The sequence below is a fragment of the Nyctereutes procyonoides genome, unplaced genomic scaffold, assembly GCF_905146905.1.
Source record: "Nyctereutes procyonoides isolate TBG_1078 unplaced genomic scaffold, NYPRO_anot_genome, whole genome shotgun sequence".
NCBI lineage: Eukaryota > Metazoa > Chordata > Mammalia > Carnivora > Canidae > Nyctereutes > Nyctereutes procyonoides.
Genome location: NW_026575122.1, coordinates 23,567,297 through 23,711,475, shown reverse-complemented (window position 1 = coordinate 23,711,475; position 144,179 = coordinate 23,567,297). Strand labels below are relative to the sequence as shown.

General features: G+C 39.8%; 1 protein-coding gene across 12 annotated transcripts; it reads left to right on the top strand.

The window, feature by feature from the left end:
- The first annotated feature begins 49,627 nt into the window (after window positions 1-49,627).
- MYBPC1 (myosin binding protein C1) lies at window positions 49,628-133,874 on the top strand. 12 transcript variants are annotated; one of them, XM_055336542.1, is made up of 33 exons: window positions 49,628-49,765; window positions 66,949-66,999; window positions 69,140-69,181; window positions 76,716-76,754; window positions 77,268-77,303; window positions 79,126-79,236; window positions 80,747-80,895; window positions 81,212-81,329; window positions 82,810-82,861; window positions 84,923-84,979; window positions 91,322-91,488; window positions 93,983-94,115; window positions 95,621-95,745; window positions 96,620-96,725; window positions 97,875-98,041; window positions 99,477-99,639; window positions 100,607-100,713; window positions 101,024-101,157; window positions 107,550-107,709; window positions 108,802-108,906; window positions 109,691-109,879; window positions 110,766-110,900; window positions 114,095-114,148; window positions 115,105-115,272; window positions 118,801-118,889; window positions 120,496-120,691; window positions 122,748-122,887; window positions 125,611-125,770; window positions 126,936-127,072; window positions 128,799-128,985; window positions 130,692-130,750; window positions 132,186-132,228; window positions 133,599-133,690. In XM_055336542.1, the coding sequence occupies exons 1-32, from the start codon at window positions 49,741-49,743 to the stop codon at window positions 132,189-132,191; spliced, it is 3,567 nt and encodes a 1,188-aa protein (XP_055192517.1). In that variant the 5' UTR covers window positions 49,628-49,740; the 3' UTR covers window positions 132,192-132,228; window positions 133,599-133,690. The 12 variants fall into 12 exon arrangements, with proteins under 12 accessions (XP_055192517.1, XP_055192522.1, XP_055192516.1 ...); XM_055336547.1 differs by lacking the exon at window positions 130,692-130,750 and having other exon boundaries at window positions 133,599-133,874; XM_055336541.1 differs by lacking the exon at window positions 133,599-133,690 and having other exon boundaries at window positions 130,692-130,759.
- The last annotated feature ends 10,305 nt before the right edge of the window (window positions 133,875-144,179 follow it).

Genomic DNA, 144,179 nt, shown 5'->3' with positions numbered 1-144,179 from the left:
TGTTTCCCACAATATATTTATGGAGTTCATCAATATTGCTGGATATAGGAGGAATTTATTCTTTTTCATTGCTATTCAGCTCCTGATTTTTAAAGGAAAGTGCCTAAAATTTCTTTAATCTCCAGACTTTATAAATATAAAACGGACCCTGAATATTCTTATACTCACATGGATAGTGTCGCTTTATTTTTTAAAAATATTTTATTTATTCATGAGAGACACAGAGAGAGAGAGAAAGAGAGAGAGAGAGAGAGAGAGAGAGGCAGAGGGAAAAGCAGACTCCCCATGAGTAGCCCGATGTGGGACTGGATCCCAGGACCCTGGGATCATGCCCTGAGTCAAGGACAGATACTCAACCACTGAGCCACCTGGGCATTCCAATAGTGTCCCTTTATTATCAAGCATCATTGATGCCTGTCCTCCACAGAGTTGGAATGATATACACATTCATATAACTACAACTTAAATTTATAGTTAGAGGGCAGCCCGGGTGGCTCAGTGGTTTAGCACCGCCTGCAGCCCAGGGCGTGATCCTGAAGACCCAGGATCGAGTCCCACATCGGGCTCTCCGCATGGTCCCTGCTTCTCCCTCCGCCTGTGTCTTTGCCTCTCTCTCTCTCTCTGAATAAATAAAAAAAAATTTTTTTTAATTTATATTTAGATATTTTGGTTCATACATTTTTACCCAACTCATAATAATCTGGATGGAATTTGAATTTGTATTTTGATAGGTGAAGATATTAATACAAAATAGGCTTAAAGTAATTTACTCCTTTTTTCATAGATGGGTAAAAGTTAATGAAAATATTTTTAAAAACCATATTTCTTCAACTTTCTTGTCCCCCATTTCAAAGCTGAGGATACTGAGGATACTATGTTTGCCTTGGCAATATGGTGAAGAATTAGTTTGAGTTTGATGGATGGCTGCCTCTTTAATTTAACCCTGGATGAATCTTAAAAGCAGTGGGTAGTTACTAGAAAGAAAAGGGGCTGCAGGTAGGGCTTGTATGAGCTTTTCAGGCAAGCACAGTGAAGCATATATAAATGTGTGAAATAGACTGCCTCAAGGATTATCTGAGGAGCAGTCCTGACTTAGCTTGGCCACGACCTAGTTAAATAAAGGACTAAATGTGGAAGAAGAATCCTAGAGCATCTAGGGTTTTTTTTTTTTTTCAGTAGTGGGCCCCAGAATCAGAGATCCAAATATAGAGAGCACATAATGATCTGATGAGTCAACAATCGGTGTCAAAGAAGTAGATGTGATTCAAATATGAGGAATTTGCAAATTGTGCAAGGACAAAGCTTTGTACAATGTTTGTATCTGCTATCAGAGACAGCTTTATTCCCGACAACTGTGGGAGCTAGTGAAGATTCTCTTTGATAAGCACATTCATCCAGGATTTGTAGTGAGGGATTAATCAACAAAAGGCCAATGAGTTCACTTGCGGCTTAAGTGAACAAGCAGAATTTCCTATAATCAACATTGTATGATATAAGTGGACAAATAAAATTTTATTTAACAATCATGCTTTACATAAGTAATTAAAATGTAGCAAGTCATGTGATGAAAGATCACATATATAAGTTTTAGAGTCAGGCTTCAAGTAACAAAAGACCCTGACTCAAACTGGTTTAGATGATAAGAAAATGTACTAACTCAAGTTCAAGAAATCCAAAGGAAGATTGGGCCACAACCATGATACATTATCATTCTGGCTTCATTTTCTGGTGAGTTTTTTGTTATAATTTCTTGCCATTGTCCTTATCCTCGGGTTTTCTAGGAGTAAAATGACTACTGCAGTTGTATCCCTATCAGCCCAGTAATGTCCAGCAACAGAAAGAACCACATCTTCCAGTGTCCTCTTTGCAATCAGGGGAACATTTTTCCTCCAGAACGTCTTTCCTCATGTCCTATTGTCCATACCTGGGATCCCTGCTCAAGCCTAAATCATTCACTGGCAAGGGGAAAGGGACCACTGTGACTAGCTCAGTCCAAATGGAATTTAGTGCTGAAAGAGGAAAAGGGTCATGATCCCTTGAGTCAGTAGAGAAGGATGACTACCTGAATAAAACTAGTGGTTTGCCTGAAGAGAGATAGTAAAGGATGTTGAATGGAAAACCAACAATGTTTGCTATAGTCCACCACTTTGATTGCCCAACATCTCTACATACACTTAAAAGGTGCTCATGCCTTTATTGAAATTATAAATTTCAATACTCCCTGAGGGGAAGTGACATCAAGTTTCATCAGGTTACTATATCCAACTCCAGGATTGTTGGATAATGTAGCTTTAATATGTCTTATTATTATTTAGACTTGGTAAGAGTGCCTTCAAAGAGATCATTTATTTCACTCATAGTTCCAAAGACTATACATCATGCCAAGGGGGCTACATGGAGAAACACTTGGGTCAGTCATGAGGCAGAGGGAGGGGAGAACTGTGGACAAGAGGCTGTATTGTGGTTTCTGTAAGTAAAAATGGGTGAGGTGAGTTAACAGGCTTAGGATTGGCTATTTTGAATAATTTAGTGGGCAAAGAGGCTTCCCCTCATTGCCTGGTATCTGGCCCTGGAGTATGTAGGATGGGTATATAGTACCTGGCCCAGAGCATGAGAGCCCTATAAGAGAAGTGGTTGGGGTATAGACTCTGGCTTGATAAGTTTGCATTTAAAAATCACACCCCAAGGAGAAGGATTTCTTCTGGAAGGGGATGGAGAAGGTGACACAGGAAGCCGTTGGATAAGGCAAGGTAAGGCAAGATAACTAAGGCATATTACCGAGTTGTCCAGAACCAGGTGTGTCTGGCGTATGCATGCAGGGCAGACGTTGAAGCATCAAGTTTACAGAAGCTAGAAACATGATTCATACAAATGCTCATTTGTGTCTTCTGATCCATGACTGTGTTTGCTCTTCATGGTTCAGCAATGGACTACAATATAAAGTCTGACTGGGAAAGGGCAAGAGCAGAAAACCACTCCCAATAACTTCCCCATAACACGTATCTCATCCACACTACACTGGGATGGTGTGATTCCTGCCTGGGAGATTAGTAAGCAAGTGCCTGTCAGTTAATGAGATGGATCCTATTTCCACTCCCTTCAGGGAATTCCCTTCACCATGTCTTTCATGATCCCTAGTTCTGCCTCTTGGAATAATCTTCCAGTTTATTTTTGCTATGGTCATATATGAAATAGGTGTTCAAAAGATTTATTTTCTTAGGACTGAGCAACAGTATATTAATACAAGTTCAGAAGTCTGAGATTGCCAATTCCACATTTTTTAGCGTCTGCTACTGACAACACCCTACTTCCTGGTACTGAATTTTGAATTCTTTTCATTTTAGCTAACTGAAATCAGCTTTGAAGATTTACTTCACTGAAGTGTTCACTGGGATGTATAGTAACACTGCTTACAGAATTTCAGAGGAAGCAGAACAAGCAGCTAGACATAAAGCCCTAAACCACATCAAAGATCTGGCCAAGTGTTACCAATTACTAGATGGCTCAATTTCTGTCATCTTGTGTGTCACCAAAAAGATCTACTGTAGCACCACCACTACTGCCCCCAGAAACGATCTTGCTGCAACTGACATTGCATTCATAGGTGGTTATCTACCATCCTTGCTTCTATAAATCACCAGATCTCCCTTCAAATTCTGGGAAGGGCACTTCTAATTGGCTCATGCTTGGTCATGTGCCCATAACTTACTGCAAAGAAGACTAGGAAAGTGATTATCTGGAATTTTCAATTCTTATACTGGGAGACTGTTTCTGTATCCTATCGAGACTTATAAGCCTAAAAATTCCCCAAACATAGAATGGGGTTCAGATGCTGGGCAGCCAAAAGAAGGACAAAAGTTCATTAGAATTTTTAACTTCAGTAACAAGGATCAGAGCATGTATAGTTTAATTTTTAAAGACCTTTGCCCTACCTGGCTAATCTCCAAAAATGCTCTTTGTTCTCAGTACTTCTATGCTCATAGGAATTTAAATAGTCTCTGAACAACTTTTCCTTATCTTTCTGAGAAGGCAATTTCAGCACAGTATTTAAATTATCCAAACATTAGATAAAATTTTAACTTATATTTCCATAAGTGACGCTAATCTAAGAAATTGAAGTCTATAATTTCTAACTTTCATGCCTTGGAGGCTTTGTTCATGTCTGTTTTCCTTTGTTCAAAGAGCTCTTATAATGTTACCTTTTCATCTAATTTCATTAGGATTAAGTTTGAAGAACTCAAAATGATTATATTATTATAATAAACCAGTTACAATTATATAAGATAATCAATACTGATTTTTCCCCAAGAGTGTTTTCTGGTTGCCAGAGCTTGCTTTGAGAATGTGAGGGATACATTAGAAGTGCTCAAGGCTTAAAGGCCCCTCAGGAGCAGTTCTCAATCAATGACAGATGAGAGTTGGTAGATACTTCCCTCTGCTTCTTCATCCCATGGTTGGAATAACGCTGAGAAATGTTCTTGCACTTCCCCATTCCCCTAAACCTGGATCCTGGAACTACCTCTCAGACTATTAACGTTCACATTCTTATCTCAGTGTCAGCTTCTGGAGGAGAGGAAGACCCAATATGAGCCATTGACTGAATCAAGTTATTTATGACCCTCAGTTGTATCAATTCTGGATGACAGCAGTAGACCAGAAGATAGGCTTTACTAAAACACTGGTATGTTTACTCTCTCCTCTCTCCCTCTTTCCCTTTCTCTTTCAGGCAGACCATACCATGAGTCAAGGTGGGTGTTAGTGGTCCCTTTTTATAGAAATTGATACCAGAAGAACTTAAGTATCTTTTCTAAAGTCATCCTGCCTAGCGAGTGTCTCATTGTCAATTTGAACGCAGGTCCATTTAAGAGGCAACCACTTCTAATTTTTTTAGCTATTTCTTCTATATTTATGATACATGTCTCAATAAATGCTAATGCTACTATGTCTTGGTTTCCCAACTTTAGACATTATCAATTAACTTTACCAGCCTGCACCTTCCTATTCTGGGGTCCCACTTATAGGAATTCAGGCTTCCTCTCATTTTACTAAGTAACATCTTCAAATAACCTTTTATCTATCTATCTATCTATCTATCTATCTATCTATCATCTATCTATCTATCTATCTATCTATCTATCATCTATCTATCTAAAAGAGCAATTCAAGACCGAGTTTCAGTCTTCATGAGTTACAAACTATTTCTTTTTAATATTATTTATTAGGATATAACCCTGCATATACATTATATTTAAATTTATTTTTTTTTACTTTATTTATTTTTTTAAAGATTTTATTTATTTATTCATGAAAGAGAGGCAAAGACATGGACAGAGGGAGAAGCAGGCTCCTTACAAGGAGCCTGATATGGGACTCGATTCTAGGATCCCAGGATCACGACCTGAGCCAAAGGCAGATACTCAACCACTGGGCCACACAGGCAGCCCTAAATTTTTTTTTACTTAAAACGACGGTTGAGTAATTTTAACAAATAAATCAGATAGTGAGAGTTTTGTAAACATATGTTTTTCAAACTACATATTAACTTCCTAGGAGTAAGAGAAAATGTATGATGTTGTGAGAATATGGTATTTAGCTAAGATCAACAGGCTACTTCATTTTGAAGAACAAATTCTATGCAGATAGGGACAAGAAAAATTATTTTTTTATTAAAACAAATTTCAATGCATTAATGATACAACACAATATTTCCATTAATTCTTATACTAAATCTACAATGGAATATTACTCAGCCATTAGAAATGACAAATACCCACCATTTGCTTCAACGTGGATGGAACTGGAGGGTATTATGCTGAGTGAAGTAAGTCAATCGGAGAAGGACAGTGTATGTTCTCATTCATTTGGGGAATATGAATAATAGTGAAAGAGAATATAAGGGAAGGGAGAGGAAATGTGTGGGAAATATCAGAAAGGGAGACAGAACATAAAGACTTCTAACTCTGGGAAATGAACTAGGGGTGGTGGAGGGGGAGGAGGGCGGGGGGTGAGGGTGAATGGGTGACGGGCACTGAGGGGGACACTTGTCGGGATGAGCACTGGGTGTTATTCTGTATGTTGGTAAATTGAACACCAATAAAAATTAATTTATTTAAAAAATTCTTATACTAAATCATAAAGCAATTTTTTTCACTTCTGGTGAATTATTTCAGTCTATGTACCCCAGGAATCGTCCTCTTTGAACTTAAATGGGGAAGTTTGAGAAGCAGTGATTGCATCTAATTTGCTTCTTCTTCCTTCCTTATTGCTACAATGGCCAGGAAATTCAGAACATAACATCATAGACATTCAATAAAACTCAGTCCCTTTCATTTATTCATTTAAACACTCCTTATTCAAAATAAAATAAAATAAAATAAACACTCCTTATTCATGATTTCTGATATAGTTATCCCTCTTTTGTATGTTTATTTTGTTTTTTCTTATCTTCATTTATCAAACACACTTTTTTTTTTTTTGAGAGAGAGAGAGAGCACCCAAGCAGGGTGGGGAGGGGTCGAGGGAGAGGGAGAGAGAATTTTAACCAGGCTCCAAGCCCAGTGCAGAGCCTCAGGCAGGGCTCTATCTCACAACCCTGAGATCGTGACCCGAGCTGAAACCAAGAGTCTGATGTTTAACCTACCTACCCATCCAGGCACCCCTATCAAACACACTTTTATGTGTATTTATTACTTCTTTATAGCTTTTTGGGGTAGATTGGGGCATAAACTATATCTATCTATCTACTTATTACATTATTTTATTCATTCTACTTTTTTTGTAAACTAACTTTGAATTTTTCTTAAAAGACAATGACATGTTTCTCAATTTTGTGTGGCATTTTTATTAAAATCACTGGGAAGTCATAAGAGACATTAGTGTTTTGCAGGCTATTCAAATGAAATTATTATATTGCTGTACTTTAAAATATGTAAGATAACTTCAAATACAAGGAAAACCATTAATTGTATACATTTGGTCACAAGGAATTAGTATTTCTTTTAGGTTTCCTTATGTAAATTACTTCAAAGTCAAAAACAACCCAGTGTTTATTATGGATATTTTTAGAAGCATTTATATGTAGGGACTACATGATATCAGGGTGATGTAAAAACATTTTTGTAAAGCAAGAATATCCTATCATGTCCCCTGAGTGACAGAAGGAATATGTCATTCAAACTCATAAAAATATTTTTGCTATCTTATTACCTCCATACCGAATAACTTATTTAGGTCATTTGACTTTGGGTCCATGGTCACACAGTTAAGAAGGGGCAGAGATGGAATTTAAGTCTAGACTGTCTGACTATTGAGACTCTGATATTACCTATCATGCTGGTACTGAGAAGATCTAATAAGTCATTAGGCCTAGGAATAAACTTGGAAATTTAATTTGCTAGACTTATGTAGAAACATTTCTTTTCTCTTGACTGTGGCATATTTCCAAGCCCAAACTGCATCATCATAGTAGATTCTTCTACTTTTACATAGAGCATTCATTCAATTATATGCTTCCATATAGGGTGAAGGAAGAAACCACTCAGCCTCTCATAGAGTATGTGGTGTGCTTGACTTTGTTAAAAATCTTCCTACCCCTACACTAGCATTAACAATTAGTATCAACAGAATTGCCTGCAAAGTCCTATAAAACTGCCCAACTTATTTATTAATTTGCATTGAAAAGATCGATTTGTTTATTCAGCAAACATTTATTGAAGCCTGCTATGCTCTAGGCACCATTGAGGATACAGTGGGGTACAGGATACACAAGGTCTCAGCTCTCATAGAGCTCACTTTCTAGAAGGGAGAGATAGATCATAAATAAACAAACAAAAATGTTCTAAGTGTCTCGAAGAGAACCAAAACTTGGGACATAAAAGCAAGATGCTTGAGAGGGGCTCCATCACTGCTAATAAGTCCTTAAGATCTTTCATTTTAGATAATGGTTTTATTTCCTTGGAGAAAACTCAGCAAGCACAAAGTCTTCCTTAAACTTATCATGGTAACTTAATAATTGATCCATCACTCTTTCTGATATTAATGGGTAGAAGTCTGCATCTCTTCAGCAGATTGGTTGGCCTGGGATAAATGGCTTTACCATTTGTGATGTCCTTCTAAGGACTGGATTGAGAATAGTTTCTGGAGGAACCTAGATATAGAAAGAACATGAAGATGACTTCCAACTTTGACTGACCTTGGGCATGTTCTTCACTTTGAGCTTTGGTGACATCCCTCATAAAGGAGGAAAATATGATGACCCAACTCAAATGCCTATTAGTAGAATTTAACACACACATATCCTTAGGATAATTGCTTCTTGCATTCATTTGTTAAGGTTTCTGTAACAAAGTACACCAAACTGGGTGGCTAAAACAACAGAAATTTATTGTCTTAATGTTCTTAAACAGTAAGACCTCATCTTAACTAAGTATATATCAACTCTATTTCCAAATAAGGTCACATTCTGAGATATTGGGGGACTTCAACATATGAATTTTGACACAATTCAACCCATAACCCAGGCATAGAGAATTTTGTACTACAAATGATACTTGCATAATATTTAATATATGTTCCATAGATTATTAATGAAAAAGATCCTCTCTCTAATGAAATATTTACTCAAAATGTAATGTGGTTTAAATGCATCAACATTTAGGCAGAACATCCAGTCAAGGGGGGCTTGAGAGGAGAAAACCCTCCTGCTAAGTTGAAGAGCTAAGAAAATAACCTGGCAGATGAATGTGACACTGGCACATGGTGAGATAAGTTTTCTTTCCTCTCTGCAATGTGTACGTTATATTAACTCTCATGGTCAAGATGCCTAAAGCTCTTGCAGCATTTAGTTTCTTCTCCCACAGGGCTTCCTGTCTTTGGAAGACTTCTCTTACCCCGATGTAAATAGTGGTCCTGGTTCCAGCCAAATCTTTCCATGTTAATTAGTTCCCATGAACTGGCTATAAATTTGTGGATATGATGGCTGATTAATTTTTATTTCTTCTTTTTTCCTTCACTGACTTTTTATATATTCTTTGAACTCAAAACTACACATCTAATCTTGATTTCATATGTAATCATCACAGTAATTTTGGCATAATTTTGGGAATAGAGCACTTTCTTCGTAATATTAGAAACAAAGCATGAACTAAGGACTTTGGCCCTTTCTTACCTAATTTTGACCCCACAGGATTACCCTTAATCACTTGGGCAGGGACTCCTTTGATCACCATCTTTTTCCTTCAAAATGATATGCTTCATTGTTTTTCTGGTTGCACACATATACTCCATAATTCCTTGTGAAAAGTTCATAAAATGTAGATATAAAGGCCCAAGAATTACTTTTTAAAAATATCTCCTTCTAAACCTTTTTTATACATATATACATATGCATATAGGTATTTTACAAAATGATGCCATAGTGTACACTCTGTAATCATCTCTTTATACAGAAAAATGTAGTATGAACATATTTCTTTGTGAGTAAATAGAGCTTCATGTTATCGTTTTAATAGCTTCATGGTATTCCTCATGTAGATGGCATGATGCATGTAATAGACAAACCCTCCAATCTTGATATATGACATTTTCAGAAATTTTTCCAGATTTCATACCAATCTTGACTTATTTCTTAGGGGCCAGCCTTATCAGGTTCAAATTGCAAGTTTTAGCAATGAAAATAGAAACCCAGGGCACTGACGCCTGAGACCTAACTCCTGTCGGGTCACATCCTGTGCAGAGTGCCACCATTTTTCCACTGTGAAACGTTACTTGAACAGATTCTCAAAATAGAACTCCCTCTTTTTAGCATGCCAGCGTCTTACTTGTGTTAGCTGGCCCTCACAAGCGGCCAGCAAGAATTCTCAACTCCTCGGCCTCCGAGTCCCACTGTCCCTGTGCCAGACCAGACTTAGCAATCAGGGCATAATGCAGGGGAGCTGCAGGCAGTTGGGCCTTTGGGACGGCAAGTGGGAATGTAGACACACGGAGCCGGCCAGCTCCCTGTCTCCACCCATGACAAGAGATCCTGGTGTCACGCATAGGAGTGTTCCGAGTTAAGGATAAAAGGTCAGGAGTACAGCCTTATGGTGTGCTCTAAACCCAATCTAGCCAGCTCTCATTTTGTATTTGCTGTTACCTACAAATTACAGGCAAATCTAGGGAGATTATAGACTTTTCAATTCTTCAACTTTCACTAGACAGGGTAGAATGTAATAAAAGAGCATGGACTTCAGAATCAGACAATCTGAAGTTCAAGACTAGATCTGCCACTTATTATCCATGAGACCTGACACATAAGGCATTCAATAAACCCTTGAGTAAATGTGTTAAAGTTGTGTCTGTGAATTGCAGTTTCCCCAGATGTAAAAAGGGGATAATAATAGTACCACTTCACCAGGTTATTGTGAGGGCCATTTGATGAATGCACAATTAGCATATAAAAGGTGTTTCATAAATTAGAGCTGTCACTTTATTATTCTCAGAAGAAAAAATAGAGCTTTTCCTACTAGAATCTGTTTTACAATGCCTTTGCCCTATTTATTTGTTCAGCAAATAGTTATTAAATAGGTACTATGATCATGCAGTTCCTTTGTTAACGCATAAAATCTCATTTAGAATAAAATGCAAATCTCTTCCCTTGGCCTACATGGCCCTGCATGACCTGGCTCCTTTTTGCATCTCCAATCTCAGTTTAGCTCTCCCTGGACCCCCTGATGCCCCGTAAATTGTCAGTTCTTAAAACCAGCTAAGCTCTTTTCTGCCTCAGGCCTTTGCATGTTCTGTTCTCTCCATCTGGAATGCCATCTCCTAGGCTCTTTGGATGACAGGCTTCTCCTCATCCTTCATGTATCAGCCTGAAGATCACCTTCTCAGAGAAGTCATCCCTATGCCTAATAACCAGCGCTTATTCCCTAGCACAGCACCTTGTTCATTTCCTTCCTTCTACTTTTTACAATCTGTGTTTATTGTGTCTATTGATTTGCTTGCCTGTTTATTCTCTGTCTCTCCCACTAGGACACAAACTCCATTAAGACAGGAAGCTCCTCTCTTATCCACTGTTTGATCTTCATTGTCTAGGACTGTACCTGTCAAATAGAAAGTGCTTCATAATTTGTTATACAGAAGAATGAATGAATGAGTGTTTATTGTTTCAAAACCTTTAGGAGTAGAAAAATTCTGAACCCCAGGTTGGCATAGTCTAGAACAGACATATTTCAATGTGAAAATTATCTTTATGTTGGGATACACTTTGTAAAAAAAAAATTCCAGTATCATTAACATACAATGTCATATTAGGTTCAGGTGTACAATATAGTAATCCCACAACTCTGTCGGTTATCTGGTGTTTATCAAGATAAAGATACTGTTAATCTCCTTCACTTGTTTCACCCATTCCCCCACCTGCCTCCCCTTGGGATACACTTTAAAAAATGGATAGAACAAAAATAAAAAATGGATAGAACGTGACTTGGGTAGGAGAAGGGAGAGTTGGTGTCTTTTAGGAGACAAGCAATGAGGAGGACATTCCAGCAGCAGAGAATTTGAAAACACATTTGCATTTAGGGACATGAGGAGTTGCATCTCCATCCTCTGAGTAAGGGTGTGAAGGGGATGGGCTTTGGGGCTGGGAACCTGGATTCACATCCCTGCCCCACTATTCATTAACTGTGTTACTGTAGACAAGTCAGAGGATGGCTCCAAGTCTGTTTGAGTGAGAATGGCCTCCTGAGTCTACCACAGAGTAAGTGCTCAGTACCTGTTAATTAATTATCCTTTTTAATCTGCTAAAGATTCTTTTACAATGGCAAGTTTAAGATACACCAGTAATGGGGCACGTGGGTGGTTCAGTTGGTTAAGTGTCTGACTCTCCTGATTTTGGCTCAGATCATGATCTCATGGGTCATGGGGTCATGCTCCGTGTTGGGCTCCACACTCTGCAGGGAGCCTGCTTGATGATTCTCTCCCTCTGCCCCTCCCCCAACTTTCACGTGCACATGCTCTCAAACAAATCTTAAAAAATAAAATAAAATAAGACACACCAGTAGCCAACACTCAGCAGAGGGCTGGGTAGGCCAGAGGTTCTTAAAAATGAGGGTGTAGCACAGCAGAATGCAGTAATTTTCAGACTCAAGTATGCACTCAAATTGACTAGGGGACTGGTGAAGATGAAGAGGGCTGTGCGCCCCCATCAGTTGCTGATTCAGGAGGTCTGGTGGAGCCCGGTGATGCTGAGGCTGCTGGTCCAGGGACCACACTTTGAGAATGACTGACAGAAGTTAAATACACCAGTTCCGGTGCCAGATGGGCTACATTCAAGTCCCAACTACTTCTTTTCACTAGATATATGCTCTTGACTGAGCTGTTTCATGCCTCAGTTTCCTTATATCCAAGTGGAGATAATAAGAGAGCCTTCCTATAGAACTTACTATGAGGTCTAAATGAGGCTTTATATATCACAGTTATTTAACTGTGGAATACAGTTATTTAACTATGGAATACATAATATTATATGTTATACACACATAACCCATACTCATATGGATTGTTTGATTATTATTTGATTGCTATTTGTTATTTGTTACCCAAAACCAATTAGAATGAATTTATAACAGTGCTATCCAATAAAGATTTCTGAGATTATGGAAATGTCCTATTGTGTGTGCTGTCCCATTCAGTAGCTACTGCATATGGCTATTGAGCATTTGAAATGTAGCTAATAGAGCTGAAGCACTGAATGTTTAATGTTTAATTAATTTTGATTAATTTAAATTTAAATAACACATCTAGTTAGAAAAGCACAAATTTCTAGTTAGAGTTCCTCCTCCCTGATCTGGGCAGAGCCTCCTTGTGACAGCTCTTTGGAAAGCTGACAAAAGCAGGGCAATGTAAAGATCCGGGTGTGTGTGGATCTACTACTTCCTAACTGCCTTAAGCAAGTAATCAATTTCTCAGCAACACAACCTTCTCTGTAATATGGGAATAATACTCACCCTGATTCCTCAGAAATCCTCCATGTGTTCTATTGTGATAGTGTAAAATCATAAATGTAATATAATTGCCAGGATTTTTTTAAAGCTTTATACCACTCCTTTAGCTTTTCTTCCCTATGACCTGATTTAAGGGCAATGGCTTTATCATCTTCAGCCTTTTGTGTCCACAGTGCCCAATACATCATAGGTCTTCAGTTAAAATGCCACCCGCATGCTGCATGTCTTCTAGTTTGGCCTGCATGTATTGTGCCCCAGGACATATAGTAAAAAGGAAGAAATATCTATATTACTTTATTTATTTATTTATTTATTTATTTATTTATTTATTTATTATTTATTTATTTATTTATTTAGTAGACTCCATGCCCAATATGGGGCTCAAACACATGACCTTGAGCTCGAGTCACATGCACTATTGACTTAGACTGCCAAGTGCGCCCTCCTGTTTTAAAAAATATCTATATTATTTTAAACACACTAATATGCATTTAAAAGTTTTTTTAAAAACTTTATTTATTCATGAGAGACACACAGAGAGAGGCAGAGACACAGGCAGAGGGAGAAGCAGGCTCCCTCCGGGGAGCCTAATATGGGACTCGATCCCAGGACCCCGGGATCATGCCCTGAGCCAGAGGCAGATACTCAACCACCCAGTCCCCCAGGAGGCCCTGCCTTTAAAAGTTATGTCCAGAAGTCTTTTAATCTTTAGTTTGTTCCAATTCTAATTCATAGTTGCTTTAAAATAGGAAAATGCAAAATATTATGTGGAAAAAATACAGTTGGTCTACAATCTCTCCACCTCATTATCATTCTGAAGCATTTTTTCCAATTATATATTAATTTATTCATTTATTTGACAAATATCTCCAGTATTTGCTATGGGCCAAGCATCTTCTAGGTGATGATAATACAACTGAACAAACTAGCAGAAATCTCTGCCTTCATGGAGTCACATTCTAGTGGATGAAGACTCAGTAAAATGTATATACAAATCAAAAAACTTAATCAGGCTAATGTTGTTTATACTATGTATATGTTGTTTGTTATTTATTTCACTTTCCATTATGTTGGGAGCAGTTTCTAATTTTTGTTTTTTTAAGTAGGTCTGTCCTTAGCATCCATTGCCTGCTGAGCCAACACATGGGGCTTGCTGGGGAAAAAGAAAAATACTTAAGTTATGTCTTAAGGACCTTTAGCCTGGGCATAGTGTTCTTAGAAGATTAATAATTGTCCAGTGCAGGCCCCATACTGTGTATCTTGGAGTATCCTATTCAGAGAACTAGAAAATCCCAAGTCTGGAACTCAATGTTCACATCTCAGATTCTTCTGAGCACTTCAGGCATCACCGTTTCATCTTGTGACGCTGAAACATTTCTTTAAGTCTTACAAAGAAATTTTTCTGAAGTTATCAGGACTCATGTTGTTTGTTGTTCACCCTCTTCTATTCCTGCATGACTAACCTGGCTGATTGCTCTGCCCCTTTGTAGACTCCAATGAAAACAACTTAAAACTTAAAGAGGCTTGCAAGTCAAAGTACTGAGGAGCATGGTGAATAGGGAAGAGAGAGCAAAGCTCATACTATGATGAGGGGTTGTGACCACTGGAAAGAGACACAAGGAAAGTTTGATCTTTTTGTGCCCTGGGTTGTGACCACCATGGTTCTTCCCTCTTCATCTGGAGTCCCTCTCTTCTTGTTTCTTTCTTCCTCTCTCCATGTCTCCACATCCTTTGACCCTTAGGGTCTGAAAAAGAGGAGAGAAGGAGGCTGTATTTCCTCAAAATATCAAGGGCAAGGATTTCATCTGACCTGGGAGTATAAGAACAAATCCATGAATGAATGCCATTTCTAGGTAGAGGGAAATGTTATGTTGATGGGCCCCAAGGTAAATCATCAAGAGGGATGTTTTGTTTTGTTGTGTTGTGTGGGGTTATTTTTGTTTGTCTTATTTTGGTTTGCTTTGTTGTTTGTTTTTTTTTTTTGTCAACAAAGGATCAAATAATATGTTAATTGGTTGCCCTGGTGTCTGCCCATTAAAGGCTTTAACCAGAGCAGAGTCTAGAAATGAGTAGGCATTCTAAACAACACATAGTGCTACAGAGCTATATGTCCTGAAGACAACAGCCAACATGTCTCACTGCTTCAAGAATTTACCGCTTGTAATTTCAGGTGACATCTCTGCTTCTCTTCTTTGTTTCTTTCCACAATCTTCACCATATTACTCATGCTGAAAGTTCATTTGCATTACTAATAGGCCTATACAAAATACAACCATTAACAATGTAATGCTTTGCTACTGGATAAAAAGACAATATAACGCAGTGTAAGAGTGTGGATCAATGCTGTCCAATAGAAATAGAATACAAGCCATGGGGATCCCTGGGTGGCGCAGCGGTTTGGTGCCTGCCTTTGGCCCAGGGCGCGATCCTGGAGACCCGGGATCGAATCCCACGTCAGGCTCCTGGTGCATGGAGCCTGCTTCTCCCTCTGCCTGTGTCTCTGCCTCTCTCTCTCTCTCTCTCTCTCTGTATGACTATCGTAAATAAATAAAAAAAAAAAAAATTAAAAAAAAAAAAAAAAAAAAAAAAAAAAAAAAAAAAAAGAATACAAGCCATGAATATGATTGAAAATTTTCCCATAGCTACGTGAGAAAAAAAATAAATGAAACTAATTTTAATTATGTCTCATTGAACCCTATCTAAAATATCATTTCAATATGTAATCAATAGAAAAAAACTAATGAGATATATGTGTTTCATACTAAGTCTTCAAAATCTAGCATATCACACATCTCAATTCTGACTGGCCACATTTCGTGTGCTCAACAGCCACATGGATCAGTGAGTGCCATATTGGGCAGTGTGGGTACTTCGCAGTCAGAGTACCTATGGGTGTAATCTTGGGAAAGTTACATAACTTCTGTGCTTCAAGCTGAAAGAAGTGATAGTCCCTACTTAATTTAGAATTTATACATGGGTTAAATGAGCACTTAGTACATTGCCTGACACATAGCTGGCACTCAGTAAATGCCATTTTACCACACCCTTATAATGATCAAAGCAATCTTTCAACAAGATCTGGCTCTGAGCTTTCCAAATAATGACTCTTTGTCTGACATTTTTCGAAGATAAAAATCATATGCCACTCCAGAATTCCTACCGCACTTCAAAGGTTATCAGGGAAGAGTTTGATCTTGAGCTGTGCTTTCACAAAGATGGGTAGCCTGTAACTTGACAAAGTTCCTTATATTATTATTTTTAAATTCCTTATACTATTAAGTCTGCAAATAGATTTTTTTTAAGTAGGCTGTATGCCCAATATGGGGCTTGAACTCATGACACCAAAATCAAGAGTCGCATGCTCTAGCAACTGAGCCAGCCAGGTGCCCCTGCAAATAGATTCTTACTGAATTTTCCAAATAAGCAATACCATATTATTATTGGAATATAAAATTAGGTGCACAGCTATAAAATTATCCCAGTTTGCTTTCTGATGATTTCTTAAGAGACCGAAATCATGCTTCACTATAGTAAGAACATAGCACTTGCCTTCTTGAAACTACGACTTACAGGTACAAAGCCATACTAATATTACAGGATTATATTTGAAGTCCTAAGTACCACAATATATTAATTGTTATCTGGGTAACTTTTATGGCAGGCTTTGAACAAGCAATGAAGTATTTCTACAACAGTTGTTTTGGGCCACTTAAAAATATTTTTTAGATATCTCTAAATCTTAATTTTTTCATTCATTGACAGATGCAGTCATTGGACTATCCATTTATTCAACAAATACATATTGAGGACTTACTAGGGGCCAGAAATTATGCTAGGTCCTGAGGAGTCAACAGTAAACAGAATATACAGGTTTTATCCCCGTGAGCTCATCATCCAGTGGGGGAGAAAAATGTTAACCAAATAGTCACAGAAATAAAATTGCCAGCTGACATAATTGCTATTGAGAAGAGAAAGGATTGCTTTGAGAGCCTATGAGGAAGGCATTTGACTTGGTCAGGGAAATTTTCCCCAGGGAAGTGCTGATGGGGCTGAGAGCTGGACAAGCAGAAGTTAACCAGGTAGAGAGAGAGCAAGGAACTGCGTTCCAGACAGAGGGAATAGCATGAATAGAAGTCCTGGAGTAGCAGAGGCATGGTAAGGGACAGACACTGAAACAGTGAGGGCAGACTGGCTGAGCTTTAGCTAGAAGTAGGTCAGGCCAGACATCTTTATAGTTACATAAAGATCATTGGGGGGAATCCCTGGGTGACTCAGCAGTTTAGCGCCTGCCTTTGGCCCAGAGTGTGATCCTGGAGTCCCCAGATCGAGTCCCACATCAGGCTTTCTCCATGGAGCCTGCTTCTCCCTCTGCCTGTGTCTCTGCCTCTCTCTGTGTGTGTGTCTTTCATGAAAAAATAAGTAAAATCTTAAAAAAAAAAAAAAATCATTGGGAAGTTGTCACTGGGTCTCCAAAACCTGGGGATGTTTTTCCTTGCTGGGTCAAACCTCACTTTGATTCTTTCTAATTATGATTAAATAGAATGTCAGGACACTAAGATATAGAGACCAGGCAAAGGGCTACACATGGTTTTTATTTCTTATCAAGTTCAACCCAAAACAACAGCCGCACTAACTCTTGCCTCTGGTCCTCCCTTTAGCTGCTTTTCTTCAGTTATCCAAACAATTATGAGCCTTGGTCTCATGTTTCTCTTGGTGTTTAGCAGAGCAAATGATAGAGGAATTTTGATCACAGCTTATACATGAAGCCCTGAAGAAACTGACTGTTCCAGAAAACAAAGTGAAGTTCTTACATTTTTTAAGTCTGACCAATATATCTCCATTCTGGTTAAGAGCAGAGGAAAGACACAATCAGATTTGCCTTTTGAAAAAGAATATAGCTAGAGAGGTGTCTGGCTGGGTTAGTTGGAAGAGTATGTGACTCTTGATCAAGGGGTTGTGAGTTCGAGTCCCACATTGGGTGTAGAGATTACTTAAATAAAAAAAGAAAAGAAAAGAAAATTAGATATAAGGTGGGGAAAGGGTGGGGGAAGTTTAGAGAAAGTTAAGAGAAGATGTAGGGAGACAAGTACACTATTGCTATTACCCAGGCAAGAGATGATGTGAAATGTGAAGACAAGTAGGTGGATCTTAAAGAGAGAAGGTAAAACCAACTGGGCTTATAGATGCAATGGATATAGGAAGTAGGAGAGAGGGAGATGTCATAACTCTTAGAATTTTAAGCAGTGTAACTGGATTGATGGTCAGACTCCTCCTCAAACTATGGAGCACAGAGAGAACAAGATTTGAGGGAGAAACAACCTGAGTGCAATTTTTGACTTGTGAAGTTGGTGATGCCTTGACGAGACCTGAGAGAAGATGTAGTGTAAGCAGTGGGTGTTAAGGTCTGGGACTAGAGATACACCTTTCCCAAGTTCCCTGATAGATGTTTTCAGTCTGGAAGCTCAAGTGCTTCAGTCTGTGAAATGTTCCTGAATTATTTCTTTGAACCTTTCCTTGCCTTCATTTTCTCTGTTCTTTCTTACTGTAACTCTGACTATTAACATGTTACATGTACTCTCCTATTTTTCATCTCTTTTTCTTTTTGACATATTGTCTGGAAGATTTCTTCAAGTCTTTCATCTAACATTTCTATTGAGTGTCAGAGAAAAAGAAGTAAATGTAGGCCTGGCTTCACAGGGGAGTATCTAAAAATTACCACACAACCCTGCCTGGCAATTAACACTGCGGTCGACTGAATGTTTGCATCCCTGTCAAATGTCTTATGTTGAAACCTATTTTTCAAGTCACCTTTGCAAACTCTTACAACAGAGTCCTGAAAATGTGGTGAGGAAAACCACTGTAGTCCCTTCCCTAGGCAGAGATCCTACATAACTCTCTGTGCCTCAGTTTCCTCGTCTGTCAAAGAAGAGAAACAATAGTACCTCAGACAGCTGTTGCATAAAGTAAATCAATCAATACATGTAAAATGTCTACACATGTAGAATATTTTCTGTATATTGTAATCACTGAAAAAGTGCTAGTGATTTCTTTGCTTTTATTATCAAAACTATTATACAAGAGCTGAGTGGCTAGTAGGAGACATTTCTGGTCTAGAGTTCTTTTGGGATGATTCAGAAAGGGAGAGTGCATTGGTCTTTGAGAGTTCCTGATCTGTATGGGATGGACCAATGTGCTACAGTGCTTCTGTGCTTCTGTCCCCATTGGAGATTCATGTGGACCTTGAACACAGCTCTGGAGACTTTTCCTAGGGTATGCAGGGTTACCAAGAAGACTTAAGATCCCTTGAGATTCTAACTTCCAGCCCTTTAAACCTATCAATGCCAAAGGTAATAGCCTCCACCCTTCAAAGGAGCCCAGAGTAGATGGGATTTGTTATTCATCCCCACGTTTTAATTCTAAGGGGACAAACTGAAGAAAAGGTGGCATGACTGTGATAGGGTAAGTGACATTGTTGATGCAGCAAAGCACAATCTCACATAAAAAAGCACTGGTCAGATTTTTATTTAAAGAATGCGAGGCCTCGGGGGATCCCTGGGTGGCTCAGCAGTTTGGCGCCTGCTTTCTGCCCAGGGCACAATCCTGGAGTCCTGGGATCGAGTCCCAGGTCGGGCTCCCAGCATGGAGCCTGCTTCTCCCTCTCCCTCTGCCTATGTCTCTCTCTTTCTGTGTCTCTCATAGATTAAAAAAAAAAAAAAATGCGAGGCCTTGCTATTCCTAGGGCTGATTCATTTGCACAGCCACCCTTGCCCCTTGCCCCTCACCCAGGGTGTGATTTATGCATGACTGAAAGCACACCAGCTAATTCTCTGAGCCTGAACCTCTCCCCAGCTTGCCATTTGAGGATGGTTTATGGGCATAGAGTTCATCTCTGGAATGCTGAAAGAGCTAAATATTTGCCCCATGGGCACTGCACCAAAGGCGGCCCCAGCTTTTTAGCTTTGATGGTTGCTTTGAGGTAGGATTTTGCAAATCTATCTTGCTGTGCACTTAACCATAGAGGCAGACCTCTTGGCTTTGGGAAGGCAAGCCAACTCACAAATTCCCTTACTTAAACTGAATCAATTCTCCCAGACTACCCCAGCTTCCCGATCCCAAGTGTAATTCTTTCACGTTACTCCTATTAATTAACTATGACTAGAGACATACCAAAGAGCTTCAGATAAACTCTGAATCAGTTTTGAAATGAGGGGGTCTCTTCACTGAATTGAGAAGATCCATTCCCTTCAGCAGCAGATGGTCTATTTTCGTATGTATATCAAAGTATTCTCTGGAAATGTCAATCCTACAGATTTGGGGGCAGGACATAAGGTAGATTTAACCAATCAGGAGATATTTTTCATGCCATCAAAGTAACTCACAGATGCCTGACAGCTGCAGCTGTCCCGGCCCCTAGCGATGGCATTGCTCTATGACTCAGAGGGATGTTTATGCCAGAGAATGCTGCCACTGCAACACTACCCCAGAGATGCCCCAGGAGAAAATAATTTGGAAAATAAATGAGAGAGGAAGGTCTTTGGGAAGATTTAGTCAAACCCAGCCCCACATGTAAGTGCACATAGTGGTATATGGAGAGGCAGAAAATGCATAGGCCTTGGCATGAGACAGACCTGGCTGTAATTCTTAGTTCTGGGATTTTATAGTCAACCAGTTGGTTATTTATGCATTCACTCACTCATTCAACTAATGTTTACTGAGGCTCTACTCTGTGCCAGACACTGTGCTCAGTGCTGAGATAAAATGATAAGCAGGACTAGCTACATAATTTGTGAGGCCAGTGAAAAAAGAAAACACGGGTCCCCTTGTTCAAAAGGCATTAAGAGTTTCAAGATGGTGGCAGCAGAGTATTAAACCAAGCATGGGGCCCTCCTGAGCATGGGGGATATACGGCTACACTACGTGAAGCCAGTTATTATGATAAGCTTTAGGAAATAAGCATTTGTATTCATTGAGAAAATTCTGCAAAGAAATTCATTAATCACACCAATTAACTGAAAAATGTGACTCTGTAAGGACATCTGAAGGACAGGAGCATGGTGGCATGCCTGGAAGAGGGGGTATCTCAGTCAGCTCAGTCTGCCACCACAAAATGCCACAGACTAGGCAGCTTTAACAACAGATATCTATTATAGTTCTGGAGGCTGGAAGTTCACGATCAGAGTGCCAGCATGGTTGGGTTCTGGTGAAAACCTTCTTCCTGGCTTGCACATGGCCACCTTCTCTGTGTCCTCACATGGCAGCGAGAGAGAAAGGGCTCTGGTCTCTTCCTCTTCTTAAAAATGACACTAAATCCTATCAAGGGGTCCGAGCCCACATGACCTCACTCAAAACTAATTATGTTCCCAAACCCCTCCAAATACCATCACATTGGAGGTTAAGGCTTCAAATATCAATTTTGTAGGGACACAAACATTCAGTCCACAAGGGGGTTTGATTAGTCAAGGAGAGCAGGAAAGCCCTTTTACCAAAGAACTGATTGTTAGAATGATATTTGTGTGATAAACAGGTGCCAACCAGCAAAAATGAGAGCTGACCTGTGAGGGGCTCCCATCATTCCAGAGCCAGTAATGAGCTTGCAAAGGAGAAAAAGGAGCAAATGTCAACACAGGAGGAAGGCAGAAGAGGCACGGGTCATGGGAGCCAAGGGACAGAAGTGTTTCAAGAAGCACAGAAAGCCTATGTGGGTGACTCTGGCAAGTGATCTTAAATACCAACACGGGGATACACTCCCAAAGCTTTAGTGGGATTGTTGGCACACACCATTTTTTATTCCTTCCTGGTATAATCATCTCTCCCCAAAAGCAGGTTCATCTTTTCCCAAGAAGGTGTTCCAGTTCTCAATCTCGGTGCATATTTCAGAGAGGGAATTGAGGCACAGAGAATCCAAGTTTAAGAGACTTCTAGGAGTGAGACAATGATCTTCTAGGGACAGACATGTGAATACACATGGTATGAAGCCACCAGGAGCCACCTCCCACTTCAACCCTATGTCCCCACTCTTCATCCCATCACTAAAGTCTACCTTCTGTTCACCATGGTAGATTGATTACCTACCATGTGAAGTTATCAAATGAATGAACATAAAAATGTGTTCATTACAAGCCAAGGGATCCAAGGGAGCTGTGATGCTCTTGCTTAAGCCTGACTCAGAGAGGAAAATGTTCTTGAAAATTACTTAAGCTTCATTTATAGTCACTTCCACAAGCCCCTCTCCAATTGTGCTACCCTCCCATTGCCATAGCAACCCACAGGTTAAAAGAGAAATTTTCTGGAGTTTGTACTCTGACTCTTCATTTAGATAATGTGTGTGCGTGCGCGCGCGCGCGCGTGTGTGTGTGTGTGTGTGTAGAGGGGAATCCTTACAATCCATTGAACAGGACATGAAGTCAAGATCAACACTGCTCTGAGATCTCCTGTGACTGAGAACCTACATATCAGTCAGCTTGGGTTCCTAACTGGCAGATGGGCCCGGGGTAGGTCTGGGGTAAGGAATGTAAACTTGGGACTAATTATGGAAACATCTCAAGATAGACATGTTCCTGCCAAATTCCTAGCAAAGAATGGGAAAAGGAGCAAATTCTGAGTTTTCTGCCTCTTAGAGTTCACTCCAACACCATCTGAATATTATACCTCCTTATAAATGACGTTGGGCCCTGTAGCATCTGTTTTGTGCAGCTAGCACTTGCTGATGCTATTCAACAATTTCAGAAATAAAGAATTTTTTAAAATAGGACTACATTCATATGGAGAAGAACCTTAGGCAATGTGGTCAGCATTTCACGAAGTGGCTGGCTTGAAGTAGATACTCCTGGAGGAAGCAATAATAAAGAAGTAGAGAAGAGAGACAGGGGAGAGGAGGCCAATAATGGTGTGTCATTGAGCACTGGAGACAATCACACTGGAGAACTCTGGGAGACCATCTCAGAGGCAGCTCAGAATTATTTGCCTTCCCCAGAGGGGAGGAAGAAGCTAAGGTATTTATCTTCCAGTTCCCCACCACTTGGCCTGCTTCCAGGGGACAAAGTACAGGCCCTTAAGTGGAGATGGCTCCTACAGGCATGCACTGGGATGGCTAGTGCCCAGGGGTTATGGGGAGGGCACGAACTGGGTCTGTGACAGAAGAAAGAGAAAAGCAGAGTGAAGAGCAAAATGAAGAGGAGAACACAGAAACAACTCCATGTGTGCACACAGAGTAATATCTATTAAAATTTTTATTTCTTCTAGATCTTTTTCTAAATATTTTATTTATTTATCTGAGAGAGAAAGAGAGTGAGCATGAGTGGAGGAGGGGCAGCAAGCGAGGGAGAACCAGGCTTCCTGCTGAGTGGGGACCCCGACTCAGGGGTCAATCCCAGGACCCCAGGATCATGACCTGAACGACAGGCAGACATCTAACTGACTGAGCCACCCAGGTGCCCCTAATAAAAATTTTTAAATGGTAAATAGAAACACCTCACAATCAATTCATCTTCATAACTCTTCTTCCACCTGAAACAAGCACTTTTGCATTTATCAATTTATAAAGATTTCTAAAGACTATGGTTTCTCCTGCATGAATTCTTAAATAGAGCAACGCATTATAAAGTGTTTATAAATGACAATGGATTCATAGAAGAGAAACTTCCCTCAAGGGCTAATAAACACGATAAATACCTAAAAAGATGCTCTGCCTCACTGGTAATCATGGAAATGTGTATTAGAACAATGTATTAGAATTTTGGGGGGAAATATTTAGGGAAATATTAAAAATATTAGTAATATCCAGTGTTGACAAGGATATGGGGGGATAGATGTTGCCATGTATTGCTATTCAAAATTTGAGTTACCAAACAAAAATTTTGAGTTATTACAACTTTCAGAGAAAGAAATGTAGCAGAGCAGTGCACACTAAAATCAAAAACACTCATACCCTTTTATTCTTTCTGGGGTCTCTCCTGAATAAATAAAGGCACCAGAACATAAGGATATTTATACAAGAATGTTTAATGTGGCATTATTTGAGCAAAAATATTCCATTAATATAAAAAAGAAAATGTTTGGTATATTCATACTAGTTAAGATAATGCTGTATGTATTTATTTTAAATAATGTTCACAATACAGTGCGAATAGCTCAATCCACTCAAGTTAGAAAAGGTAAGAGGAAAGACCTTCCGCATGTATAAATACATTTGTATGTGACAGAGAAAGGTATGGCAGGCTGTGTTTCAACAGTTACTATTAGTCACTTGAGAATGGAGGGAGGATGATGAGACTTGCCAAAGAGGAAACCCTGCAGAGAGGAACGTTCACTTTTTCATTGTATGGTTGGCTTGTGGTAAAAAAGCAGGTATCTCTTCTGAGATTTGAAAAGAAAATCAAATGAAGTGTGAGGGGAAAATCCATCATTGTTGGCAGGACTGGTGAGCAGAAGATATGTTGAGAGGTAACTGGGGGCAGCAAGAATCAGTGGACTCATTGCTGAAAGGAGCTGAGCCTCATAAACAAATTTCCTAGAATAAATGATACTCACTTTGGGAATAGATCCTGAAGAAATAGCTCTGTCTCCCCTCTTTCTGGCCCCTTTTATTTTAAAAGAATTTGTATTGGGGCATCTGGGTAGCTCAGTGGTCGAGTGTCTACCTTTGGCTCAGATCGCGATCCCGGGGTCCTTGGATCAAGTCCCACATGGGGCTCCCCGCAGGGAGCCTGCTTCTCCCTCTGCCAGTGTTGCTGCCTCTCTTTCTGTGTCTCTCATAAATATAAATAAAATCTTTTAAAAAATCAAAAAAATTAAAAATTTGTATAAATTTTTTTCCAACAATGCAATCGAAAACCCACACAGCTAAACACTAGGGAGGATGAAGCAAACCATAATGTACTGAGAACATTGCAGTAGAATTGCAAAGGCCAGAACTAGGTATACATGTGCCTGTGTGTGACTACTGGGTCTATTGCTCGCTGGCCGTGTGACTGTAAGCTTGTCAGTTAACATCTTCCGGCTTTTGTTTCTTCATCTTGAAATGGGGTTAACAATAGTATCTAACCAATAGAGTTGCTTTGAGGATTAGATAAGTAAGACGTGCATATCCTCCTTGTAGTAGTAACTACTCGATGATTTATAATATAAACAAGCAAATGAACCGACAAATGGAGAACTCTGTATGAGATTCTGCCAAGTGAAAAAGAACAGGACATGTGTGCTTTATATTAGTTGTATAAAAAATGATTAACGTCAAAAAGTCAAAAAAATTGTAAATACTAGTAGTTGGTATTTTAACATGAAATTATATGTCTCGGGATGCCTGGGGGGCTTACTGGTTGAGTGATTGCCTTTGGCTCAGGATATGATCCTGGAGTCCCAGATGAGTCCCCATCGAGCTCCCTGCAGGGAGCCTGCTTCTCCCTCTGCCTGTCTCTGCCTCTCTCTCTGTGTGTCTGTCATGAATAAAGAAATAAAATCCTTTAAAAAAGAGAATTGTTTGCCTCTTCAGTTTTATTGAATTTTTACAGTTATCACATGATTTCACTCATATGTGGAATTTAAGAAACAGGATCATAGGGGAAGGGAGGGAAAAAGAAAACAAAATGAAATCAGAGATGGAGACAAACCATAAGAGACTTTTTTTTTAAGAGTTTATTTATTTATTCATGAGAGACACAGAGAGAGGCAGAGACACAGGCAGAGGGAGAAGCAGGCTCCCTGCGGGGGGCCCAACGTGGGACTCCATCCCAGGACCCCAGGATTCCACCCTGAGCCAAAGGCAGATGCTCAACTGCTGAGCCACCCAGGTACCCCACCAAAAGAGACTCTTAATCCTAGGAAACAAACTGAGGGCCGCTGGAGGGGAGCGGGGGTGACGCGATGGGGTAATTGGGTGACAGACATTAAGGAGGACACGTGATATAATGAGCACTGGGTATCATATAAGCCTGAGAATCACTGACCTCTACCTCTGAAACTAATAATATACTATATGCTAATTAATTGAATTTAAATTTTAAGATATATTAAAAATAAGTTAAAATTTAAAAAAATTGGGATCCCTCGGTGTCTTGGCGGTTTGGCGCCTGCCTTCGGCCCGGGGCATGATCCTGGAGTCTCGGGATGGAGTCTCAGGATCGAGTCCCACATCGGGCTCCCTGCATGGCGCCTGCTTCTCCCTCTGCCTGTGTCTCCGCCTCTCTCTGTGTGTCTCTCATGAGTAAATTCTTAAAAAATTAAAAAAATTTTTATTGACCTTTTACTTTAACATTAATTAATTACATAATAGTATAAATACATGTGTAGCATTGAAAGCCAATATAAGATATGAAATTTCTTAGGGGTTTATCCTCTGACAACAGAACTTATGCTTTGTGGTGACTTGGGACAAACATTCACCACGTCTCTCCCCACATCCCTTCACACACGCGCATCTCTGGAACATCCCAGCTGTTCAGGGCTCTCATCAAGCTGCGGTTGCTGTCTTATCAAAACAGAGTCTCCTTAGGATGTGTTGCCAGGGGGCTGATCACAGGCTGGTGGAGACACTTGAAGCAGGTGCTCTCGGAAGGAGACTGGAGAACAAGGAGCACATGGACACCTATGCCAGAAGACTGTGTAAGTCTGGTTATTAAAACAAAACAAAGAAAAATAGAGGAAGCCTGAGTTCCTTGGCAGCGAGGGAAGGCCCCTCAGAATGTGGCTCAGCCTGCTGTCGGTCTCTCCTCTGGCAGCCTGCAGGTGCCACCACGTGTGTTGCACCAGCCCAGTCAGCTGGCCTGACGCATCTGCCTCAGTGTCCTTGTCCTGGCTGCTTTCTCCGTCAGGAATGTCCTTCATACCCTCCAAGGGTTCCCCTGAAATTTTTTCCCTGAGTATTTCTTTCTTTCCATAGAAGATGGAACGACTGTCCACTGTGCCCGGCAGCGGGTACATTTCTCTACCAGACTACCTGCCAACCTGCACTGCGACTGATCGCTTCTATATTGTCATGCCCCCAAAGACATTATCATCCCTATGCATTTTTTGTTCCTCTTTCGCCCTGCACAGTCACTAGTAAATAACAAGCTTCCAAATCTGTTGGTTGGCAAAAATCTGTGGGGAATGAAAACCCAGAAAGAAAGTTGGGTATTCAGTGACACCCAGGGACATCTTAATTCAATACCTCACTATTACTCAACTAACTCTAGCACAGAATTAGGCACAAGCTGAGGTCATGGCCAGGTGTCCCCCAAGGGATTCTAGTTCGAAGAAGCATAGAAACAACCATAATAACAATTCCACCTAATTGTATCTCTACCTTCCAGAAGTCCAAGCCACTTGCTGGCAATATACTTGCTAATAGCTAGTAATATACTGCTAATGCTAATTATTATTATTATTGCTAATAATATACTATACTAATATTATACTATACTGATATTAACAGTATAGCAATATACTGCATTATTGCTAATGCTAGCAATATACTTGCTTTCTTTTCTTCTCTCTTTCTTTTTTAGAGATTTCTTTATTTATTTTAGAGAGAGCACACACATGCATGTGGGAGGGGAAGAGTGGAGGGAGAGTCCTGAGCAGACTCTCTGCTGAGCGTGGAGCCCGATGTGGGGCTCAGTTCCACGACCCTGAAATCATGACTGGAGCTGAAGCTAAGAGTCAGACGCTTAACCAACTGTTCCCCTCCAAATGCCCCCACTTTTCTTCTCTCTTTCCTGTTTTTCCTTTCTACCCATTTCGTTTACACACTTTTTGACCAAGCACCATGCTACCATGTTTAGCACCCTGCTATGGGAATACAAGCATCGTGAGATGTAATTCTTGCGGCATTTAGACTTAGCATCTTGATGTTATCATTTAACCGAAGAAGGAACAAGAAGGAACTTTAGGGAAAGCAAACCCTCTGACTCAGTTTCCTCAACCTTGAATTGACCCATATTTTCTCCCATCAAGCCAAAATCCTTCTTTCTTTAGGGCTTTGGGAAGAAGAAAAATTCTCTTTGGCAAGGCAGGGAGGAAAGGAAAGTTGTGGATACTATTACATGACTTTTTTTTTTTTTTTTTTGTCCCATCACCAGGATGTTTGGCAACCTGCAGGAAGGAATGTGTCCGAGTCAAATGGAAGAGGAGAACCAAGTTAGGAGTGGAAAGGCATGTGAATGAGTAACAGCAGCAGGTGGGTTGCCAGGATGGAAAGGAAAAAGGGGTGACCCAGCCACCTGATGTAACTTAAAATATTTTTTTTGCTTTGTCGATCGGGCTGTTGGATGTTACTCTACTGTAGAATCTGCACAGCTAATGAATGAATTCTATCCATACGTGTAGGATGATCTGATATCTTTGGAGAAGGTGTTATTGTTTACATCTCTAAGTGTTATGTGTGGACGTGAATCATTGAACAATTGTATCAGCAACACACACATCACTGAGCTGTGCTCAATATATATGAACAAACGGATGTGGAGTGGGGAAGATAAAAGGAAAGACTTGAGGGTGTTAGCTAGCTTATATTTTCCTGACAACCCAGAGTCAGAGCTCATCTCCCACCTCTTACTAGTCATGTAACTTGGGCGAAAGGGTCCCTTCCTCTGAGGAATGAGAATGACAATACTACCTTCCACGTGGGATGATTGTGCACATGCATGATGCACAGTCGTATGACGTTAGGCCTCTTGAAGTGGAGAGTTGGGAATGGTTTTCTTATAGGAAATGTTCTGATGAAATAGAACTTGAGCATTGTAGTTAAATCTGAGTGGGAGGAGGATAGAAAGCAAAGGGGCTAGGAGGAAATTCCACCAGAATGAGTTGTAATTAGCGTGGATAACAGAATCACAATATAGTACAAGGAGAGGGAGAGCACAGCAGAGACTTTGCCAGGTCCTCACTGAGACTAGCAGCACTTCGTGTCTCAGAAGTAAAAACTAACCCCACGAAGAGGGCAGTTTGAGCCCTTATTTATAACTGCCCTGGAAGTCTGTTGCTGAGGTGAAAGGTCCTTGTTCATTTGGGATCTTAGTCAAGTTCAGGCCAATGAAGGAAGGGGGAAAAGATTCCATGTCACTGGCACTAATCTAGAGGGCTTGGGATCAATTTTTTAACTTGTTTCAGCGATATTTTCCAGAGCAGATATTGTGTAAGGCTGAGCTTTGAAGGGAAGTTAATATCATCCAACTAACCACAGTACGGCCTGTTTTTTATCTTTTTATTGCATTTTATTGTATTTTATTGTAATATTCATGAGAGACACAGAGGGAGGCAGAAACATAGGCAGAGGGAGAAGCAGGCTCCCTTTAGGGAACCTGATGTGGGACTTGATCCCAAGACCCGGGGATTACAAACTGAGCCAAAGCAGACCTCAATCACTGAGCCACCCAGGCGTCCCACTTGTTTTTTATCTTAAAGTGTTTTTCTCATTCCAGGATTGCACTGTATGTTAACTAACTAAAAAGGTTTTTTTATTAAAAGTGTTTTTTCTCTGTATTATTATTTAAAACTTACTCTTCTGTAGGAAAGTCTTGAAGGCTTGAGTATTCCTGAATTGCTTACCAGAAAGGGAAAATGACTCTGGGTGTGTGTTCTTGGTATTGCTATTTTTCATTTTCCAAATTCAACTCCCACTCGTACCCAAAGCAGTGCTCTAAGGACAAAGTTGGCTAAAAGCAAGTGTAACCAGAGTTAGTGACATTTCCCTACTGTACCTGTCACCAGCCGTATCAGATGCCCTCACTTTCATCAGACCTATCAAATGCCCCCTTAAGCAGACAATTATAAAATGCCATGAGAAAATGGGGCTCAATGGGTTTGGAAATGTTGTAGCTTTGGGGGACAAAGGCAGGCCACAAGAATGGGGAAGACCCCCCAACCCCTAGCCTTTTGGTTGGAGTTTCACAGTCGCTTCAGATTTGGGCACTTGAAGCACTTCACTCCCATCTGCAACAGGATAAGGCAAGGAGAGGTTCTTTGTTCAGGGTTCAAGTACTCTTGTGACCATCCCAAAATAACTCAGAGTGTAATACAGTGGGGCCTCATGGAGCAAAACCCTCAAGCCTCCAGCTCACTGTCATTGTCACCCCAATTGTTCTCTTCTCCTTTCTCGGGTGAGCCAGGCACTTGAATAGAATTTTCCGTCAACACTCAGGGTTGCATAAACCCCTGCATTTTGCTTTCCCAAGTCCACGAGGAGCCTCCCTGTCGGTTCAAGAGAAAGTACATAAGCCAGACTTAGTACTTCTCTAAATAAGTTTTCCTAGCGGCTTACATGGGTTCTTCACTCAGATTCAAACCAGATTAAGTCAATCTTCCCGGTTGGTCTCATCTCACCAAAGGATCTTATTTTCTTAATTGGTCAGAGTTTGCAAGAATCCTGTTATTTGCAAGCAGCCCTTTATTTACGAGGCTCTGTGTGCTATTCTTCAGCATGTATTTATTCCATCAGCCAAGTTATTATGCTGAGTTGAGCATTAAAGAAATCTGATCGTTTCCTTGGTCTCTATTTTGGAAGATGCTAGAGTTTTATCCTTAGTGACACCATGAAAACAATATTTAAAGGAGGTTAACAAAGAGAAGGAGCTGAGCTGGGAGGGTTAAGCTGTGACTGCTGTGTTTGAAATCACCTCAAGATGTGGCAGAGGAAATGAAAAGGAGGGTCTTTAAAACCAGGGAGTCTCGAGAGTCACTGTGATGTGGTGCAGAGAGGCAGCATGTACAACCTGTGTGCAAGGAATAGTGTGAAACCCATCTTGAAAGGAAAGAAATACACCAACCACAATGAGTACTTGGGTGGTGGGATTTCAGGTGGTTTAGATTTCTCTTTTCTATATCACGTCAGATTTTTTTCCCCCTCTGTATGTCTATAGTTCTATAGCTCCACGAGTTTGCATAGTCTTTGCTATTTCATGCGAGTGTTTTTTGTACAATAAATTCCTAGAAAAGGAAGTGTATATGTAAATTAAACATTTTTAAAAAGGGCATAAACCACGTTTACTTTAGAAATGTGTAAAATTTAAACAAGAAAATATTCCATAGCTAACCCTTGCAAATTTATTATTTTCCTTTAAAAATCATTTGTGTTGTTTTTTTTTTTAAATCCTGGTTCCAAATGGTGCATGATATAAAAAGTCACTACTTTATTGAATAATCCTCCATATTATTATTATTATTATTTACAAAACAGGATCACACTATAAACATATTGTGCAACTTTCTTATTCCCCCCTGACATATCTCAGACATGGTGCTCCATGACAAGCTGTGTGACTCTACTTCTTTCTTCTTGATGGCCACACGTCCCTTCACAGGCACCTCCTCATCAGGCAGCAGACACATATAATATATTCAGTCAGACTTGTGTTATGGACCCTCGGCTCATCTTCTTCGTCATTGCAAATGGTGCCACAGTAAATATCCTCTTATGTAGTCTTCACCAGCTCATGCACAGTTTTGTAGAGTGAATTTATAGAAATGGAAATGTTACGCTTCCAGCGCAGACTGAGTAATGACTGCCTTTCCAGCTTATCATGACCACATTTCTGTATCATATGACCAGCTTCCATGCACAGCATTGTATGAAAAGAGAGTTTTATTAGAAAAATGGAAAGTGCTGGGCTTCTTCACCGGTAGAGGGCACCTGGTCTTCCTTTATGTGGCCCGCGAGCTCCCCAGCCTCAAGTGTGCGTCACTGGGCCTATGCACTAACAAAGCGATGATCACATCACGTACAAATGCTCCTGGCTCATTCCACTTAGCCCATGTTTGTATTGTTCTGGTTCCAGGACGCTGAGACTTTAAGCCCGAGGCTCTAACTTGAGCAGGAAGAGTTTATTTTGGGATGAAGAATCTTCCCCCATAGAAGGGCCTCTAAACCAGTGTCTCTAGTTCTCTGTCTTTAGAAACTGGGAAATTCTGAAGGGGAGAATCTTTTTTTTTTTTTTTAAATCTGCAGAACTGTCCCTTTCTCTCAGAAAATTTCAGGCTCATGTGTTGGTTGCTCAGCTAAGAGAGGGTAATACAGAGCTGCAGGGACATCGAGAGGTCACGAAGAGCAGTTTCAGTTCACTGTGCTTTGAGAAAGGACTCTCCATAAGTCTCCTCAAGTATGTAGGGTTGATGGGATAAATATATACCAAGTATGCATTTCATTAAACCTATAAATACACATGTTTAAAATGCTCAAGGAGGAAGGAAGGAACAGCAAACTCTGATTTTTTTAAAAAAAAATGTGATGACACATCAGTTTGTTTTGCATAAGAATCAGTTTCTTTCAAAATAAAGATATAGGAAAAGCTCAGCATAAGAGTTTAATACTTTACTTTCTTTTAAAAAAAAAAAGCCATTTTGATCAAAGTGAATGTAAAGTTTTTCTTACAAAAAAAAAAAAAAACCATTAATATGACCTTGAATAAACCTTGAAGAGAAACATAAGAGAGAACCGGAAATGTATGATTTCCCTTTTCTGTAAATATGGAAATGTCCCGACAGAGTTCTTGTCTCTCTTAAAGAACGATTCAAGCATGTGGGATTTTCTCAGAATAGATAAGATGGGCTTTTGGGTTTGGCAGGAAAAGGAAAATATCAATTTATGACACATTTGGCCAATTGCACTATGTAGCACTGCGATAATTCCACTTTGGTCCCTCTGGGGATGATTTTATACTTTGACCCACAGAGTTTGCTTATCATCAGCATAACCTGCAAAGTATAGTCCTTAAAAAATATTTAAATCTTCTGTCTCTCCTTCTCCTCTTTCCCTTTCAAATCAACTTGAAAACATAAAGTTAGGATCTTAACTTTAACAGAGTATTTCATAAACAATTGGGTGATATGGGTTAGTAAAATACAAAAATATCTTTGCTTTGTTCTAAGTTAGCTGAACATAATGTTGGCCTCCTCACCTGGAATATCACGATATTGATATTGGAGGGGAAGGATGTGGTGAATTTTTGCACATTTAAAAAAGTTACAAAATACAGAATGTTTTGCTACCGTATTTTCTTCCTTTTTAGCTACAACATTATGGTTTTAAGTCTTCTTGTCCATAGTAAGTCAGAGACAGCACCCAAATTCCATTTTTATCTAACTTGCGATTTTAAAGGAAAGATACATGATAACTTTTACAGGAAATGGAGGACAAAATTGGTCTTTTGTATGACTTATAAAAGAATATGACTTTTTATTCACAGCTCAGTATTAGGCTTTAAAAAATAACCACAAAACTGTTCGCTACAGATTTCTTTTTATATGAGCTTTATTGGTGAATTTTAGTGATGGTTGTTAATTAGATCATTGCTCCTTGACAAAGAAGCTGGAGTGTCTGTGAGCAGCCACAAAAGAAAAAAAAAATCGGCCTTTTGAAATCATAAACTTAGTGAGCTAGGAGGTGTTTATAGTTCCAGTGGCCTTTCAGGAACACTCCCATGGTAAAAGTGAGCCACACCTGTAGGACTCCGTCCTTTGGTCCAATCAACTACCCCACTCGATCCTCAAAAGTCTGACTGTTGAGACCTGTGGCTGTAAACTTGGCTGTGCATTTTAATCACCCAGGAAAATGTGAATTAAAAAAAATCCTGATGCTGGAGCTCTGACTCACCCACCCCTCTTAAATCTGAATGTGGATCTGAGCAAAGCCATGAAAACCCTGGTACAGGTTTTTTTGTTTTGTTTTTGTTTTTGTTTTTGTTTTTTGTTTTGTTTTGTTTTATTTTGTTTTCAAAGTTCTCCAGGAGATTCTGATGGGGATAACAGGGTTGCAAACCACCTAAATCTGAAAGAAAAATTTTCTATCTCAAATTCCCTGAGCAACCTGCAAGCATCTGCTTAGAACTTGAAGTTTTTTTTTCCTCCCTTCCTTAGAAGGGGGCAACTGGATGATATAACCAAGACAGTTGGGGAGAGAAGAGAATCTGACTCATGTAAAGATACCCACAGAAATTATTTAAAGAAAGTGAACTTCTCTTATGGAGGGTGCCTCATGGCTACTATTTATGATGTTGTACCTCCCAAGGTCTTTTTCTTCCTTCAGGACCAGTTTCCTAAGAAAGGATGAAGCCAGACAGTTGGCTTCCTCTGATGTCTTGCCCTGTCCCCTATTTAGTAAGCACAATGTGAGCCTGTGCCCTCTCAAGTGGAGGACCTTTCTGGTCAAATGGGGTTCTCCTCCCTTAGGTAATGGGGACATGTCTTGCCATTTCTTCCAGGCTCTTCCTGGCTGACTGAACACAGGAAGCACTGACCACAGCAGTTAAGGGGGGCGGGGGTGTTGGCAACAGAATCACACAAGTTGAAATTCTGACTCTTCTACGTCCTAAAAATTTATATATTTGGATGATTGCTCGATTTCTCTGAAGCTCGTTTTCTTCATCTGTGAAATGGCGATGACGATTTCAGGGATATCGGAAGAATTAAATGAAATAATGAATGCAGAATCTTTAATAAAGGATTAAACGGAATAATGTATGCAAAATGCTCAGCATAGCTCTTGAGTCAGATACCATATCTAAATAGTCAAGAAATGATAGATATTGCTATCTTTTTAAAAAAGATTTTTATTTATTTATCTATCTATCTACTTAGATTTGATTTATTTATTTCAGAGAGCTCACACAAACATGAGCAGAGGGAGGTGCAGGGGGAGAAGCAGACTTCCCACTGAGCAGGGAGCCCAATGTGGGGCTCAATCCCAAGACCCTGAAATCATGACCTAAGCCAAAGACAGATGATTGAGCCACCCAGGCGCCACTGGATATTACTATCTTAACTATCTTTATCCAACTCCACTTAATTGACTGACAAAATTAATCTCTTCTCTTTATTTTCTCTAGAACCACATGCTGACTGATGCCCCTAGTACCCTGGAACACTCTTAAACCACACAAGCTTACCTCTCCTACCAGTGGAGTGATAACCTTATCAAGGATATTGTTTGTTCTCAAACTTGTTTATGCCAGTTATAATTGGAATTTAAGTGTTAAGTGAATAGATGAAATATGAAAGTGGAGGGTTGTTTCTGTAATACCTAGGCGGAACCCATAAGTTAATACAAATTGTAAAAACCAATATCAAAGTAAGTGGTGAAATCATAAACTGCAAAACTTAGGAACTGGTAATAATCTAGAAGAAACTTAGGACTAAGTTTTGGCTCTGTTTTTGAGAAACAAATGTTGGATATCCCGTGAATGTCATTTATGTGATAAATATAACAAAAGTCTCTAGTCACCATATCTAAAAAAGAAAAAGTCTTACACAAAAAGATTGATGACTGAATGTCCCCTTGTAAAGTTTACATAAAAACATTGGTACATTTCATTAAAAATTATCAGATATTTTTGATTAACCCACTATCTCATCCTGTTGAATACAGAAATTTTACTTATCATTTTCCAAAGATTTCATACTAGGAGAAAGTGGGGAAAGGTGATTTCCTTTCCTCCAGGAGGCCTCTTTCCAGTTATAATTAGCCTGAGATAGGTAGTCAGCTTTTTTCTCTGACTTTTTGTATTTTTATCAAAAACTTCACACACAAGAATCTGATAATGAACCTTCTTCATTCTATAGGTATAACAATCCATCACCCAGTTTCAATAATTATCTACTCATAGCCAATCTTTTTTGATTTATATGCTATACACCCCTTGCTTCCTATATTATTTTGAAGCAAATTCTATATTCTCAAAGGTGATTTCTTTCATAGCTAAGATACTGTATTCTATTGTTTTCATTTAGAAAATGTTATTGAAGTATTTGCATATCGAAAAGAGCATTTATTATAAATATCTAGTTCAGTTATTTTCACAAACACAGTGCATTGGTGTAACCAGCATCTATATGAGAAACAACATTATGACTTCTCACAGCATAGGTTAGCTTTGCCTGTTTTGTTCTTCACAGATAGAAGAGTGTAGTATGTTCTCTCTGTGTCTTTTGCTTCTCTCAGCTTTTGTTTAGCATTAGGTTTGTAATATTCACCCAGATCATTTATTCTCATTGCTCAATAGTGTGTCATGGCTTATCCATTACAGTGGTGGTGAACAATTGGATTATTTCCAGTTTTCTTTATGACAAATGCTGTTATTTATCTTATTGTGTGCATAAAAATGCATTTCTGTTGGATATGTAACTAGGAGTGAGATCGCAGGGTCACACTCAGCTTTTGTAAATATTGCCAAGCATTTTTCCAAGTTGGTTGTTCTAATTTCAGCTTTTAAATATTTGTATTGTGGTATTAGCCTGAGAGGTTCAGAACTCATCCATACAGTACTCAGGAGCAAAAGGGTCTGTGTAGGAAAGTTCTGAATCCCTACAAGGGAAGGTCTAAGAGGCTCTTAGATACCATATCTGAACCTCCTCTCTCTTTATAACTTTCTTTGGAGAAAATGTTCAATTCCCTAATTGGGATTATAGAATATACCAAACTTCATGAGAGATTGCTAACCCAGGTCCTGTGTGGAGAACCCAGGATCACATACATGCAAACTGTTAAGATTTTAAAAATGTTATTCGAGGTTTTGGTAATTTATGTAATATAACTTTGGGATATGACTTTGTAGATCTTCTACTTGGGAATATGTTCCAGGAGGCAAACCGTACACAAAGAGAGAAAGATGGATGTAACAGCAGACTTGATCTATATGTGCAATGTTGTGATCTCCCTTTGTATACAGGAGGGCAAATGACCTGTGTTATGGTGGAAATAGACTTAGTAGAACTTGGTGGAATAGTGGGGACAATGTGAAATCAAATTTTCTGGCTTGGATGGCTGGGTTGATGGCAAAGCTACTAAGCCTGGTAAGGAATATGGGAGAAGCAACAGCCATGCTGTGTGGCTAATGCAAATTTGACTGTAAAAAGGCCTTCATGCAGGTGGGGACAGAGTCTTCTTCAGTCAATGAAAGAAATCATATCTGGCTTCTTAAATAGTTTCATGGTGTCACCAACAATCATACTAAACCAACAGTGGCATCAGCAACGGGAGCTCTAGTCCACTAGGTGATATTGAAGAGGTGTCAATTCACCCTGCACCATGCATGTGGTAACATGGTGAACTGCCATGAGGTAAATTGTTACTGTCCATTTTCCCATCAAACTGTAGGCTCTTTGAGGGCAGGCACTGGGTCTTTTCATTATTGAGTATCCATTACTGAATACCTCACTGTGATAGGCCCAAAGGAGAAGCTCAATAAATAGACTTGAGCTGAATAGGATTGAGTTCCCTTAAGAGGATTAATAATAGGAGTCTTATATATCTCGAGAGCCTGTAATGAATCAAATGACAGGTAAGAGGTGCTTCTCACACGTGGAATGTCTAGGGAGTGCTGGAGGCTTTTATATGCAGAAAAGATTATTCAGAAATTTAGTTTGGAATAAATAATTTATTGTAATTGCACATTATAAATCTAGGGGTTTTTTAAAATTTATTTATTTATTCATGAGAGACACAGGAGAGAGGCAGAGACATAGGCAGAGGGAGAAGCAGGCTTTGAGCAGGGAGCTGGATGTGGGACTCGATTCTTCTAGGACCCAGGGACTAACTCTGAACCAGGCTGATCAGATGCTTGCATTTTGTTTCTTCGGCTCTTAAGATATGCCCATAGGTTTCTCATTTATATCTAAAGACTTTTGGACTTGATATAATTTGAAGATACATTTTTTTCTTAAAAGACATAGAGCTTGGGGCATCTGGGTGGCTCTGTTGGTTAAGCATGTAACGCTTGATTTCTGCTCAGGTCAGGATCTCAGGATTGTGAGATGAGCTCCGTGCCCGACTCTGCTCTGGACGTGGAGCCTGCTTGATATTCTCTCTCTCCCTCTCCTTCTGTCCTTCCTTCCTTCTCCCCCATCCCAGGCTCATGCAAGCACTCTCTCTCACTAGAGAGAAAGAAAGAAAGAAAAAGTAAGAAAGAAAAAGAAGAAAGAAAGAAAGAAAGAAGAAGAAAGAAAGAAAGAAAGAAAGAAAGAAAGAAAGAAAGAAAGAAAATAGGCTTAGAACTTGACAAAGTCCTAAGATATGAAAATGTTTCCCTCTTTTGCTTGATGGAAACTAAGGACAATATACCCTTCAGGAATATTCAGATGATGCTATGACTTTGTCTGACATGTGGTCCTAACTTATGAAATCATTCTCCTGATACATTCCCTCAAAACTAAGATACAAAGACTCTTACTTGAAGATCTTTCCACTTCATAGTCAATAGACACACATTTGGAAAGTCCATTGCAGACCTTGCTAATCCATCACTCCTTTTTCCTCACTTAATCCAAATGCTATTCAGAGTTCTTAAAGAACTGTTGCAGGTGATGCTTGGGAGATCTATGAAGAGAACCTACAGAGGGAACCTCTTTGTCACCCCCTTTGTCATGATAAGGTAACATCAAACAACTGAGGTTCAGAAGAAATGTGTTTTCAAAGGAAAGATGTTCACCAAAATTTATTTAAGGAGGTAGTGTTTAATGATTAAGACCATAGATTCTGAGGGCGCCTGGGTTAGCTCAGTCAGCTAAGTGACCGACTCTTGATTTTGACTCAGGTCGTGATCTCAGAATCAGCCTCAGATAGATCTCGGAGGGGTCTGCTTGCCCCCCCACTGCGTGCACTTAAGAGCTCCCCCCCCCAAATAAATAAATAACTTAAAAAAAAAAAGATCATGGATCCTGGGAAACATACCTGCTTTCAAATATTTGTTCCACTTGTTACTGGGAGCTTTGGAACATTTTTAATTTCTTGTACCTCAGTTTCCTCATCTTAAAATGAAGATAACAATGTTACCTATCTCATAGAGTTTTATGAGAATTAAATGAGAAAAATATATGCAAAATACTTAGCAAGATGCCCAGGATACTATAAATGTTTACTAACAAATAATGACAATGATTTTCCTGAATTTTCTGGGAGACAGCTGAGGGAGGAAGCACACCTTCACTCAGGGAGGCAAACTAGGGCACTGCGGGACAGCAGCAACAGTCAGGGCAGCTGAGCGGGACCAGAGCCTTTTCAAACAAAGGCATGGGGCAGAAAATAAATCTGAGCCCCAGAATCCCATCTCAGAGGCCCCGGGGCTGCAAATAGCAGCTGCAGCTGCAGCCTCAGGGCTGGCCGTTACATGTCCGCAGTGTGAAGGGATTCGCAAGGACAAACTCATCCTTTCCATCATGCCCCCACACAGCGTCAGCACTCCTTTGACTGTAGGAGTCAAATCTGAATATTAAGCAGCCACATATTTTTAGTAGAATCTAGCAGCCTGACTGATAATACAGAGGGGATGGGAAAGAGGGGTTGGCCAATTTTGTGAAGGGATGAAATGTTCTTGTATCTACTACCATCGGTGATTCTGAATCATTTCACTGCCAGTGATAACCCCTCCACCTGTAGAACACCCAGCAGGTCCAGACACGGTGCCTTGGACTTCACATGTGTTCACTCGTCTAATCCTCTTGCATCTCTACAGGCAGATGTTCCTATTATCCCAGCCTAGCTCTCGAAAGGCAGCCAGCAGAAGATGAGGAAACTAAGGCCCAGATGGTAAATACTTTGCTCAATATTAGAAGAGCCTAAGTACAGGGCCAAGATCTAGACCCAATTCTGTCTAGCTCCAGCCTCTCATCCATTTAACGCTTGGCTGTGTGGCCTTGAAATTGCAATGATCTCTTGCTCACAAGTTATTCCATGTGTATATTGCTTGTTACCTCAAACAGTCCCCTCTGTGATGAGGCGGGGTGCTGCTTGTTTATTTTGTATCTCCAAGTTTTCAACACATAGTAGAAGGTGAGTAGATACTTACTGATGGAGTTCCAACAACATTATGATGGGAAGAATTGGTCGGATCCCAATGGCATACCTCAAAGTCACTTAAAAAAAAAAAAAGACTTGCTTCTCAGACCAGATACATTTAGTTTTTTCAGCTGCAAATTACTAAGTGTCTGCTGTAAGCTGAAAATATGATTAAAACAAGATCCTGCCTCAGGAATACTATAGTCTAGACAAAGTATTGCAAGTTCAAATGCCCATCTGGACGAGGCATGTAACACAAATGACTGAAAAGTCCCAAGAAATAAATGGGGCTGGCCCCCATAGGCTCCACCATAGTGTTTCTAACTGGACCAGATATTTCCAAGGGAAACTATAAATTCATATATTTTCTAATATCTTAATTTTTTTATTATTTATGATAGTCACACAGAGAGAGAGAGAGGCAGAGACATAGGCAGAGGGAGAAGCGGGCTCCATGTACCGGGAGCCCGATGTGGGATTCGATCCCGGGTCTCCAGGATCACACCCTGAGCCAAAGGCAGGCGCCAAACCACTGCACCACCCAGGGATCCCTATAAATTCAAATTTTACATGATGTGTGTGTGTGTGTGTGTGTGTGTGTGTATTTGTATGAAACAAGTATGTGGGCCAAGTAAAATTTATCTGCAAACTGGATTTAGCTCATAGGCTACCAGTTGCAATCTCTGGCTTAAGCATAAGACATATAAATATGGACAGTATGAGGTAAACAAAACTGTCGTTACCATGCAAGGATTGTATATAAAGCATTCAGAGAAGTCAGAGGTAATTTCCAGTTGGAGTATTAGAGAAGATTCTGTGGAGGAAGTCTTTGAGTTTAGCCTTCCAAAATGGGTCAGCCTTGGAGCCACTGTGAAGGGTAGGAATTCTGCTTCAGGTGCCAGAAATAGTTAGAAGGAGGATCTGCTCATAGGAAGCGATGATGGGTCAAGGTCAGGGACCTCTGAATTACATTTGTTTTTTGTTTTGCTTTGTTTTTACTTTCTTACTAACAATAAATGTATTGCACACACACATAATCTAGAGTCATCAAACATAGGAAGGATTTTTTGTGTTTTCAACAAGCACCGTAAGCACAGAGTAGGAGATAGGAGATATGGAGGCTGGAAATTGTTAGGGTTCATAAATTAAAGGAGATTTTGAGGCAATGGAACCCTCACTGCTTATAGTCTACTGCATGGTGTGTGGTAGGACATGAAGCTTAAAAGAACATCTGAGACTTGGAAGGGGTCCAGCAAAGGCACCAGGACTAATTTGGGAGTTGAAGGGTATGTCTTATGAGAGGAGGCTTAGAGAGCTTAACATGCTTCTGCTTTAAAATAAGGCGGGTGAGTAGAGTTCTATTGATAGCCTGCAGGGCTTCCAGCATGAACTTGTACTTGGTGTGAGCTGAAATTCAAAGTCACACTAAGGAATGTCAAGAAGGCAGGTTTCTTTCTTTTTCATTTCAAGAATGATGAGTACAGGAACATTTTGTGCAAGAAAGTTTTTAAAAATGGAATAGATTCCCATAGAGTATTTGAGGGGGAGCATCTTCCATTTTATCACCATCTGTTCGTTAGTGGGTTACATTTAAAGATCAGTTATTCATAATATCAATTTATAATGTTGTGGGCGGAAACATCACTGTCCTGGTAGCTGCAAGGGCACATAGAACAAGCTTCACACTCAAACTGCACACAGAATGAAAGAGAAATAAAATTCACTTTAGACATTGCTTTGCAAAACTCTGTTAAAATTTCACAAATTCCTGAAGCCTTTACCACCTTTGCCACTTGTTTCTTCTGGTTTCACGTACAATGAGGTGACGATTTAGGATGGGGAGAACTGATAGACCCAAGAATGTCCTTTATAATTCTGTGCGGTCAGGCTTCATATTTTAAATGACTAGATAATTTTCTCTCTGTTGTATTTTGTCTTATCTCATTTTGGATACTGGGCCTGTGCTTTTCATGACTTAGTTAAAACTCAGAACGTATCATAAAATATGCAAAGGGGAAAACAGAAGGAAATATAATAATTTTAGTAATTATTACATCTCTAATGGGTTAAATTTTTAATATTCAAGGCATGTTGTAGGTTCAGAAGTGGAACTCAGGAATAAGGTCAGAGATGGGCTCTGGGAGTCATTCACACAGTAATAACCGAGAATGTGAGAGGGGATTAGCTCACCAAGGGAGAGAATGTACGGAGAGAGCAGAGGGCTGGGAGCAGAATCGTGGGGAAAGCCCCCATCCCCAAACCCCCAGGGCCCAGGAAAAAAAGAGAGGAAAAGCAGGGGAGAAGCAGTATCTGTTTCCTGCCACTCAGATCTAGGGGCCCCTTCTTCCTGACCACTGCCCTCTTCTGAAACAGGCCATATGAACAAAGCCCTGAAGTTATTTTGTTCACATACCTTTTGCAATGAACAGAATTGCATGCCTCCAAAATTTAGATGCTACGTCCTTAAGCCTAAATTGATGGCATTTGGAGATTGGGCCTTTGGCAGGTAATCAGGTTTAGATAAGATTGTGAAGATGGGATCCTCATGATGAGATTTGTGCCCTTATAAGAAGAGGCACCAGAGGGCCTCCTGAGTGGCTCAGCCGATTAAGTGTCCAACTCTTGGTGTCGGCTCAGGTCATGCTCTCAGGGCTGGGAGATCGAGCCCCACAAAGTCTCTGCACTGGTGAGTCTGCTTGAGATTCCCTCTTCCTCTGTGCCTCTCCAGTCTTTAAAATTAAAATAAGTAAATCTTAAAAAAAAAAAGAGGCACCAGAGATCTTGCTCTCTGTCTCTCACTGCCATGTGAGAACACAAAGAGATGGCAGCTATGGGTAGGCAGGGCAGAGGGCCTTCACCAGAACCTGATTGTGCTGGTATTCTCATCTCAGACTTCCAGCCTCCAGACTCGTGAGAAATAAACTTCTGTTGCTTAAGACACCCAGTCTATGATATTCTATTATGGCCACCTGAGTGAACTAATGCCACCATCAAAGAAAATTCTGGATGATCCTTACAGATTTTCAAATTGCTTTTTTTTTAAAAAAAATTTTAAGTAGGCTCCAACCCAATGTGGAGCCCAATGCAGGGCTTAAACTCATGACCCTGAATCAAGACCCCACTGAGATCAAGAGCCAGACACTTGGGAGCTCCTGGGTGGCTCAGTCGGTTAAGTGTCTGGATTCTTGATTTGGGGTCATGTCATGATTTCATGGTTGTGAGATCGAGCCCCAAGTCATCTCTGTGCTGAGCATGGAGCCCACTTGGGTTATCTCTCTCCCTTTCCTGCCCTGTGCCTCCCCAGTGCACACTGTGCTCTCCCCCTCTCCTGCCCTGTGCCTCCCCAATGCACACTGTGCTCTTTTTCTCTTTCTCTCCCTTAAAAAAAAATGCCTTTCAACTGCTATTTAAAATTTTCTGTCCTAAGCTTAAATGGTTGCAAAGAATGTCATTTCCAACCTTCTGTAAAAACTGGCATAAAAACAAAAATAAAACTATAACCTCATGATTTCAAGCATCTCCATGGGATAAAAATGTCAGAGCACTATAACACCTACCATACTATGTTCAAAACATATAAATAAGCTCTTTAACCATTGGAAATTTAACATCATTCCCTTTCTCCTTGAGTAAATAACTTCGTTCTACTTACCTTAAGAGATTCTTTTCCCATTTAATGAAATTTTTTGTCTTAAGTTTTAAAAAATTTTGTATCTTATATTCTCTGCCTCAAAAGTCATATAAATGGAAATTTTTTGAAACATTTTTTTTTCTGTGACCACAAGGCCTTACAGTGTTAACAATGTATTTGGAATTAAGTTATTCTTACAAGTATTATTTATACATGATCGAGTAAAGCAGCATAAAAGATATTACTAGATAAATGATTATTCCACACAAAATAATATTTGATTGAAAATGTATCTTTTGGGTGGAAAATGCTTTTTTTCCCAATTAATTTATTTATTCATAGTTGATTATTATTTATTGTCGGAAAGGGACAGAGTTCAGGCTCAATACCAGACAGAATATGCTGGACACAAAAGGTCACACACTGTAAGTTTCCATTTGTATAAAATATTCACAAAATAGGTAAACCCAGAGGGACAGAAAATGTATTGCTGGTTGCTGGGGGCTGGGCAGAGGGGGAATGGGTTCATTAAAAAAATTTTTTTTAAGATTTTATTTATTTATTTGAGAGAGAGAGCACCGCAGGAGGGAGGAGCAGGCTCCCTGCTGAGAGGGGAGCCTGACACAGGGCTGGGTCTCAGGGTCCTGAGATCATGACCTGAGCCAAAGGCAGATGCCAAGCTGACTGAGCCCCCCAGGAACTCCAGGTAACATCTCAAGTCAGTAATAGAATAACAATGACATGGTGCTGGCAAGAGGCCCTGTTAAGCTGGGGGGGCGGGATCACAAACAAGTTCAGTTCCCCTAATTCACAAAATAAAAAATATTTTAACATTTAAAAATACTTGAAGAAAATTTATAAGAGTATTTGAATAAACCTGAGTGGAGAGACTTTTTTTTTTTTTTAAGTAAGACAGGAAACCCAGAAGCCATAGAGGAAAAGTTGACAGATTTGAATAAATATAAACTTAAAAAAATTTGTTATTGCAAAGAAGGTCAAAAAATCAAAAGGCAAAAAAGGGAAAGTTATTTGAAACATATGTTACAGAGTTCATATCATCAACAAAAACTAAAGGATTATGGACATTGCTGCTATAAACATCGGGGTGCAGGTGACCCGGCATTTCACTGCATCTGTATCTTTGGGGTAAATCCCCAACAGTGCAATTGCTGGGTCGTAGGGCAGATTTATTTTTAACTCTTTGAGGAACTTCCACACAGTTTTCCAGAGTGGCTGCACCAGTTCACATTCCCACCAACAGTGCAAGAGGGTTCCCCTTTCTCCACATCCTCTCCAACATTTCAAAAGATGATGGATAAAGAAGATGTGGTCTATGTATACAATGGAATACTACTCAGTCATTAGAAATGACAAATACCCACCATCTGCTTTGACGTGGATGGAACTGGAGGGTATTATGCTGAGTGAAGTAAGTCAATAAGAGAAGGACAAACATTATATGGTCTCATTCATTTGGGGAATATAAAAAATAGTGAAAGGGAATAAAGGGGAAAGGAGAAAAAATGAGTGGGAAATATCAGAAAGGGAGACAGAGCATGAGAGACTCCTAACTCTGGGAAACAAACAAGGGGTGGTGGAAAGGGAGGTGGGCAGGGGGTGGAGTGACTGGGTGACAGGCACTGAGGGGGGGCACTTGATGGGATGAGCACTGGGTGTTATGCTATATGTTGGCAAATTAAACTCCAATAAAAAAAGGGAGGGGGGAGAAAATATAAGGCCCATATTGAAGGGAACTTTAAAACTTTCCTGAAGGAGAAATCAGAGATATTGCTAGAGGTTCACTGTGGATAGCAGAAGAGAGTGCTAAAAAAAAACAAAAATTTTTCTTTGGAAGTTAAAATGAGTGAAAATATCAGTGAGGGTGACAAAACATGAGAGATACCTAACTCTGGGAAATGAACAAGGGGTAGTGGAAAGGGAGGTGGGTGGAGGGTTGGGGTGACTGGGTGATGGGCACTGAGGGGGGCACTTGGCAGGATGAGCACTGAGTGTTATGTTAAATGTTGGCAAATTGAACTCCAATAAAAAAATAAATAAAAATAAATAAAAAAATAATAAAATAACTAAAGGATTTAGAAAAGAGTAATTCACAGAAAAAGAAACAGAGATCAATAAACATGAAATGTGGCTTAACCTTTTGGAAACATGGCAACTCAAATGATGAATAGTATTATCTCACACATTAAGTCAACAAGCATTAAGTTGATGTGGTTTTGTTTTTTTAATGATAACATCCAGGATATATGACACAGGCAGACTTATGTATTGCTGACTGACCTGTTGCACAGGCCACCTTCTGGGAGAGTATTCTAGTAAAAATCCATTAAGATTCAAACTATGCATCTGCACTATGAGGTCACTATTAAGAATCTATCCTATTAATTTGAAAATATCAATATATAAGGTTATCTGTGATGTTTACTACAGTATTAATTGTGGTGCTAAAACACTGGTAACACCCTAAATGTCCATCTAAAGGGAAGTGAATTAAAAAAATAAGGCACACTATGGCTCATCCATACCATGAGGGATTATTCAGCTATAAAAAAGGTTAAGTTTGGTATATATATATATATATATATACACACACACACACACACACACACACACACACATATATGCACACACGGACACACATATATGTATGTATATATATATATATATGCATGCACACGTGTATGAGGGTTAAATGGGAAAAACAAGTTGAAGGACAATGTAAATAAAAAATAAATAACTCCCTGCATATGAATATATAAGTTTGCCTTCTTTTTTTTTTTTTTTATAAGTTTGCCTTCTGAGACGCAAGAGAACTTATACCTTAATTCACACCATGGAGTGAGAATAAGGTTGGAAAGAGGAAGAGGCTTATATTTATATTTCTCTGTATTCTTTGTTTAGGGAAGGGAACATTATTGCTTTTGTTTTGGAAAGTAAGGCAGAGATTGATATTTGTTTACCCAACATCTATTCTTGTCATTCTTTTTAGTAGTAGAAGTCTGTTGCTACTGAGAATTAAAAAGAACTACACTTCCCAGCTTTTTTTTTGTACCCAAACATGGCCATATAACCAAGTTCTAGCCAATGGGATGTATTAGATGTTTCGTGTAGAACTTCAAATAAGTATTTATTTATTTATTTTTCTTTTTGTTTTATTTTATTTTTTATTTATTTATTTTTCAAAAAAATCTTAAAATGGAGAAAGTGAGTCCTCTTTTCTTTTCTTTTTTTTTTTTTTTTCTGCTGCTTGGAAGGTAGATGTAATGGCCAGGGCACTAGCAGCCATAGTAGGCCATGAAGTTACCTGGAGGATGGTGGAGCAAGGAGAAGGAGGTTGGAGTCCTGATGACACTGTGGAGCCACTATGATGACTCTAACCTAGTTACTTTTGGACTTGCTTTATGTGAGCAAGAAACAGTTCTATCTTCACGTAACTGTTGTTATATTACTGCTATAATCATTCAAATATAACTGAATAATAATATAACTCTGAAAAAGCTCAAAAAAGCATTTAATAATAAAAAAAGAGCCCTGTTGATAATTTTTCCCCACTTCCTGAGAGTGATGTTGGAGATGAAGTCTGTAACCTACTAGATCGATATAGAAGATCTGGAATGAGGGTTATGTGTTCCTAAAACAATATAGTCCTGGAAAAAGTATACATATCTGCTTATTATTTACATTTAGATCTTACTTCAACCATCTTATACACCTCATAGCCATTTATCCCAGAATTTGTCCATACTTCCAATTCCTCCAATAAGTTTTTGTCTTTTTATAATCAAGTCCTATATTGCCAAACAGTTTTCCAGGTCATAAAATTATTTTCTCCATGGGTTGCAGTATTTCCTGGCATGTGTCCACTTCAGTAAAATGATCAGTGCATTAAAGACCCAATGGGCTTTCTGCAGAAGCCAGTGATGGCGTGGCACCTCTTACATGGCATGTGTGAAATCTGCCCATCACTGTGGACAGTCTTCTGCAACATGAACACTTTGTCCTTATGTCCATCACATGTGTGGTGTACAGTGTGCTGAGAATGTTGGGAAGAAAAAAAAAAGATTCTTTTGTAGGGACTACTCATCTAGAATCATGATGTTAAAACTAGGAAGGGACTCAGAGGTCATTTTTTTTTTTCAGCCTCTCCTCCTACACAAAAGGAAACCGAGGTCTAGAAAGGCCACTTGACTTCTTAGAGTACCTCAGCTGGTTAATGATAGGTGGAAAAAGAGAACCCGAGGGTATGACTTTAGATTTTAGCCTCTTTAATTGCTTCTTCTTTTAATTGATACTCTCATAGTAGACGCAGGAGACAACAACAAAAAAAAAGGTCACTTTCTTTCAAGGCACTTCCAACTTTATATGACAAAATGTTTTCTGGCTGACATTTATCTGTTTAGCGTCTCAGAGCAAAGGAATATCTGAAAAAGCAAAACAATGTTCTGTGCCTCGCTATGTAGTTCAAAAAAGTCTTTCTCTGTAGAAGATGTTCACTGACCTTCTTAACTGACTTCCCTCCCTCTCCCCACCACATAGCTAAAGCATGATGCCATTAAGTTCTAAGTTGGATTTCCATCCTTATATGAAAAGGTAACTTGGCACAGAGTTTGGTGGAGCTAAGTCTGACCAGCTGTGCTCTTGGCCACGAGGGAAATTAAACCAGACAATGTGGCTGGTTTCGTACAAATCAATCAAAGTCCCTTGAAAATAATCTCGAAAACACATACTCATAGATACATGAACAGTCGTCTTGACACAGAAACTAAATTTCATCCTGGTCTTTGCAGTGTCATGGGTGTAGACAAAGCAAGCAAGATGTCTTTTTTAGTTTGACCACAAGGTGGTTCATATTTCTTTGTCAATTCCATGAGAGTTTTGGGAGAAAGTGGCCAAATCTGATACAGTCTGTCAACATGCAAGGCTACATTTGTTTGTGTGTTTGCCATCCTGAAGCAAGACGATGGCTACTGGTATATCTGACTGTCTTTTCTCAGGGCCCATGTATGTTTAAGCATACAATTCTGTCGTTCTTAATATATTCACAAAGTTGTATAACCATAACCATTACCTAATCCTAGGACACATTTTCATCATCCCCCAAAGAAATTCCATACCCATGAGCACTGACTCCCAACTCCAGCCCCCTTCTGCCTCTGGCCACCACTAAGTGACTTCCTGACTCTATACATTTGCCTACATGGACATTTCACACTAGTGGAATTGTGCACTGTGGTCTTTGGCCCCGGCTCCTCTCACTTAGCATATTGCTCTTGAGCTTCACCCAAGTTGCAGTGTGTATCATTCCTTCATTCTTCTTTATGCCCTGTAATTTTTTCAAATGACATTTCTTGAAAAAAGGTAGACGCTCAGTATTACTCAACAGAAACTTAAAGAAAATGAGACAGGTTCTTCAGGATAGAAATTTGGCCTGAAGGGGCTCAGTAGGTTAAGTGTCTCAGCATCTGACTTCAGCTCAGGTCATGATCTCAGGGTCCCAAGTGGGGGTCTCCACTCAGCAGGGTTTACTTGTCCCTCTGCCCCTCCCCTGCTTGTGCTCTCTCTCTCTCTCAAATAAACAAATAAAATGTTTTTTTAAAGAAATTTGGTGTGACACATTAATATTAACATATTAATAAAAATGGGAAAGAAAATTAAAACCAGGGCAGCTGGGTGGCTCAGTTGGTTAAATGTCTGCCTTCAGCTCAGGTCATGATCCTGGGGGTCCCAGGATGGAGACTCCACAGGGAACCGCTTCTCCCTCTCCCGTGCCCCTCCTCCCAACTTGTGTGCTCTCTCTCTGCTTTCTCTGTCTCTGCTCCTTCTCTTAAATAAGTGAAAAAGAAAAAGAAAACTAACACCAATAATTAAGAACGGATGAATACGCAAAGCTAATGGGAGCACAGAATTGTCCTCTGAAAACGGAAATTGTTTTTTCCTTGTAATCTTAGTGGAAACCAAGGCGTACGTTGGATTAGCATATAATGATTTTTAACTTCGTTTTTGACCGTCCAACTAGCACTCCTGAGTGGACACATGCCCGTGTCGGGCAGAAGGAGAAAAGTAAGAAGACACACGAAGCTGCAGCTGAATTTAGAAAGTTAGAGGTGCTCTCAGAGCCACATGAGATGCACAGGAGATTCCTCCCCGTGGGCGAGAGCAGGGTGAGCCGCGGAGGCGGGAGAGGTCCTCGGCGGCAAGTGCCAGCATCCTGGGGCCGGGGGAGGGCGGGGCCGCCGCAGATAAAAGCCCTGCACTTGGCCCCAGCTGCTTGTCGCGCCGCCGACCTGCATACTCTCTGCCGCTCCTGGGGTCTCAGCCAACTGCTGTCGGAGGGGAAGACACTCTTCGGGGGCTAACACTTTACTGTGGTCATGCCAGAACCCACCAAGAAGGAGGGTGAGACTCATCCCTAAATCTCTTTGTTGTACTTTTCAATGAAGTATGCTGACCTCTTAAGCAGACTGGGGTAACGGAATCACTGATTTCAGGGAAGGTCCTTGAGAATAAACAGGCCAGACGGAAAGTATAGGAAGAGCGTGACCATGGAAAGATACCTGGTACAGATGGTTGATGAAGGGGTACTGACTACACTGATCAAATTATACTTTTATCATTCGGTTGCCAGGGATCCTCAGAGTGTTATTTAAAGACGGTTGATTGCTTATGATGAATAGGTTGCATTTTCAGGCATATTTTCTTGGGTTCGGTCACAAATTTTTCACCATGTATTTGTGATTTAGGGGTGGTGGGAGGAGCTTGCAGTGCTCTCTTAGTTAATAAATTTGATCAAGGTTTCAAAAAAGAATTTATGACAGTATTTCCTGATTTGCTCTATTTTTTTTCATGGGAAGGTATTTCAAATATACAGAGATACAGATGCAGGTATTTTTTGGTTTTTATCGGTGCGTTTTAAACTTCATTATTTATTATGTCACTAAATTCTTGCATGCAAAAAAAAAGATCAGACAACTAGAAGAATGTCTTTGACTATCACTGCTGGATTGTGTTCTTTAATGATTTTTGTTGCAGACATATTCATAATATATAGGCTTTTAAAAATAATCACACTAGAAATATGACAATGTTCTTCATCAGAAGAAATGCTTCCTCCAATAAACAGTTTTTTTCTTTCTATGAAGATATCAACTCTTAAAAACTACTAATTAGTAGCATACATAAATTGGATTTAGAAATTACTGCATCACTAAGGAGAAACACAAAGTAACAGCACAAATACATTGAATTTAATTTTTAATGGAAATATCTTTTTAAGATATTATTTCATTCATATTAGTCTTCATCAATGCTAACTGAATCTTTACTTTTGACTTCTGCAAGTAAAAGCAAAAAAAAAAATGACCAGGAAACATAAAAATAGTATTTAGTATTTTCAGTTTTAATTCTTAAAACTGCTTTTAACCATTTTTTTAAAGAACCTTGAAAAAGATGCTAGAGATTGCGCCTAATGTTGAAATACTAGCAAATTATCAAAAGTTTTTGAGATATATTTTCTTCATGTAATTAAGTAACCAGTGTTGACAGGCTGTAGTGATCAGTTTACAGGTTGGCTTTACTTAGTGGTGGAGGGCATTGATGGATGAAGTCTTCCACCAGAAATAACCACACCAAATGCATGCATTAATATGGGAACTTAATCCCAACTATCAGGCAGTGAGTCCAACCCCTGCTAAAGTGTCTTATTTGTAATGCAAATGATTTACATGTGTATTAAGTGTCCTTTTTATTTGATCTGTCACTTGACTAGCCTCTTCAAGGTTTATTTGGATGAAATGCATTCTGTGTTTCCCGACTTAAGGACAGAATATTGTTTTAATTATCCTGTGTTTAGTGGGTGAATTTGCATGGGTTATTTTAATGCTCAATTGAAAATGACAAGCTGAAAAACTAATAAATAAGATGACAGATGGCGAGCCTATAAAGCTAATTAAATTATTCTGGTTGCTAGATATGATAAAGTTTTACCCTTGGTCTGACAACTCAATCTGACCCACATTGCTTTTAGAGACCATGATATTTTAGAGGAAGATCTTTAACTTCAGTATCCCTACCCCCCAAAAAATTTATTTTTATTTTTTTCTTTTTGAATAAGTCAATACAGATGCCAAAGTCCCCATGATCACTTTTTGCCATAAAAGCACTGTTGATATTCTGTGTAGGAGTCCCCCCACCCCAGACAGTAATTGTATACTCATAGATTCTTTGGTTAGTTTAAATTTGGATGGTGGGGAGTGGGGATAAAAAGAGGGTTACTGATATATTTAAAGTTCTTTGAGGAAGTACAGGAATTTTTTGTTTCTTTGCCATAAGAACTGATTCTTAAAGGAACTGCACCTTACACCATTTTCCTGGTGAAATCACTGCATTTTAATATTGTTTCCGTTAAAGAGTAAGGAGCATGGCAATTCAGGAATGACCCTGGTCTTTACTGATTTCATTTTCACTGGAGTTGGTTTTGATCCATAAAAGCATCCTTCTGGAAGATAGCCTCAAGAATAAAATATGCCACCAAACCAATTCTTCAGTGTCATTTTAAACCACAGGCAGGAGCACTCCCAGGGGACAGGTTCCTCTAGTCCCCATAGATGGCCTTACATCTCCTGTCCAGCTGGGAGAAGCATGCCCAGGAAGGACATGACCACTCACTGTGAATCTTGATAGGGTACATGGGCCTAGCATCCAGGAGCACCTGTCAAGTCCTCAAAAGAGGCTGAGCTTTCAGCACCTGAAGTTGTAAAAGATGTCTCTCTTAACTGCCTCCCAACCTACAGTGGCCAAATTCTGGTAGCTTCCTGTTGTGTCTTGGGAGAACTAAAATCTTCTAAAGAGGGAGAGAAACTTTGGACCTTCAGGAGGAAGTCTAATGGAAGTAGCTAGTCAACAGTCCTGATTTAGATGATTGAGAATATTCTGTATGGCTCAGTAACTCCTTTTGGAGAAGGAAAGCTTACATTTAAGGAGTAACTACTTCCCATTGCCCTCCTCTCCACCTTCATCAACTGTATATTTATTCATCAGAGAATTATAGTATGTGTGCTGTGAGTTCCAAATAAAGGGCCTATCTTACCCTCGGGCTTCATGCAGAGCCTGAGGCCCTAGTGAAATTAAGTTATTCTAATCAAATAGCAACAGGATGTGGACGAAAGTTTCAGGTCGGTAGGAAACTCCCAGAATGCTTTACTGGTACATGTATTCGTGTATCAACTGTTAATTGAGCTCTTACTGTAAGCTAGTCTCTGGGATTTCAGACATCTATACAGCATAGTGTCTGTTCTAAAAGCCCTCATGGTTCATTGCCTCTGGGTTCTACTATGTAAAGGAATTACCTTTCACTACAAATTTCTCTTTTCCTATCAAAGAGTGATTTTTATCAACATGAAATTAGAAAATTTCTAATTAGAAATTAGAAGATTCTTCTGTCTCAGAATCTCTAATAGTTTAAAAATACAATGAATGGCTTTTAAACCTATGAGAGTTATTTCCTCGGAATTCTATCTCTGCAGTAGGTAATCATTAAAATATGGTTCTTTAAGATACTTAGACAGTTATTAAGTGTCAGCATCTACAGGACCTGGAAAAATTATCTTCTAACATACCAGGTTGAGACCTTAACAGGAATTTCAGTTTTTGTTATGTGATGTATCAGGCCCTAGTATATTTCATGTACTTAACTCATAGGAAAGAGGCAAAAGTCCTCCTTGGCACTTGGTGTGATCCATAAAACCTTGGGAGAAACACTGTAACCTTCTCATCTTCCATGCAAGATCTCTTCTTGAAAACTCAAACATAATGACAAAACATAGGTTTATTTGTGACCACAGCCGTAAGAGACCATTCTGATAGCTTCGGGAATCAAAGATATGGCCTTATTGCTACAGACCCTTATGTTATATCAACATACAAGATCTATCTGCCAAAACTATCTTGGCCTTTTCCAGTAGGAATAGATAGGAACATGGTAATGGGGAAAGACTTTCTTTCAGTCCATAGGAGTTTTTCCTTTACTTTATCTTTCTTTCTTGGTCCCAAGAGATTTCATCCCATTTTAAACTTCTACCCCAACCTATCCTGAATGTAGAGGAGGATTCATTACCTCTTGCTCATTTCTAGGCATCGTCCAAGGCTTAGTCATCATCAGAAAAGGTGCCTAGTGATGGCAAACCTCCCTCTCAGATTCATTCCTTGACCTTCAGGTTCTACCTGCATGAGACTGGGATAGCCGATTTCAAACACCAAAATGAATTTGTTTGGGGAAATGTCATCTTACATGTCGAATATTACATTTTGTTCAAATTGGGGACTAGTTAATTTGTAGGAAGTAAGGGAAAGAATGGGAAAGAGGGAGGAGCTATTTTATCAAGGGCAGTTGGTTTCCTCCAAATTTGAAATGGTTCATTTAGGCCAATTTGTAGATTTGGATGAGGAATAAAGAAGTTGTCTGAATGAATGCCATGATAATTCCTTCCCCCACCCCCGAAAACCCTCTGCCATGCTGTACGGGAGATAGGTGGTATAGATCTGAGCTCTCTGCTGCTAGAAGGAATACTCGGGCAAATGCACACCACAGAGGCTTAATACTTGGCAAAATCATTCTTTTTCAGTAGCCTGCTTTTATGACTGCCCGGGCTGCACCTGTTAGGAAGATAAATAAAGGACTGGCCAATTCTTTCCTCTCAAGCGCCCTAAATATATCGCTTTAAAAAAACTTTGGAAAAACAAGTTGTATCCTTGCTCCTCATCCAGTAAATCTGAAGAAGTCTTCCCCAGGCCTGTCAAAGCACAGCAAAGTCGGTGGTAAAGCAGGTCCTGAAGTGAACAAAGGAAAAAGCTGGGCTCTTAGGCGGCTCTGAGGGACCCAAAAGAACAGAAAAAGGAGAGTACTCACAAGCCTCTGTTCCCTCAATGATTCCCTGTATTTTGGACGAGAGACATGGCCTTGAAACATTTTATTTTAGGCCCCTTATGGACACACAAGTCACATGTTCCTTACTTATAGCAATTTCAAAGGATCCCCGAATCTCACATAAATGCTGAAGAAACCACCCCGGTTGAAGTCACTTTTAAGAAATGCATGGGCAGGGGCTCCTGGGTGGCTCAGCAGCTGAGCCTCTGCCTTTGGCTCAGGGAGTGATCCTGGGGTCCTGGGATTGAGTCCTGCACTGGGCTCCCTGCAGGGAGCCTGCTTCTCCCTCTGCCTGTGTCTCTGCCTCTCTCTCTGTGTCTCTAATCAATAAATAAGTAAAATCTGAAAAAAAGAAAAAGAAAAGAAATGCATGGGCATAATGCTAAATAAACCTGAGCAAAACCTGAGCAAATATGAAAACAAGGCTTCTGCAATACCTTTGTAAGTAAATATGTCCCTTTTTAAAAATGTTAGAGAGTTGTGGGATGAAACTGCCATGAAAGAAAATCAGTACTGTGGTTTTTACTGTCCCAGAAAGCATTTTTGTTATTTTTGCTGAAATTTCTATAATTATTTTCTCCAAAATTTACTTGTAGGCTCTTTATGCACACAAAGAAAAGAATTTTTATTATTGTTAATAATTACTGTTTTTATCTGCACTCCTCCTTAATTAGTCTTGAAACCTATATTAAGAGACAGAAGATACTCTTGGCAGCCTATGACTTCTGGTAATTCTAGACCTCATCTCTAGACATACTTGGGTGTGTTAGGTAATAAAGAACAAGATTAAAGAAAGCTGTAGCAATAAAAAATAAGCAGAAAGTTCTTGTTTTATGTGTGTACCTGAGGGGATATGGCCATGTCTTCTTTCTTTGTTTTCATTCCCTGTCAGTTCTTGACAGGAACAGATGTCTTTTCTGGAGTCCTTGTTGGTCCAACCTATTATACCCGAGGAAAACCCCCCAAATATGCAGAAAGGCAGTTGTGGATTGACAGGGTAATCATGAACTAGCCATTGCTTACTCAAGAGCAGTTTCCTCAAATCAGAAAGCGTAGTGATTAAGGAATATGAAACTGTGCAAAAGACTTGATCACTCAGCTTCCTCTAAGTATGCAAACTGTCTCATAACCAGAGAGAATGGGGCTTCGGTCCCCACAACTTGTAGTAAAGATGGCCTCCAACTGTCAAAGAAATGATGCTGTCTGCTGTCCTCTGCACGGCTGGGCCCCGTTTTAACTTCCAAAAGGGTTAAGAGTTCATTTTGGATAGCTGCACCGACAGACAAGCTGAATTTCAGGATGTTCCCCTTCACAGGGCAGATTATTTATGGGTTTTCCATTCCTATGTTATGGGCAATGCATTATTTATGCATTTCCGGAGTAGAGCTTTAGATTCCATCAGACTGGGACGTGAAGTGGTCAGTTTGGCAAATGAAGATCATGTAATCTCATGCTTATTTCTCTCTAAATGAGTTCATAAAAAGCTAACTGTAATTTGACTTTCATTATGCCTTTCAAGTCTGAAATCCACTCTGATAAGTCTTTTGCCCTTTTACACTCCCTTAAGAATCTTTTTATGTGCCAATTTGGCACATCCATACAACACCTAAATTTATGTTTAATAATGTCAGATGTTAGATCTTATAATTTTGTTTTATTCATTTTTCTGACCTATACTGTAGATTTACAAGAATCTAGGCTAGAAAATGTTTTTTTCTCCCCGAAATCATTCAATTCTCCCTCTAAATAGTATCTAATCTCTTTTTAAACTCCTCAGATGGGATCCCTGGGCGGCTCAGCGGTTTAGAGCCGCCTTCAGCCCAGGGTGTGATCCTGGTGACCCAGGATCGAGTCCTGCATTGGGCTCCCTGCATGGATCCTGCTTCTCCCTCTGCCTGTGTACACTCTGCCTCTTTTTCTCTCTTCATCTCTCATGAATAAAACAAAACAAACAAAACAACAACAAAAAACTCCTCAGGCATTCTTTGCTTGTATCAGATATAAGCTTTTGCATTTAACAAAATTTTATATATCTTGCAATGGAATGCTCTCCTTATAACTAAAAATTCACCTATTCATATAATTCTTCATTTTAATTTTTCAGTTTTTAAAGTTAGATATCTTTAGACTTTAGAGTTGTTCTGCGTATAGTATGCACTTTGGCTTTTTCATTATGTATATTAACTAATATTCATTATTAAATGCAGTGACATGAACAAAATGTACTATTCATAGGACATTCTAGACTATTCCAATTCTAGCTGCACCATCTACTGAATTAGTCACACTTAGTATGCTTTGGCTTCCTCCTTTGTGAAATGTGAATAATAATATTACTTAACCCATTAGGTGTTTGTTCCAAGGAAATAAGATAAATAATGTAAAAAAGCTCGGAACAGGACCTAGCACATAAGAACTTACATATCTTCCTCCTAAAACAGCGAACTCAGAATGCAGTATAAGGTGCTAAATGCCTTCCCCCTTAACGTAAACCTTGAGGGTATTTCCACCGACATGTAACAACTCCTGTAAGGTACATAGCAACCCCTGTTCCTCTCCTTAATATTTATTTAATAAGTATTAATATTTATAATACATCCCCAAAGAGTTGCTGTTGCTATCCTAGCCATCATCGCCACCACCATGAATATTTCCTTTTTTACTTGTAAATCATCTTAGCTTTCACCCACAGAAGCCCAGATCAAATAAGAGGTCTATGCTGCAGGGCCTCTGTTGTATTCCCATTGAAATAAGTCATGTCCAGGGTCTTCAGTTGTTAAACAGATGAAGATAACTAGTTGTTTCTTCACTGTTCCATGGTGGGAGCATAGCCTTTTCCCACTCAGATGAAAGAGTCACCCTGCACAGTTGAACGTGTAACTATATCCACCACCAAAGGTTGAAAGGCTTGGGTTTGTGGAACATTAAGATTTCTCTCCCCACCAGGGGTGCTTTTAGCAGGTGGGGGTCTTTCCTCAGGTCTGACTATTTCTGCGATATTCACATCAAGAACTCTCCATGACCACATATGGATATGATTGACTAAGTGCCACTGCATTTACTGCTGTGGAATTTATTTTTATGACCCCACCTGGCAGCAGGCCTGTCCTTCCTCTATTTTTAAAAGTCACCCAATGTGAGGCCCAGCAATGCCTTGGGGCAAGGCCTTTAGGGGATTTATCTGATAGCCACATAATCACATAAGAGCAGTATGATCACGGTGATGGTCTTCCCAGGAACAGACCCCCCCCCCCCCCCCGCCCTGCCCCGCCCCGGGAAAGACATAATAAGAGACTAAAAGGGGAGATCGTTAACAATTTGAATCACTTTCACTTGTGACCTGCTTTTTCCGTGTGACCTGCACTAAAATTTTAAACTTATACAGTTTGAGTAAATATTTTCCCTACACCAATACCCCTGTCTATGCCACTCCAACCCCCATTTGATTCTCACTTCAAAATACAGTAAGATCATGCAAAAAGAGACAATTCATCAAATCTTAGTGAAAGACCTTATTTTCACCCAGCCCTGTGTGAACAGTGAGAAGCTCCCTGTTGTGTGCAATACCAACCCTACTTTAATCCTCTTTCTGTGTGAAATAACATCTGGAAGTTGAAACATGTGCAGTTAGAAAAAAACATCAGAACAATTTGACTAGAAGGGGGGAAAAATCCTGTGGGTTCAGGGAAATTCCATCAAGCTGAATAATGAGTCATTGAAAATTTGCATCCTCGATGCAGTTAGACTTCATCTCTTCAGAACCTTCAAATACAGTCTGGCAATATTCCACCACAGTAAATGAAAATGTATTTAATTGACTGAAGCGTCTGAAACAGCTGGTTTTCTTGGATAGCGATGAGTTTATTTTGCTCTTGAGCCTTATTATTTCTACCAATTTGGAAAGAAGCATACCGAAAAATGTAACCTGTTACTCCTGGCTTTTAGAAACAAAGGACTGTTGCATTTAACATAACTTTGCCTTGAATGATAAACGTCTGTTCGAGTTCCACGTGACATCCTGAGAGCCCAAATTATCTGCTTTTGTATTAAATGGGTTCATGTTATTTGTGTTTTGAACTTGTGTCCAGTTTTCCACAGCTCTCCTGTTTCACCCCTTGCTACAAGTCTGCTGTCTTCTCTCATTATTCTTGTTGGTCAGTACTTGCAGGTGCCCTCTCTTTTCTCTGTTATTTGCTGTGGACCCCGGGTCAGGTCCTGCACACCCCTGCATGGGCCTGCGTGGTGAAGCGTTTAGGAGCCCCGTGTCTAAGGAAGCACTCACCCTCAGGTGCTGCTGGCACTTGTGAGAGAGTGCCACCTTCAATCTGGCCCAGGCTTGCCTCACCCTGGTCCCAGTCCCCAGGCTGGCTGAGGACCCAGGTGGGCTCTCTTGTGAGTAGAGCACTTGCACTCTTAGTGCACGGGGCTTGAGGAGCTTGACACAAATCCATTTTGCATTTTGGAGACCCTTTTAAGTTGGCTGGTAAGCAGCTGTTATTTGGACAAGTGAGGTTGCTAGAGAGCTGAATTCTGAACAGGGGAGGTGATACTAGGCCTCAGTGTCCTCTTGTCTCTCTTACTATACACACAGGAGAGTAAGTTCTGTTTCAGCCCACCAAACCAATTTATGGCTTTTGTTTTGACTGCCTCGTTCATTTTATTAACCAAGGCTAAAGAGTTTTCCTAAATGAGACATATGATGAGAGTTTATTTTTTTTTAAAGTTCATGTACACAAAATATTTTTTTAAGAAGGTTTACCGTAAATTCTAAATGTTTCTCAAACTTTTTGGTCTCAGATGCTTTGGCACTTAGTAATTATTGAGAAACTAAAAAGTGTCTCTTTACACACACTATATCTGTCAATATTTACTGTACTAGGAATTAAAATTGATAAATGTTTGGGATCCCTGGGTGGCGCAGCGGTTTGGCGCCTGCCTTTGGCCCAGGGCGCGATCCTGGAGACCCGGGATCGAATCCCACGTCGGGCTCCCGGTGCATGGAGCCTGCTTCTCCCTCTGCCTGTGTCTCTGCCTCTCTCTCTGTATGACTATCGTAAATAAATAAAAAAAATAAAAAAAATAAAAAGATTTAAAAAAAAATAAAATTGATAAATGTTTAAAACATAAAAAATACACAGTGCACGTTGTATTAGCTGTCGGAGTGTCGACGTCATCACACATTATATATCCTCTGCATATTTATGAGAGAATATGACTGAAAAATGCAAATAGTGTCTTAGCATTATTATGAAAATAGTTTTGACCTTATAGACTCCCCAGAAAAGCCTCAGGAGCTCTTGAGAATCTCAGACCATAGTTGAAGAATCACTATTATAAATCAGTAAAAAATTGCCTTCAAAAAAAATGTCTAAAAAAAAGTCTAATTTCCTAAATCCCAAAGTATAAGATATCCACACCCACAGCCCATGATGAATAAAATAGAAGACAACTTAACTGTGAAAATGTTCATTTAAACATTAATTTATGCCCAAAATCTACATTCCGATGCATAAGGAATACAACCTGTACAAATGCACTGTCATTGTGTTTGCTGATATTTTTTGGCGACACTTATAGTTCGTTTAACCAAAACTTCTCTAAGCATTATTAACACCTCCATGCAAATAATATTTTCTATTAAAGCAGTTTCCATTTTGCTGGGCATATGAGGTCTAGGCTGCATCATGCACCAGAGCCAAACCTCACTATCAACAGTGTATATGCCAGACAGTGTTTAGCTTATTGAACCTAAGAAGAAAGATAATTTGCTACATTACCAAAAGTGACAAAAATAGGAGTTGACCAGATAGCTCCTCAATCACTGCAATGTTTACAGTCTATAAAGCACTCATGTAGACTGTTCAAACCAAGAGTGTGCTTTTGAGAATAAATAATAGGAATAACCTAACAGTCTTCTGCACACCAAGTTACCAAAGGATGGCTTTAGCACATTTATTTTATCCAAAAAAGTCACAAAAAGAAAGCCACACAAAAAAAGACCTATGATCTTACCACTCAGTGACAACCACTATTATTCTGTGTTCTTCCTGTCTTTTCCATCCTAAACAGCATATTCACGTGTTGTAATTATGCTCTCCATACTAGCAAGAGGCTAGATTGCATTGCATCTGAGAGCCCATAAAATATTTTTAAGTAAGTCAAACAGTGTGTTCTATGAGCTAGTGGGCCCATGGGAAGCAGAGAGCTGGGACATTTTTGTCATTTTGGTGTGGAGACCCATACATAGAGAGAGGCAGGCTAATAATGCCTCCTAAGACCGAAGGCTTCTTTCCCCCTTCAATCACTGACCATGGAGCACTTGATCATGGAAAATAGGTTCAGACTGCAGAGGGGAAAGCCAAACCATGTATGGAGCTACTGGGTCTTTGGTCTTCCAGCAGAGCACAGAGGTCACCTATGGGCTGTCTGTTTACTAGTTGCCACCAGTGCCCGTCAGTTAGAGGCCCTGGCACTCGCTGTGCAGGCATGCCATTGGTGGCATACCTGTGCTTTTTACAGTAGGTGCTCATAGGAAAAATCCACCAGAAATAGATCAAGCCCTTTGAATGCATTTCAGTGCCGCAGAGGGAGAGAAAGTCTATCTCTGTGAACCAGAAAGGATCAAAGAACACCCGTCCTTGCCTAATGAGGAAAGGGGTAGCTTTATTTGCTGGTTCAGAATCTAGCTAGTTTTTATGTTGTCCATAAAAATATTTCCTTGGGCTTATTACTTTCTGCATTACTGAGCTGCTTCTTTTTACTAAAAAGAAGCTAAGCACAGCTACTTATATATCTTTGGTCCATCCTTTCTGTGTGTTTCCTAATCAAGACAACAATGGGGGGAGGATGGAAGAGGGAGACGAAAATCTGACTTTATTCACCTGGCAGAAATGTCCTACAAAATTTGCCTTTGGGTTTTGGAAGAAGCCGGAGTATAGCAGAGTCTCTCCTCAGTAATAGCCTTTTTACTCTAAATCTAAAGATTTGGAGAGCTTCCCAAGGCCTGGTGCCTCCTGACGGTTTGGACAGGGCTAAGCTCGTTGACGGTGGAGTTGGCATGGCTGATGGAGGGTTATTTGCTAAGAAATGCAGCCCAGAATTGGAAAGGGGGAATTCCTTAGAAAGGCCAGGGGTGTATCATCACTGAGGGCCAAAACTCTAGCCTAGTTGCTCTCCTGCCCTTGTTAAGAAATGATGGCTTGGGTAAGTGCCTCTCAGCGTCCAGCCAGCAGAAGGGTCGCCAGTGGGAGACAGAGTGTTCCTTGTGGGTAACGCGGATGAAGAAAGCTGCCCTTGGAGTGCCAGCGGATGGGTCTTGATTTCTTGGCAGCGAGGAGAAGGGGCTTTTGTGTGGGTAGGAACAGTCTGCCAGTCAACTATATTTATAGAGCACCTGCTGTGCAGAATTTAAAAAGGAGGAGGAGACAGTCCTTGTCCTCAAGAAGCTTGTGATCAGAGAGGAACAGTCCCCCAAGTACTGTAAACCTTTTACCATTCACAGTCACATTTGAAGTGGGACAGGATTAGGAGATATTTAGGGCATAGACTGAGCCTTCTTACTCAACATGTGGGGTGTGTGGACTGGCAGTGTCAATATCACCTGGGGGCCTATTAGAAATGCAGAAACTTGACCTCTGCCCCAGACCCCCAGAATCAGAATCTGCAGTTGACGAACTCCCTAAGTGATTCATATGCACACAACAATTTTTAGAGGGATGATAGAGGTGGTGAGTCTCAAACGTTTTGAGAAAGCAAAGCCTAACATGATAGAAAAGAGTAGTTCATTTACCTTCTTTTTTTTTAATTAAAAAATTTGTTCTAAGATTTTTTATTGACTTGAGAGACTGAAAGCAAGAGAGATCACAGGGGGAAGGGGGAAGCAGACTCCGCACTGTGCAGGAAGCCTGAGGGGGGCTCCATCCCAGGACCCCAGGACCAGAACCCGAGCTGAAGGCAGATGCTTAACCAACTGAGCCACCCAGGCGACCCCCCTTCCACCCAAATTTTTTTAAGTGATTTCTACACCCAGTGTCGGGGTTGTGCGTACTCCACCAACTGAGCCAGGAACCTGTGAGCCTGTCAAACACAGGCATCTCATCTGAGCCACAGTTATAAGCATCCACTCCTGTGAGATGTATAATGCATTTATGCTCAGGGAATTCTGGTCGCAGGGTTCTTCTTCTTCTAGGCCCCATTCAGCAGGCACTGTGGAAGTCGTTGGGAGGGAGTTATTGTTGCAGAGGCAACTAATGAGTCTGGGGAACATGCAAGTGGCTCTTAGAGGAGGGGGTGAAGCTGGGCCAGTGGTGCTTGTGGGTAACAGACATGCCTTGGGGTGAGAGATGCGCGAGAAGTTCCCTTAAGCCTTGGGTGCTATGCTGCAATTGTGCATTTTCAGGCCAGGTCCTTCACTGCTTGGCCTTCACCGTTCCAGATGCCCCATTTCTCCAGGCCTGGGACAGCCAGCATTTTCTGTCCCAGAGAACTGAAGACTCTGGAGAGTTCATCGTTTTATCCTCTCTGCCCTACCAGGATTTACTGATTCCCTAGTCACTGTGTCTCCATTGTTCAAGCTCGGCAATGCATGTGAACGTCATCAACACCAATTATTATTACTATTTTACAGTGGGAGAGCAAGGTGCCTACCTCCTCTGCTTCCTCAGCCCCTACCTCAGCTCCAAGCCTATTCTAACACGATGCAGCCCCACACCTAGGGCTAAGGCAAATCCCTAGCGAGATAAGAGTGCAGCTCTCACGGGTGTGTCAGAGCAAAATGGTGTTGAGCCAACGGCTCTTAAGATAGGTCATGCTGTTATTTCCCCTGCATAGATGAGGCCCTGAGGCACATTCTACTCTTAGAGATAGGAGAACACCCACAGGAAGTTGGGTGGCCATGGCAGTAAGACCAACCAATTCACTAGGAAGAATGGAGGGATTATTTTTCAAAAGTCCATCAACCCACTTGTGCCTCCACAAGTATGAAAGCTGAGCAAGGGAAGTACAGCTCCAGGTAGCAGAGCCCAGGGTTGGGGGGAGGCAGACCTGGGGCAGAGCTGTGGAGCCTCCACGAGCCTCCGTTACCATCTGCAAAGTGGGTTTAATTAAAGCACTGGCTTCAGAAAGTTGTAAGGATTATAAGACATTAACAGACACTACGTCCTCCATGCAGTGGGAGCCTATACGTGGTTATTACTTATTTATTCCTCCACTGGCTAAAAAGTGACAAGGTTTCTATGATTTTAAGAAGGAAAAGTTTTGGCTCTTCCAGTATTGGGCAGACGTGCATTTTCCTACTTCCACTTCCTGCAAACATTCTAAAAACATCAGCATTAATATCCTGTAATATTTCTGTAGTTCTGACTATAGTACAGTTGGCTGCTAATGATTGAAGTTCTGTAGATTTGTTGGAAATTGAACTAAGCCCTTTAAATTTTCATTTTTCTTTGATTTGGGGGCATTTGCAAAGAACACAGTGCTCCAAACACCATGGAAATGAATGATTCATGTTCAGATCACATTTACAGTTTCAGTACCCAAAATATTTCTCTTTTATTCTTTTGATTCTAATCTTTTGATTAGAATTCACTCTTGGCCTTACTTCCAAAATAAGACTTTAAGTAACCACAGTTTCCCTTACAAAAATGGGCTTTTGTTTACCTAGATGTTGAGAAAGCATGGGCGATGTGATAGTACTTACACGATCATCAATGAAGTCTTGATTTTTTTTTAATCTATTCAGTATGCATTTAATGGGTTTTCAACAACAAAATGAGGTATTAGGGAAATAGGAAAGGAATGAAAGATCCCTGTCCTTGTTCCATTGAGAGGGAAAATAAACATAGATATACTGAGAAAAATGGTAAGTAATTTTAAAATAATTAGTAAATAAAAGGTGTATTATCATGTGGTTCAGAATGCCAAGAGAATAAGGGAGGGGAACAGAAGGGAAAATTAGCTCTGGGAGTGCTCTGAGAATTGTCAAAAAGATAGACCAAGACTGACAACACAATGGTAGTAGTTATTGCTGCAAATTATAAAGTTCTGTCTACCTGCAGGCCCTGTGCTTGCACTTTACATACATTAACATCTTGTTGTTATTTCGCATATGGTGACACCAAGGCCCATAGAGATGAAGGGATTGCCTGGGATCACATCACTAATAAGGCCTAGAGTCAGGATTCTAACTGAGGTCTACCTGACACAGTCACATTCAGGGAATAAACAAAAGGTCTGTCAGGGAAAAGATCATCACTCTTTATTCAACAGGTCAGAAGTTGAATCAAGAAACCAGCTGTAGAACAGAGGGGGCCACCAGGGTGCACTAAAGGGGAGGGAAGGAGGACGTGCCTACTGATGATGGCAAAGAGTGTAGACCTCACCAAACAGATCCCAGAGACCCACTCTGGTAGAATATCGGGATGAAACACAGTGATCCCTGCAGCTGTGGGGAAAAGAGAGTAGAGTGCGGAGAAATTCGTCTGCAGGGAGAGCCAGGAAGAGGTCTCCGGGCATTAGGCAGCGACGACCCCATCCAAGAGAGTACGTCAAAGAAGTTGGCTTCTTGCTCTCGGTGTCCTGATATTTGTGTGCCACAGCAGCTCACCCCAAGCCAGGGGGTCAACATGAGATTCCATTTCTGCACTCGGATCTCTGAAGATAAAGTACTTTGACTTAGGGTTTTGTCTCCTGGTGGACGCTGGCACTGCAGATCCTTGTTGATGTGGTGAAGAACCTAACACATTTCCCTCGAGGCTATCCGGGGGCCACTTGTTCACCGTGTCTTCTATCTACAATGCATCCTACCACATTGCCTTCCACCGGAACAGTGGGTGTGTTCTCTCCTTTGGTTTTATATTTTTCTTCCTCCTTAGTAAGTAGTAACATACTTATTTATGGTCATCTGAAGGAAAATGGCTTTCTTTTTTTTTTTTTAAGTTGGAGTTTAGACTGAGCACAAAAAATTAGTGATATAAGAAGATGCTGTGGCCTCCCAACAGCCCCATGTCGCTCTTTTCTTGATTTCTACTGGGGTGCAGTCCACTTGTTCTTCGATGCTCATTCCAGCCTGCCTAGACTACACGTAGTGATGACCTTTGGGCCACACTGATGTGAGTTGTCATTCTCTTTGTTTGGAAAGAGCCATTTGTGGAGAATACAAGTAAAACATCCTAGATCTGAACAGAGATGAAGCCCCTGGGATCCCAGGTGCTTATAGAATAAAAATTTTCTTTGATATTCACCAAGCAGGAAGTGAGTTTAAGAGAGATCGACATCGGGGATCCCTGGGTGGCGCAGCGGTTTGGCGCCTGCCTTTGGCCCAGGGCGCGATCCTGGAGACCCGGGATCGAATCCCACGTCGGGCTCCTGGTGCATGGAGCCTGCTTCTCCCTCTGCCTGTGTCTCTGCCTCTCTCTCTCTCTTCTCTCTCTCTCTCTCTCTCTCACTGTGTGCCTATCATAAGTAAATAAAAATTTAAAAAAAGAGAGAGATCGACATCATTAGCTGCCTCTTCCTGCCCTAGAGTAGGAGACGCTGATTCATACACACGTCACTTTATTCCTAGTTCAGGGGATCCAGGGGGATGCCACGGGGAAAAGTCCATGCCTTTGGGTCAGGGGCTATGCCTTTAGCTACTTTGACATAGTGTACTCATTAGCACAAGTTCCTTTAAAAGAACTCATGGCCAGACTGCTCTATAATCCTGGATATTCAAGCCAGGAATAAAACCTCAAAATGAAAACTCTCAAAAAGTTGAATAAGTGTAAGTAGAAGTTGACTTCAGGGGGCATCTGGGTGGCTCAGTCAGCTATGCTTCTGAATCTTGATTTTGGCTCAGATCATGACCTCAGGGTTGTGAGATTGAGCCCCACATCAGGCTCTGTGCCTGCATGGAGCCTGTTGAGATTCTTTCTCCCTCTGCCCCTCCTCCTCACATTCTCTCTAAAATGAATGAATGAATGAATGAATGAATGAATGAATATAAAAAAAGGAAAGAAATCTACTCCAGGTATGTGCACTCCCAGAAACGACTGGGAGAGGGGTTAATTCTGTTTCCCAATGAGCCATGGTTTGCCTTGTGGTAGAAGGAGACTCTGCAGAGCCCGGGGACTTTGGTTGCGTCACCATTTGGGACATATGTCTCATGAGGGCAGGATGATATCAGAGACACTTGCTTTTTGGGGAAAGCGGGCTCTTTACCAAGACCATCTTCACTGTAGGTTATATGGAATGTGAGCCCTGGAGGCCTGAAGGCACATACATGCTCCTCACAACGTCTCGTCTCATCCTCTTTGCAATCCGTGCATATAGGAAAGGTGTCCTGTCCACTTTTCCAGAAATGGAAAACAGGCTCCATGCCATTAAGTGCTCAGTCTGCTGTCTGAGGGGATAAGTAACTGACAAAAACCCCCTGAATCCCCAATTTACCTATGCTCCGTCAGTAGCCCTTGGGAAGTTCTAGAATACCATTTAGATCCTCCTGTCACACCAAACCTCCAAAGGCAGTGTGTGCTGGCTGCAGGTTGATGCTTGTGCTGCTCCACCCCTCTCGTTAGTGCGCAGGTGTTGGCCCTGGAGTGGCAGTAGCCTGGGGCTGGGGAAGGTAGCTGCTGTCTGTGAGAAGCGAGACTAACACTTCCACTATTCATTTCATTTCTAGAAAATGAAGTGTCTGCCCCGGCCCCAGTTCCACCCCCACCTCCAGCCCCAGGTGAGTAAAAACACCGTTTCATGTGCTTGGGCTGCATATACAAAACGTCCATCCGAGCATGATCTGCCTCCACTGGAGCTGTGAGTTTTAACCTAACTCCTATGGAGAAGTTGGATGAGCACAGTTTCAATGAGTTTACAGTAATAGTAGTAGTAGTAGTAGTAGTAGTAGTAGTAGTAGTAATACACTGTGTTTATGTGGTCCCCTCATGTTGATCTGATTTGGATGGCATGTCATATACTCACGACACCCTCCTAGATACGCCAAGGTGTTATGTCCCTGTTGTAGCATCGCAGAGGATGAAGGAGGTAAAGGCTTTACAGCACTTTCTCACATAGACCTAAAGGCAAACGAAGCCCACACCTTTGTTGTGAGAGGAGGAAATGCATCCCCCCTCAGCCAAGAGGATGAGCAGCCTCCTGCCCATGGGAACTATGTCACCATCAAGCACCTTGAGTGAGAAATGGTTTCCCAACAGTTTGGTGGCCTCTGAGGCTCCCTCCTCCCGTCTTAGGACCCTGTTGTCCACCAGGTGGCAACAAAAACACAGGGAGTGCAGAGTTCTCCTGCCCTCATTGGAAGGTTGAGGTAAGGCCTGGGGATGTGGGCATCACTACTTCACAGGACAGGTGAAGCCTGCTTGCATGTTGACACAGACCTAAGGAAAAGAACAGGATTGGAATTCTAAGCAGAACACATTTGTCTGGATTCAGTTTGCTTGCAACCAAGCAGAAAATAGAATACAGTCTGGAGAACAACACGATATAATACAACCATTAGACTGAAACACAGGACAGGATGACCTAGCGAAGGTTTCTTTGGTTGACAATATGGTGTGAAGGGAGGGGTGAAAGGCCACTGCAGACCATGGTCCAGGTGAAGGCAGGAAACAAATAGGGCTCAGTCACTGGTGATTTTTTTGTATGGCAATTGATGAGGGGATTATGAAGCTCGCCATCCTGGACATCATTTTCAGGAGGGCGCTTTGAGAAATCTGGCCATTCCCAGGAGCCCCTTTGTCCAGCTAAGGACACTGGATTCACAGCTCAAGAAACCATTAAATCCAATAATATTGCTAGAGATGGATGAGGCAGGCTCAGTACCATGTGAGTTCAAATAGGGACAAGCTCAGTTTAGTTTTCTTTCAGCCAGTATAGATGTGGGACATTCTTCTTAGGATGTTCTTCTTTGGGATATTTTCTCCTTGCACATACAGAGTTATTTCTGACAGTATGAGTGCACTGAAACCCCACAGGCCACTACAGACATAACCTTTCCTTTCTGCTCTTCAGATCAGTTGCCGTCACTGGGCCCCTCCGGAGTTTCCCCTATGACAGCGTAGGCATATTCCATATCCATCGTATAATACTGACCTCCTGCTTCTAAAACAACTCTCCTACCAAACTTTGCTAAGTAAGTTATTAGTTAGCCAAGAATCAGACCTTTGTTCATCAGTACAAGAAAGAGAATTCATGCTTGAAATAATTATTTTCTTATGCATGTCCCAAGCCATACACTGTTTGCAGGTACCTAAGTTAATATGACTTTGGACAGAGAGGAGCAAGCTAGATGGTCTGTCTCAGCTGACGAAATCGGGTGTTACTGCTCTTGTGTTGCACTTTTTGCCACTCAGCTCAACCTAGGAGATTAGTACGTGCACCAAAGTATTTTCCTTGAAGCTACTTTACAGTTACAGATTTTATACCCTCACTCATTATTATAATATAATTGAGAAGTCCAAACAATTGGAGTCATTACCTGGTTCAAAATTCCTTAAAAAGTCAGTCCTTTTTGGGGTCTAAACATGAAGTGACCTACATTTTATACTTGCTTCCACACCAGCGTGTTTAACACAGTCCCAGCATAGCAAAGCATATGTTGACAAAATCTGTACTGCATGTTTCTGTGTACTTTTTTCAAAATGATCAGATTTATTAATTGCTTTTATTAAAAGTTTAATGTGATTTTACATTATTATTCTCAAATTCATAACTCACATATAGCATGAATATGTAGCATCATTTGTGACCTGTTCTGTTGTCATTAATTTCTTCTCTCCCACCCTCCATCCCATTACTCATCACACACTGAAATGCTTTCTTTAAGACGCTTTAAAAATGTGCTTGTACTTTCCACACAGAACCAAATAAAGAGAAGGAGGCCGGAACTAAGCCAGCAAAAGGTGAGTTGCAGGGAGGGACCGTGAGGCTGAATGCAACAAAATTAGAAGCAAAAAGAGGTCAGTAATGATCTTTTGTTTCTGTAGTTTAGAGTTCTTCATTTGCATCTTATCTGCGTGACCAGTCAGCAAAATGAATGAATCAGTTTTCAGGAGACCCTTTTCTTTTCTTTCTTTTCTTTTCTTTTCTTTTCTTTTCTTTTCTTTTCTTTTCTTTTCTTTTCTTTTCTTTTCTTTTCTTTTCTTTTCTTTCTTTTCTTTTCTTTTCTTTTCTTTTCTTTTCTTTTCTTTCTTTTCTAGATTTTATTGAGAGACATGAGAGACAGAGAGAGAGGCAGAGACACAGGCAAAGGGAGAAGCAGGCTCCATTCAGGGAGCCTGACGTGGGACTCGATCCCAGGACTCCGGGATCACGCCCTGGGCTGAAGGCAGATGCTCAACCACTGAGCCACCCAGGTGTCCCAGGAGACCCTTTTCCAAAAGAAAAACAACAATGATAAAAATATCACAAGCACTTGTTGAGATGCCTGCAAATTAATTGGTAGTTTCCAAGTTACGGGCATGGAAAGGAAAAGAGGTGTCTGGTCTTCGGGTTGTTATGCAAATTTGGAAAGCTATCTGGATGACACGTATATATATATTTTTAACGAACTGTTTTTGTGTTACTGTGTGAACTGTGCCAGGTCTCAGCAGTAACTTTGAAGGTGAGCATATCATTTGGTAGCTCTATGTATTTGTGTAGACTTACATGATAGTTTATATATATTGACGATACAACCGTAAGCAAATATTATGCGGCTCCTTGTTGAATGGGAAGCTCATTCATCACTGTAATATTATTATGCCATTTGTACTTTATATGGAAATAGTCCAGTCTGAGGAAATGATGAATCTTTCTCACATACTGCTGGGATCTGTGAAACATTCACTGCTTTGTCTCCCTGTGGAGGGAGTCATTAAGAAGGTTTTTACAGAGGTAAACTTGATGGTCCTGCTTCTATGTTTGCATCATCACTCTTAAGAGTTCATCTTTTATTTGTGCACTGAATCACATAGTTTGAATTTTGGAATAACCAGTTATTTCCTGACTGCAATAAGATGTTTCTCTTTGTTTTGGATGCTACTCAAAATCATGCCGAGTATTTCTCTGTTCTTACTACATCATATTTCATTATCTGATTGCTGTGGTATTATTGTCTCCTATACATTAGTAAAATACTTTTTCTTTCTTTCTTTCAGTACATTGGACCTCTTTTCTTCAGCTCACTTGAACTTATGGTCTCATAAATGAACACATAATGTTAGTACACTCACTTTGTCCTTGACCTTCAGTGGCTCCCGTGGATAGTAACATGAATACAAATCCTGGCCACATGGGCTACAGTCTAAAGGTTATTTGCTTATGGAATTCAGACAGTTCAAACTCCTAGAACTCCTTCCATGAGATGGGTTCAAGGATGTTTAGACTTCCTGGCTGAAGCTATTGTAACATTATTCTCTACAAGGCCAATGGCATACACCTCTGTTTCCAAATTTGGAAAGGTAGTTGGACCCGGCTGTAAGGCTCAACTAACAAAGTTGATGATATAATCCCAGAGGGCAAGCTGTCAGCATTTAAACAAAGTCCGCTCCTAACCCTTAATGTGAAAAGTCATCATGTTGTATTTGTATGCTTAAATGAGAAAATGGTTAAAATCAACCAGTCAACCAATCAACAAAAACTCTTTTCTACACGCAGAACAGAGTAGGATGAGAGAGCAAGGCTGAATGACTCGGGCATCCTGAAATTAACAGCACTTTTTCTGACATTTGCGAAAGTTAAGCAAAGCCATGGCCACATGTAGTCACATGTCCAGCCACATAAACTGCCATGTTTGTATTTGCTCTACAAGACAAGAAAGCAAATCGGGCTATGATAGAAAGTGATATCCCTAAATAAAGGAGGTCAGCGGTTGGAAGGACTGATACACAGTCCTCTTCAACTATTACTTTCATCAAGGACAGGGAAATTTCAAAGAAAATGCTCAAGTAGAAGGTAGATACACTACTCACAGCTGTATGCATTGCCCTGGTTGAGAATGAAGGCTTGCGTGAGCAAAACCAAGATTGACAGGTGCAACAGGACCTTTCCTCCAGCCCTGACCAATGTCCCTCCCTGCCCTTCAGCCTCCCCCAGCCCTCAGGCTATTTCATTGTTCTTTTTTTTTTAATATAAATATATTTTTTATTGGTGTTCAATTTGCCAACATATAGAATAACACCCAGTGCTCATCCATTTCATTGTTATTTAGCCAGTCAATTCAGGTTCCATTCCTCGGTGCCGCTTAGTTCACTTTCATCTGCCCTTCCTCTTCCTGATTTCCCTTGGACCTGTTGCCTCTGTTGCTAAATCGCTCTTTTCTCCACTTACTCACTTAGTAGTAGTTCACTCCTTTCCCAAAGAGGTTGTACATTTTTTGACAGTCAGGTACCATGTCTTAACACCTCTTTGGTTCCCTTAGCTCACCTCTTGCACTGTTTGGCAGAGAGCTGCATGTAGCAAATTCCTAATAAATGCTTGTAGAATGAATGATTGAATTTCCAGGTGGGCTTAGCTGTGAATCATATGGACAGCAGTCAGCTAGATAGATTTTTCATCCCATTCTCTATGTTTGCTGGGCAGGAGCATGACTATCTCATGCATACTCTTAGTCAATGAGACTCAGGATAAGATACCTGTGCTGTGCTTTCTGAGTGTTCTTCCTCAGAACAGATGGATGATTTTTACTCTAAGGCCAACTCACTTAAAATGATTGAAATGGTCATGCCTGGATATTAGTACATTTTCAGCACCTGAATTAATCCTCTATCGAATTCTTTGAAGTATATTCAATTAATAGCCCCAAGACTGTCACTAGTAAGAACATTATTCACAGCAATGTAGCTTTAATGTTGTCTTCGGATTGCCTGAATCTTTCTGCAGCAATCTGGAAATGTCCTAAAAAAATTATTTTTATAGCTGGAGGATGTTGTTTGGTTCCTCTATCAATCTTATAAGTAGTGTTTGTGGTTAGATTTGCCAACTTTTTCACATTGTACTAAGGGTCTCTGTCTGGGAAATAGCTGATTTCCCAGGAAGTGGTTTTAATATGTGTTTCATTTGCTTGCTTATCTCTGGAGTTGTCCATCCAGCTGCCTTGCTCCCTTGTACTGCCAACTTTGTCCTGGAATTGAAACAATAGAGATGACAACATGGAAGTGTGTATAACCAAACAGCAATACCAGATATTAGATGTACAGATTTCTTCTAGAGTAATCATACTGGGGAGAAATGTCCTTATAAAAACAATACTGATGGCTTAGAATTCCTCCAGAATAATTCAGGTGGCCAATCAATGGAGCACTAAGTATAAGTTCTCCTTTTCTATATGTTCAGGAAGACCAAAGATCTGTCTTTTATTTCAATGTCCATTTATTCAGTAAGTTTTCACTCAGTGTTGTCACAGAGAGCCATGTGTAGAGAACTATGTGGGTGATCAAGTGTGATCATACTTTTTTTTTGGTCAGCCAACCTTGGTACATGTGAATACAGGGTAATGGGATTGGGTCTCTTCTTTACCTTAACAATTGGAGGTTCAAAACTGGTCTTGAGAGTGCTTCCAGATGTGTCAGAGCATTAGAATCAGACATTACTTTGAAGATTAGGATTCATTTTGATGCTAACTTCTGACATTAAAATTTTTCTTTGTTTTTGCATCTTAATAGCTTATAGTCTAGATTTTTTTAAGATTTATTTATTTATTCAGATTGAGAGAGAGAGAGAGGCAGAGACACAGGCAGAGGGAGAAGCAGGTTCCATGCAGGGAGCCTGATGTGGGACTCAATCCTGGGTCTCCAGGATCACACCCCGGGCTGCAGGTGGCGCTAAACCGCTGCGCAACCGGGGCTGCCCAATAGTTTATAGTCTTATCTATACTTTGGTAAGCTCAACTGGGATATTTACTGCCTTTTTAATTTTTTCTTCCAGAAAAAAATATTTGACTTTGGTAATCACTGCAAGTTAATAAAGACTTATTTTCTTTTTCCAGGCATTAACATTAGTATTACTGCATAAACAATCGTGAATGAAACTCATGCCTATTAAAGATCTCACAAAACATGATGTGAAGAGTCTTTCATTTGGCCCAAATGTGGGTGGCAGATGAGGAAGTGAATCAGCAGAAGCTCCAGCAAGTTTTCTCCTAAATGTTATGATTTTTTTAAATTAAAAGAATGATTAAACTTTTTTCTTCATTTAGATCCCTTTCCTGCAATAACATTATTCTGGTGCTTTTTACTCACATGCTAAATTTTTTTTGAGCAGTTTTACCTTTAGGTATCAGACAACCAACCATCTAATGAGCTTTCTCTACACTTTATAGTTACATTACTTCTTCATAATGATCTTTGTTAAAAGCTAATATTACCATACTTTTCAATTCTGTGACACAACCATTATAAGTTGCAGCATAGGTTTAATAAATTTGGAGGAGAAAAAAACTCATCAAAATGATATATTTACTGTAGGATGAATCCTGATTTTAGAAGCATCAAGGTATGGAGACATGACATGTGCCTTTTCATTAAGAAAGTATGAGAAATTAATCAGATGCCTCCAAACATGATGAATTCATGTTAGCCATTGGTGCTATTGCCTTCCATACGTGGTTATTGTTACTGCTGTTGTTATTTTGGTCATGGGAGCCAATATTTTCCACAACTGATTTCTCTGCTTGAGGATTCAGAGCTTGGTCACAATCAAACAAGGTATTATTGTATCAGCAGTTACTTGAGGCTTGTTGAGAATCACATATATTTTATGTGCTTTTTGGTCTTTCAAAAAATCTCATCAATTGTCCCAAGTTTGTATGACTTAAAAAATTAATTAAGAAAGGCAACTTAAATAGACTATATGTTGAAGTTTTCTTTTATGCCAAAGAGAGTATATTAGACCATAAGGATCTATATAGTCTACTATCTCTGCAGTTCTTTCCTGGCATTCCAGATTTTATGTGTGCCCCCCTAAAATCTCAGGCTTGCATTATGAAACTGAGTTTCTTCTCTACTTTCCAGGCCTTCTTCTCTGGGAACTTCAGTCATTTAAAGAATCATTTTTATGTTTTTACAAATGCTATTTTCCCATGACTCAAAGACAAAGAAATTCTGCTTTGGAAAATTTCCCTTCCGTGAGCTCGGGGAGATAGTCTGCAGCTCTGGTCTGAGGTCTTCAGATATGCTATATTCTAAAGAGCCAAAACTAGATGTTTAATCATCATTGTAGTCTTTTAAATAGAATGAATTAATAGAATTAATTATTATTAATAGAATTAATAGAATGATTTAATGACTCACATATTGTATTGTTTCGTTTTATTTGAAAATATTCTTTGTATGATGCCATGTCTTTCCTATATGTGTTGTTCAATTAGGCACAACCCAGAAGAGCTGGATATTCAGTTTCCCTTCTAGCAATAGTCACTGTTTTCCCTCCATAAATAAGAACAATTAGACCTTTTATTCTCATCCAATTCAACCAAATGCAAGCAGGCAACTTTTCAAGAATTTAAGGTCAGGATCCAATATCTTAACTCCATTTCCCAATACAATGGGATGCCAGAACCAAAGCTACTTTTGAAAGGGGGAAATAAAAAACTTTGCCCCTGGCCAATTATATTTCCTAGCACTTTAGTAAATTTGAAAATATATGTATAATGAATCACCAGTTGAGAAGTAATTGCTGTTTGGAAGTGATATTGGATCATCAGAGTATCATTTCATGACACCTTGAAGCACTGCAGCTGCCTTAATAGTTTAAAATAATTGTGCATGTCGCTCTAAAAGTTTTTTGTTTAGAGTTTTTATTTAAATTCTAGTTAGTTTAACATATAGAATAATATTGGTTTCAAGAGCAGGATTCAGTGATTCATCACTTCCATCTAAAACCCAGTGCTTATCAAAACAGTGCCCTCCTTAATGCCCATCGTCCATTTAACTCACCTGGCCCTGCCCACCTCCCTCTATCATTTAGTGTGCTCTGAAACTACTCACCCATCAAATTTTTGCTTAACAGGTGGGTTCTCTTTTCATTTTAGTTTTATGAAAGTATGTAAATACTCTTTTCTCAATCATTTTGCGTTCCAAACAACCAACTCAATTCACTCTGCATAGTGCACAAAGCAAACAAGCAACCACAAACCCTGTGTAAAATGAAGTGTTCATTTGACTCAACATGGTTCCAGCCTCTAGTTTACATATCATAAAGGAGCTCCTTCCTAGGATTTGGTTGAGGTTTAAAACTTCATTTTCAAGAATTTTGACAGGACTTTAAATCAAGATTCCTTACACATTTCAGTAAAAAGCCTCTGAACAGGTTCCAAGAATAAAATGCTAAATATGGAATTAAATGCATGACATTTAATTATTTTGTTAAAAAATAATAAAACATTCTTGGTTGGTCATTTTAGAAAAGAAATTTCAGGCTAGTAAATAATCTTTGTAGTAAATATTCTAACAGATTATATAAAAATGTGCTATTTTACCTCTTGTTGGGAATTTTTAAAAGCACATTAAATTTAACAGCTGTGTTTTCTGTATCCTGTCTTATATAGTCATATTGGTTTGTGGTATGAAATTCACAATTATTCTAGCATTTTAAGTACAACCATTATTATTATTATTCACACTAACATTATTTTTTTTTCTAACATTAATTTTTATGCTTTGGGAAAGGAGAGACAGACATTCAGGTGATGCCAAATGCCTATTTAAGTATCTAAAGTTGTAAAGACACTTTAAAACTCAGACATTTTAGAAAAGAAGAATATGCGGTGTGTCTGCACATAAATTCTATAAGGCATATTTTGAATTTTGCAAATATGCGTTCATAAAGATTAAAAAAGTATACAGCACTGACCAACACCAATATAATCATGGGAAAATGCTTTCAAAGTTCCAAAGTAAATATTAGCAAATTTAGCAAGTATAAAAAATTGATTTTATCTTAGTCAAGGTAATGTTGGTAATGCTTCCCTTTGTCTCCTAAATATGAAAGGGGAATTAATCACAAGGTTTTCAGGAGCAGGAGAGAATGAGTTCTTATTCATTTATGCTTTTCCACATCTGCGTTCAAATGACTGTGGTATATGAATTATGCCTGACATTGATTTTAGTTATAAAGTAAGAATTTGAAAACATCTCTACTGTTGACTTTGTCAAGGCTTGATTTTTAACATAGATTTTCTTCTAACGTACAATCACATGAAATGTTTGCACAGAGTTCCATTTCTCCATCTACACTTTCACTGGGTTTCTCTATTCCCTCAACTCATTTATTTATTTATTTCTCTCTTTGGTCTGAAATATTGAATTTAACCTTTCAGGTACTGAGTCTTCTAAGGCTGACTCCTCAGTTCAAAGTATTTTGTGTTTTCTTCTCTTCTTTTCCAGCTTTCTTTTTTCACAGGATACTCAGGACAAAGTCCTTTCCTTCTTGACTTTTTACTCCCATTTCTTGTTTCAGATGAAGAGGAAGCCTCCCCACCTAGCGCCGTGCCTCCAGGTTAGGACCATTCCAACCCCTTACCCTACATTGTAACTTATTGTTAATTGACGGTAAAGAAAAAGAAAAGGTAGAGAACCTTGATAAGACAATGTTTTGCCCTTGCCAACACCAGGAGGGAAAAACTTGACTTTAATGATGATTTTTTTTTTTACAAAACGAGAAATATATATATATATATATATATATATTTCTGAAGTAAATAAGATTAGTCAATCTTCGATATAAATTTTAGGGACAAAAATGTTTGTCTTCCATTTCCAGCTATATGCCCTTATTCCCTGTTCTTTAGATATTTGAATTCTTTTATTTTATTATTGTTTCTTAAGTAAGACACATACGTTTTATAGATGCTTTCATAGTTGAAGTTCTACTGATTTTTCCATCCAAGCTGACATCTAGCTCTTTCTATCATGGGGAAAGACGAGGTTTGGGGGAATCCAAGAAGGTTGAAGTCAGCTCTCCATTTTCACTCCTTGCCCATGTATCATCCAAATCACGCTTTCCTTTCAGGTGTGGGTAGTCGGGCCCTGGAAAGAAAAGATTCAGGTGAGCACTCGCCTGGAGCAAGGCATCCCGACCCCATCCTAATCTAGTCACTAATGACCTCATTTCTTGAAGCTGTTTTGATTCTAATCTTTGTTTTATTCCGTTTGTAGCCTTTTTAGCAATCTTTCATTATGTATCCTCTTACAAGAAAACTAATGTATTGAGAAATAATTAATTTTGCATGACACACACACACACACAAATACAGGAATTTAACCATATATACCACAGATTTATGGTGATTAGAGCTATCAGTTTTAGCAGTTAGCAAATACACAGGGATTAAGAAACTAAAAACCTCCATTTTGAGTATGTGCTAAAGTTGGAGAATAATTCACATTTCCATAGACCTTTATTATATTTCAGAAAAACCCTGAAATACATCTTGTCAGCCAGCAATCACTACAATTTTGTGAGGTCATTCATTCATTCAGCAAATTTGTGTTGAGGACCTACTACAATCCTACTGTGCCTTATGGGCCAGGCACTTTTTTAAAAAGATTTTATTTATTTATTCATGAGAGACAGAGAGAGAGAGAGGCAGAGACAAAGGTAGAGGGAGAAGCAGGCTCCCTGCAGGGAGCCCGATATGGGACTCAATTCCAGGACCCCGGGATCATGCCCTGAGTGGAAGGCAGGCACTCAACCACCGAGCCACCCAAGCATCCCAGGGGCCAGGCACTTTTGCAGGTACTTGTAGGTATAAAAAGGATGCAAACAATACAAGTTCCTTCCCCTGGGTTACAAATATGAGTGCCCACATTCATCATTACTGTGTCACAGATATACACACACACACCACCCTTCCCCACACACACCAACACGTATGTAACTATGTGTCTACGTTGTATGACTTCATTGTGAAAATGATGATCTCCATGGATAGCATGATTGATACATGAAAACTAAAATAACTAAATGTACATTTCCCTCTTTTCAAGAAACATTAACAGAGGGTTGGCACCCATGCATTTTTTTTCCAGTTACTAAGTGGTTGAAACTGAATGTCTCTCCATTTAGCTCTTGGAGACAGAGGGGATGTCTACTGTTCTCTCTCCTGCCGTCCTCACTGGAGTTGACTACTGATTAATACCAGCTAAGCTCCTGGAGTGCATCCTAGAAAATGAAAATAAGCTTCATTTTCAGCTTCTCTCTTTTCACGGGAAAGCCTCAGAGAGTTGATGTTTCTTTTTTCCATTCCTCCCCTCTTGCAGGATGCACTTAGTGTTTTTGAACTCTATGCCTGCAGGTCATGATCCGTTCCTTAACTGTCGAACTATGGCCTCATTTAAACAGCCCTCATGGAATTATCTGATCACATAACGGCAAGGAATCTAGAAATACCAGGCCAGCTTTGGGTGTCTGACTTTTCCCAGTTGACCAGCAAAGTGACTCATCACTTCAGTCTTTTCCAGTTGTGTTGTGCCCATGCGACACGTTACAGACATACCCCTGACATGACACGGTACTGCCTTAATGTACCTGCCACCATCATGTGCCTGCTAGGACACAGGCAGGATGGGGAAACAAAGCAACCATGGCTGCCAACACACACAGAGTAACAACTTACCTGAAAAGTTTCATGATTTCTAGGAGTAGAAAATGGTCTTTATCCCATCATGAAAGAGGCAACCCTGTAAGAACGGGACTCTGTCATTACTAATGGCTGCAGGGGCGATGGATGGAAAGAATGAAGTTATATTTACCCAGGTTTATTAGACAAAGAAAAGCTTCACTGTTGATGAGGACAGCACCCCAGGTAAGTCTGCCTAAGAGGAATGTGTCCCCGAAATGATCTTTTTTCCTCCTTTCTGCTCCTTAGAGTGGTCTCTTGGCGAATCACCTGCTGGAGAGGAACAAGACAAGCAGAATGCCAATTCCCAGCTGTCCACCCTGTTTGTGGAAAAGCCTCAAACGGGATCGGTGAAAGTTGGTGAGTGCCAAGCATTAAATCCTGCTTTTCTTTTTAGATGGAAGTGAAATTCACGTCACATAAAATTTACCATTTTAAAGTCAATAACCAGCGGCTCTCATTGTTGCACAACCAGCATCTCGATCTAGTCCCCAAATATTTTCATCACCCCAAACATCAACCATGTACCCCACTATCCCATTACTCCCCACCCCCCGTCCCCAGCCCCTGGCAACCACTGATTTCTTTGTCTCTGTGGATTTCCCTATTCTGTATATTTGGTCTAAATAGGATCATACAATACACGACCTTTTGTGTCTGGCTCCTCTCCCTTACCATAGAGTTTTTGAGGCCCCTCCAAGCTGTAGCATGAATCAGTACTTCATTCGTTTTCATGGCTGGATACTATTCTGTTGTAGTCATATACTAAATCTTGCTTTTTATAACCTGAAAAGGAGAGTGACAGCTAGCATCTCAGTGACTTTTAGCACATAGTAGCTGAGTGCCTGGACCCTGGAGCCAGGTTGGGTTCACATCAGTTTCCTCATCTGTAAAATGGGGACAGTCCGTATGAAGTACTTTGAATAGCACCTGGCGTATCTCAGAGCTGTGAGCCAGAGTTTGCTGTCATCATGACATGTTCATCCCATAAGATGGTTACAAATCTGTGCACGTGCTATATGATGATGGGTAGTATCTCAGAGGCAACAAGTGGGACAGAGGGCTCAACTTTGGAGATACTCATTCAAAAAACAGTGCTTGCGCACCTCCTGCTTTAGGTGCTGTGCTGAACACTGAGTATAACATGTGCACCTTCAGAACATACGGTCTTAATGGGAAGAACACACAATAGGAAATCAAACAAACAGATAATCACAAAAGCCAAGTGTCATGAAGGAAATAAACAGGGTGGTAAGTTAGAGAGGACTTAGGGGTCTGGGAATTTTGATGAAATAAATTTTTATGAGGAATATGTTGTGAGGAGAACAAATAAGCACATAGCTGACTGATCATATACTAAATTACTTCTTTCAGCTCTAGAATATAGGAGCACACTGCATGTAGATGGAAATATTTGCTCCCTGGTGTTTCTGGAAGACATCAAATTGCTGGGCTAGAGTTTTAATGTCCTTGGGACCCAATCAATCAATACAAATTGATAGGTTTATTTCTAAAAGGTTAGCTTCATTTAGTCATATTTAGTCATGTAACTCCAGACTTCCCATCATCTTATCTAATAAAAAGGATGGAAAAAATCCATACATTCGTGAAGCTTTCCATTTTTATTTCATGTATACATGATAAAGCCAAACAGCAACTAGCTCCACTGGTTGACCTGTTTCTCCTTTTCTGCCTCAGAAATCTCAAAAGCAGAACAAGTTGGAGTATCCAAAGAACTCCTAGGGCATGCATTAAAAAAAATCAGGGCACAATGTCATACCATAGTCTGTACTGTGCAATCCTCTGTAACTCCTTCCCAAACAAATGACAATTTTGAAGCCACAGTCTGAATCATTTGTGCTTTCTCTAGGTGAAAATATCACCTTTATAGCCAAAGTCAAGGCTGAAGATCTTCTTAGAAAACCCACCATCAAATGGTTCAAAGGGAAATGGATGGACCTGGCCAGCAAAGCTGGGAAGCACCTCCAGCTGAAGGAAACCTTTGAAAGGCAAACTCGGGTATGACCCTTAACTCCTGGGGCATGGCTGGGTCATTCCTTCTGTACGGAGTAAAGGTCACTGTCAGGAGAGATTTCAGTCCCAGAAAATTCTCTAGAGTTACCATCCCTAGTGTCGACATTCAGGCAAGTGTCCCTGCCGTGCCAGGAGCTAGGGAGCACATTGGCCCCTCCTATGTTGAGAACGCTGGGCTGGAATGCCCGGATATAGACAGAACTCTAAGCTAATACTGAGGAATTTGAAAACCATCCAAACATGGTAGGTTCTTTCTGTCGGCAAGGTGGGGTTAAAATATGCCGGATGCATTTCATTGCAGATGTACACATTCGAGATGCAGATCATCAAGGCCAAAGAGAACTATGCGGGAAACTACAGGTGCGAGGTCACCTACAAGGATAAGTTTGACAGCTGCACATTCGATCTTGAAGTACACGGTAAGAGAGTCTTCTTGTCTGGATAGATGTGGGTTTTTTCATGGCATGTGAGGGGATAGAGGAGGAGAAGGTCACTTGACATTACGAGATTTTGAAAATAAAGTTTTCTTTCAAACTATGTGTTTCTGATTGTGGTAGTATCATCAAGCCCACTGAGTTACATTGCTATGAAGCAATTTTAAAATGGAATTTCAGGGATTTTATTGCTAAGTATCTCTTCTCCATGCTATCTATATTTCCTCAACCTCCCAGATAAGGGCTGATGCCATTTATTTTTCTTCTACTGAACATAACTGTTTCCTTGGGTCCACTTATTCCCACCTGAGTTTGGGGATAAGTTCATACAATACAAGGATGTCCAGAATTCCCAGATGGCCAAAGAGTAGTGTAGAAGAGAAGTATTTCTCTTATAAGGACCAATGTCAGATGGGGAAGTTCTTCATCCATAGGTTCTGTGTAGTGCTCAGAGTGAATTTAATAGGAATAAATGTAATGATGTACATGTAGATTGGGGTCGGGGGGAGCACTTCTATAAGAACACAAAGAGAAAGTTGACTTGACAGCAAAGATCATAAATTTAAGGTGAGTCCAAAGTATGGTAAAGCTACAAGAAACAGAGTTGGTGTAATTTAATGCTGAGCCAATACAAGGTATAGGATCTAGGTTTAGGAAATAACACTACTCTCTGCAACCTGGTACTCGTTCTACATGTGGAGTGATGTCTGTGGCCATGGGCACCATACATAAATCTGGATCTTCTCTGGAGTGGTACCCGGTAGGATGAAGGCAGAAACCACACCCCAGGCAGCTGAATGTGGTGTGAAAGAGGCCAGACATGCACAACTTATAAACAGGGGAAGTGCTTTCACACAAGAGTATTTCAGACAAATTAGTCTAAAGGTAGGAATTAGGAGGAGGTGAATTTTTTGTCGTAATTTTAGCATGAGCTCTTTCATCAAAGTTCTGTAAACAGCCTGGGAAAAGTGAGATCCCCCCATTTCAAGAGACATCAAATGAAGGCTGGGTGATCCTGGAGCTGCTGTGGAGATTTCTGTGTTGAGTGGGAATCTGGTGCCTAGATGTGCCTCTTCAGCCTGGCCAGGCATCTCTGAGAATCACCTGAAGGGCTGTTGAAGAGTATTGATTTTTTGGTGCCTGTCCCTGATCTGGTGAATCCAAATCTCCAACAAGGAGACCAAGAAGCTGGTTTTTTTTTTTTTTTTTTTTTAAGTTCTTCAGGTGATTCTAGTGGGAATGACAACTGGATACAGTAGCTCCTGCAGCCCCACATTGATTCTGTGTGAGGGAGGATGAGGTATGATACCTCAGCGGCTCAGCCATCTGGAGCAGAGCCATCCCCCAGCCCTTCTTCACCTGGCATTCCTTACATCTGAAGAATCCTCCACAGCCTGCAAAGGAACTGAGCACAAAATTGCCTATGTAATGGGTATTTATTTTATTGTTTTCTTTCCTTTCATAGAATCTACCGGGACTACTCCAAACATTGACATCAGATCTGCTTTCAAGAGAAGGTAACTTTGAAAGGGGCATGTAGGTAGCTTTTATATAACGTGCAAGTGGAGGGTTTTTCAAACCACATATTCCCTTCCTCTACACTCTGTATTCCAAAGCAAGCACCTCTTCACTGTAACCAAACATGCTGTGTGCCCAAAGGTTAGTGGTCTAGAAAAGCCATAGGTTTAACATCAAATCAAGCATATACTGATCATGTTTTAGAATATTCTTGTCAGAGTGAGGCTCCTATTTTTTCAGGTTTTACAGTTGCCTTATAAAAACATACTCTTAATGTCTTCACGTGCGGCTCTTTCTTAATTGCATTATTTTCCACCAGATGATCAAGGAAGTTATATAATAATATAGCATCAGTTAAGTCATGTCAGAAAACTCTTATCCTAAGTGCTTTTTCATTTAGAAATGACATGGAGCTACTGAACCATGTATCCAGAAAATCACAATTAAGTAGCTACTCATCGAACTTAGCACTATTTAAATATGGGATTGTTAGATGAAAGACCACTAGGTCTGCTAGAATAACAAACACTGCAGAAAGACGAAATATAGATACCTATTTGATTTGTTTTGCAATTGCCAAGGCTGAAAAATGGGGGGCGAAGGAACAAAGAAGAAAAATGAAAAAAAAATTCGAGTATGACACATGTAACTAGCCCCTTCCTGAATTATTTTACTCTCTGCACTTAATTTTTCCTAATGTAAGTTCATTTGTGACAGGAAATGTTTTGCTCTTCTTAAGACTGAATCCATTTAGTTTTGTTGAATAAGGAAAGTCATTCCAAACTATCATAGAGCAATGATTAATCCATTAATAAAAGGTACATTTCTCTCCTAAATTATGAATAAATGAAAATTTTAATGGCTTAAAAATGTATGTAGTATTACCTGATCAATCAATTGGTATTTTTTAAAGTCATAACCTTAATCCTTCTTACTTTCCTTCCACCTTCTCTTCATGCCATGTTCAGCAAATATGTATGATCCAGTAATATACTCATCCAATGTACAAGCATATTCTAACATAGGGAGATGTAATCTACTAAAATTTTTTTTATTTCAAAGAATGCAAATGGGTTTACTTCAAAAGTCTTCTCTAAATACCTGCTATTAAAGAAATTTTGAAATCACATTATTTGAGTTTACTTCTTACAAACTTATGTGATACACACGCTGTTTTTTAAACCTACAGACTCTTTTCTTAGAAACCATAACTAACATTTGTAAAGAGCAGGAAATAAAATCTTCATTACAAAATTAAACATGTAAGTATGTAGTGCCATTTAAATGTCAGCTCCGTAGCTTCTATTTAGAGTTTCTATGAAATTATGAAGGTGGCTGCATGCCTAATGTAAGATGCATTTCTCAGTAGGAAAGCACTCCTAGTATAGAGCTCGTCAATAATTCAAAGACGAATTTTTGAAAAATACATTTTGAAGGGCATAAATGTTAAGAAAATGAAAGGTTTAGAATGATATCCCTTTAAAACAGAAAGGAATGCATCTTTTAAAAAAAGTTCTGCACTAGCTTCATTTGTACGTTATGTTGGTACCGCATTATCTGACTGAACTACCAATGGACACAAAGAAGTTACCTTTGAATATAAGCTTCGCACTTATATATTTGACACTGGTATACTTCGTTCTCCAAGCCAATCTCTGACATGAATAACAGAGATCAGCAAAAGTCCTTTGCTTTTTACGCAGGTATGTTTCTAGCACCCTCAACTTGGAAAAACAAAGTACTTTGTGTTGCTTGGCTCAAGCGCATTTGTGTTACTCTGTTTTAACACAAATCCAAGCAGTTTCATATATGCAATCTACAAAAATGTGTCTCCTGAAATCGCAGAGTAACACAAGCTCCTCACGTTTACTTTTCCACAAGTACATGCTCCAGAAGTTAAAATGTCACTTGTGTGAAAAGAGATAGTTTGTGTGGATTTAGTCTGATGACTTGTGTGCCAGTATGAAATTGCATATACGTTATATGTAGTGTTTGGGGGAAACTGATATGTATATGTCTCAGCATTAAACCCAGATTTGCTTTTCTTTTGTTAATGACAGTGGAGAAGGTCAAGACGATGCAGGGGAACTTGACTTTAGTGGTCTCCTGAAACGTAGGTGAGAACCGAGCGATGGAGTGAGGCGCTGTGGCCTGAAAATCTTTTAGACACCCACTCAGAGAACTCAAGTTTAAAGTGGATGTTTTTTGGAGAATTTCTCATTCCTTAAAATGTGTTTGCTTATAGAATATATAACACAAAGTTGACTAAGAAAGAGACAGAGAAACTACTGCCTACTAATCTGCTAAAGATTTTAGCTGATGTTTTTTACCCTTCTTTTCAAATCTTTCATGAGTCTTCACATACTTTCTCAGTTGGGGATGAGAAGATCTGAAAACTGAAGCAGACAACCCTAATACGTAGAAGCCTCTGATTTCTCTGATGATTTCTATCATTTCAATCATGATTCCTTGGCATGATCAAATAAATAAAGACTTTATTCTCCTGCCTTTGATATTTTACCAAAAAATCAGTTTCACAAATTTGGTAAAAGTCTCTGTAGGTATATGTGTGTGTGTGTACATACACACACACACATATATATACATATATAGTACTTTCTATGTATATGTACTTTATATGTACTATATATATGTGTATATATATATATATATAGTAAAGGCAGATCTACTTTAAAATAGTCTTTATGTTTACCATACTTCACCAAATCTAAGACATTTTAATATATACCTGTATTTCATAAAATCACTAAGCTATGAAAAATTGCTCCAGAGTTTATTATGACACACTATTTATTATAAGATACATGCTTATTTAAGATGTTTAAAATGTCAAAAATATGCATTTTAGAAGAAATAAAATATAGTTATAAAATGGCAATATTTAGCACTCTCATTCACACTCCCTTAACACTGTTCTCTTACAATAAAACTTGTAGATTTCATTAGGAATATTCAGTACATAACCATTTTATAGGATTTCTGACCATATATGCAAGCATATGTAATCATATAGCTGTTATATATAAAGCTATGCATATATTTACTATAGTGCAACAAAAAGAACTTGATTTTTGCAGGGATTTTATTTAAGTACCAAATTTGTGAATAAATAATAAAACTATTATTCTAAATTAATAATATATAATATTGATATCAGTTTTCATTTAGCTTTTCAGGTTTGCTTTTTATTACTTTTAGTGCCTTCTATGGTTATAAGGAAACATATAAATATATTTCACGACAGATTACAAGTAGTAATAAACTGGACTTGTGCTCGTTCTCAGTTTAGTTGAATGGCTTTATCCAGGTCCCTATGAATGAAAAATTCCTCCAGCTCTAAACATGTAGATTGAGAACAGAAATATTAAGCAGTGCAGTTTATTAATTACCAATGACTATCAGCCGATCAAGAGACCTTGGCAGTACCAAATACATCTTTTTCTCTTTGGATACTTCAAATAAGCATTAGTCTCAATAATATTTATTAATTACCCAAATTTATTTAAAGCAATAGTACCTGAAGTGACACTCAGTGAACCTTAACCTTCCTCATTCTGCAGGTGAGAAACCAAAGACCAGAGATGTCAGGTGACTTACCCTGAGTCACACAGTGAATGAAAAGACAGAGCAGGAACCTAAACCCAAGTTTCCCTCTGAGTCAGCCCATAAGAAATACCACCTAAGAAATACTACTCTAAATCTGTTATGGAAGTTGGTGCTTCAGTTCATAACACAAATTGACACTTTGGGAAGAGAAGAGAATATGTCTTTCTTTTCCCTCTCTCTCCTGCAGTCATTTACTCAACCAGGAAAACACTAAATGCTTTCTTCACAGTGACTTCCAGTGCCTAGCACACCGAAAGGACAACGTAGTGGTAAAAACATGGATGTGGGTCTCAATTCTCCCAGTTGTCAACTGCATGACTTCAGTCCAATTACATGTCCTCTCTGAGATTTGTTTTCCACACTCGTAAACGTGGAGAACAAAAACTAGTTAAATCGGTTATGTAAGAGGCTGGCTCATGGCAAGTGTCAAGTATTCACTCCCGCCAAAAATGTGACATTTTCCCTCGAAGAGCCTATATTCATAAAAAAGACATAATATACAGGCACGCATACACATATATGAATCAATCACAATGTGATACAACAGATTATTAAAGTCCATGCTCTGATCAAGAAGGAAAAAGAACAGACTACCAGTAGTTCGTAGAGTAAAAGAAATCTAATGAATGATTGAAATGAACAAAGAAAAAAATTATTAGGAAAAAATGGGCAAAAAACTGGGCAGTCAACATGTCTCCAGTTCTCATTTTCTTTACATCCCCTAATTATGATGTTGACTCATAATTAAATTGTTAGCATAAGAATATATTCATTTAATATACTCTACTAATCTACCAGTGTAACTTTAGAAATCACTGTGTTTCCCTACTAATTTGTGAATTGCATGTGTTTTCATTGTGATAACGACACCGTTTCTACTCTTCCAAGAGTGTGTGGCAAAATCCCCATCAGCATAAACGTCTTTACAACCAACATCTTTCTACAACAAAAGATCTCCCTGCCCTGAACAAAGCCAGAGTATTTCAAACAGACATTAGCTAAATCAGATTAAATCTATTAGGTAGTCTCTTGTTATGGGATTTGACCTATATATATATATGTATGTGTATATGTATATATATACTTGAAAGTTTTATTCTATATAAAATTTCTATAATTGCTCTGTTCTTTACTAGGACCATCAAGTTATAGAAATTTTGATGTAGATGAAAGTACTGTGAATCTGATATAGGTCTATCCCAATGCTTGAAAAAGAATCAGTGATGCCTATAGAATTTGAATTTTTCTCCCTGCTGAAATTTAACATAACCATGCAGATAGGGTCATGTGCAGCCCTCGTGGTAAGTAAAGATATGTGCTGGATGAATTTAGATAATGCTACAGGTGGGAGCCCTGACCTCACATTGTAGTAAAAAACAATGAATACTTCCTGCAACTTGGAATTGAATTAAGTAATGGAGAGAAAAAGAAGGAGTAGGTCAGAGGTCCCTGGTGTGTATATAGTTTGATAAGTTGGATAAGATTAAGAACATGGTAGAGTGAGGTGTATTTTGGTTTTATAATGAAAAAAAATGGTGAGGATGATCAGTTTGATGAATCTGCCAACAAAACTGACATGAAATCACACTGAAAATGATATTTATATTGGCATCCCTTATATAAATATTCACCTCGTGGATCTAGATATGCCTTAGTGTTTGACTTATGCTTCCTGCTATCTATTTTAATCTAGTTTGGTATCTTGGAATCCTTTTACCAGTGTCAGGAGGATGGTGGAAATGTGTATGTAATTCTTCTTGGTTGAAGTTTGAATTTAACACAATGTAGTTTGGTATATTTTTATAGTTTGGGGACTATGTTTAGGCTGGAATATGACACAAATATAGCCTTAATAAAGCGGTTGAAGAAACATCTACAGAGACTTTATATAGGCACATACAGACACATTTTAATTGCAATTCTCCAAGACTGCCTACAAAATATTTAAAGAATGTATCTGAAATTTAGACTGCTTTCAGGTGGTAGACCTACTAGGCGTTGCAAATTATTACCAATATTCCAACTTCAGGACAATTTTCTTAAGCTTTCAATTTGCCTGTATTAATAGAGGCTGTAGTTATTATTTCAGTGATATGAAAATAATACTTGTTTCTCACGTTTTAAATTTTTAATTAATTAATTTTAAGGAGGCTCCACACCCAACGTGGGGCTTAAATTCATGACCTTGCGATTAAAAGTCCCATGCTCTACTGACTGAGCCACCCAGGTGCCCTATGTCTTGAGTTAAGAGTTACATTTTCCTCATGGTGTTCCCTAGTCCTTCCCATAAAGGTCACTGATGGACCCATGACCTCTCACTTCCTTTCATTTTTTCAGGAGATTTGCCTCAGCATCCTCCTTCACTGGGTGCACAGACTTACATGACAATGTAAATTAGATATTGAGATGTCATCCTTGCCTAACGCCACCCTAAATTCTATGTTAATATTTATATTCCCCTCCTCTTCACTAGGATTACAATCTGCTATTTCCATTTAAAAAAATGCAGAAACAGGTGTAATTAATGTGACAATGCAAACATATGTAACCGTCATTTGATAGCATGATAGCATGAATCTGTTTTCACATTGGTGTTGACCAGTTTTCCTGGAAAATCACATCACATTATTCACCGGAAGTAGTCACTAAAACATTTCCAAATTAACCTGATGAAAATAGTCAATTATATATTTTTTAAAAGGATTTTATTTATTTATTCATGAAAGACACAGAGAGAGACAGAGACACAGGCAGAGGGAGAAGCAGGTTCCCTGAGGGAAGCCCCATGTGGGACTTGATCCCAGGACCCCGGGGTCATGCCCTGAGCCAGAGGCAGATGCTCAACCGCTGAGTCCCCCAGGAGTTGTTCCCAGTCACCTATGTCTTTAAAAAAAAAAAATCAGAGCTATTTAGCCAGCAAAGGAAATTTTTTTTGTTCAATTTAAATTACATTTTGCATTAACCCTAGGCTCTTTCCCAGAGAGTGTTTATTCTTGAGTTTTTCTTTCATTTATTGGTTTTAAAATAAGAACAGACAAGTGTACTTTAAATTTTATATTTTTCTAGCCATATATATTCTTTATATTTTCTGTATGTTCTTTAGTCAGTGATCAAAATTTAGGGTCATAATTTTGATGATTACACTAAGAAGTTACTCCCCCCTTGTTCATTGGAACTTAGCCATTTGCTTTAGAGTTTAACATTCATATTTTCATAATTCATATACAACCTGCCTTAAAAAATTCAAGACAGTGCTTTAAGACGAAATATGAGAGGATTTTTTTGCTTCAAACTTCTCCTGCCAACTTAGAAAAAACTGTCTTTTAAAAAGTGAATGTATCCACAAAAATTGTATTTAAAAAAAAAAACCTGGCAGTTTCAATTTCTTGGTAGAAAAAAATAGCAAAAAATCATTAGTGTGCACATTTACTAATACAGTAGGGAAAATGCTATTTGCGAAATCCTAAGGTTTAAAAGACCTATTTGTACGGTCTTCCTATATAGCTAGGATGTGTACATTAACGAAGGTAGAAAGAGATCATTTTCCTTTCATAGATCATTCTCAATCCACTTTTCAAAATGATTTCCGTACCCATGTCCCAGATAACAAGGGATCTTAAGTTCCTCACAAATTCACCTTCTCTTTAAACTTCCAAGTGAAAAGAAGTAAAGACATAACCAGAATGTCTTCTGCTATCTTCCTAATATTCTGTTTTTAACTAGCAAAGCGCCAATGCTAATGTAGGCGCGTACCCCTGATCTCTAGCGGCCTGGCAGGCGCGGACCCCTGATCTCTAGGGGCCTGGCAGGCGCGTACCCCTGATCTCTAGCGGCCTGGCAGGCGCGTACCCCTGATCTCTAAGGGCCTGGCAGGCGCGTACCCCTGATCTCTAAGGGCCTGGCAGGCGCGTACCCCTGATCTCTAAGGGCCTGGCAGGCGCGTACCCCTGATCTCTAAGGGCCTGGCAGGCGCATACCCCTGATCTCTAGCGGCCTGGCAGGCGCATACCCCTGATCTCTAAGGGCCTGGCAGGCGCGTACCCCTGATCTCTAGCGGCCTGGCAGGCGCGTACCCCTGATCTCTAGCGGCCTGGCAGGCGCGTACCCCTGATCTCTAAGGGCCTGGCAGGCGCGTACCCCTGATCTCTAAGGGCCTGGCAGGCGCGTACCCCTGATCTCTAAGGGCCTGGCAGGGGCGTACCCCTGATCTCTAAGGGCCTGGCAGGCGCGTACCCCTGATCTCTAAGGGCCTGGCAGGCGCGTACCCCTGATCTCTAGCGGCCTGGCAGGCGCGTACCCCTGATCTCTAAGGGCCTGGCAGGGGCGTACCCCTGATCTCTAGCGGCCTGGCAGGCGCATACCCCTGATCTCTAAGGGCCTGGCAGGCGCGTACCCCTGTTCTCTAAGGGCCTGGCAGGCGCGTACCCCTGATCTCTAGCGGCCTGGCAGGCGCGTACCCCTGATCTCTAAGGGCCTGGCAGGCGCGTACCCCTGATCTCTAAGGGCCTGGCAGGCGCGTACCCCTGATCTCTAGCGGCCTGGCAGGCGCGTACCCCTGATCTCTAAGGGCCTGGCAGGCGCGTACCCCTGATCTCCAGCGGCCTGGCAGGCGCGTACCCCTGATCTCTAGCGGCCTGGCAGGCGCGTACCCCTGATCTCTAAGGGCCTGGCAGGCGCGTACCCCTGATCTCTTAGGGCCCGGCCGCGTCGGGGCTGCGGGCTTCCCCCAGCCAGGCTTCAGCGCAGCGCTTCCACCGCTGAGCCAGGAAGTGGGTCCCGCTGGCGGCCCGCGAGGCCGGGGCAGCTCCTGACTCGGGCCCGTCCCCGGGTAGGGAGGTGAAGCAGCAGGAGGAGGAGCCCGAGGTGGACGTGTGGGAGCTGCTGAAGAACGCGAACCCCAACGAGTACGAGAGGATCGCTTTCCAGTACGGCATCACCGACCTGCGCGGCATGCTCAAGCGGCTCAAGCGCATGCGCAGGGTGGAGAAGAAGAGTGCAGGTGAGCGCCCCCGGGCGGGGCTGCGGGGCAGCGTCGTCCCAGCTGGCGGGGGCGCGGGGACCCAGGGGCGGAGGGCGGAGGGCGGAGGGCGGAGGGAGTGTACAGGTGTTCCCCTTCCTTTCGTGCTCCCGGGCCTCAGGCGACGCGGGTCACGGCTCCGGGCATCTGTAGCCATGAGGGTAGACGGGAGCCGGCGAACGGTCAAACCTCACGGGTACCACATAGAACGTACTGGAACATCCCGTATCTTCGCTGCCACTGGGAGTTTCACGGGGCCCCTTTCTCCAGCCTCCACATCGCCCTCCCTCTCAAATTCTTGATTCTTACCTGCGCAGAGTAGATGTTTGACCCTCATAGTCTTGAACCAATTTCATGGGGGGCAGGGAATCCACCTTTCACCCTGATGCGGTTACCAGAAGGTTCTGGAAAATAGCTGTGCTGCTCTCTAGGGATCTGAAGTGACTGCATTTTGTTGTGGTTTTAAATATCTTTTAAAAAAACTTTGAGATGTTGCAATTTAAATTACAATTTAATTAAAATTTAAAAAAAATACGTTTTAAATTGATTACTTGCTCTTCCAAATTTCCTGTACCTGGTTGGATCAGTTACCCGTTTTGTGATGCATGAAGGGAACATATCAATCCTATTATTGTTCGTTATTTCTTAACGTCCCAATAGAATTTATGTTTTCACTTATTTGGGTACGCAACCCGGGTGCCCAAATAGAATTTAAAGTCTCTCACCACCTCTTTTTTTTTTTTTTTAATCTACCCATTATTTCTCAACCCCCTGTAAACTGGTGGAGCAATTAGGCCCAGAGAAATATAGGAGTGTCTTGTTTTTGGTTTGTTTACAGAACTCAGCCATTCCCACTATTTTGAAACTGCAAAACTTTTAGAAGTGTTGTCCTTGAGAGTCACAAACATGTGAATGCCAAGCAGACATCTCTTTTCTCCACACTGGCTGATCTAATTCTTACCACTTAGCTCTGAATTAAGGTCTTGAGGTATAGGATAGATAACTTTCTTTAAAGCTAGTGTTTACTCTGTTAAAATACAAGGAAGTGAGCTTATTTAAGCAATAGTATAACAAAGTTGGGACGATGGAAATGCAAGCATAAAAACTCCATGAGGCATTACACACTTGTATTTTCCAAACTCTCTAAATGAGTATTATCATTAAAATCAAGGAAAAATAATTAAATTAAGAAAAGAAGTTAACATCTGCTTAGGACCTTTCAAAGATAATATATTTTTTAACTACTGTGTCCTCTGTTATTTAAAATGTTTTGAAATCCTGAGTTCCTAACTATTTAGGTAAGGAGTGTTTTATTTATCTTTATTTTTTTTTAAGATTGTATTATTTGAGAGAGAAAGTGAGAAAACAAGTGGGGGGGGGGGGAAGGACAGGGGGAGAAGGAGAGGGAGAAACAGACTGCCCACTGAATAAAGAGACTGATACAGGGCTCTATCCCAGGACCTTGGGATCATGACCTGAGCCAAAGGCAGACACTTAACCAACTGAGCCACCCAGGTGTCCCTGTAGGAGTGTTTTAAATGTGTCATTATTTGGGCAAGTTTCCACAATACAAAAATTTTGATAAGCCTACTATTTCAATTAGTCAAAGGCATTCTATTTAATTTGATGAGTCATTGAATTTATCTCATAAACTCTGTGATTAAAAAAAAAACTTCCTGTGACATGCATAAATACAAAGATAGTGCCCTTGATTCTGATAGTAGTCATGCTAGGAGAATAGGCATGTTCTTCAAGTTCAGTTTCATTTAGGTGCTTTATAATTTCCTGAAGAATTAGGACAATCATTTTTAAAGTCTCGTCAATAATTCTTTTTTTCCAATTTTTATTTTTTCCCCCATTTTTAAAAATTTAAATTCAATGAGCCAACATATAGTAAGTTTAGTTAGTTTCAGAGGTAGAGTCCAGTGATTCGTCAGTTACATAGAACACCCAGTGCTCATCCATCACGTGCCCTCCTTTATGCCCATCACCCACTTACCCCATTCTCCCACCTACCTCCCTCTAGCAACCCTCAGTTTCTTTGCTCTTCAATAATTCTTATGTTTCTTTCAAAAACATGTGGATTCTCTTCAATTTTTTAAACCATCTTATCATATATAAATCAACACTGAATTCTATTTTTTTTTTATTTATGATAGTCACAGAGAGAGAGAGGCAGAGACACAGGCAGAGGGAGAAGCAGGCTCCATGCACCGGGAGCCCGATGTGGGATTCGATCCTGGGTCTCCAGGATCGCGCCCTGGGCCAAAGGCAGGCGCCAAACCGCTGCGCCACCCAGGGATCCCTCAACACTGAATTCTAAAACATAGAGGATACTTTGGAAGATTCCTAATTTTTTTCTACTTCGAGTCTCGAATTTTCATTTAGTTTTAGGTTCTTATACATACATCAACTATTTAAATTCATAGCATGTGTGTGCACATACTGACATAGTTTTGCTTTTTCTCTCTATCAGCTTTTGCAAAAATTCTTGATCCTGCATATCAAGTGGATAAAGGAGGCAGAGTAAGGTTTGCTGTGGAACTGGCAGACCCAAAGTTGGAGGTGAAATGGTATAAAAATGGTCAAGAAATTCGACCCAGTACGAAGTAAGTGAGCTTTGCAAATACTCAGGGATAGCTATATAAATCAAACAGTAATTTGACTTAATTTTCTGTAAATAAAAACACATTTTAGTTATGCCTTTTTAATGCAAAATCAGATGGAGGGAGAATAAAAACTTTTCATAGATTTTGGAACCATTAACATTATAGTGCTATATAAATAAAACCTTGTTTTATGTTTTAATTCTATACAAACTATTTTTGAGTGATTCTAGTTCTAGGTTTATGTCAATATATGTTATATGTGATTATTTCAGAGCATTGCCAAACTTCTCCCAATTTTCTTGATAAACCAACTGGAAATAACACCTTATAATTAGAGAACTTTTGTTTTTACAAAGGAGTATCTAAAGCCTGTGTTTTATATTTTGGCCCTCTCTCAAAGGAAGGAATCAGACTAATCCCTGATGTCTGATGGTATCACTAGTTTATAATGAAACTGCTTCACAGAGAGCCTTCTCAGCCTGAGAGATTTTCAACTCCAGTGTATTTTTTTAAGTTAACAGGAGCCACATGCACATTTTATAAAAAGACTTTAATCCTGAAAATCTGTCGCTTCTGGAGTACAATTAGGTGGTTTCCAATTTCTTAAGGGGGCCATGCCTGCAGAGTGACTTTATGATGATAATATTTAGTCTGATAAAAATCTCTTGAAAGTGGCTTGAATTTACCAAAAACATAATTTTAATCAGTTATCTTTATTTAGAAAATGTTGTGTAATGCTTTATTCTTGAAGTCTTCAATTTGGGAATTTTCCAAATGAGAGCTTTTTCATCAGTCTGTTATAATGCCTTAATATACTCATTCATAATCCAGATCACAGACAATTAAATTTTGTGATATTCCTGGCTTTTAGTTTTTTGTTTCCAAACACTCAAGTTCTTTTTTAGTAGGTGGTTACTGTGATGTGACAACACTAGTTCTTAAGCTCAATTAAAAGGCCATCACATTCTATAAAATTACTGCCTATGTTAGTGATTAAGTTCATATTACTGCTTAGACTGTATAATCACTTATTCACCTAACAAAATCTATGTGACATCTCACTAGGCAATGAGTGGGATCAATGAATCAATGAATAAGATTGAGTCCCTCTCTACCTATAAACTAGATGAACTGGTCATTTAAAAAACTGTACAGAGTTCCAAATCTCTCTGACAACCTCAGCCAAGCCTATTTTCCAACAATAGGTTAAAAAAACTAAATAGTAAATATATTATTACTGATTTGTAGTGGAAATTAAAACCTTTTATAAAAATACAGAAATTAAATATTATGTATAAAGAGGCATATGTATTATATTATGTGTTATAAAGATAACACGTGTTTCATGTTTTGTGTTAACTATGTAAGATGTGCTACATAAATGGCAGATCAAAATTATATCCCTGACTTTTAAACATTACTGAATTATAAGCCAGATTTGCTGGTAATAAAGGAAAGAATAAAGTCAAGGTCACAGACTGTTCTCTCCCTCCTATTTAAAACAGATACATCTTTGAACATAAAGGATGTGAAAGAATCATGTTTATCAATAACTGTGGGCCGACGGATGATTCAGAGTATTATGTGACAGCTGGTGATGAGAAATGTTCCACTGAGCTCTTTGTGAGAGGTAAAGTGAGATTTCTTACTGTCGTCTTCAATAGCCTTGGGCGCTCCTTCTCCCAGGGATAGTGATCAAAATGAGCATGACAAGGTGAGCTCTTGAGCTCTAGAGCAGAGGTAATAGGATCTCTAGAAGTGGGTCAGCCCAGGTGTTAGGTTGACTCTGAGTGGAAGCTCCTTTACACTGGCGGTTATTGTATAGCCTACTTAATCTTCAAGTTTGCTGAAGACTAGATAGGCTGAGGGGAGAAAAAAAACAAACTGGTGAGTCAAAATGCCCCATGTTTTTGACTCAAGCAAGCGATATACAATTATTCTTAGTTATAGCTTCTGGAACCCACAAGCTCTACTGGATAATCCTCATTTTGCACATTCAGCTGATCACAAAGAGATTTCTCTAGAAACCAGCTTCACTAGTAAAAGGGTATCAGTGGCTGACACTGAGGATGCTGAAGATGATCATTTACTAAAACATTGTGTCCCTGAGGCCCTCTGAATACAGACCTATTATCCACCTAGAACCAGAATCAAAGAATCATAGTTACCAATTCTCCTTCATCAGACATGTCTACCACTTGATTTCATATTTGCCAGAAGAAGGATATTTGATACGTGTTTTGCCTGCTCTCCAGAACAATAATTGATTTGATTTGAAGAGTTCTGAGAAAATTGGGAAAGCCCCACCCAGGGTTGCCAGCTATTTTGAAAAAAAAAAAAAAAAGTTAAAAAAACCCAACCTCACCGAACATCTACCATCATCTAACATAGCCCTATGGTAGATGACACTTTCTTACTGTTGGTCTTTCATCTGTGAACAAATCTGTGGTCATGAGCAGGTTTTGGACATTTAATGATTCTGATTCTCCCTTTTTTCACACTAGAGCCTCCAATTTTGGTAACCAAACAGCTGGAAGATACGAATGCTTACTGTGGAGAAAGAGTGGAATTAGAATGTGAGGTGTCTGAAGACGACGCCAATGTGAAATGGTAAATAACTTTCCAGATGTCTATCTATTTGTAATAGATTAAAAAAATGTGCCTTCATGGATTGGAGAACAGGAAATGGCTTTTATACATGTGAAAAGAATCATAACCATTCACATTAATAGAAATGGTAACTAAAACTATGAAGATACTGGGGGCTTTTTCACCTATGAAACTGGAAAGCAATTCAGAAATCTAGGTTGATAAATGTGGAGAAGTAGGCACTTACTAAGAAATGGGTGGCTTACAGTTGCCTGGGTCTGTTTGATTCCAAATCCTGTGGATGCTTTTTTTTATAAGATTTTATTTATTTATCCATGAGAGACACACACACACAGAGAGAGAGAGAGAGGCAGAGACACAGGAAGAGGGAGAAGCAGACTCCATGCAGGGAGCCCCACGTGGGACTCCATCCCGGGTCTCCAGGATTATGCCCTGGGCCAAAGGTGGTGCTAAGCCGCTGAGCCACCCAGGGTGCCCTGGATGCTCTTAACGTGTATACTTCGCTTACTCTCACTATTCCACACTGGCAACTTACATGGAAAAATATACTTACATGTATATTTTTCATTTAATCCCCACTTACCTTATTGTCACAGCACCACAGGAAAATATTTTAGACTAAGAATCACCAAATACTTTTAAAAATAAAAGTATTATTTTTTGTGTGTGTGTGGATAGGGAGTGTTTTCTCAAGTTCTGTGTGAGTAACCTCAAAATTAAAGCTACGAGATTCAGAATCCTAAAATGAAATGCTTTGTGGAGAAGTATAGTAAATTACACAGCATGTACCTGTGGTAATTGGTACAGAGTAGATTGTTCATTCTTATCTAGAATCATAGCTAACTTTAAGACATATTAAATGATGCTGTTCTTATTAGTGTGGGTCAAGAGGTAATATCCACTCTTAGCATCTTCATCTGATTGATCTTGAATGGGAAGAAGGGACTGATGTCCTTCTAATGGAATTTTTCAGACAATACTTGTTATAATACTAATCCATTTGATGTAACGATCCATACATTGTTTAATTTAACAAATAGTTCTTAGATTCCAGGATACAGAAAAAAAGAAAAACCAATAATGTCCATCTCCTGAAGAGTCTTTTACAAAACTCTTTTTATAATCCTTTTATAATCTATTTTAACTCAGGTTTAAGAATGGTGAGGAGATTATTCCTGGTCCAAGATCAAGATACCGAATTAAAGTTGAGGGCAAAAAACATATTTTGATCATAGAAGGAGCAACGAAGGCTGACAGCGCAGAATATTCTGTAATGACAACAGGAGGACAGTCGTCTGCTAAGCTTAGTGTTGACTGTAAGTAAGATTTCCTTGAGTATCCTCCCAAGTTGGCTAACTAATGGTGTTGCCTTTTTTAAATTCAAATTTAGGAAAGTTTCATTCTATTTGATTTCTACTGTGGCAATCTTAAAAATGTAAAATTGGATTCCATTCTAACTGAATGTCTATGTCATAACAGTCAGGATCTCTGAGATAGAACTGACTACTCAATTTAATAGTAAAACAGTATCAGGGAGTATAAAAATCACCTGCCAGAGAAGTTATCCAAATACTAAAGAAATACTTTAATCCAAAGACCACATATATAGACAGTGAATACTTAGATATGATATAAAATCCTGATGTTTGCATAACCCATGAATGAATTTGCTATCTACTCGTTAAATAAACATTCAACATTCTGCAACTACACTTGGAGTAGAAAGGAAGTTGCTCAAACCAAGGAGGCTGAAATGGGAATGTTGTAAGAACTCATTAGCTGCTAGAATCCAGAGGCATGAAAGAATTCATGTACTTCCCCAAATGCCCCCAAATAGTAGTCAGTCCTCAGCAGCAGGGTCGGGATCTTCTAGTTAGCCATGAAAATTAAAATAGCAAATCTCACAGGAAGTTTGGCAATACATGCAGAGAAGAAGCCCTGCTTCCTTACTTCTTTCTTAGTCCAATTGTGATCCATAGGATCACTGAATTATTCATAGGTTATCTCAGTTACACTCCTTATGCTTCACAGAATTGTGTCCATTTTAGTTTAATACCAAGAAGATTTTTCAATCATAGACAGATCCTTACCTATTTGTAGCCATTTAAAGTAATTACAGTCAGTTCTACTATAATACAATATATGCATTTCTAAAATCACCATGCTGTACAAACTCATGCAATAAAAACCACAAGACAAATTGGGGAAAGGGAGATGATGGGCATGACACTCAAAAATTTTGTCAGCCATGCATTAAAAAAAAAAGAACCTAATAAAACTAGTGTCACAGTTTTACACATCAAATACTTAATAAATATGGCACTTTATGTTAAACGAGACCTGGAATTTGCCTGTGGAAATGGTGTGGGAAGTGTTGCAGCTAGTGAGCCACTGTGAAATGGTAGAAAGAGGTTATTTGGAATTGGATGGACAGTGGTAATCGCCAATGTGCATGAATGTGGCTCATATTGCATGGGTGAATTCAGGTAACTGGTAGATATTTGTCATGTGCGTGTGTATGTGTGTGCGCATGCATTTTGTGCAGTCCTACCTGGCTCAGTCAGCTGGGTGCCATTTTCTCTTTTTCATGAATGAAATCATGCATAATCAAGCACAAACTTTGTGTTATGTTCCAGTTGTCCCCTAACAAATCAATTGCACTGGAACAAATTCTCATTTTTAAAACCAGATACCATTTTGGCCTGTCTGGAGTTTGGGTTTGGCACTTATAATTATCTATTATTTCTGTAGTGAAACCTCTGAAGATTTTGACACCTCTGACTGATCAAACTGTACACCTTGGAAAAGAAATCTGCTTGAAGTGTGAAATCTCTGAAAACATATCAGGAAAATGGACTAAAAATGGCCTACCTATTCAGGAAAGTGACCGTCTAAAGGTTGTTCACAAAGGAAGGTAAGCAAGTTAGGTGATCCATAAGGGAGGGCTGATCCCCATATCTACTTTCTTTACCTTTTATATTAACATATTTGGTGAGGAGGCCTGGAGAGTAGTCATAAAGAGAGGATCTATGTCTGGTTCTTTGCTTCCAAACAGCAAGAACATGATTTCTCTGTTCTACATCCTGTCCTACCAGTGATTCCTTTTTTGTACCTCATGGCATGGTGCTTTGTCTATTCAAATGCCATCAACTCATTTTTTTCCATCAAACATGAGGTTAAAGGAATGATACTGAATCTTAGTTAAGGAATGAATCAAAATGGATTGACTGTCCCTAACTAGTAAGTGTCGTGTGAGTTTTCACAATTTTTGGGGTGGACATAATATCCTAGAATCTAGCAAAAATCCAAGACAAGCGTTCTTACCCTTGGATCTATGAATTCTAGGATATCATAAATGAACTTCAGAGGGCCCCATAAATCCTCTAAAGCTGTAAGCAAGGTCTGTGTATTCAAAAATACACACTTTTCTCCAGAGAGCAAATCGATGGTGTCCATCAGATATTCACTGACCCCCAAAGAGTTAAGAACTCCTGCTTTCAGATTTGGCATATAAAGCCAAAATCAAGATTATTATTGGTAATTTCTTAAATCTTAAAGTGTGGCACTAGTGAGATGTTATATTTTAGTCTTTTTTAAAAGCTATGTGATGAGAAGGGAATAATAAACTCTTGCATGCATAATAAGCAGGCTGTATTTGTGCAGATAATTTCATATACTCCAAGATGAATATTTAATAGTATACCGATAAAGAGGAAAATTAAGCTTTCATATTCATATTCTCTCTTTCTGTTTCTTGGTCTGTCTTTCTCTCTGGCCTGCACTAAATAAGTTAATCAGATAAAGGGCAGGGTCTTTTCAGTTGTGCCATAAACAGTCTAAATCTTTGTAAATTCTTAGAAATGTTTTTTGTATTTCCTTAGAATCCACAAGTTAGTGATAGCCAATGCTCTCCTTGAAGATGAAGGTGATTATGTATTTGCACCAGATGCCTACTCTATTACTTTGCCTGCCAAAGTTCATGTTATTGGTGAGTAGATAAATCATTGCAGAATTTTGTGTTCTTGGTTTTTGGTGTTTTTTTTGCTTACCTTGGAAATATAACATATTGAAAAGTATGATATATAAAGAAAAAAAACATGAATTAGTATAAGTCACTAATCATAACAGTTGATTCTTATACGAAGTCTTATAGTGAAGTAACTACTTTGACTCTTCATGTTCTTTTTGGCCAGATAAAATATTGGTTACGACCAACATTTAGCACTAGCAAAGTACTAGCCCAGATATTCATAATGGAAATGATTGTCTGATGACAAAGGCTATATTTAATATTTTAGATCCTCCTAAGATCATCCTGGATGGTCTCGATGCTGACAATACAGTGACAGTAATTGCAGGAAGCAAGCTTCGTCTTGAGATTCCTGTCAGTGGAGAGCCACCTCCCAAAGCCATTTGGAGCCGTGCTGATAAGGTTTGTTTTACTTACACACACACACACACACACACACACACACACTGCCCATCCCACTTCCTGCCTTCCATTAGTCAGATGAAAGAAGAAAGCAAATATATGTATAGGGGTTCAGTATAGATATAATCCTTTTTGATTAAGAAAGATCACTGATTTTCAGGCAAATATAATCATCATGCATTTACTTTTCATATTTCTAACTACTTACTATGTGACCAGGCAAGTCTCTGTGTGTGTGTGTGTGTGTGTGTGTGTGTTTTATTGTTGTTTGTTTTTTCACCAGGCAAGTTTTTATGTGCAGTGAACAGGATCCCATTTTTCATTCTAATGGGTGTCAGACAATGAAGCTGAAGAGAAATAGACAATGAATTATTAAATAAATAAATGAACAAAATCACTTTGGATAGTAATAAGTACTATGAAGATTTTTTTAAAAACCAGAGTAATATGATTAGCAAGTGATTGTGAGGTAAATGACAATAGTCTCTATGAAGGACAAGAAAACCATATGTGAAGATCAAAGGAAAGAGATTTCCAGGTAAAGTCAATGCAAGTGCAAAGGACAAGAGAAGAGGAGAAAATTAACTTGATGTGGAGAAGAAATTGGAAAGAAGCCAGTATGGATGGGTCAGAGTGTATGAGGAGGAGAATAATAAGGTTGGAGTGGTAGACTAGTACAAGCTCAAGTGTCACTCTGTGGCACCCTATATAAAATATATTATGGGCATTAAAACTATCCTATATGATGTTATAATGATGGACACTATCATTATATATTTGGCAAAACCCACAGAATATATAACACAAGAGTTAACTCTAATGTAAATATAGACTTTAAATGATAATGATGTATCAGTGTAGGTTCATCAGCTGTAACAAATATTCCACTCTGATGTGGGATGTCAGATGTGGAGGAGGTTGTGTATGTGTTGGGAGGGGTATATATGAGAACTCTCTGTACTTTCCATTAAATTTTGCAGTGAGTCTAAATCTGCTTCAAAAAATAATTTATTGGGGCACCTGGGTAGCTCAGTCAGTTAAGCATCCGACTCTTGATTTCAGCTCAGATCTTGATCTCAGGGTTGTGAGATTGAGCCCCGTATTGGGCTCTACTCTGGACATGAAGCCTGCGTAAGATTCTCTCTCTCCAGGGACATCTGGGTGGCTCAGTTGGTTAAGCATCTGCCTTCAGCTTAGGTCATGATCCCAGGGTTCTAGAATCAAGCCCCCACCTCAGACTCCCTTATCCCTCTCCCTCTGCTGCTCCCTCCTTGTGCTCTCTTTCTCTCTATCAAAGAAAAGAAAGAAAGAAAGAAAGAAAGAAAGAAAGAAAGAAAGAAAGAAAGAAAATCTTTTTTTAAAAAAGATTCTCTCTTTCCCTTTCTCTCTGCCCCTCAACTCCACTCTCTCTCTCTTAAAAATAATTATTTTTAGTATTCAAAAAATAAATTTCTGTTTTCTGGAAGAAAAAAAACATCATTGAGCTTTAGGACAACTTCAAGCAGTGAAATATATGTGTGATTGGAGTCCCTAAAAAGGACAAAGGAATGTATAAAGAATAAGGGCCAAGGGATGCCTGGGGGTCTCAGTGGTTGAGCATCTGCCTTTGGCTCAGGTTATGATCCCAGGGTCCTGGGATCAAGTCCTGCATCGGGCTCCCCGCAGGGAGCCTACCTCTCCCTCTGCCTCTTTCTGTTTGTCTCTAATGAATAAATAAAATCTTTTTTTTTAAAAAGAAATAAGGGCCAGAATTTTTCCAAATTTTATAAAAACTAAAATTTCAGTTTCAAGAAGCTCAAGAAAACCTAAGCACAAGGAGCATTAATAAAACCACACCAAGACTCATAATAATCCAATTGCTCAAAACCTGTGGTTAAGATGAAAAATTAAGTAGGCAGAGAAAAAATCACATTAAATATACAGAAACAAAGACAAGAGTGATAGCAGATCTCTCTCAAAGTAAGGCAAGTGAGAAAACAGTGGCGTAACATCTTTAAGGAAAAAAACTGTCAACCTAGAATTCTATGAATTCTAAAAAAATTCTATACATTCTAAAAAACTATCAACTAGAATTCTGTGCTAAGGAAAAATAATTTTCAGAAATGAAGGTAAAATAAAATCATTTTCAGATATATAAAAGCTGAAAGAAATTGTCACTGGGACAATTTTAGCACTACAAAGAATGCTAAAAGAAGTCCTTAAAGTCCTTAAGTCAGAAGGAAAATGATGCCAGATGGAAACATTTTCACAGAGGAATGAAGAGCATCAGAAATGATAACTACATGGATAAACATGAGGTTTTTATTATTACAAAAGTAATAACCATGCATTGTGTTTGTAACATAAGTGAAAGTAAAATTTATGAGAAAAGAAACAAGGTCAGGAGGGGAAAGATGGAAAGTAAGAATTAGGAGGGTTGAAAGAGAGGTATATTGTAATATCACATGAAGGGAGGCTGAAAAGTTAAAAATGTAGATGATAAGCCCCAAAGGAAACACTAAAATAATGTTATAGCTGATAAGCCAACAAAGGACATAATATGAAGTCGCAAGAAATACTTAATCTAAAAAAGGCAGAAAAAGAGGCACAAAGAACAGATGAGAGAAGTAGAAAACAAATAGCAAGGTACTAGAACTGCAAATAAAATAGGTAAATTAGAGATTTCAATACTCTTCTCTCAGTAGTTGATTGAACAAGTAGAGAGACCATCAGTAAGGATATTCAGGGTTTTCACAATATTGGCAACCATCGTGATCTAATTAGGTTTTATAGAACAGTCCAACACATGCAGAATGGGCATTATTTTAAAATTGCATGTGGAAAATTTCCAAGATAGGCCATAAGTAAGCCCCAATAAATGTAAAAGGATTTAATTCATGCAAAGTTCTCTGATCACAATGGAATTAAATAGAAATCAATAACAGAAAGGTATCTGGAAAATTTTCAAATATTAGGAAACTAACATTTTTTCTGAATAATTTATAGATCAAAAAAAGAAATCACAAGGGAAATTAGAAAATATTTATGAGCATACCACATATCAGAATTTGCAGAATGCTACCAAGTCAGTACTAAATAACCCCATCTATTAAAGAAATGAAATTTGTAGTTACAAACCTTTCAGAAAGAAAATTCCAGGTCTAGATGGCTTTATTGGAGAATTCTGTCAAAGATTAAAAAAAAAATAATACCAATTCTACATGAACTCTTCCAGAAAATTGAAAAGAGAATAGGGTTATATCCCAACTCTTTTTTGAAGCCCAGTTATTCCCTTATAGCAAAACCAGAAAAAAAAAAAACATTAGAAGACTATAAACTATGTTCACTCATGAACATAGATGAAAAATTATAAACAGAATTAAGCAAACTAAGTCCAATAATATATAAAAAGAATAATACATTATGTCCAACTGGGTTTTATCCTGGGAATGCAAAGATTGGCTTCACATTTGAAAATTAATTAAGATAATTCACTATATTAACAAACAAGGAAAAAATAAGCATGATCATCTCAGTAGACACAGAAAAGCATTTAACAAAATCCCATATCCATTCCTAATAAAAGTCTCTCAGCAAACTATGAAGTAAAAGGAACTTCCTCAACATGATAAAAAAAACATCTGAAAATCCTACAGTGATCATTCTACTTAATGTGAAAGATTGAAGGTTTTCCACCCTCAGATCAGGAGCAAAAGAGATATCCATCTTCACCCTTTTTTTTTTTTAGAATTTATTTATTTATTTGAGAGAGAGCAAGCACAAGAGAGTACAAACAGGGTAGAGGAAGAAGCAGGCTCCCCACTGAGCAGGGAGCCTGATGAGGAGCTTGATGTGGACCCAACCCAAAGGCAGCCGCTTAACCAACTGAACCAGCCAGGAACCGCACCCCCACCCCCACCCCACCCCCGATCCTCACCACTTCTATTCAACCTTGTACTAGAGGTTCTGGTCAGGGCAATCAGGTAAGAAAAAGGAATAACAGACATCCATATTGGAAAGGAAAAAGTAGAACTGTACATATTATTACAGATGACATAATCATAGATATAGAAAATTCAGTGTAGCCTACAAAAAAATTCTATTATCACAAATGGTCGTAGTAGCCTTACTTATAATATCCAGAAGCTGAAGATAATGCAAATGTCCATCAATAAATGAATGGATAAAAAATTATAGGATATCCACACAATGGGATATTACTAGCAATAGAGGATTTATACAACAACTTGGATGAATAATTATGCAGAATGAAAGAAGCCGAACAGCAACCACACAATATCAAACGCTTATAAAGATATGGAACAACTAAAGACTCACACATCACTGGTGGGAATGCGAAATAGTACACCCACGTTGGAAGAGTTTGGTAGTATTTTATGCAGTTAAATATGAACTTGCCCTACAACTCTTCAAAGAAATTCCTGGGCATTTACCTTAGAGAAGTGAAGACATATGTCTGCACAAAAACTTGTACATGAATGTTTATAACAGCTTTATTCATAATTAGCAAAACTTGGAAACAACCCAAAAAGTTCAATTGTACAAACATACAGTTTGTACATGCATGAACCAACTGCACATGGGATATACAATAGGATACTACCCAACAGTGAAAAGGAAGGTACACGTAATATATGCAGTAACATGGATGAATCTGAAAAGCATTATGCTAAGTGAAAGAGGACAGATTCAAAAGGCTACATATGGTTAGAGTCCTTTATATGTCATTCTAGAGAAAGGAAAACTAGAGAGATGAATAACAGATTGGTGGCTGCCAAGGACCAGAGTGTGGGGTGAGGGAGTTGATGATGAAGGAACATTGGGTGACTGTTGGGGGTCACAGGAGTGGTCTGTATCTTGATTGCAGTAGTGGTTACACAATCACACACGTTTGTCAAAATTCGTAGAACTCTGTCTAAAAAGTGTGAATTTTACTCTATTATAAACGATACCACAATAGACAAGCAAAGAAATTAGAGAAAACTAAAGAAGATAATATAACACCACCCTAAATAAGTATTTTTCTTTTCACATTAAAAAGAAAGCAGAACATCTTTTATGATCTTAAGATTAGAACTTGGCTAATATGGGGGCACCTGGGTGGCTCAGTGGTTGAGTGTCTGCCTTTGGCTCAGGTCGTGATCCCGGGGTCCTGGGATTGAGTCTTGCGTCGGGCTCCCTGCAGGGAGCCTGCTTCTCCTTCTGCCTGTGTCTCTGCCTCTCTCTGTTTGTCTCTCATAAATAAATAAATAAAATCTTTTTTAAAAAAAGAATTTGGCTAATATGAGGAAATTTTGTTCTATTGTAAAAAGGAGGAGTTATGAAAACTATAAACTATTGCAGTATTCTTATTGTTGTCACAATCTTTTGTTATTGAAGATGTAAGAGTTCCAATCCAGACCCAAAAGAGTAACGAGTTAATTTAATAGTTATTAGAAAATTGCCCAGTTTCTAAATTACCATGGCCTTCTCTGTTTTTTTCTCTTTATAACTGTTCATTGTCCATAAGAGATATGACCTAAGAAGCAGAAAAATGGAATGCTATTTTAAATTTCTGGTTTAGGAAGAAAGGGAAGAAGTGAGGGAGAAGACAAGGGAAAAGAAGGAGGAGGAGGAGGCAAAGGAGAAAAAAAAGAAAGTATAATGGAAGGCCCAACCTCACCCTGTCTTTCCTTTGGGAATTAGACATTCATTTGTGTCCTGTGTCCCATCAGAAGGGAAAAATCCATACTTAACAACTTAAAATCCATTCTTAACAACTTGTATGGAAAATCAGCATTCTGGTCTTCTTCAGCCCTTTTCAGTATTTCTAAATTTTTAAGATGTATAAGGAAATAGGCAAATAATGATTAGTCCCTTATATAAATTTTAGTGTTCTAATTTTACATACAAAGAGGCTCCTCTCCTAAAATAACACTTCTGCAGCCATATTTTTAGTCCTCCAGCTTTTTCTTCAGTGAGTTCATGGTTAGTGGGCTTTGAGACAAATCCCAGTTCTTCTCATTTTTAGCCATACAGCCCTAGGCACAGCTTCCTTATGTGCAATATGGGATGTTAATACCTCTGTCCTTAGGGTTGGCGGAGGATCACACTAAGAATTTTTTTTTTTAAGATTCCATTTATTTATTCATGAGAGACACAGAGAGGGAGAGAGGCAGAGACACAGGCAGAGGGAGAAGTAGGCTCCATGCAGGAGCCCAATGTAGGACTCAATCCTGGGACTCCAGGATCACACCCTAGGCCGAAGGCAGGCACTAAACCGCTGAGCCACCCAGGGATCCCCAAGAATATGTTTTTTAGGCATTGGCACCACATCCAGCTTAGGTTCTAAGGCACTCTGGGGTAGTCCTTGTCGTACAGGTCGAGCCATATTTTGTTTCTCTCCTTCTTAGGCCATTATGGAGGGCAGTGGCCGGATAAGAGCAGAATCTTACCCTGACAGCAGCACCCTGGTCATTGATGTCGCTGAAAGAGATGACTCTGGTGTTTACCACATAAATCTGAAAAATGAAGCTGGGGAAGCACATGCAAGCATCAAGATTAAAGTTGTAGGTAAGTCCTCCGGGTCCACAGACTTCTAGAATCAACTTGACATGAGTCCACATCCAGAGTAGACTTTTCCAGCTCTTGGTTCTCCCAGTTCTTTTGGATACACAACAAAGAAAAACACAGTATAGCTGTCTTTTAGAAATCACCATCTTTATACCTTTGCCACTCCTTTTCTTTCCTTCTCTTTTCTTTCCTTTCCTCTTTAAAAATTTCTTTCCCACCCCTTCCCTTCCTTTCTCTTTCTCTTCTTTTTCTTTGCCTAGAGGTCCAATTGCAGGAATGCATAATTAAAGTCAGCCATTTGCGGCTGCTGGTCATTAGCTCTCCACAGTCATATTTCCTTCTGGTGCCCTCTAAAGTCACTGAAACACAGTTGCTAAACAATTTCCAACATCACAATCACTGTGGAAGAGTAAGATCTGTCTCGGTCCTTAGATGACCTCCTAAGTGCATTTTTCATAAGCCTGAAACCAAGTGAAATGAGTCCCGCAGATTATTGGTGGGCCAAGCTCTCATGGTCTCTTCATCTCACTTTATTTTTCCCTCAAGATATATATTCCAAATGGAACAGAAACGAGGGTCACTTTATCAGGCGCTGAACTGTGTTAACAAGACATGGTAGCTTGCCATTTTCAACTTGGATTTCTACTAGTCAACATCTTGATTCTTCCAACTGATTTACAACAATTAGTCCTTGATTCAGTTCTGCTAGAAGTTCACTTTGTAGTTAAAAAACATAAAACAAAATCACTTCTGATATTTAGACAATAATTTCTTAGTTTTCTTAGTTACCATTTTCAAGGTAAAGGACAAGTGTCCTTCCATGGAGCTTGTTCTCTAATGTTGCAATGCTATTTTAAAGGACTTGAATACATCATTATTTTTATCTTTATCAGATTCACCTTCACCTATCCCATATGGAGTGTGACTTTTTGCCTAAATTAGTTACTATGTGCATCTCAATAAACATGGAAAAGTATTTAGAAAAAACACTGCTTTGATGATTATCACCAAAAAATCTATTATCCAATTAACACTTAGTGCTCTCACTTTTATTTTATTTTATGATTCTATTCCATTTTCTGTTTGCTACAGACATCCCTGATCCTCCAGTGGCACCGAATGTGACAGATGTGGGAGATGATTGGTGTATCATGAACTGGGAGCCTCCTGCCTATGATGGAGGGTCCCCAATCTTAGGTAACTATATGTTGGTCAGTCTGTGGAACTGCCAGTGGAGTTGGAATCTTCTTTATGCTCATTAACATAGAGCACATTTTAAAATATTGCACTTAGCAGAAAACACATCATACCATGACTTTAAATATCCACTCAAATTGAACTATGTTTTGGAATTCTCTGTGAGTTCTCGAGACTTAAATAACTCTGATGAATATCTTCTGGCTGCCTATTCTCTTTTTCTATTTGACATTTACATTTATTATCTAGTTTTGCAATATCTATAAGTCTAACTTTAAATTGTCCTAGTCAGTAAATGTCTCATTCCATAGAGCTATGTCTATGAAGAAATTTCTTTTAGAGATAAATATTTAGAAGAATTTCCTTTCCCTATGTAACAAGAATTTTTTTCTACTTGAAGCTCATAAAACTGGTCATTTCCCTCTTCTTATGTACATTGTTGGGACTTGGAGTCAAATCTTTTAATCAACCCTAGAAATGGTATAAGTTTCTACAGTCTACATATCTGATTTGTTTTTCTCTCTTTCTCTTCCCATACAATTTTCTTATATTGTTTTTAGTATTTTAATATTATTTTCTCTATATCCTATAATATTAATGTTTGTATTCCCTGTAATCTCTCTCAAACAACTGATGGAATAAGGTGGCTTAAAAATATATGCATACCTGAGTATTTCACTTAGAGTGCTAAGAATATGGGAAATTTTAAGAATTTCAACACCCAACAAAGTTTAATTTTGGAGACCATGGAAAAACCTCAGTTTCCATTTTGTGTCACTTGCAGGATACTTCATTGAGAGGAAGAAGAAACAAAGCTCCAGGTGGATGAGGCTAAATTTTGATCTCTGCAAAGAAACAACTTTTGAGCCCAAGAAGATGATTGAAGGTGTGGCCTATGAGGTCCGCATCTTTGCGGTCAATGCCATCGGCATCTCCAAGCCCAGTATGCCCTCCAAGCCTTTTGTTCCTTTGGGTGAGTCAAGAGAGATGTATGTCTGTCATGGAAATCATTGCTCTGACTTGTGACTGCTTCCTTCTGGCCTCTAACTGGAACAGACCTGGAAGCTTCTTAGAGTAGTGGGTGAGCTGGAGGCTGGAGGCAATTAGGGGCAATTTTCTGGCTAAGAAATGAAAAACAGCTTTGGTAGGGTTGAATGTCTTTATAACATAAACTGGGGGATTCATTACCAGAATTCCAGTGAGAGCTGTTATAAGAGCTACTTATCTTGTTGCTACTTCCCACTGAAAACAGGTAGCTGAGTCTGCTGACACATGACCACTCCCCGTTTGTCCTTCTGAAGGTATAAACCAGCACCTTGGTGTAAACACTATGACTAAAAAAGAGACCACTTTGAAAGCACACTTGGAAACGAGTCTCTTTGCTTTACAATCACACCTTAAATGTTATCTGTTAGTCCAACAAAGACAGTTGGGTAAAGACAAAGAAACCAAGATAAGATATCTTCACTCTTTTATGGTAGTGAAGTACTTTTTTTCAATAGAAAAAAGATTTGGTTCAAGAGTTTGCACTTTAAATTTAGAGGGTTAGGGGATTTTCTCTGCACCATTAGATCTCAAGCTTTAACTTTTTTCAATTTCCTTGTGCCCTCCCAACCTCCCACACTAACCTTCCAAACCGTAGGGAAAGTGTTTCTAAAATTCTCTATGCCTAGCAGATCCTTGCCTTCCACACAGCATCTGCTTAAGGAATCTTCACTGAATTTTATTAAAACATGAGCTTTATGTGTATATTTTTATTTGTATTCTAGTTCATTTTATCACAGGTGGTGCTGTAACACTATAGTTAATAATTTCTTTCTTTTCTGCCCCCTCCCCCCCCTTTTTTTTTAATTTTGAAGCTGTAACCAGCCCTCCTACCCTTCTGACCGTGGACTCTGTAACTGACACCACTGTCACGATGAAGTGGCGGCCTCCAGACCAGATTGGTGCAGCAGGTTTAGATGGCTATGTGCTAGAGTATTGCTTTGAAGGAAGTAAGTACAACTGGTAGTTAAGATGAATACCATCATAAATAGGTGAGATATGCTCCCCCATTTCTTTTGTTGCTCATTCTTGGGAAATCCTCACCTTCCTATCGAAAATGAAAATGAGCAAAGGTCATCCTAACATCCTAAATTGTTAAGATGGATAACAATTTTGCCCTTCTTTGGTACTCAATACTAACAAATGGAGATCTCAAAAATATCCTGCCGGATCAGACAACATAAGAAGGTCTAAGATGCCCAAGGAGGAAGGGATTCTGACAAAACTTCAGGGATTTACACTTCTTGAATTGGTGGAATTAAATTGTACCAAGCAAAATAAGAGTCTAGTTAGGATGAAGCAAGTTGGAAATTCTAAACCCTATACTGAGCAGAGGTCAGCTATCAAAGTGCTGCTTATTTCTGGATGATAAGGAGAGACTATATATTTGTCTAGTGGGTGATCATCCCCTGCCTTCCTAAAGGAAAAGAAGAAGAAGGAGAAGGAGAAGAAGAAGGAGTTAAAGAAGAGTTGTTGTTGTTGTTGTTGTTATTATTATTAAGGACAACTCTCAGTGCTTAGAGGAAGCAGCATTAAATCCCAGAGTATATACAATAGGTTTGCATGTGACAGGAACTTGTCACAATATATAAAAATGTAATCACTTTAATTTAGGAAGAGAAGAGAAACAGGCAAAAAAGAAATGTTGATAGAAATAATAATAGAAAAAGAGAAACAACACAAGAAAATGTGGGCCAGAGTGTACCTAAAACCAAAAATAATATGAAATTCATTGAAAGCCTCTTGTGATTTTTGATTTCCTGCTTGATGGGATGTGAAAATCGGTGAATAGAACTGTCCCAGTGTGAACCCAGGCTCCACTCTAGTGACGGTAGGTAACCTGTGCACAGGGAAGCTTGTTCCCACCTCCACAAATCATGGACCAAGACTTGACCTCTGAGAAAACCCTTCAGATCCCAAACGCAGATCGTACATGAAGGAAAGAGAAACTACAGAGTACATTTGGGAAATGAGGAATGTGAACACAAAGGCACCTTCCCAGGAGGAAAAGCTCCATAGAAAAGAAACCTTGTATGAAGAGAAAACTGCTGAAAAGGAAATCCCAGGCCCCTGGATAGGGGCGTCCCTGGAAATGACCAGTGTTAGTGTCGGTTGCAAGGGAGCAAGATGGGGGGGACAAGGCATCCTGGTAACAGTTCCATTTTCCCGTGCTTCACTCACAGATCGCTCTGCTTGAATTCTCCAGGGCTTAGAAAGTTATTAACCAAAAGTAGTGGGGACGTTATGGGAAAGTTGCCTGGAATCCCAGTGGGGGGCGGGGGGTGTCACTAATGCAGCAGGTAGATTCTTGAGCGCTTCAAGGTATGGTTTATTCCCATTCCATTCCTCCTGCCCCCATGTCAAAAAATGATGAGTAGTCCAGTCGGTTATTTATATCACCCCCACCAGCAAAGTCTCCCACTCTTACATGGGATGTGGCTGCTGAGGACGAGCATTTGTGTATGTATGAAACAGAGCAAATTCTTTACTCTTTTCTTTCTGATAGGTTTAAAAAGTAAGAAGATACAGCAAAATGATAGATGGCTGTCATTTTGATGTTACCCACCTTAGATAAAATACAACCAAGTGTATTTTACATGATCTTGTGTGTGGTCTGTGTAGATATATATGTATATGTGTATATACATATATGTATTTGTACACAGTCATTATGATGTATATATTTTGCCATATAACGTTTTGGAATTAGCTTTCTATGGAAGTTCTTTCATAACGTTTATATCTCTCGTGTATATCTTTCTTCTTGTGGTCTTTTCTTTCTTTATGTGGCTGCCCTATTCTTCATTCTTTTTAATGGCTGTTGTCCTCCAGACTAATTTTCTGTAGTGTTTAATGCTTTTAGACATGTCAGGTTTTATTCTGTAAGAAAATTCTTTCTTTGATAAGATCGTGTGTTGGTTTTGACTCTGCCTTTCTCTTGTTTTGGTTTTTGGTTTTTTGATTTTTTTTAAATGCCTGCAGCACATTACTTTTCTTTGCTATCTTCCTTCACTCTAGCTCTTTTCTTTCTTAAAACTTCTCCTCGTGTATCAAATAACTTCCATATGCCTTCCCCATCCCTCGGACACCATTTTCTTTCTTCCATTTTCCTCAGTTAATGTGGTTCAGATGTGAAGGGATGGGCTATTTTTGTTCCCCTCTGATCTTGTTTCGTCCTGTTTTCTCTTGAAGTCTCTCCTTTACCAGTTCCTCACTCTTTTGAGCACATTTTCTGTCTCCTGTTTTCACTTTCTCATCAACTGTCTCTTCACTCTGATAATATCAGCACTTTAGCTCCCAATCTGACCATTGGCTTAAAGACGTATCTCTTTTTCAAGGTTCTAAGTAATTGATGTCAACCCACATGCCCTGGCAGCCACCAGATACTCTGGCTCCCTCTTCCTTCCCCCTGATACTCCTGAAAGGGATAGAAGAGAGAGGAGAAGGTTCCAGGGTTTTCGCTCCCCTGCTCCTCTCTGACAACCTGGAAAGGCATCACCCCAAGCCAGTGGGGTGCCCCTACCCCCAGCCCACCGGCCTGCAGCATTCCCTCACCTCCGTGTGCATGTGGCCCCCTGGGAGGGTGCCATTTGTCATCTTGACTGCTGAGCTCGTTGTCGTGGCAACTGGGAGCTGCCCCCCAGCCGCTGGGAAGACAGGGCTGGCTTTCTCATGAGGGCACTCACCCCCATCCTGTGACGACAGACCGCATAGTGGGGGCATTTGTTCCCTGGGTCCCTGGGAGGACCCACCCAGGCCAGGGCAGCAGAGACAGGTGAAAGGCTAGGCCTTTCCACTGTGTGCAGTCCAGGACCTGCTCCTCCTTTCTCTTCAGGGTCCTGCTTTGTTCCTCTTTGCCTCTCGTTCCCACGACTGGAAGTGCCCAGCCTCTTTTCTCTCCTACTCTTCTCTGTGGCAGGTGCCTCAGGACAAAAACCACAGTCTGAACAGAGCAGGCTGTGGCTCTCCTGAGGAACTGTCTCCCTCCCTACTGTGTTTAGTCTCTCTTCCGTCACTGCTCTGAAGACAAATATCTTTGCATACTTTGCATACTTTACTAACAGAGAATGCTGACTACTGATACGATATTCTTCTGGTGTGAAAGTGGGTGTCTTTAATTAATTTTAATGACGGATTCTCAAAGGTACATCAGCAAAACAGTCTGATGAAAATGGGGAGGCTGCATATGATCTACCAGGTAAAGTATTTTCTGAAAGCTTTCAGACTTTCTTACTATATGATAATGTTTCTGGGAATGTTCCATGACCGAGCATGAAATACATCTACTGCCCACATATACAGATGCCCTCAGAGATCAAGGGGGTGGGCGGGCAGTGAACTCATAATGTGCGAAATGTGCAAGACTTCTTTTCTTTTTCTTTTTTTCCCCTGAGGGCATCATGCATAGAAACTTTTAGAAGTTGAAATACTTGCAAACCCCTCTCTTGATTTTATGGACAAAGCTACCAAAACGTTTAAAATTCCAACCTTTTGATTGAGGTGAAAGAATTACGCCAATTCCCTCTGAGGTCTTGGCTCCTGAACTGTGTTTCCTTTTTGCTGTGGATATTAGCTTCTTGTCTTCCTGATTGGGAGCATGATCAGACTCCCCAGGCCCATCTTAGTACCTCATAATAAAAAACAGCTGAGATAAAACAGATGATATGACTGTAAAGGTCTGTGTCTCTCATTCCTAAGAATAGCATTTTCCTGTTCTGAAGTTTAACGTCTGTAGGAGGCCAAATGTCATCATTATGTCAACCCTTATACAATTGAATTGTAATAAAACTGCTCCCAAATTCTTGGGGACAGTTACTGTAATTCAGTGTCATTCTAGTATCCTGAATCTCAGTAACTTTGGCCAAGGATTCAGGATTACTCTGGTATCATAGTATCCTGAATAAAAAGCTTTTCAGAAATCGCAGATTCTGATTATCTTTCTTCCTGTCAGTTACATTTGCCATTCTAGGCCATTTTTCATTTAAATATGAAAAATGCTCACCCATGTAGTATGACTCCAGACCAAAACATATTTCCTCTGACTGATTTAATTATGAGTAAAATACTAGTTTGGAGCCAACTATACAAGTTAGGATGATTTCTTTCACTAAACACCTTTTCTCCTTCTTTTCTTTTTCTTTTATGGACTTCCAGCTGAAGATTGGATAGTTGCAAACACAGATCTGATTGAGAAAACCAAGTTCACCATCACGGGCCTGCCTACAGATGCAAGGATCTTTGTGCGCGTGAAGGCTATTAATGCCGCAGGAGCCAGTGAGCCTAAGTACTACTCCCAGCCCATTCTGGTGAAGGAAATCATAGGTGAGTGGCAAGGCTTTCGAAATTTGGTCTCCATCTCCAACATTGTTTGGTTTTATTTTTTAACCCCTTTCTTTCTCAAAACTTACTATTTTGCTGTCACTCCTTTGATGTGTTGTTATGCCCCCAGGGAGCTAGGGATGAACCAAACAACTCTTTTCCATCAGTGTGGAGGTCAGCTCAGAGTTCGTAACTCCATATGAGGACCTCACCAGGTTCCAAGAGCCAGCACTGGCTGGGCTGCCAATTCACACTGAAGAGAAGGAGGTATGAATGTCAGCGCAAAGACATGGCAGCAGCCTGGCTCCAATGAGCATCTTCATAACGAAATGAACACACTAGTTGCCCTTTTCAGTGTTTGACATGTGCACTGATGGTGCAAAAGTGATAGTGGGTACAGCTGCAGGTGCCTCAGTACAGACCAAGTCAGTGCCACCAAACTATGCTAGTTATTCCCATCTTCCTCACCACCTTGCACTCATAGCTCAAATAAAAGGGCCAGCTTTGCCTCAGCATGTTCTTTTTTTAGAAAAGATTTTACTTATTTATTTGAGAAACAGAGAGCACAAACCGGGGGAGGGGTAGAAGCAGACTCTCTGCAGGGGTTCAATCCCAGGACTGTGGGATCATGACCTGAGCCCAAAGCAGACACTTAACTGACTTAGCCACCCAGGTGCCCCACCTCAGCATATTCTTGATGAAGGATAAAAATTAATTTTATTAAACCTTGGTCCTTGAGTACACATTTTTCCTATGTCTATGTGGCAATGAAATGCAAAGTACATATAGAGGTTTTACATTGCATACTGTACTGCAATGATGGTCTCTAGAAATAGCACTTGTGCAACTGAGTGAGAAGCTAAACTAGTGACCTTTTTCAGAATATTCCATTTTTACTTGAAAAAAATGGCTATTTGGTAGGTGTTTTGTAGAAAATGGATACAATGAACCTGTTACTTCACAGAAAACAACTTATAGCATTTGTTGTCAGTGTTTCAATGAAAAAAAAAAGTGAGCTTTCAAGCAAAAATTAGAATTTTGGAAAACTTATATCCACCCCCATGGACTTGACAGCTCTCAACACTTAAAACTGTCCTCATTAAATAAGCAGTAACATTAATGAATGTACTTTTTTGAAATCGAATAATGGTATGTGTCAACATTTGGAAGATCCACATAATTTAGTGAAGCAATATTTTCCAAATGACAAATTCATGTTAAAAAACATGCATGAGGGTGGCTCAGCGGTTTAGCCTGGGTGGCTCAGCGGTTTAGCCGCAGGGCGTGGTCCTGGAGTCCAGGGATCGAGTCTCCACATTGGGCTCCCAGCGTGGAGCCTGCTTCTCCCTCTGCCTGTGTCTCTGCCTCTCTCTCTCTCTCTGTGTGTGTCTCTCATTAATAAATAAATAAAATCTTTAAAAAAACATGCATGCGTAAAATGTAAATTAAAAATGTAAACTAAAAAAAATGTAAGCTAGACCAATGGATTTTAGTGTAACAGAGTGTGAAAAGTTAATTGAAATGGTTTCAGGTTTCACAGTGCAGCCCACCTTTACTGTAGAATCAAAAAGAAATATCCAAAATTGTCTGAAAACTTTATTAAAATATTTCTCCTGTCTGTGAAACCAGATTTTCTTTATTTAAATGACTTCAACCAATACAACATATAACAGATTGAAGGCAGGGACAAATAGGAGACTCCAGATATCCTCTATTAAGCCAGACATTAAGTAGATTTGCTAAAATGTATACTAATATGATGAAAATGTTATTTATATTTTTATCTGTACATTAATAAGTAAACATTCCAGGAGTCCTATTTCCATTTCTACTAGCATAAATATTGATAGATACAGCTCATGTAAACCAAGCCAAGAAATTGCTTTTTTGGCAGGGGTCCTTGATACTTTTTAAGAGTGTGATAAAATACTGAGACCAAAATGTTTGAGAGTAGCTGCTCCAGGGAAAGAACACTGGGCTGGGGGCCTGGATATTTAGGTTCTAGACCATGTTCTGCCACAGACTTAAGGGGCGGCTGACTGAAGCCTTTAGGAAGTGAGTTACAGGATGGATGGATGGATGGATGGATGGATGAATAGATGAAAGCATGAAGCTTGCATATTGTTTTAGTAGATTCTGGAGACAGACTTTATATGTTGAATCCTATTTCCATCATTTATTAGCTGTGTGACCTCGGGCACGAGACTTGATTGATCTTCCTGAGCCTTAATTTCTTAACATCTGCAAAACAGAGATAATAGTACCTGACACATCAAGAGGCTGAGGCCTAAATCCATTGATCCCTGTTGCTGCTTAGTAGAGTGCTTGCCACAACATAAGCTCTCTATATGTGTTATCTTTTATTACGATGGTGGTTTAGTTTACTGCAGAATTTGGCTGAGTTTCTTTTTCCTCATATGTAAAGTTAGGGAGCTCAGGATCTCCAGGTTCTCTTCCAGCCCCAACATGCGGTAATCATCCTCACCATTATCTCCTAAAGTTTATTGAGCACTTATTATTCTCAACTGTTATGCTAAATGCTTTACACACATAGTCTTATTTAATTCTCACAACAATCTTATGAATTACATGCTTTCATCATTCTGATTTTATGGAAGAAGAGGTCTGAAACCAGAACTCCTGTATATCAGATCTAGGACTCCAACCAGATCGCTGATTCTGAAGTCCATGCTTCTGAGCGTAGGCACTCAGGGATAACTCCAGCTTCTAATCCTGGCTGTGTCACTAAGGGCAAGTTGCCTAACCTCCTATGCCCCTGTTCTTTATCATGAAGTAAAACAGTACCCATCCTACTAGGTGGCCCTGAGATCTAAATTAGTCCCCTATGAAAAGCATTTAGCCCAATGTCTGTCACATACTAAGCACTCAGGTGATGAGAACTGCCTCATCCCTGTGGGCATAAGAGCCTTTGACTCCCTGCTTCTGATGGGCTGCGAACATGGTTTGGTATCTTTTTGGTGTTCAGTTAAGGAACATCAATATAGAGTGGGCTGGAGCAACCTATTATGTACTGCTAGCCACACAGAAAGAAAGTTACTGTCCAATTCCAACAGAATTACCTACATAAAAAGCGCTTTTTTGATTTGTTTCTGGTGAGAAAAAAAAATGGGTAGTCCTACCAGCTAATGTGCCTGCAGATCTTTTGTGGAATATTCACTGGAGAATAAATACACTTGCCATTAGAAATTATGAAAAAAGTATATAAGGTCCTAAGAGAAAATTTAGTGTTTTTCTATGAAGTTACTTTAGACTTATAATGACTATAAAAATAGGAAGTTGCCATGAAATCAGGGAGGTCAAGGATACATTCTGTTGAGTCAAACTGTGAAAACATCTCTGCTTGAAGAAAACGTTTGGAAGCAAAGTTACCTAGTAATAGCACACCTAAGATTTTACCGTAGAGACATCTGCACAAGGATATCCCAGTGAGTATTGTGCCGTATGCTTGTGTATGGTTACTCCCAGTGTGCTCTACTCATCACACAATTATGCTATTCTGCTCTCATTCAGAGGCTCCAAAGATTCGCATCCCAAGGCACTTGAAGCAGACTTATATCCGCAGAGTTGGAGAAGCTGTCAATCTGGTTATACCTTTCCAGGTAATAATTCAGGGTTAATTATTTTCTCTTTCCAGTGCTGGAGAGTTTAGGAAGTAGAGATAGGTACTCTAGCACTTAAATTCCTCGTGCTTCAGGATTTTTGTCAGAGGGAAAGTAGATAAATAATGGAAGAGATTTGGGGAGTGAGTAAACAATCTTGTGCTTGTTAGAAATCTGTTGAACTGATAGATTTTCCTTCTGCGTGAGACAAATGACACCTAGCTTGGGCTGTCTGAAGCTCAGAAACTACAGCTTAGACAGGAAATACCAAGGAGAGGCCAAAAATAAGGAATGCTTCAAGATTCTGGCCCTGCACATCTGTAAAACTGGTCTTCATTTTAAGGGAAGCTTTTGGTGTCACATTCAGGAAAACAGCTTGTACTTACTTTCCACACTTAGCCCAAAGCAAAGGAAGAAGGATAACCGAATGTTGAAATCTTGATGCCACAAACTGAACAATGCAAACATTGTTAAATCATTGTTCCCCAAAACAATCTGGTTTACAAGATTAACCAGCCTTCACCTACAATAATCAATTTTGGTCTCGTGTGTGTGTGCGCATGTGTGCACCACCACCCCATTACTTGGACTCCTTTTATGCCTCCAGACAGCACAGTCCAGTAGAACTTTCTGCAATGATGGAAATGTTTGATAGCATCCATGTCCAATATGGTAGCCACCAGTCAGATATGAGCATTGAGCACTTGAAATGTGATACTTGGAACCAACACAACTGGGAAGATTCATTTTTAATTTTCCTTAATATTAATTAATTTTAGTTTAAATAGCGGTGTGTAGCTTGTGGCTGTTATGTCAGCATGGTTCTAGAATTGGAATTTAAGTTTCTGCACCTAATTTTTTTAATATTTTATTTACTTCTTTGGCAGAGGGGGGAGAGAGAGAGAGAGAGAGAGAGAGAGCAAGAACACAAGAGCAAGGGGAAGGAGAAGCAGACTCTCCATTGAGCAGGGAACTTGATGCATACAGAGCTCAGTCCCAGGACTCTGGGATCTTGACCTGAGCAGAAGGCAGACTCTTAACCCACTGAGCCATCCAGATGCCCGGATTCAATCTTTATAACCATCCTGTGAGATAGGTGCTATCATTGTTCTCATTTTACAGATTGGAAAATTGAAACATGGAGAGTTTAAGTAACTTGCCCAAGATCACACAGCTATTAAGAAGTTAGCAGCCAAATACAGATTCCAGGGCCCCAGAGCCCATGTTCTTAACAATTATGCTGTGTTGTGAAGGCTTTAGAGCTAGACAGACCTGGATATAAGAGTTGGTTCCAGCACTTATTTAAGCCACAAGGCCTTGGGCATGTCATTTAATTCCTCTACCCAAAAAATGAGGATAATGATGCCGATTATCTTGCTGTGAAGATTAAAGGAAATAATAAGCATCATGCACCTAATGCAGTGCCTTGCACAAAGCATGCAGTCCCCAGGCAAGGCGGGTATTATGCCTCTGCCCAGGCTGCTGACCACCAGGCTCTCCAGCCTTGCCCAGAATGGGGGAAGCAACTGTCAGTTTTTGTAACACTGAAAAAAAGTCTTGAGACAATCTGATTCCCCCTCCTCCTAGACTTTTTCTGTCTTTTTAGGGAAAACCAAGACCAGAATTAACTTGGAAGAAAGATGGTGCAGAAATTGATAAGAATCAAATAAACATTCGCAACTCTGAGACCGATACAATCATATTTATCAGAAAAGCAGAGAGGAGCCACTCTGGGAAATATGACCTGCAAGTCAAAGTAGAAAAATTCGTGGAAACTGCATCAATTGATATCCAGATCGTTGGTAGGTTTGGAAGAAGGAACTAGAATGTTCGGTCAAAGCAGTAGTTGGACTAACTGTCCTTATCACTAGAGCAAGAGTAAGAATTTCTGTTAAATTCTTTTTTTAGAATTAAAAAAAATAGATGAATTAGTAAGACTTGTTAGTATTTCAAATAATCTCTTACTTACTAAAAAGACTAATTTTTGGAGACTTAGGGCATATGCGTTAAAGAAAATTAATGTATCTGCTTTTTAGGGCAAACTGTCTGTACTGCTTTGTGATCCACTTCTCTCTTATTCTGTTTCTCAACCCCTTGGTGATGAAACTATTTCCTTTTTTGAATTCTTGCATAAAACACATAGTAGCTTCTAGACAAAATTTAACATGTTTCCTACCATCCCTAAAATTTGCTAATAATAAGCTTTTAACAGAGAAGGAAGAGTTTTTTTTATAAATGTAAAAAAGATGTACCTAAACAGTTAAACCACTAAATTGGTTGATCCTGTAGGGCTAGGTACTCACTCACTTGTCCAAGTAATAAGTAAGTATAGTTCCTACTTCTGTCCAGAGTTAGGGGAATTGAGGGAGGTGCTCTAGCAGATGGACCCCTCTCATTGGATCGCTCTATGAATTTTGTCATGTCAAGAAATACATTTAAAAGCAGAGCTACAGAAGCCTTGTTTCCAGTCATTTTTATTATTGCATTTCAGCAAATTTGCTGAAACCCAGGATTTTCTCACCCGAGGAGCAACTGCCTATGACAGATTGGGTAAAAGTTCATGCCCTTTGAATTAAATACTCTCTTCCCACTGGCTAAAGCTACTTGATTTTTGTTATGTTGAGAAGAGTGTTGAGGGCACCCTGTGCCCTGTACCTGGCCCACCTCCACAACAATGAGAGCGCCCATGGGAGTGTCTGTAAGGGCCCTGCCCTCTGAGGCATATGAAAGAACTTTTCTTTTTTTTCTAAAAGAATTTATTTATTTATTCATGAGAGACACAGAGAGAGAGGCAGCGACACAGGCAGAGGGAGAAGCAGTCTGACTGCGGGGAACCCGATGTGGGACTCGATCCCAGGACCTCAGGATCACGACCGAAGGCAGACGCTCAACCCCTGAGCCACCCAGGCATCCCATATAAGAACTTTTCTTTTCTACGTTGCCGTGTAGTTACTTTACCGGGTGGTTATAAGTGCCTGGGACATTTCTTACACAATAATAGCGATTATTATCCTAGTTATTTTTCTAGTTCCAAATTTCTGTTGGCAGAGAGAGAAAACAAGTTTTCCTCCTGCCCATTTAGGGTGTCTTGGGGTACGACAGAGGAACCTGAGCTGTGGCCTCTGTGCCTCTCACCAGAAGCCAGAGATGCTTGCCCAGGTGGGCTGTGTGATCTGAAGCCCAGGGCCAGCGCGTGTCCCATTAGCAGGTGGCTGTGTGGCTCTTCACCAGGAGGGAAGGTTGATGGGGTTTGCCGTTTCATTTAAATTTTCTTTTCAAAACCCTTTTCTTTCCATGAAGATGACAGTCAGGAGCTTCCAGGTAAGCTTGGCTGGGGCATCCCAGTCCCCGAGGCGTAGGAATGGCGAAGGCAACGTGGGTAGAAATGCAGGGATGGGAGGATATTTCCAGTATCCTGCTGGACGGAGGCACAAGGGACACATGCTCCCAGACGTGTGGGGCTGCGGGCGGTGCCCGGCCCTGTGTGTGCCCTGGGCCGGTCTGTACATCTGTTCCTGTGTCGGGGTTCCGCTTACACACGAGCACGGGAGTCGGCCGCGACAGCCAAGCATGAAGCAGGGGGGTAAACGCCGTCCATGTGCTCCCTCTCGCAAAGCAGCCCGTGGCGTGTACTCACGCCCGAGGAGAATGCCTGAGACAGCAAGGTGCCTGTGTGACAGCAGGAAGGGACGTGAGCATCATGGGCATTGACCTTGCTTCAGGCCACCGTTGACCTTCTGATCCCATGTCAGGAGGAGGAGCACCTGCTTCCAGATCCCAGTACCGCCGTGAGGGGGGACATTGCCTGTGTGGAGAGGGAAAGGGGTCTCACGGGGGTGCTGTGAATTCGTCTTACAGACCGTCCAGGTCCACCTCAGCTGGTGAAGATTGAGGACGTGTGGGGAGAGAACGTTGCTCTGTCGTGGACACCACCAAAGGATGATGGGAATGCAGCCATCACGGGGTACACGATCCAGAAGGCTGACAAGAAGAGCATGGTAAGGTCTGGTTTTCTCTGGTGCAGCAGCAGCAGAATCCCATTTTATCAGAAGTAGAGTTGGGGCACGAAGCCGTCTGTGGCGAGGGAAGCACAGGGGGCCTGGGCAAATGGCGTGACCTCCAAGTAAGGGCAAGGCCTGAGGAGCCACAGGACTGGGCTTGAACCCTAGCACAGCCACTATGAGCATGTGTGGGATGGTCCCTTACCTTCTTTGGTCCCCGTTTTCCTCCTCTATAAAAGAGGGATGCGAGTACTTGCTTTGCCTGGTTATGGTGAGGCTAAAACAATATATAAAGCAGCTGCCACAACACCCAGTGGAATTTAATAAATTCATTTGTTCACCAAATATTTACTCCAGATTCTAACTCAAATCTCTATCATGCAAGTCTTTCTCCTTGTAAAAGAAATGTAACAGGGACAGAGGAGTACCAGTTAGAAAAGGAAGATTCTAAAGGGAACGACAGTGTGTGCAAAGGTCCAGAAGAGGGAAGGAGCTTAGTGTAAGTTACTTTTTCCCTTGGGTCCAGAAGCAACCCAGTCAGAGGATGAGTTATTGTGGCCTGCATTTTGTTGCTGAGGAAGCTGAGTCTCAGAAGGGATAAAGGAGTTGCTCATGATCACCAGATTTCAAGTGTGAAAGTCTGGGTATTCCTGCCTCAGAGTTCCTCCGCTGCACCACACCCCTGCCCTGCCTGTGCGTGCATGAACGAATAAGTGACCATCTGTGCACACCACGGCATAGAGCCCATCTTCTTTCTTACAGGAGAAGTAAAAGGTCATGCTTCATGATATTGAGAGAAAGGCTTTAGGTGTTTGCACAAGTAGATCTCAGTAGGAATTTAGGTTATGAGGTCACATCAGATTGTAACCTCCGGACCGAAGTTATAGAAGGGAGAGGGCTGGAAAGGACAGTGTTGGGGACAGGAAGGGACCTTAAGCCTCTCCTTCCCATAAACTATGTCTAGCATGTCCTTTTTTCCTTTTGTTTTTGTTTCCTGGGTGCGTATTACACAACTAAAGATTTGGCACGTAGGGCAGCATTCTCTGCTAAAGCGGGGCAGCTCCAGAGCGGGATGAGCCGATTTGCTTGGTGAGGGAAGGATCTCAGCATCTCAGATTTCCTCAGCAAGAAGGGCCTTTGTTCGGGCCTCGGCCCAGAGACTGGCTGTGAATCCAGGGCTACTGTGGTTCTTCTATAGGGTCCTTCAGGCATCCTGTCTGTTCTTCCACTCCCAGCAGACTTGCCCGGTGTTTGTCTTCTTAGGTATCCAGTCAAGTCCAGAAGAAGCAGGACTTTCCCATTGCTTCATGTAACTGAGTTCTCCCTGGTGACAGGGGCTGATCCCCAGTCCCTGGACCCCTATATTTCTGGTCTGTTACCTGTAGACCGAAAGATGCTCCCTCTGCCCAGTGTAAGTCCCAAGAGATTACCACCCCATTGTCTCACTGTGGTGACAGGGGCTACCCTTCAGTTAAGTTCTTTTTGTCAGTCATAGCTTCATAAACGTTTTCATTACATGCGTCGACACATTAACATATTCATTCATTTACTATGCGTTGAGCACTGTTCCAGCTGCTGGATCCAAAAAAAAAGAGGGGGGAGCATTCACAATCTAGGCAAGAAGAAAGACATCATAAAACCTGATAAATGATAAAACACTATAATAAATGTCAGAATACACGTTGAAGTAAAATGCTTTGGGAATATAGGGGGGAACGTAGCTACATTTGTCTGGTGTCTTCAAAACATCTCAAATACAGATACAATGATGGCCCCTAAAAATTCTAAGAAAAATCCTTTTCCCTTTTATGTCAGAAAATGTATTTTCTCAAAAAGTGGTACCAAACATATGTAATGCAATATGGTTCTTTACTGGTTGCAAGATAAATTTTTGAGACTCCTTTACCTCTTGGTATGTGAGGAAACACTGAAAAGAAAATTAAAAAGCTTGTTTTAGCTTCTCATTCACTCATTCATTCATTCAAGTATATAATAAACATTTATTTTGTGCATAGTTCCTACCATGTGCCAGGTATTATAATAGTCACTGGAGATATAGGGGTGAGAAAAAAGTCTGTCTTTACTGTCACAGTGTGTCTGCTTCAGTGGAAGAGGCAGACACCGAATAAGTAAAACAGTATATATAATTATGATATATAATGAATTAAAATCAACAAGTTCTGCAAAGAACACTTAGCCAAGTTAAGGTAATAGAGTGTGACCACCTGAGAGTGAAAGGGAAGCAGTTAAGGAGGAGGTAATATCTGAGCAAAGTCTTGGGAGAACCCACGTTAATAGCATTAGGCAAATTTATTGGGTGATGTTAATATTTCTCTAGTGATTTAACATCACCTCTTTTTTCTTTTTTACATCATCTCTTTCTTAAACTAGATAAGTTTGCACTAAAATTCTGTAATTAGATCTTGCTATACAAAAGCTAAGTGGAAGACACTGTATACTTGTGAAAAAGACACAAAGGTAGGAGTTGCCATCTAGGGTATATGACTCTAACATGTCAATGAGGACTAAATTATACATAGCCATAGTATAAGCCTATTGCAAGACATTAAATTAAACATCCATTGTTATTACTCTCAATATAAAAATCAGCACTATTTTTTTCAGTTAATGAAACATCCCTGTTATTTATTCTAATCAACAGTGTGAATAGCTATGTATTTTTAGATGACTTTCTAAAAAAAAAATGGTTTTTCTTGTAGGAATGGTTCACTGTCATTGAACATTATCACCGAACCAATGCCACCATTACTGAACTGGTCATAGGAAATGAGTATTATTTCCGGGTCTTTGCTGAGAACATGTGTGGCCTGAGTGAGGACGCGACAATGACAAAGGAGAGTGCTGTGATTGCCAAGGATGGTGCGTTAGCAGTGGACTGGTATAAGGGGGTTCTGGACTCAATTCTAGTGTGTGGGGGTGGGAGGGGTTTCCTTTCATCATTGTTGTTGTTGTTGATGTTTTGTAGAGGCTTCACTACATGGGAGTGATTAAGTCACTGGCCCTTGTGATTGAACACAAGTTGCTCTCCCTTCCCTGGAATTCTGGGGATGGGGCTTAAAGTTTGAATCCATTAAACGCAGAGTTGATTTCCCTGGCAACCAGTCCCCATCCTTGGGCCCCAAGGTCACCTCATTAATGTTAACAAAGACCCCTTTATAGCTCTCCTCATTGAGGAAATTCCAAGGGTTTTAGGAGCTCTGTGCCAGAAATGGGGCCAGAAGACCAAATATCTACTTCTTATTATAAATCACAATATCACAACTGGACATCTGGAAACCTCAGTTTTCCATGACCACATGGAGAGGACTAAAAGAAGAGATGTGATGAAAAGGAATTCAAATTGATAAAACATATTTTTAAATTGTGGTAAAAATTTTTGAGTAGCATGTTCATTTTACCAGTACAATTCTTTTTATTTTTTAATATTGCATTTTTTTAAAAAATGTAAGCTTTAATTCATTACAACCTCTGGGCTGGGTCTAGAAATGGCTCAAGTCACAGACACAGGAATTTCATTTCAAATAAGCCACTCTCCTGAAAGCCCTTGCTCATTGCTCTCACATTAGAGCACATCGTGGATCAAAATACTCAGACACCAAATTCTCCTCAATAATTCTTTCAGTCTCATAGGACCACTCTGGCTCTCTCTCCCAGGTGGGATTGGCTATCGCTTTACACCCTTCAGAATGAATGTTGTATGGTGTTCACCCATGTTTTTATTTATTTTTTTATTTTTTTAATACATTTATTTTTTTATTAGTGTTCAATTTGTCAACATAAAGAATAACACCCGGTGCTCATCCCGTCAAGTGCCCACCTCAGTGCCCACCACCCAGTCACCCCCAACCCCCGCCCACCTCCCCTTCCACCACCCCTAGTTCGTTTCCCAGAGTTAGGAGTCTTTCATGATCACCCATGTTTTTAATATGTTCTTCTAAGCTCAGGGAATTTTGCCATGAGTAAAATATGCCAAGAATAATATCGTCTCAGGCCAACTTGTAGATTTCTAATGCTTGTTTCTAAGGTAAAATCTACAAAAATCCAGTGTTTGAAGATTTCGATTTCACGGAGGCACCCATGTTTACTCAGCCTTTGGTGAACACCTATGCTGTGGCTGGTTACAATGCTACCCTGAACTGCAGTGTGAGAGGAAATCCTAAGGTAACATTTTTTAATCACATTGGTTAAACTTAAGAATTAGTCACAACTTTCCTGTTTTTAATATTAGACACATTATAATTGTGAGTAATAGTATGAAAAGACCTACCAAGTGCTATTGTGTCTTTCTCTGGGATAGGAAGGTGGGTGCAGCATTGTGGTGTTGGTGGATGATCAGGCCCACCGTTTAAATATAGTAATAAAAAATGCTTATATTTCTTTACTAACTAAAGGGTACCTACTAAGAAAAAAACAAAACACCCATTCTTTTTTTTTAATTTTTATTTATTTATGATAGTCACAGAGAGAGAGAGAGAGAGAGAGAGAGGCAGAGACATAGGCAGAGGGAGAAGCAGGCTCCATGCACCGGGAGCCCGATGTGGGATTCGATCCCGGGTCTCCAGGATCGCACCCTGGACCAAAGGCAGGCGCCAAACCGCTGCGCCACCCAGGGATCCCCCAAAACACCCATTCTTAATAAAGACCTGAGAGTTAAGGAGATGGAAGTAATAACATTTCACCTGAAAAATTAAGTTGTAATGTTAATTCATCAAATCTTCTGAAACAGATTGAAGTAAATGATGATATTATAATGCAAGGCAGAATTGAAGATATGCTGGGATAAGGTACAGAGTCCTAGGAAGGAAGGAATTGCATCCGATTGAAGAAATTCAGAAAGGTTTTAAGGTTTCTTGTTGGCATTTGGAAAGAACACCAATTGATGAATGTTGCCCATAGAGATATCGATTCCTGGGTGGCACTGTGGGAAAAGTGCCCTAGAATTTGGAAAAATTGCAAAGTAGTAATTTTCCCGTGTATACCATGAGTGGGAGTCAAGGGAGCAAGGGAGAAGTTATACTGAGGACAAGAGGAGGATCCTGAATTCCTGTTGAGTTCAGGTGACATCAGTATATCCAAATGGGAATGGCCAGGAGGGAGGAGAGACGTTCACCAGAGCTTAGGAGTGAGCAGAAAGCCAAAGTACAAGGTGTAAGCCTCAGTGAGTGGTCCCATCTAAAAGGAGGAAGAAGATGGTATGAAGGAGACACAGAAGCAGGTTTCTAGGGGCTGAGCAACACAAAAGTAGGTAAGAGGTAGAACAGAGAATGTGGAGAGTGTGCATTTACCTAAGGGAGGAGAAGGCAGTATGGTGGGAGTGGGGATCAAGGGTATTGACTATAATGCAGAGGCCAAGGAGAGGAGAGTCGGCTTCCTGGGTGACTGGTCATTACTGATCTTGCATTATGGGAAGTGGACCCATTCCACCAGATGACGAATAGAGATGTTCGGGGAGAGATGAAATGGTGAGGAGGAATAAGCAGCCTATAAAGAATTAGAAAAGAATGTCAGGAAAGGGAAGTGAAGAAAAGCAGACAGTTCTGACACTTTATTGGGATTCTCTGAAAAATGGCCAGCAACATACACTCTCCTGGATGAATGGAGCTCAGGGACCTGTAGATCAGATTGGGAGGCATCAGAATCTGTTTGGGAAGAGAGCCCCAGCGCTGTCCTCTGAACAAGTCTGGCTTGCCTCTTCAGAGCTCTTCATTGCCTTCTTGCCAAGCACTAAGTGGAATTTAATTTGAGAGGAACTGTGCTCAAGTAGATGTGGATTCATCTGAGATGTACTTTCTTTCTAAGACATGCTTTAAAATCTGGTCACTGGCTTAAATAGTCTATTATTATGCTAGGTACCAATATGTTTTGACCTATTTACTTCATTCTTCAGCCCAAAATAACCTGGATGAAAAACAAAGTTGCTATTGTGGATGATCCAAGGTACAGGATGTTCAGCAACCAAGGGGTCTGTACTTTGGAGATTCGCAAGCCCAGCCCCTATGATGGAGGCACTTACTGCTGCAAAGCAGTCAATGACCTTGGGACAGTGGAGATCGAATGCAAACTGGAGGTGAAAGGTATGACATCAAAGATCTCATGTATAGACTAAAATGAGAGAAAACCATTTAATTATTGCCCTTACTGCAAAATCCAAATTGTTTGCTAAAATGTCTGGGGATGGCAAAGGGAGGGGAGAGAAGACGTTATTACAGTCTGCATTCACTCTGATTTATTTAAGTAGACTTATTCTCTCATCACTTGCAATTCTTGTTAACTAAAGGAATAGTAATTTCAGTGGAATTCTAGTATATGTATAGCACAGTGGGAACGAATAAAGACAGGGGGATATGACTCTGGTGATATAATCCACTTTTAAAAAAACTAGTGCAAAGGTCATCTAATGAAACGGCAATTAAGGAATTTATACTATTTTTAATTAGTTGACTATTTTGTGAAACTTCTAATATATATATATATATTTATATGGGTAAGTTTGCTAATTTAGTGTTTACTATTGCATGTATAGAATACAGCATATCCCTATTATAATCAGTTGCTTTAAAAATCTCATTAGAGGATTTCCATTTATAGGTATGCATTTCATTTATACCAGTTTTTAGAAGTGTTGCAACTCATATAAACCAAGAAAACATGTAAGGATTTATGTGGTAGGAAAGTCCCAGAATGACCTGTCATCTGAATCAGTTTTTCTAGTAATTGTGTATAATTTTTATACTGAAGTATAAAATTTTCTCAACAATCAGAACCTACTTTGGGCCATGGGAACTCCTACAGATGTCAGAGTCACTGTTACGAGATAATGTGTGACATGATGCAAATGCCTTTTCTCTTTTTCTTATATTGCTTTTCTGTGATAACCAAAATCTTTTTTTTAACCTCTCTGTAATGAAGAAATTATGATCCCCAAATCAGAAATACAACTTTGTAAATATCTATTTAGAAAAAAACATAGTAAATACTTAAGGTATTAATATTTTTTTAAAAAAGAGGTTTTAGTCCTGACTCTAATATAAATATACTTCTTGAAAAAATGTTCTTTTCTAACTTTAAAAAAAGTATTCCTTTTGCTATGATTTCTGTCCACCAAGTAATACAGCATAGTAGATTCATAACTGAATAAGAGGAAAATTTTTTGGCTTTTTTTCTCTCAAGTATAAGACAACAATATCCTTAGAAAATGTCAAATATAACTATTGAGATAGTATTTACAAGTTTAAATATCGTTTTAGCTGTTTACTAGTTCTAAACACAGGCTAAGTTAACAGTTGCAAATATATTTGGTTTCTCGACTCCTAGACTTATTTTCAAGGTATTGTTGGTACTTATATCTCAATATCCGATTAAAAAAAACAACAATGAAAGCTCAGTACCACTTTTGCATGCTTTGGAAATAAAGAATGTTGCTAAAGATATAAAATGATTAATTCATAAATGGTTCAACATTTGGGGTCTTCCATAGAAGCCAGTAATATTGTACATATGGATGACCTATCCTTTATAGTAATTGTATAGTAAGTTGTATAGTAATTGCATTTAATAATATAATTAATGTACTGTAGATGTAAGTTCATAATAAGGTAGCAACTGTGATACACTGGTAAAAAGTTTTGGTCCTAAGAGTAAAGTCAAGATTGTTTATCATCAGATTGTTATCTGATAATAATAGGTGACTTGAATCAAGTTAAGCTGTGAAAAAAAAAAAAAAGGTAAGAATGTCATCCGAGAATAAATAAATACTGGTACAAATATTCTAATTCTACAGTGATATATCAAGGAGTAAATACCCCTGGACAACCAGTCTTCCTGGAGGGGCAGCAACAGGTTTTAAAAGTTCATATCCCACTGGATATTTCTACTTTCTGTTCCATTCCTCTTACATGAAATCGCACTTTGCATGTAAAGCTTGACTTTCTCATTTGCTTTTCATTGTATTTCTTAGCCGCTCATGGCATACACTGTTTATGCCATGAACAGGAAGGCCAAATTATTCAAGGATATTAATTAATGTAGACACTATGTTTTGTCAGAAAGCTAAGTACCATACCCCACGCCCCCATAAGTAAAGCCAGGTAGCTACATTTGAAGATGACCTCACTGTAGACATCAGGTTATCAGACCTTAGTAATCAGTAACATTTCTTTGATAGTTTCATTTTTCAAATGTAGAGAAATATGATCTTCCTTTAAGATAGTTTCCACTGTAGTCTCCTGAGATTCATGTTAAAATTCAGAAGACTGAATGTTTTTAAATTGAGAGTTGTAGAAAAAGTATCCTGGACATTTTTGATGGAGAGAGGACACAAATAAGAATTATTTGGGATATTTGGATCCAATATTTTGGAGCTTTCCTGTATAAAATTTCCAGTGAAAAATTTACCAGTAGAATTTCTGTCTACCCATTTATCTGTTGGACACTTTGGATATTTTCATAGTATCAAAAATGTTTCATATATTTATGAACTTGAAAGAAAATTCCAGGCTCCATTACTAGTGTATTAAGCAATAACCGAGTCCTATCCTATATATATAATGGGCCCCCATTTGGAAGAATGAATGAAGTTCTTTGGGCCTGGGTAAGCAACGTGATGTAAACTCTGATGATGTAAATCTGTGCCTGAGTTTACAGTTCCCAGAGATAATATCAGCTTGCAAAAGATGACAGAATTAGGGCTCCTTCTTTAAAGTTTCATAGATTATACATATAGTTACTTTCTAGCCTAAGTTTGTTTAAGCCTTGTGTTTATTTACATCAGTTATATACAATCAGTCCAGAATACAGTTACAGAGTACGCTACTCTAATATTATATCTACTTGATAATTTTGCCTTTTAGAATTCCAACATATATATATGTACACTAATGCTTTGTCTATTGTCTCTGTTTTTCTTTTGTTGAAAAACACAATATATATATGTTGTAGGTTTTTTTTTTTTTAAGCTGATGGTTTGGAAGCTCTTACCATAAATATTCACTGTACAATCAGATTGGCTTTGCCACTTGTTCAGGCAAAGTGGTTGTGCATATTAATAAATGTTTTACATATTAATGATCCTTTTGAAGTGACTGGATCCCTGCCCTTCATTCCATGCGCTTCTACTTTCCTACATCTTTCACATGACTAAGGATTAATGACATCACCTCATCATAATTATGACTATAATTTCATCCAACAAGTACTCAACTTTGGTTTTAGCACTTTATTAATGCTTACAACTTCTCTCTCTCTCTCTCTCTTTCTCTCTCTCTCTTTCCCTTAGTTGTAGCACAGTAAGGATTTTTGAATGTATATTATCATCTAAGGTAAGCTTTCATATGGTTTTGGCATATGAAGCTTATGACTGTCATAAGCCATACAAAGCCTGTGGAGTATGGCATGATTTTCATTATGTAATCCAATGAAAATAGACGATTTAAAATCTCTAACTTTGTAGTTTTAATTTGTATTTAAGTATCTTGAAATTAACAGCTAGTACTTATTCATCGCAGCAATCTCCCGTTGACATGAAGCAAGTTGTTGAATGCAGTAGAGCATGAATTAAAGCATTAATGTAGATGAAAATGATACCCAAGCATTCTGAACGCTTTGCATCAAGGAATGGACATGTACATAAGTGGCATCATTTCTACCTATATGTGACTTGAATTTTTTTTAAAAAAAAGGAGAATGACTTTCCCAAATTTGCATTAAATAAGTTTTAAGAATGTTCAAATGGCATGCTGTTTTTGCCTGGACGTGAATTTATTAGCAAGTAGTGAACCACTTCTGTAAAGGACCATGAATTTTTCTGGTTTTTCTCTGGTGAGGGGTACTTTTATTTTTTAAATATAATTCAGAAACATGGAAGATAAGTTTGAAATATCAGTAGGTGTTTCACCTTCAGAAGATACTGGATGGGTTTTACTCTTTTTAACAAAATCTTTCCAATTTTTGCACCTTTGACAGGGTATAAATAGCCACAGTTAAAGGAGTGGTCCCTATTTTCTCCTCTAATATACTTGAATAGGAAGTCTTTGTGCTTAATTAAAAAGGACATCAACAAGGGGAGCCTGAATGGCTCAGTTAAGCGTCTGTCTCCCGATTTCTGCACATGTCATGGTCTCCTGGTCGTGAGAATTAGATGGAGCCCACATCTGCTCCCCCTCAGTGCAGAGTCGGCTTGAGATGCTCTCTCTCTCCCTCAGCCCTTCCCCCTGCTCCTAGGTTGACGAGCTCCCTCTCTGAAATAAATAAATAAAATGTAAAACAACAACAAAAAGAACATTAACAAACAGGGAACAAACAGCTCTTCCTGCTGATTCGTAACATGGCTTGTCTTTATTCTACTATTCAGTCAGGAGGCTTAAATCATCTGTAGAAGAATCCCAAAACCTCTCCAAGACCAATAGATACTACTTTCCAACCAGTCAGGAATTTCAACTAAGACTGAATAATAGCAGGGAACAAAAAACTGCCATGGGTCTGCTGGGAACTTGCTTTTCCTCCCATTGCCAAGCGCTTTAAATTTTAAATGTACTAAACCCAGAAGGTTTCCAAGCAGGGACTGAATGAATCTTGTAACTAACTGGAACGTAATTAGTCACATTTCTAGGCAGCTAGTCAGGAAGTAGTATCTGAATAATCTTTCGTTTAGATGGTTTTGACTTTGCCTTTTCCTCTCTGTCCTCTCTAGGTGGCCTTTCCTTCTGCAGGCTCCTCTTGCAAGGTGTGCCTCCTAACATAATTGATTCATATTTGCGAGACTTGCAATCAAGCAATCCCGAGGAATACTAAGGGCCTGGGCCCTGCCTCCCTACACTCCACTGCTTTGAAATCTGGTTGCAATGAGAAAGCATTTTCTGTTTTTCCACCAGGCACTCAAGTGTGGTCGTTTTCTTTCCTCCTAATGTTGAAGAAAAAAAAAATGTTTGCACGGATTGCTTCATTAAAAATTGCATACAAAATGTCATTTGAAGTCAGCTTTTTCATCATTATTGTCTGTGCTTGGTCCCTATACTTCACACACACACAAAAAGAGCAAGCTGTAGAATTAGCAAAAGCAGTCGCTTTAGTTTAAAATAAATAGTAGGCTGTAAATGCTTTCTTTTTCCCAGAATGAAAACACGTAGTACAATGGGCACAGTCAGATCTTGAAAACCCATCTTTCTCTTGAAAACCCACTCTTCTTTTGATCTTAGAGATTTTTCTATGCAAAGCAGGGCTGTTCATTTCACACAATCCTGCTTAACACCAGTCAATCTGTATCCTTTTTCCCATTTGAATTCACTGTGAGACTTCATAGTCTTTCAGATGAGTTTTCTCAATGGAAGAGAAAAAGGCACTCAATAAATGGTACAATAAATTTGAAGTGCTTATGATGAGGTGACACGGCATTCATTTAGGTGTCTGGGATTGTGTGCCCAGAAAGAGCTGAGGACAAAGGGCTGCGAGCCGGGGTGCTATTCAACGTGGGCCTGACCTTCCCTGGTCTCTGGCACAGCCTCCTGGCCAGTGCACCAGGGCCCGTGCCAACACAGCTAGTCACAGTGACAGAGCTCCCAGGCTACAGAGCAAGGACAGATGGGGAGTGTGCTGATGGAATCCATTCCACCTGGTGGAGACTGTCCACATCTGGAAGCTGAGAAACATCTGCAGGAGCTCATCTCCTTCTCGGCAAATTGCTCCCATTCTTCCCTGTGCACTAGACAGGTTTCAGTTCAGGGAGTGGGGTGAAGTGTGAGTGTGTCACCTCACCCCTGTTGTTTACTCCCTTGCCCCCTTCCATTTCTTCCTTTTGGTCTTTCATCCTAGAAGCTAGAATCATTGCCACCTGCAGCTGGGCCTGTAGCATCCTGGGACAGCATTTAAAAATATCTGCTCTGCTTGTTTTCCAGGTTAGAGCTGGGAAGCTATGGTGGTCATGCTCTTGGGTTGACGTGGGATCTCACTGAGGGAAGGAGTGGAGAATTCAGGTGGTTGTAGTACCTTTGGGAATGGCCAGGGAAAACTCATGTTCTTGTCCCAACTCGGGTCTCTTCTGTTCTGATGGGTTGGTGATCTTATGTTACTGGTGGTTAAGAATATTGGCTACCATCCCATATGCTCAGTAACTGTGAAAGAGTAGTGTGTGCAACCCTTAGGTAAATAACCATTTTAATCAGAAAATATATTTACATGTTATCTTATGTAAGAGAAGCCTGGTTGGTGTATCTATAAAGTCAAGGAGGTCATATCTCTATGTACAAACCCAATGGTAGACTGTCTGGCAAAACCAAGCAGTGTGGCCTCAGCAGTTTGGCCGCTGGGCCAGGACCCCGGAACCCCAGCTGGTTGCTTAATTCAAACTGTCATTGACTGATTTTGCCAAGTCAGGGTCAAGTTTGTTAGGCCTTTTATAAACATTGCCTAAAAGTAACTGTAAAGTATCCTTATAAAAGACTGATTCTCCAGTCATGACTTATGCTTTCAAATTTTGTACTAGATAATGGTACTTTTCTACATGCAATCTCTTATTAAGGGTGCTCATGCACCACAAAGTTCCAAAAAGGAAAAATAGTCTATTTTGAAACTACAAGGAACAAAAAAATGTCAGAAACTGTTGTTGCTATTAGCTTTCCTACAACTTTATCGTAATTCTGTTTGAATTTCACTTTATTTAAGAAAAATTACATATCACAGGAATTTACCAAGAATTCTTTTTTGAAACTAAACATTTATAAAATGTTTTAAAGGATCATGCTTATTTTCTTACTTTAAAAAGAAAGCTTAATGAATGACTCATCTAAATTGATACAGAAATAGAAAAAAAAATCACTAGTTCCAAGAAACATTGGAATAAGGTAATATGTCCTTAGCCACTCATTTTTAATACTTCTGAAACATTCAGTTCCACTCAACAAATGAGTTATTGAGTATCTGATGTGTCCATGCATAGCACTGTGATGGATTCAGCTAGAATCCAATGATGAATAAGTCACTTCATGCATTCAAGGGGTTTATAATGTAGAAGGGAAATACAAAGGGAAATACATAAACTGGAAAGACAGTAGGTACAGGAGAGCATGCTAAGGATTCAGAAGCTGGATAATGTGGCTTGTGTGTTTATTATTACCCATGTATGTACCACACTAAGATGAAGTACAGGATGTGTCGTTTGACTTTATTTTTCTAAATCAAATTAAAATATGGCTCTCCACCAGCCAGGGAGATTGAGCAATTGTCTCTGTTCTGTTTGGAGGTCCTATTTCAGGCTCTGGGTCAACTGGAATATTTTCTGCCCCTAGAAAAAGGAGATAAGGAAAGTCTTTCCATTTCAGTCCACATGGATGACTGTTGAGATGTCTGTGTCCAGTGCATCATGGTCCCCTCAAAGACAAGTGACTCCAAAACTTCCCAGACAAGAGTGGACCTGGGGCCTTTCAACCTCCAAAGCCATAGCTTGACTATTTGCCTGTTCCATTTAAAGATGTTCTTTGTGGGAACACTGGACAGTTCTACACTTAGGACTAGCCTTGGACCTGGGCAAGAGGGCCTCGTCCACCTGCATCTCCCTCCACAGGAGGGCCAAGATGCCAAGGGGATGTGCCTACTTGGAACCCTCACCACATCTCCTTCTTATAGACTGAACCCAAGCTCACTTGCTGGGCCTCTTCCCTGAGTTCAAACTCCTAAGGAAGAAACACATCCCCAGTTTATGCATGCTGCGGCCCAAGGGTTGGCCGAGAGATACCTGTTTGTCAGGAGGTTGAGGTGTGGGGGATGTGACCAGGACTTGTGCTTGAGGCCGAGGCAGCTGAGAACCCTCATGGTGTGGTGCGAGAAGGACATAGGATGAAAGAAGCTGGGAAACCAGAGCCTGGCAGTAGGTCACAATGTTCTGGCAAGTATCTCTGAGGAATCTGATCATTCTGTAATTCAAACCTGGCCTTCCAAGTCCTTATGGATTCAGCCCATGAAGACTAGAGGATACAACTATTTTATTAGCCACCTGTGAGCTTGATTTATAACTTGTATTTCTGTGTATGAGCTATTAAAGCTAGGGGTCAGCCACCTCTCAACCCCCTGTGTCTCCTTCCCTGGGTCCCCATCCAACATCTCTCCTACCCTGCCCCAAACTCATCCCCCTCATCACTTCCCAAACTCTGTGTCTGACCCTCCTTCTCCTTCCACACCTAAGTTACTAGATGAGAATTCCAGAAATACAAGTTTGGCCTCTTTTTCCTGGGAGTAGGAATAAAACTGGGAATAATAATACCAGACAGTCTTCTTACCAATTCTCCTATAATATTAATTGGCTCTAGATTGAACTGTACATTTGTTTTATTTCCTATTTTAGCAGGGCCACCAATTACCGTCCTTGCACCAAAGATTCAGGTGGTTGCTACGTGTAGATATTTATAAAATCCTTTGTAATTAAACTCTGATAACTTATCATGGACTAAAGAAACAACCTAATGGAACAACCAGTTCTCCTGATGCTAAGGTCTGTCATCACCCTCTTTACATCACCCGATGAGCTCTCTCTGTCCCCAAATGCACTGGCCTGAGCAATCTATGGCCTCACTGAATATTTTTCTTCTATCTGGAGTAGATTACTAGGGACAAAATACCAGAGAGGCAGCAAGACAATCAAACATTCCCAGAGGGGCATTCAGTGTGGCTTGGGGCACTGGCTGACTCAAGTCATGAAAGGAAAAAAACACTGCACTCAAGCACATAATCTACAACTTCCTTCTCTTCCAAGCAATCGCTTTAGAAAGCATCTTTCTGTTCTTTGGAGAGAGGCACTTACACAGCCATCCACAGGCAAGAGGTTCCCTCCTTTATTACTATATTCTCATCTTCGTCCTCGACTTAGAGCCCAAGAAAACATTTTAAAAACATTGTATACCAATTTTAAAATCTTGATTTACAGTTTTCTGGTTAATGAAATGAATAAATAAATAAGAATGAAGGGCTATTGGCAACACTATGGCAAGGAAAGGACTGCTTATTCGGACTTTGTAAGGCGTCCCTCTTGAAGGATCGGGATGAGGGGTAATTGGAAAGGAGTCATTGCAAAATAAACCAAAACTGATTTGGAGTCATACAGTCATTTGGAAAATTCCAGGCACTAGAGAGCCAAGTAATGCATCTCCTGCCCACTATGGGATGAATTGCCATTGGACTGGTCATCTCAGTCCCACTCCTGAGTGTGCACTGGGGCTCACTGTCAATTCGGTTCCCATTCCTGCACTGGGAAGTACCACTGAGCTGGCGGCAGGTGGGGTGATAGTGGAGGTTGCCCAGAAGAGGCAGGTTATCTCTGCACAGGATTATTTTTATGTACTTCTTAATAGTTCATTGTTGGGGCTCAATAAACATTAGCTAGCAGTAGTAGGAGCTCATTGGTGAGATAAGTTTGATAGTCAGGTCCTTGTGATGGCAAGCATAGACCCTGACCCAAAGCCTGCCATTAGTAAGGCCACTCCCTAGGGGGTTAAGCAAGAGTGAGGGACAGAGCAGCAGGAGATGGCAAGATGGGGCTGGGTGAAGGCCAAGACCAAGAATCAACATCAAACGAGAGAAAAGGAGGACAGACTGACACATTACTATCTGTACAGAGGGAAGGGAAGTCAGGAGCAGTGAGATAGAAACAAATCCAGAAATAACCTCCCGAGGCAAGAACTAAAGAAAGAGGAAATGGCAATGATAAAGTCAACAATTAAAAAAAAAAAAAAAGCACCTACTTCCTTACTTACAGACATTATCTCAGCTGTGGTTTCTTAGCCTGTCCACAGCTGCCCTATCCCTCTTTGCAGAAGAATGGAAAACCTTGGACAGAACCTGAGAGCATGGCCTGAGGCTACTATGCCACCCCCTGGCATGCTTACCATTGACGTTCATTTGCTTGTTGTTTTCTTCTCCATGGTACAGGGGTCTAGAAACCAATTTTCCCTTCCCAGATGTTCCAATGGATGTTGTTCCAGACATACTGTCAGGGAGCTGAAGGGTGTCCCAGTCTGGGAAGCACAGAGGCATAATCTTAGAAAGGCCTCACCAACGACCACCAGCCAACACCTTCACTGGGGAGCAATGAGTAGATTTTGATTTCACTGGAGATAGTAGTATGTGATGGGTTTTAAATAAATCTTTACATGAATATAAATTCAGAAATATAAAACACAAAATTGTGAGCATCTATCTTATCTATCATCTATATCTATTATCTATTATCTATCTATCTATCTATCTATCTATCTATCTATCTATCTATCTGTCTATCTATCTATCTAATCTATCATCTATCTATCTAGCGAACTCTTCTTTGCCCTGGGAAGAATAGCTTTAAGCAAAATTAAGTGAGTCAAATTGGTCTTTCTTGTCCCTCAACTGCCCTGAGTGCTCTGTCTCTTCGTTCTGCCCCAGCCCACCCTGGAGCTCCAGGGGCTCCACCAGAGCAACGCCTCCACCCATTCCTTCTGAGACTGGATGTTTCAGTTCCCTCCTCATCGCTCAAACTGTGGTTTTGTGACCAGCAGCCTGGGTGTCACCTCGAAGCACCACTCACTCTCTCCACATCCCCTGGCTCAGAACCTGCCTTGTAACAGGATCTCCAGGTGAGTCCTGTGCCTGGCCCTGTGAGAGAAGCGCACTCCAACCCTGTTTCCTGTGTGCATCTGTATTTGGGGCCATTCTCTCTCTGCCCAAAGGACAGACCTTCTGATAAAAATGTCCCTCCTAAGATATTCCCAATAACTAACACTGAAATGTGACCTAACCTGTCACTCCTAAGAGCCCTGTCCTGAACACAGGAATAACTCTTGGGATTTCAGGTCCCCTGGACTGCTGAAGAAGGAATCTTGGAGGAAGGGCATTCCCTCTCATGCTCCTCAAATCAGACTGTGGAAAAAATTTTAAAGCAGTAGGCTGTGAGCTCCAAAAAGGATAATGAATTAAGAAAAGGTTAAAGGATATAAAAAAGAGTGCTAAGAACTGTCTCCGAGGGAAATCAGTTTCCTTAATCCTAAATTGCTTTCGCAATTTCAGATAAAAAGCACAATTACAACATCTCAGTGACCCTATTGTGAAACTTTGTATTCTGATCTTGTCCAGGAAATCAAGCATTTGTAAAAGAGGAGAGCAAAGGTTTTTGGCAATCTGCAAGTAAACACTGCATGTCTGCTCATGTATTTTGTAAGGTATCATAGTTCTATAAAATCTGTGGACTTTAAAGTCTCAAAGTGCAAAACTATAAAACCATAAATTAGATCAAAGCAGGTAAATAAAAAAGCACGAGTCTTCACCTGCAGAACCATAGTAATCTTTATAAATACTCTAGCCTCCGAGTCCAGACCTGGAAACACACGGATAGTTTGGTTCCCTGCGTGATAACATCCTGCTACACCAAAAACCCATCCAGTGAATTACTTGATTGCAACCCAGGCGTTTTTCCAAAACAGAGCAAGTCAGTGGCGTTTTGAAGTGGTCCTATCACAACAGATGCATCCCTCATCTGGCTGAATGAGACGACAGTGTTGCATTTTGTGGGAAATTGGCTGAGGTGCTGAGGATGCTGAGGAAGGAGTTTTGAAAGGTGTGTCAAAGTTACAGACACAAAGAGAACCAGGAGTAAAACCAAGATCCTTTCTCTTTTGGGAAAGAAATTCAATTCAGCTAAACAATCAAAAAAACCTATGGACCTATCGTACTATGAATATGTTAAAATGTTACCACTGGGGGAAGTTGGGTGAAGAGTACAAGAGATATCTGTATTATTTTTGCGACTTTCTGAGTCTATAATTATTGCAAAATTAAAAAGTTTTTTAAAGTGTGGATGTCTACCAAGTGCCAGGCACTGAGAAACACACCGAGTGCAGGGCTGTGGTCCTGGTACTCTACAAGCTGGGTGAGAGGCACACTGGCACATTATTAAGTGACCAAAGATAGGTTGAAATACAAGTACAAAGTGTTTGGTTGTGTGGAAGCAGGAGACCTCAAACTGGAAGATGTGAGGGCTCATCTCAGAGAAGAGGGAATGTAAGCTGAGTCCAGACAGATGAGCATGTTTTCGAGGTAATGAGGGATAGAGGGTGCTCCCCAGGCCCAGGGAGCGGATCAGGGTGAGGGGAGGCTCTGAGTGTGTTCGGGAACAACTAATGGCAGCATGGAATGCAGAAAGGGAGGTGAAGGAAGGGGAGACATTTGGGAGATAAAACTGGAAGAGTAGATTCAGCCTTCAAATGCCAAGTGAGGAAACATGGACTTCACTGAAGGCATCTGAGCAGGGAAATTCATCATCAGTTTTAGTATTTAAGTAAAATAAATTTTACATAATATTTAGAAAGGACTGAAATAGCACCAAATCTACATGATCTACAGAAACTATAGATCACGTCTGTTTAATATTGACAAAAACACCCATCTAAGTCCGATATTTATTTGTTTATTTCTTTATTGGTTTCTGGAGTAGAACTCAGTGATTCATCACTTACAGATAACACCCAGCGCTCACCATAAGTGCCCTCCTTAATGCCCATCCCCCATCTAGCCCATGCCCCAACCCCACCCCCAGTCCTGCCCCTCTAGCAACCCTCAACTTGTTCTCTTTAGTTGACTGTAAAGAGTCCCTCATGGTTTGCTTTCCTCTCTTTTTTTGGTTTCCCTTTCCACATGTTCATCTGCCCTGTTTCTTAAATTCCACATATGACTCATAGGGTATTTGTCTTTCGCTGACTGCAAGTCCAATATTGAGTATGTATAATTTATTAGATGGTATTTAGCAGTAGTTAGGAGTATAGGACCTGGAATCAGACTATGTGGTCTTAAATTCCTGCTTCACTACTTTTCTAATTATGCAGTCGTAGCAAGTTATTGAACTTCACTAGGCTCCAGTGAAAAAATCTGTATAAAATATGGACAATAATTATACCTATTTTGCAGGATTTTTATGAATATTAAATAATTCTGATGTTTAGAATAGTGCCTCATTGGAGCTCATAAATGTAAGCTACCATGTTAGTTCAGAAAAATAAAAATTTGCATACATTAATCACTATTTAATAAACCATGATAATCAAAGGGAGCTATGATGCAAGAGATAAAATAGTAGAAAATCCGTAATTTACTTTTCCTTGGCATTAGACAGGTTGGCCTTAATAGGTCTCCAATTCATTAGAAACTTCCAAAAATTTGCCCCCCAAAACAAGGGAAAAACAGCTTAGGAGCATGAGTGTTAAAGATAGCACAAATAATAATAAAATGGATACCACGTTCCTATTACCTAGTTTAAAAATCGTGGCTGAGAGAGCAAAAGGACCCTCCAATATCCATTTTCCCACTTTCTGGTAGTAATAGAAGGTATTTAGAAGGGTGAACAGTTGGCCATCTCGACTCCACATTGCCAGCCTCTCTTGCAGCTATGCACAGCCATGTGACCAGGTTCTGGCCTATAGGACAAGAGCAGAGGTGACACGTACACGTAGGCCACGCCCAGCAAGGACATGGGTGCTGCATTCTCTGCCCTCTCTTCCCCTTTCAGGTGATTGCAATTCGGGGTTAGCCAATTTTGGCCACGAGGGTGAGGGGGGCACCCTAAGGATGGCAGACTAATAAAATGGAGGAAAGCTGTGGCCCTGACACTTAGGAGCTGCCAGCCAAGCGCAGAGGGGCCTCCTTGGGGGAGAGAAAGGTACATCATATTTAGGCTGTGGGGCTTTGTGTCCTAATACAATTACCGATATGTTGGAAGCCATCTGTGTGTTCCTCTAATGATCCCATCTCTAGAATTGTATGTATCCTTTTTTTCCTTCATAACTGTTCACTTATGGACATACTCCTTTTTTTAAAGATTTTATTTATTTATTCATGAGCAACGAGGGAGAGGCAGGCTCCCTGTGGGGAGCCGGATGTGGGACTGGATCTCAAGACCCCAGGATCACCACCTGAGCCTAAGGCAGATGCTTAATCATTGAGCCACCAAGGCATCCCCATTTCGAACTTTATATGAATGAAATCTTACTGTATGCATTTTTTCTACAAGCTGCTTTTTTTTCTTTCTCAATATTATCCTTTCACAATTCATTGATGTTAATAAGTATAGCTATGGTTCGTTAATTTTCCACTGCTATATTAAACTTTGCTGGGTGATGTTAAATTATGTGAAAATGCCTCAGTGGATCCATTCACTATTATTGGACATTCAGGATATTTATAAATGTTGATTATTGTAAAAAGATGCTATGAATACTCTTACACCTGTCTCCTAGGACACACGTGCCACAATTTCTCTAAGACATACTTCTGGATCAGAATTGTGGGGTTAGAGTATGTGCATCTTCAACTTTAGTAGGTCATTCCAGGTTGGTTTTCAAAATGCTTGACCCCATCTATTCCTCCTTGCCAACACTAGTACTCTGGTAGACCACATGACCAAGTTCTGGCCAGTGGGACGTATGCTGATGTGCCATTTGGGAATTCTAGAAAAGCACCTTACTTTGCTGGCTCAGCTGCCAGCAGTATCTAACTTTTCTTTCACCCTCTTTCTCTTTCCTGCTACTGGACATGCAAACAGGATGGCTGGAGCTCCAGCAGCCATTCAGAAGAACCGAGAGATGACCTTACAGGTATAAGTCAGAGAGAGATGTTGGAGCTGAAAGAAGAGCCTGAGTTCCTGGTGATCATGAGGCCACCATAATTCTAGACTTATGTGAGAAAGAAATAAACTTTCATTTTAAGTCACCAGATTTGGGGGATTTTTGTTACAGGTATCTGAATGTAAGCCCAGTTGAGTGTTTTTGTTTCTCATTGATTTTTAGGAATTTTTAAAAATAAAATCTGGGTACTAGTCAATGTGGGTTTTATTTGAGAGAAATACCTTTCCATGGCTTGTGGCTTGTCTTTTCATCCTCCTGTGACATTTTGATGTACACTGGAAATTATCTGTAATAGCATTTAATTTTTTAGTGTGGAAAAGGATTTCTACTCGGATGGCATTGATAAATTAAAAAGCAGATGTCCCCAAGTTTACTATATATAAAACCAGCATAGTAAAAAAGTGGATCCCTGTCATTCTGATTCCTGCATTTTTCAGGATCTTATTTTTTTTTTCATGTTAAAGATTAGGAGATGAATATTCAACGGATAGTTTGGTCTGTAGGAACCCTCAGATTGCTCTAAGGCAGGGGCTGCTAACCTTTTTCTGTAAAGGGCCGGCCTGTAAATATTCCAGTGTTTTGCAGGTCAGTGTGGTGTCGCCACAACCACTGAACTCTGCTTTTAGGGTGATGAGGTAAGC

Excerpts from the sequence above, each read along its gene's own strand:
- MYBPC1 (XM_055336540.1), top strand. The coding sequence starts at position 49,741 with ATGCCAGAACCCACCAAGAAGGAGG. Across the intron at positions 107,710-108,801 it reads CATCAAGATTAAAGTTGTAG|ACATCCCTGATCCTCCAGTG; the intron begins GTAAGTCCTCCG and ends TGTTTGCTACAG. Across the intron at positions 110,901-114,094 it reads AGAGTATTGCTTTGAAGGAA|GTACATCAGCAAAACAGTCT; the intron begins GTAAGTACAACT and ends GGATTCTCAAAG.